Consider the following 144,179-nt stretch of genomic DNA (forward strand, 5'->3'; position numbering starts at 1 on the left):
AAAGAATACATTTGAATCAGTTCTAATGAGGTAGATGAAACTGGAGCTGATTATACAGAGTGAAGTAAGCCAGAAAGAAAAACACCAATACAGTATACTAACAAATATATATGGAGTTTAGAAAGATGGTAACAATAACCCTGTATGTGAGACAGCAAAAGAGACACAGATGTACAGAACAGACTTTTTGACTCTGTGGGAGAGGGAGAGGGCGGGATGATTTGGGAGAATGGCATTGAAACATGTATAATATCATATAAGAAACGAATTGCCAGTTCTAGGTTTGATGCAAGATACAGGATGCTTGGGGCTGGTGCACTGGGATAACCCAGAGGGATGTATGGGGAGGGAGGTGGGAGGGGGGTTCAGGAGTGGGAACTTATGTACACCCGTGGCGGATTCATGTTGATGTATGGCAAAACCAATATGGTATTGTAAAGTAAAAAAATAATAAAATTAGAAAAAAAATAAAAAGTCCACAATTAAAAAAAAAACCTTAAAAAAAACACAGTAAGTGTGGGTAGTGATGGGTGTTAACAAAACATCACCATGATCACTCCTCATGTACGTATCTATATATCAAGTCTTGATGCTGTACACCTAAAACTAAGATGACGTCATATGTTCATTACCTCTCCGTAAAGCTCAGGGGTAAACACCATGATGATACGTGAAGCTCTTTGGAAGGTCCTCCCCTGAGCTGCAGATTTCATAAACATGTCCTGCAACTCCCCTTGATGTTCCACAGTCTGAACTCCAACTGGCAAGGATATGGGCAGAGACCTCAGGCTGTAGGTGGCTGGTCACCTCTGGTGGCCTGACCTCCAGGTTGCCCATCTCTTCCAGCTTTCTGTGGCAAGAGGCCTTCCTCCCCACCCCAGTCAGACCTCATCACCTCAGGCCTCACTCATCACAGAGTGAGGTCCCCACACCATCTCAACAGGCCCAGGCTTTGGGACCAGGCTGCTTGTATTTTTAACTCCAGCTGCTATAAATATACACCTTGGTGGATCTACTTGCTCCCTCCTTCACAGACACCTGTTCTGTCATGCCTCAATCAGCCATCTGCCCTGACACAGTGCGGTTTAAGATGACTGCTTTAGGATAATCAGGTCTCAAATGTCAATCTTGAGGGGCCTGGGGAAGGAGGAGGGTCAGGAGCCTGGGATAAAACTGAAGAGAAGGCATTGGCTTTGCAAACGCTTTTCTTTCCTACATAAGGACTAGACTCATGAATGCAGTTGCTCTTGAATGCAGCCAGCAAGAGGGCTACACACATCCTTCAGGAGGAAGTGAGCTAAAAACCCATCTTCAAATAACTTTCCACAGACCACGTGAATATGCCAGCTCATCCTATTAAGAGTACTTGATGAGCCTAGAAGCTGGCTCTACTTCCAGCTCACAAAGCCCTTTTCTTTTTTTATTCTGTTCATTTTCATCAAAGTAACATGTACGCTTGGCTTCAAAAAAGAAAATCCATTTGAACAGTTCCACATCATGAAAACCTGCCTTCCCAGCAGTGTTTAAGCCTTGATGCTTCTCAGCATGGCTCTGGACTGTGGGAGGTGGGTTCTGCCCATCCCTTGACCTCCCGCACCTTTGACCTGAAGCCTGGCAAGGGGAACCTCCGTTTTGTGGCCCAGGTTGTAGTGAGGAGGCTGCGGCTGACAGCAGGGCAGTGTGTGTCCAGGCAGCGGCCACTTCTGCAGCCCAGCACGGGACCCACCATACAAACCCAGCCTCTTCACATCTCCCTGAGATTCTTGGAGCTCCAGCTAGTCCTTACACTCTTGTCTTCTTAAGAAAAAAGCTAGAGTAGATTGTTATCTCAACTAAGAACCCTGACAGTCAAGGATTATGGGTTTATAATGAAAAACAGCAGCCCCACCCTAAGCCCCACTCTGAGCGGGAACACAGAAAGCGTTTTAGCTTCTGGTACATATTAACTTCAGCTCCAATGTTTTCACACAACTACCTACTTCTATTTTCCCTCTTTCATTCTCCAAATATATTTATATGTTAAAGATCCATTTTATATTAATTATGTAAATATTTACTGTTGAGTTAAGCAGTAGGTTTCCCTCCTCATGAGAGTTTTATGTCTTAACTGTTTTCCAGTTTAACTTTTCTAAGCAAAATAAAAAGATCTATTGCTCTTTTTTCCAAATATTTTAAAAGATCCAGGATAAGAATATTTACGCATTTTGCTCAAGATGCCCCAAAGAACAAAGGCTAAAAGTTGCAATGAGAACACGGTTTGTGTTCTGAAGGGGCTTGCCATTCTCAGGTACCCAGATTTATGAAAGACACCCAAAAAAGCCATAAGGTCAGCAGTAATACACAGGAGACGAAATCCAGAGCTGAGTTCTATTTCAACAAGGTGATGGTGGCCAAGGCAACACCACAGACTCTCCACATCTATTGATTTACAGCTATTCGCAAAATATTATAAAAGTCAGTGACGTGGCATAATGCAGTTTTGCTGAGCCTCATTTCTTTCATTTTCTCTTAGGCTTCAAATATTTATTTGTATGGATTAATTGATTGATTTTAATATTGCATGGCTTCTTAAGAATTATCAAGGTAATAAATGGCTCTGGATCAAAGTTGACTGGCTTCCCAGGTGACCCTAGTGGTAAAGAACCCCACCTGGCAATGTGGGAGACATAAGCGATTCAGGTTTGATCCCTGGGGCAGGAAGGTCCCCTGGAGGAGGGCATGGCAACCCACTCCAGTATTCTTGCCTGGAGAATCCCATGGACAGAGAGGCCTGGTATCCATAGGGTCGCAAAGATTCAAACGTGACTTAGCAATTGAACAACATTAAAAAAATTAAGAAAGTGATGGTTCTCAACCAGGAAAATCAAAACTGGGGGTAAACTAAGGGGTGGATTTTAGCTACGGTGTTGCCTTAGAACAAGGACGTGGACCTTGCTCTGCTCTATAAACAGGAAAATGAACGGGGACACTATCTGTGGAACTCTCCTCAGCAGAGGCTCTTAGGGGAGCAGAATCGAGCAGGTGAGAAATATTCCTGAAAATCCGAGCTCTGATTGGCTTTGCAGAGAGGACAGTCCTGGAAACCACGAGAAACCAGATGGAAAGAGGTGTAACCAGCAGTCACAGCAAACACCTTCTTAGCCAAAACGTGGACAGATGATAAAAATCTCCAATGTATCCCTTGAAGATCCTTTCCTGGTACCCGAGGAAATTGCCAGAGGAGGGGGACTTGTGAGGCTGGACTCAGGGTGGTGCAGAGAGGGCATTGCTCTGAGTGTTAGCATCACTGCTGGGGAGGGTCTGAGGTCCACTCTTCACGAGGAGCACCCACCAGGTGCCCAGGGGCTGAGTTCCCTTCATCCCATCCCAGAAGGAGGTGTCCGCTCTTACCTCCGACCTCAAGTGCCCGGAGCCCGTGCCCCTCACCTTTCCCTCGTATATGCTCAGAAAAGAATATGATGAATTCATTTACACTCGTGAGGGCTACGGAGGATTCATCCGTACCCTTCATAGGCAAGGTTGCCAGAGAGAATACAAGACACTCGGTTAAATCTGAATTTCAGATCAACAATGAATAATTTTTAGTTTAAGTATAAAAATATTACATGGGACACCCTAAGACTAAAGTGATGAATAATCTTTAATGTATATGTGCCCCAATTGTGTCCCATTGCATGGGGCATACTAAAAAAAAAATAGCTTGTTTATCTGAAATGATGATTTAACCAGTGCCCTGTATTTTTGTCTGCCAAATCTGGCAGCTCTATCCCAGTCAACAAAGAAAGTACTTCTCATCAACACTCAATAAATATCCACATACAGGAGAAAGAAATCCACGGGGCTGCAGAGAAAAGCAGGAATATCTAAACAGGCAGGAACATGGCAAATTAAACTCCTCTTCCTGCCTCAAACAGCTTGAAGGTCGTGGTGATGACAGCCCTTGAGAAACTCAACCCAAACACTCCTTTTTCTCCAGACCGAATCCTAGTAAGTTGCAGGAAATCTCGGCTTCTTTTACGGTTCTACCCAAAGACACCATCTTGAATGTAGCTGGCCACGCCAGGGACGTGGTTTGGGACGGGGCCCAGTGCAGTTTTTCCCAGAGCTATTATAAGGAAGTAGTCATGAAACAAAACGAATCTGTGTGGTTGAAAACTGCAGTGCTGACCCAAAATATTTCTAATGTGTGGAACCAGCTGGCAAGCTGAGAGCCTGAGAAAACACAAAGAGCTGTCTGGCCGCTCCGAGATGCCCAGCGCCTCCAAGGGTGGCTTTTGCTCCACGCTATTAGCTGTGTTCCAACAGGCAGGGAGCCAAGGCGGGCAACTCCGGGGGAGATGTGTTGGCAGACACCGTTCGGCCTTGACAGCTTCATTGGGAGGACAAGCAAGGGTGAGAGGGAGGGAGCACTAGGCGAGCAGAGGCCCCGGGCTGCCTCCAGGTGGCGCCCCAGAGCCCGCCGCCCCATCACCCTGTGACCAGGGATATGTTTCCTCCATTTCACAGACGGGCAAAGGGAGGTTCCCTCGGTCATCTGAGGGTCAAAAGTCAAACTCGGCTCTTTGCAATCACACTTTATTTATCTTTTGCCCATGGTTCAAAATCCAAAATGTACTTTCTTATTGTTGTTTCTGTCACTAAGTCATGTCCGACCCTTTGCGACCCCATGGACTATAGTCCATGGAATTCTCCAGGCCAGGATACTGAACGGATAGCCTTTCCCTTCTTCAGGGGATCTTCCCAACCTAGGGATTGAACCCAGGTCTCTTGCATTGCAGGCAGATTCTTCACCAGCTGAACCACAAGCGAAGCCCAAGAATACCAGAGTGGGTAGCCTATCCCTCCCCCAGCAGATCTTCCCGACCCAGGAATCAAACTGGGGTCTCCTGCATTGCAGGCAGATTCTTTACCAACTGAGCTACCAGAGAAGCCCTGAAGGCTTTTCCTTCTCCAGGGGATCTTGCCAACCCAGGGATCAAACCTGCATTTCCTGTATTAGCAGGCAGATTCCCTACCCCTGAGCCATCTGGGAAGCTCCAAAATGTACTTAGGGACTTGGTGAAAAGCCTGCCTCGTTAGGCCCTGGCCTCCTAGCTCCCCTCCAAGGAAGTGATTGACATTGCCAATATATGTGTCCTTCAAGAGAGATTTTATAAAGATATGTTTTTTCTGATTTTCTTTTTCTAGACAGATAACCATTTAATATACATAGTATTCTGCCTGAAACTAAGCTTTTTCAGTCTTTCTAACAAAAAAAAAAGAGAGAGAGAGAAGAAAAAAAGAGTATTTTCCCATTACAAAATATAGTCAATTTGAGAAATTAGAGAAAATGGAACCAATACACTATCATCCCCTGCCCCACTGCCCAGAGGCCACCTCTGTTAACCATTTGGCTTTTCACTCCAGAATTTTCACAGAGATGTTATCTGGAAATGACTTTGTGTGTTCTCTTCCTACAGCACCATAGTCATCACTGTGGACAGAGAGGCAAAGCAAAGAAGAAGAGATGAAGAAACAGGAGCAAATAATTTGTCCAGAGGGCATGGAGCGTGTGGGCAGGAGAGGTCAGTCAGTCTAGGGAGGAAGTGAACACTTATTCACACATTTGAGAACACTTTTTTTTTTTTTTTTGAGCCCCAAGCACCTGCTCTGTGGGAATGCAGATCTGATCATAAATCAGAGAGCAGGGGAAAATAATAAATCAACAGCCCATTTCAACACTGTGTGATAAGTGTTAAAACAACAGGAAGCCTGGGGAGGTGGGAGGCAGGGCCAGGTCCCTGTGGGGGCAAAGGCACCGGAGCCGAACTTTGACCCAGAGACCCCTGGGGTCAAGCCAGTTGATGAGTGGAGGGGGCATCCCCATGGAGAAAGGGAATGCAGAATTAGAAACTGGTTAGTAAGGTGGCAGGAATGGCAAGAGACAGGAAAGACAGGTGTGTAACATGTAAGGAATGTTGGCTTTATCCTGAGAATAACGTGAAGCTTCTGCAAGTCACAAGGCCAGAAAATGGACACGATTGCATCTGCACTTTGACAACAATCCAGTGTGGCTCCTGGAGGAGGAGTACATTAGGAGTGGGCATGCCAGAGGGGCATCCGGAGACTGGAGAGCTAGTTAGGGCAGTGCCGTGTCCATCCAGCTGAGAGAAAGTGGCAGCTGAACGGAGGTGCGGTGACCTAACGGATGGAGAGACTTGCTCGGTTCTTAAAGCGGTTGAGGATGTAGACTTGGTGACTGGGGAAAAGAATGCCTTCCAGATTGAATCTTGGGCATTTCTTGACTCAAAATTCTTCTCTGGTTCCTCTTTTTCTATAAAAGTTTAAGCTTCTGAACTTGACCTGGAGAACATCAATGACATCACTTCAACATTCCTTTGATAATATCCTTTCTCTATCTCCCTCTTTCTCAACTTGTACTTGAGCCATAGTGGAAAGCTAGTGACTCTCCAAGCACACCATCCCTCTGTCCAATGTCCTCTTCCACCCTTCTGGACTTTCTGAAGCATTCAAGCCCAGCTCAGTGCCACCTCCTCCAAGAAGCCTTCCCAGACCTGCCCTACCCTTTTCCCTCTACTCATTTGGAACTAGTCTCTCCCTCTTGGCTCCAGTAGCATTTTGCTTCTTCATCAGCTGAAATATTCACCACATCACATATTTTGATATCCTGTGGAAGTGTCTAATTTTCACTACAAATTTAAAGGTTTCTTGAAGGCAGAGGCTAAAACTCTCCTGGAATGTCAAGGAATGTTTGTTGAGTTGAAATGAGCACTCACTGGGGAAACCAAGTTCAGAGCCAAGAAGGTTTGTGAAACAAAGGAAAATCAGGTAGGCATGGGGGTTCAGTAGGGTGTGTGTGCACTTCAGTTGTGTCCATCTCTTTGTGACCCTAAGGACTGTAATCCACCAGGCTCCTCTGTCCATGAAATTCTCCAGACAAGAATACTGGGGTGGGTTGCCATGCCCTCCTCCAGACTAGCACTACTTGGGAAGCCCTCAGTGGGGTCAGTTCAGTTGTTCAGTTGTGTCCTACTCTTTGCTATCCCATGGACTGCAACACGCCAGCCTTCCCTGTCCATCACTAACTCCCGAAGCTTGCTTAAACTCATGTCTATCAAGTCAGTGATGCCATCCAACCATCTCATCCTCTGTCGTCCGCTTCTATCTTCAATCTGTCCCAGCATCAGGGTCTTTTCCAGTGAGTCAGCTCCTCGCATCAGGTGGCCAAAGTATTGGAGCTTCAGCTTCATCATCAGTCCTTCCCAATGTATATTCAGGATTGATTTTTTTTTAGGATTGACTGGTTTGATCTCCTTGCAGTCCAAGGGACTCTCAAGAGTCTTCTCCAACACAGTTCAAAAGCAATACTTCAGCACTCAGCTTTCTTTAACTCCCATGGGGTGAAAGTGAAAGTGAAAGTGAAGCCGCTCAGTTGTGTCCAACTCTTTGGGACCCCGTGAACTGTAGCCCACCAGGCTCCTCTGCCCATGGGATTCTCTAGGCAAGAATACTGGAGTGGGTTGCCATTTCCTTCTCCAGGGGATCTTCCTGACCCAGGGATCGAACCCAGGTCTCCCACATTGCAGGCAGATGCTTTAACCTCTGAGCCACCAGTAAATAGGGTCAAATAGGGTCAAACCTGTGAGAAGACCCTGACGGCAGGAATGGTTCCTATTAAGGCCGAGTCGGCTCTGAAGAAAGAGCAGGATTTTGATCTGAACCAGCTCAGAGATGAAAAGGAAGGGACAGTGAGGAGGCAACAGCCACAGTCAGTAAAGAGATGACAGCTGAGAGGCCGTGAGAAGAGAAGCAGCAGAAAGAGAGAGACCTTGGGATGAGTGCAGCCTCTTCCGAACCAAGGCATCAGGCAACACTCAAGAGCTAGGCATGGCCTGAGGTGGAACTAGAAAAGGTCGTAGAAAAGGGCCTGCGGGTCAGAGGAAGGGGACTCTGGCGTGTCCAGCGCCCTTAGGAAGGGCCTACATCGCATATCCTGTGACTATGGACACAGGACTCCCATCCTCCCCGAGGTCCCAGTGTAGCTGAGGGCCCTCAGCCAGCTCGCCTGTCTCCGAGGCCCCCACTGGTCTGGGTCCTCTCAAACTTGATGAGGGGACAGGGCAGAGGCTGCCACCCACCCCAACTCGAAGCCCTGAACCCTGCCCTGAGCCAGCATGGCCCTCAGCTTCGGCTCCCCAGGGCCTGTTGACAGCAGCTGGCAGGGAGGTGGGGCCCCACCCAGTTCCCTAACTTCCAGGGAGGCTCAATCACCTGCTCAAGACCTGAGCCTCAGGAAGTAGAAGCCAACTTCAAACTGGGGAGAGAGGTGGATGCTGGTCCTGGCAGGTCTTCCCTCGAGGGCAGCCAGGTGAGTGCATGGAGGGCGGAGACCTCGCTCACCTGTTCTCAACCTCAGCTCACTCTCCCATATGAAGGTCTCATGATAACCACCTCAGGGGGTTGACTCTAGATTTAAATTATTGTTAAAATACTGGAGAGGGGGACTTCCCTGGCGCTTCCACTGCAGGGGCACGGATTCGATCCCTGATTAGGGAACTAAGTAAGATCCCACAGGCTGCTTGGCGAGGCCGAAAATCAATCAATAAAATGTTTTTTTAAATACAGAGGGAAATGTGGGAAGCAGACGCTGGCGCAGAGTATAATTGAGCCAATTCAACCCCCGCCAACCGTGCAGCCTCAGACAGTGGTCATGGAGCCCCGCCTCCGAGGACCCAGGCCGGCAGAGCCCCAGCCTCGTGGGCGGTGCAGGCAGCCCGACCCTGCCCTGATGGAGCGTGCGCTCTAGCTGGAGGGTGACCGTAAGCAGCCCTGCTGAGAGGAGGAGCATGGGGATGAAGTCCAGTATCCAGACTACTTTTGCCTGGGAACTTGATTCCCTTGATTCCTATCTCATTCCGGACCTTGTCCCTCGTGACTCTTCCCTGTCTGGTTCTTTGAGGCTTTTAGGAAGACTATGTTTTTTAAACACAATGGCTGGCTTTTTCCTGGCTTTAGTCAAGCAACTGGAATATTAAGTAGTTCAGCCCAGACCTGGTAGTAGAGACGAGTCACTATTCTTTTTTTTTTTTTTTAATACTATTTATTTATTTGGCTGTGCTAGGTCTTAGTTTTGGCATGCGAGATCTTTTGTTGTGGCACGTGGCATCTAGTTCTCCACCCAGGGATTGAACCCGGGCCCCCTGTACTGGGAGCATGGAGTGTTACTCCCTGGACCAGGGAAGTCCCCCATCATTCATTCTTTACTGAAAACAGTCTTTATTATGTCCTGTGGGCCATCTGGAGGCTTAGTTCCTACCCTATAGCATCATTTCCCCAGGAAGTCATCTTTGAACACGCACCTTCACGTTCCACAATACCCTGGGCATATTTAATTATCAACTTAACACAGTTAGACTGTGAGTTGCTTGAGGGCAAGAACTGCTCCACTGTTTTCTCATAGCCTTAGTACTGACTATGGTACGTTGCTCGTAGGAGGTATTTGAAACAGCTACCTGAGGTGAAGGTATGATTTACAACGGCTTTGTTCTGATTTCTTCAATTTTTGACATTTCCTCTGCAAAGCTGATCTTATCTTTGGGAGCAAGAGTTCAACCTGCTCTTCAAGGACTGAATCTTAAAGGAGACCTGAGGAGCGTGCCCAGGCTCGCTCTGGGTGCCTGTCCGCCCTCCTCTCTCATGCAGAGCAAATCCCTGCTCCACGGATTGCTTCCTTTTCAGGCCATCCTGTCCCAGCACGTCGGGAGGCACACGATGAGACGTGAATGCGACGTCAATAAGAAGTCAGCCCGGGATCACACAACAGATTTTTAAAAGTCCACACACAGAGAATTTATTTATTTCAAAACGCTGTCCAAAGGTATTTTGGGGCCTCATTTGAGAGGATCAATCACAGATGACCAGAAGCACCGGCTGCCCTGTGACAAGGTAGAGGGGTGGGGTGGGGGAGGGTGGGAGAGAGGTTCAAGAGGGAGGGGATTTATGTATACTCATGACTGAGTTGCGCTGTTGTACAGCAGAAACCAACACAACATCATAAAGCAATTATCCTCCAATTAAAAATAAATTTAAAAAAAACATAAAAAAGATGACCAGGAGCATCCCTGTGTTTGGACGGGCTGGGCTTATTCTTCATCACAGCAAAGCATCTTAGGAAGACCTAACATGTTAGGAGGATGGGATTTGATACAGGCTTTCCAGGTGGCGCTAGTGGTAAAGAACTTGCCTGCCAGTGCAGGAAATGTAAGAGACGCGGGTTTGATCCCTGGGCTGGGAAGATCCTCTGGAGGAGGGCATGGCAACCCACTCCAGTATTCTTGCCTGGAGAATCCCATGGACCGAGGAAACCTGGAGGTTTCCGTCCTATCTGTGGGGAGGGCAGACTAGGGAGGCCATCACTCACTAGCCAGAGAGGCATCTGGTACACTGTGGCTTTGGCGATGGTCATGTTTGGTCTGCTTCACTGTGGCTTTGGCGATGGTCATGTTTTGTCTGGCTTCAGACACGATTATAGGGTAGTTTTGTCTTTACCATGATCCAGCGTGGTCAGAGTGGCCCTGGGGTTCTGCGAGATGGCTGGGGCTCAGCAAGAGGACACCGAGCCCTTCCTGTGGGTGCTGGCCTCCCAAGAGCACCACCGGTGCCCAACCGGTGGCAGCTGCCAGCGCCTAGGTGCCAGGGTGCCTCTCCTTCTCAGGGACATTCTGTAGAACTGCCTCCTGCCTTTCATCAGCTCACAAAGGACAAAGAAATACTGAGAAGTGTCTCTACGTTGAAACAGACCGAGGAGAAACGATACTGCCTGATCTGGGCTTCCATTCCAGATGAGAAAAATATGAAACGTGAATGGAGGTTGCCATTAGGGATGTCGCATAAACGCTGTCTCCTGCTTCTGATCACCCTGTGGTTATACAAGAGAACACACTCAGCTATTTAGGGGCACACGGGTACAGGATCAGCACCTTATTCTCAGTCAGTTCAGGAAGAAGAATGTTTCCATAGATAAATAATAAACCAAACTGAGCAAACTGTAAACAATTGGCACATCTGAGAGCAGGTATCACAGAATTCTTTATGTTATGCTTCCAACATTTCTGCATGCTTGAAATTACGAAAAAAAAAAAAAAAAAAAAGAATATTCACCCTCTCCCCACACACACACCACCAAAAGGGCAAACCCTAAACAAAGAATGGATTTTCTTAATTTCCTTTTTTGCAAATGGTAACAAAAACATAGCCCTGCAGCTGGGCCTCCAGAGCCTGTACTTGCCTGGAATGGGTTGGACTCAGGCCCTGGTTTCTCCAGGAGGCACAGGGAAGGGAGAGGAGCTGGAAACCATGGGTCTCTGTTTCCTCTGCTGCTCTGACCTGGCAACTTCAGCCAGAAGTGGGTCCATCACCATTCCAGTCTCGGGCATCACTTAGACTAATTTTTCTTATCCAGACATCAAAATTCTACCATAATTTTCCATTTCACTAGTGGATACCACTCTATACCTGGTACAATGGACACCTATTTCTCTACCACTATATGTAACAACAGAAATGCAGAGCAATATGATGTCTCTTCACCACAAAACTCCAGTCCTTCATCAGTAAGAAACCTTGAGAATATCACAGCTACCCTGCAGGCTCCCAGGCCCAGATGGGACACGCGGGCCACTGCTCCACCAGGGAATTTAGTGCTTTCATTTCCCGGCTACTATTATGGTTTTGCTTGTAGAATTGTTTCTATTCTAAGATCCTTAGTTAGCATGCACGGTACACATTCCTGACCATGATATCATTTTACATGTATCACAACACGCACTCTGCAAAGCTCCTTGCCCATCACGGCAACCTTGAGGTCTTTTTTTTTTTTTTTTTTCTGCTTTATTTATAGTCTGATTAGAGTTCTCAAGTATTTTCATCAAATGGAAGTAGATGTGCGATTCATTCTCTGAATCTTTGCAGAAAGAATATTCGCCTTTTACCTTACTGGTTGCACAGTAATCTTGGCTTCTTTCCTCTAAGCAGTTTTAAATGTTATTCCACTGTTATTCCAATGTTATTTAAATGTTATTCCAATGTTTTGGAAGACAAATCCGGTGCAAGCTGATTTTTTCCCTTTTAGTCCAGAGTATGAGAGATTTTTCTTTTTCCTTACAATTCAGGAATTTTTATCAGAATATTCCTTAAGTGGCTGTTTTATTGATCCAGCCTGCCTGGGATTTGGTAAATGTACTTGCTTTGAGCACTCAAGTCTTTTTTAGCACAGAGGAATTTATTATTATTGCTTCTCCTCTGCCTGGCTCTTGTATCTTTCTGGAAATTTTACTACCCATGTGTAAGGTCGTGCCCCTCCCAGGTCTCTGCTGGTGTTTCTGACGCTCACGGCTGCATCGCTCCGATCTCTGCCTGTCTTCACGTGGCTGTCTCTCCTGTGTGTCTGTGTCCAAACTTCCCTTTCCCTGTAACGACCCACATCACTGTATCAGGGCTCACACTAACCAGGCATGACCTTCCTATAAGGACCCCATCATTATATCAGGGCTCACACTAAGCTGGCATGACCTCAACTTAGCTTGATTACTACTGCAAAGACCCTATTTCCAAACAAGGTCACATTCAGGGGTTCTGGGTGGACATGCAGTTTGGGGGGACACTATCCAACACAGCACAGTAAGTAGGAACAATACGTGGGTGTCCCTGGTGGCTCAGTGGCAAAGCATCTGCCTGCCAATGCAGGAGGCCCAGGTTCAATCCCTAAATTGGGAAGATCCCCTGGAGAAGGAAATGGCAACCCACCCCAGTATTCTTGCCTGGGGAATCCCAAGGACAGAGGAGCCTGGCGAGCTACAATCCACCAGGTCACAAAGGAGTCGGACACGACTGAGCGATTCAACAACAATCAGTATGCAACCAAAGACAGTATTAGATGAGTCTGATGAAAATGAACATACACACCCACCCACTGCAAAACAAAGCAGTTAATGAAGTAAGTCCTTCAGGCAGAAAACGACTGACCCCAATCCTCTGAGTTCACGTCACACCTTGCATCCCTCCAGTGTATACTCAGAAGCCCCAGCACACTGCTCTGCCGAGTTCCCTGAGCTTCCTGGTTGGCCCCATTCTTGCCTCTTGAGAGTCACCCCTGGAGGGAGTGACCATCTGACGGGGACAAAGATGCATTAGCTAGCGGCCTGGTCCTTGAGTGCTGCTTCTGGGATCGGCAGCTACAGGGAATTCCAACTGGTGTCAGAGCTTTCGGACGGAGCCAGCTGGGATGTGACTGGGTCAGTAGTGAGCCTGACTGACTTGTCCACAGCAAGGCTGGCCTCCTGGAGGTGCCGCTCCCTTGGGAATGCAAACAGGCTCTCTCCGATTGGACCTGGGCAGATGCCAGCAGGGAAGAGGGCAGAGGCAGTGGGTTAGCCTGTGGACACCTCTTCTTCTCATCCTGCTTCATGGGGCAGTGCTGGGGGTTGGGGGGCAAGCTAGGTGGAGGAGTGCTGTGCAATCAGGGACTGCACGTCCCCCAACCCCACCGCTGTCCTGGCCCTTCCTACCCTACTGCACGTCCAGTTTACCACTGCACCAGGGGGCTGGAGGGCTGGTATCTTTCTTGGCTGCCAACATTGAGAGCTGGGTATTATAAAATGTACAGTCTAAACAAGGTGTCTCCAAAGTTTCCTCCATGCACAGCATAGATTTGAATTTAGTCACCTCAACAGTATATAAACAGCTAAAACAGCCTTTCTTTTTTCCTATTCAGCATTCAACTTTTTCTTTATCAGGGCACTTCTGCTGCATGGGTGACCTCCTTGGACCACATTAGGTACAGTTTAGTTCAGTCGCTCAGTTGTGTCTGACTCTTTGCAATCCCATGAAGCGCAGCATGCCAGGCCTCACTGTCCGTCACCAGCTCCCAGAGCTTGCTCAAACTCATGTCCATCGAGTTAGTGATGCCATCCAACCATCTCATCCTCTGTCGTCCCCTTCTCCTCCTGCCTTCAATCTTTCCCAGCATCAGGGTCTTTTCCAAAGAGTCAGTTCTTCACATCAGGTAGCCAAAATTAGGTACAGTTGATGCTAAACCAGCTTATTTCGGCTAAAAGTAGATCTTTGCTTTTCAAGCTTGTCCTTTCTTCCCCAAAGGATAAACTAATAAAGCCCACCCACTCTGAGGTCAGGCTGTCAGCGCAGTGCTGAGGTGGGCAATCCCACAAACCAAGTGATACCTCAATGGGGCGGTTACAAAAATCACAGAACATTTCCAACGTTTTCCTATGCCCCCAAAGTTCTTCCAAGGAAAATGCTGAACTGACCATAAGGGATAAAATTAGCAACCCATTCACTTTACCCACCCTCCCCTGGACTGTGAACCTCTGACACAGGCTGCAATTCTTCAATTACTGGAACTATAAACAGGAAGCACTGGAGAAAAAGAAAATAATAAAGGATCGAAAACTGAACCAACCCTGCCTGCCTTGAGCTCTTTTCCACAAGCTAGTTCTCAAATGTTTCTTCCTTTTGCTGAAAAGTGGTACCATTAATGTCAGGAGAATGAAAACCACTGATATGTTGCTCCGTCAAGGTTACTGCTTAATGCTAACAAAGATTGTGAACAGAAAAAATAATCATATAATGGAGTGACTTACGGTTCAATTCCTCTACTTCTACAAACATGTCCTTGCCTCCAAGTAGGGTGACAAGGACCACTCTCTGAGGTTCTAGGAAGACAGACCGTAGAACATGTGTTCAGTCTATCAGTCATATCTGACTCTTTGCAACCCCATGGACTGCAGCACACCAGGCTTCCCTGTCCTTCACTATCTCCCAGAGTTTGCTCAAACTCATGTCCACTGAGTCGATGATGCCATCCGACCATCTCATCCTCTGTCGTCCCCTTCTCCTCCTGCCTTCAGTCTTTCCCAGCATCAGGGTCTTTTCCTATGAGTCGGCTCTCTTCACATCAGGTGGCCAAAGTATTGGAGCCTCAGCTTCAGCATCAGTCCTTCCAGTAAATATTCAGGGTTGATTTCCTTTAGGATGGACCGGTTGGATCTCCTTGCAGTCCAAGGGACTCTCAAGGCATGTACAAATGATCAAATACTCTCATTCTTGTTGGTTCTTAGTTTTATGATGTAAGATGTTAGGTACTGTACTCGTGTGGTAGTAAATACCCACTACTCATAGTCACAGTTATCTGGGACATTCATTCAAGGGCTGAAGAGTCAGGGGAATGAGGATGGATTCAGAAGCCTCTACGATTGGCTTCTGAGGTTCAGGATCAGAGCACCTACACCAGGAGCATCAGGCCCCTGGGACCCCCTGCCAGCTCCACTGGGTCATCTCACACACACATCACAGGTATCTGGAGCCAAGCTCACCCTGCTCCTTCTCCACCTCTGTCTCTGTCCAGGTGCCCCATCTCGCTGGACAGTATTTGCTGTGACAGCCAAGAGTCTCGGGTCCTCTTTGACTCACCTCTGCCCCTCTTTGACTCACCTCTGCCCTCACCCAGTCCACTGGCAAGTGGTGTCGCTTTACCCACTGCCCCCACTGGAGGGCGCCACTGGCCCTCTCCTAACTGCCCACTACCGCCTAGGCCTCCTGCGTCCTGCGTGGACGTCTCCCGCCCTCCCTCCAGAGTCCGTTCTACACAAACACAGTGTCTCCATTTCCACTGAAATTGCAAATACTCTGAAACAGTTCATAAACACCAAAGAAATAACATAAACATGTACACTATACAGCATCAGCAAAGGAAATATTCATGCACTCACCACCTATGTTTTAAAAGACATCGTCACCCATTTCTTTCCGATACAACTATAACTCTCCCAAGTAAACTGTGTAAACACCAGCCCCTCAGGCTCAGCAAGTGTTCTGGCCGCTGCTGCCTACCCCGCGCTCTGCCACCTTCATTTTCTGCCTTTAACTTCTCCTACCCGACCTCCTGCAAGAGCCCAGGAGGCCCCTTCGTCAGCACTTGGAATACTGTGTTCACATCTGACCAACACAAGTCTAAATGCCCCACTTGGGCACAGATCATACCTTGGCTGCTGATGGTCAGAGTCATAGTACCCACACAATACCTGGCCCCAAGGCATGGCTGTTTGGCGACAAAGGAGCAGGGGCGCAGAGCTTGCCTGAGCCCTAGAGGGAGGCCAGGGGGGTAAACCTTACATTTTCCCAGGCAGCCCAGTCACCAAACGTGAAAATCATTCCTGCCAACCGGTGAAGCCCGCCTTTAATGAACTCCAACCAATGGGGCTTCTGTCTCACATGAAGATTTTACTGATTCGGCCTTACATATGCCCCAGGAACACATCAACCCTCAACCAGTGAGCCTTTCCATATTCATTCCTACCCATTTAGCTATGGCCCACATACAGCTGCGCTTACAACTACTGTTTTAAAAGCCCATATCCTTTTTCTGCTCTGAACAGCCAAATCTGACTCCTGACTTCACGTTGGAACAGTTTCTTTGACTTGTTTTCCGTTGCTTTTGTTATAATCATACACAATGGCCTGCCTCAGAGAACCCCGTCCCTCTGCCTGACTGTTAAAACTGCTTTTGTTCAGGATTCTGTCCACCTGTAGATGGAGGAGGTTTTGAGCCAGCTCACTTAACCATGTATTTTATAGCTTAAATAAGTATCTTAAGAAACTAAAATAGGAAGTGTTTATTACTCACAAATTAACTGGACACAAACTTTTATTATGAAAAGTTAGGGAAAATGATTGTTCTTCACATATAAAATGAAGTTATTTCTATCTAATTCACAGGATACACTATATTAGGTCCACAGTTTTGCCTTGGTTTTAAGTTCAGGTTATGCAGTTTCTGGCAATGACTCCTGGAAAGCACTCTAGTTTCCTCATCTATGAAAAGAAAGGAATGCTGCTTATTTTTCAGGATTACCTGAAGATTGCAAACAAATAACATATAGAAGCAGCAGCCACAGTCTGCATTCAATAAAGATAAAAAAAAATTAATGGAAATGTTATAGCATTGTGGCAATTACAGGTAATAAAATCCTATTAAGACCATAAGTTATAAGGTAAAACACAAACTCCAGAATGTCTATCCTATTGTTCGTATTAGAGCGACTGTCATACGATACTGGACCAAACTCTAGAATAAACCTGCACCTACAGCAGCAATGAAAATATCTGGGTTCGAACAGAAAAGCCAAAGTGCACAAGAGCTATACATTGCGTGGCTGTAAGCCAGATCTCTGACTCACATGTTAACCATCCCAGCGTGTGTGATTTTTCAACTTCTCAGAGTTTTCGTCACATTCTGTTTTCTGAGGCAAAGCACTGACAGCCTTTCCTGTCGCCCCTCGTTTTGCCCTTTTGTCGTTCTGACCCTTCCTGCCCATGGCTCTGGGCACCAAGCACGTGTGCCAAGGTTTGGTTGGTGCCACGACGTTGCCTGCCTGACCCCACCCGACCCCGCAGCCTCAGCTCTTCCCCAGCTCCTTGCTGCTCAACAGAGGGCGCACTAAATCCATCCTCCCGGAAGGCGCCTTTGTTAAGGGCACCTGGGTCCTCCTCGCGGATGACAACCGTGCCTTCAATATGTCTCTTTTCAGGTCAAACGCAAAAAAGATGGGACAAAAACTCCTGTCAGTCATTTCTGTCAACCTCGGCTCAAGTGTTTTCTCCATTTTTCAATATATTTTCTTGACAATTAGATAGCAGGATAAGACTTAACATTTATAAGTATTTAAGGAAAAAGGAATCAATTTGGAAAACTTTATCAAGAAGTTATCAAAACAAAGGTTTGTTTTTTGACAGTGGATGTACAATATTGTATGATTTGCCATTATTTCCTCTCTAGGGGATAAAAGGGAAAATGAGCAATACAGTAGAGGAGTCATTAAAAGCTCAGATATTTTTTTAAAAACACTTAGAGACATGAGTTAGAAATAGTACCATCAAACAAAACAACTGAAAAAGCCACTTTGGCAACAATAAGAAAAACTGGAATACAAGCCATATAAGAGATGATATTAAGTAATTATTGTTTATTTGTTAAGTGTAGTAAAGTAACTGTGGTTGTGATTTTCCTATAGGCCTTTTCTGTGACTGAAGTATTGCAAGTGAAATGATCCACGAAGGATATGCTTTTAAAAAAAAGTGTGTGTAGTGGTGGAGGAAGGGTGGATAATAAATATGGAAATAAACCAGAGTATTCTAATACTGCTGTTGATACACATAAAATAATGAACTTTCATGTCTATAAAAGCGGCACCTGGTGTAATGCACTATACAGAAAAAAAAAAAAGTAGGTTATGCATTGCTAAGAGTATCTGTGACGTAGGAGCGAATCTAGTGTTAAACTAATAGGAGGTGGGAGTAACAGGCAGGCAGGGGTACCGGGGGAACGCACAGGCAGACACCGGTACCACAGGATGACCTACGACCCCGAGGAAGGCGGGAGGGAAGGAACAGAGGGGCGTCAGACCTCATTAGAACCGATGCACTGCGGCGACAGAAGTAACACAGCCTGGGAATGACGGCTCCTTCTAAGCCAGACGCGAGGTCACTGCAGTCCCCTCGCTCACAGTTCTGCGCTGCAGCAGGACACCACCAGAAACTCGAGAGAAAACCACAGCCTCACTCCTCACAAGGCCCACATCCAATGTAGTTCTAATCCATAAAAAGAAAGCATCACTTATGCTGAATACATCCTTTATGCTAAAGGCATTCAGAAACAATAACCGAGACGTTTTCACGTAGGATTTAAACAGGAACACGAGGACTCACGGACATTTCTGATCATTGTATTGTGATACTCCATCCACATAAAAAAGGCATTCTATTTCTTTATTTTTTTATTTGACAAGCAGCAATATCATGTTTGTCATTTTAATGTAGATACAATTATTAGGTTATCTGTCTCATATTACAATATTTAGGTGTTTTTTTTTTAATCTTATGTCCTTTAAGATACATTAAAAAAAAAAAAAAAAAAAACACATCAACTGCAAACGTGAAGGGGAGAAAAAGCATGGTACCCAGCCAGATTTCCACATTTCAGCAATACTTCACTCATCCTTTTTTTAATAAAGTTTTAAGAAATGTCATAATGACATGAGCTTGAAATATCTCTAGGCATCTTCTCTGACGCTCATGACGTGGCACTGGTGATGTTGTAAACAGCAGAGAAACAGGGGCTGCCAAATGACCAAATTATGGAGGCACAGGCCTGCCTTCTCCCACGGGCACACACCGGATGCTGACGGCAACGACCTTCTCACACCGACGCTGGAGGAGTACCGCGTCACGCGACGTAGCTGTACTCATCCGCGGACGCCTGGCTGCGTTCGATGTACTGTTTGTCTATCAGGACTTCAATACACTTCTTAATCATGCTGATACTAGGGTTAAACCGAGCTCTTGACTGGCTAATCACCTGTGGGAGAGAGGCGGATGGTAAAAATGCTCTTCTTGCCAGGAGCACTTCGTTCAGCTCTGCTGCAATGCACAAAAATACCTTTTCATGCAGACTATGGGAATAGTCTTAACGTTGAGGTGAAGGAATTTAAATGGTGAAGGGCACAGATACAGCCAAACCTAGTAACATACTAAATCAAATCACAAACTAATTAACTATTCATACACGCCCTCCAGCTGCCATTTAATCCCTCCGCAACTTCTGGCTCTTAGCTGAAGGAACACCTGCTCAAGAAAGCTTTCCCTAATACCCCCCGAGTCAAGACCTGTGTACACTCTCATTGTACCATATCCCTTTTCTCTGTTGCACATTAGTGTAATTTTATATTTATTGACACATTACCTCAGTAGTGCATTTATTCCTTATGACACTGAACTCCCAAAGGCCAGAAGCCATGTCCTGAGCTGGTGTGCAACCCACGGCAACCAGCACAGTGCTCCACCAAACGGGAGACACGTGTGAATTCAAGGAACGAGTGAGTGGTGGATGCCGCCGACCTCCTTCAATAACTGGACACGAGGCTCAGACCTCTAAATCTAAACGTGAATTTAATACTGGATTTATGAGCACTGTTCTCTTTCAGAAACAAAAAGCATTTCTTTATGCTTTACAGGAGTCACAGGTTTCTGTATCATCTTCACAAAGAAACATGCCTAATTCTCATACTCTCTGCCAAGAAGTCTTCAGGGCTTTCCCCTTTTACCTCTTGAATAAGGGCGTTATGCCGCAGTACTTTTCTCGCTTTCATGATACGAACTATAGCAGCCTGGAGGTACATTTTCCGGTCTTCGTCTACAGCACTTCTCGTCTGCTCCATTTCCTGTTTTATGAAGCCCATAAAAAGCAAAGGAGACCCTCAGTCACTGCACTTGTTTTTAACTCCTTTTATTTGTGAGTTTAAATAAATCTCCAATCAATACTGAGAATCAAACTATATGACTATGTGCCCAATATAACATAACCATTACCAAAAGAATACCTATGAGTTATATATAATTTATCAAGTTAAAGTGGGGAGGCTATTTTTAAAAAAATGAACACTACTGTACATTGTACTCAGTGTAAATAGTCGAGAAAGTAGAACTTAAGTGACACAGAGTAATAAGTCTCAAGATCACGGACCTATGAGTGAGTAAAGACTTATACCACAAAGCTTGCAGACTTTAGCAACCGGCTCCAAGTGGATACTGGATCAGGCTTCAAGGGCAAGAGCTGGGAAGGGCTCCGTTTGACTCAAGCAGAGAAGCCAGGAAGGCTGGGCCAGAAGGGCCTCTCTCCACGGAGCTCAAGGGAAGACAGTGGCGGGAAGGCACAGAAGCAGGCAGTGCCACTTTAACAGGGATCTCACAGCAGCTAACAGATAGAATACAATGTAGCACACGTTATCACCATTGCCTACAGGCATGAGATCTTGACCATTTTAGGGGTCAAACTGAATAGCAACTGATTAACATTTGACCATGGGGGGGAGTTAAGTTCCCAGAGGAGCCTGACATATCTGATACTGTCACAACCTGCCTCAAGCCCAAGGTCAGGGTGGCACATGGGAAGCAATAAGGAAATCCCCAGTGACATGAACAGGCTGCCCAAGAAGAACCACCACGTCAACAGTGGATGTTCACAGTGCACACTGGCTCATCCCAGGTCGGACTCTACTCCAGACCTATGAGCTCATCAGTTTGAGTTTTAACATGATCTCCATGCAGTTCATTTGCACAGGGAAGTCTGAAGGCATTTTCAACAGTTTTTCTTTGAAAGAAATGTGTTGCAAAACTTTCCCTTATTTTATGAATGAAAAATATGAGAGACTGCATTATTCTTCAAGGCAGAAATTTTTGAAAAGAATACAAAACAAATCCATACATTTTAACAAAACTTGAAAGCAAATATGACTATGTTCACTGCATTATTACCTACAACAGCAAAGATATGGAAGCAATCTAAGTGCCCATCAATAGAAGAATGGATAAAAAAGATGTGGTGTACACACATACACACACAAAGGTATATTACTCAGTCATAAAAAAAGAATCAATAAAATCTTGCCATTTGTGACAACACAGATGGACCTAGAGAGTATTCTGCTGAGTGAAATAAGTCAGAGAAAGACATGTCTCCATGGTTTCACGTATATGTAAAATCTTAAAAAAAAAAAAAAAAAAAAGAACATAGCAAAACAGAGTTATAGATACAAAGAATAAACAAGTGGTTGGAAGGGGGATGGGGGAAAGAGAAAAATCAGTGAGGGAGATGAAGAGGTATAAACTTCCAGCAGCAAAATAAACGAGTCTTGGGTATGAAATGTGCAGTGTGGGGAAATTTATGTGGTATGTTTATATGGTGATATATTGTAACTACGCTTCTCATGATGATCATTTTGAAATGTACAGAAATAAATCACTATGTTCCTGTAACAGGAACTAACATAGCATCAATTATACTTCAAAAACAAGCACACTCATACAAAAAGAGACCACATTTGGTGTTACCAGAGGCAAGGGTTGGTGGTGGAGGGGAGGAAAATTGGATGAAGGCAGTTAGAAGGTATCAGTTCAGTTCAGTGGCTCAGTCGTGTCCGACTCTTTGAGACCCCATGAATTGCAGCACGCCAGGCCTCCCTGTCCATCACCAACTCCCGGAGTTCACTCAGACTCACGTCCATCAAGTCAGTGATGCCATCCAGCCATCTCATCCTCGGTCGTCCCCTTCTCCTCCTGCCCCCAATCCCTCCCAGCATCAGAGTCTTTTCCAATGAGTCAACTCTTCACATGAGGTGGCCAAAGTATTGGAGTTTCAGCTTCAGCATCATTCCTTCCAAAGAAATCCCAGGGCTGATCTCCTTTAGAATGGACTGGATGGATCTCCTTGCAGTCCAAGGGACTCTCAAGTCTTCTCCAACACCACAGTTCAAAAGCATCAATTCTTCGGCGCTCAGCCTTCTTCAAAGTCCAACTCTCACATCCATACATGACCACAGGAAAAACCATAGCCTTGACTAGATGGACCTTAGTCGGCAAAGTAATATCTCTGCTTTTGAATATGCTATCTAGGTTGGTCATAACTTTTCTTCCAAGGAGTAAGCGTCTTTTAATTTCAGGGCTGCAATCACCATCTGCAGTGATTTTGGAGCCCCCCAAAATAAAGTCTGACACTGTTTCCACTTTTTGCCCATCTATTTCCAATGAAGTGATGGGACTAGATGCCATGATCTTCATTTTCTGAATATTGAGCTTTAAGCCAACTTTTTCACTCTCCTCTTTCACTTTCATCAAGAGGCTTTTTAGCTCCTCTTCACTTTCTGCCATAAGGGTGGTGTCCTCTGCATATCTGAGGTTATTGATATTTCTCCCGGCAATCTTGATTCCAGCTTGTGCTTCTTCCAGACCAGTGTTTCTCATGATGTACTCCACACAGAAGTTAAATAAGCAGGGTAACAATATACAGCCTTGAGGTACTCCTTTTCCTATTTGGAACCAGTCTGTTGTTCCATGTCCAGTTCTAACTGTTGCTTCCTGACCTGCATATAGGTTTCTCAAGAGGCAGGTCAGATGGTCTGGTATTCCCATCTCTTTAAGAATTTTCCACAGTTTATTGTGATCCACACAGTCAAAGGCTTTGGCATCGTCAAGAAAGCAGAAATAGATGTTTTTCTGGAACTCTCTTGCTTTTTTGTTGATTCAGCGGATGTTGGCAATTTGATCTCTGGTTCCTCTGCCTTTTCTAAAACCAGCTTGAACATCTGGAAGTTCACGGTTCACGTATTGCTGAAGCCTGGCTTGGAGAATTTTGAGCATTACTTTACTAGCATGTGAGATGAGTACAATTGTGCGGTAGTTTGAGCATTCTTTTGCATTGCCTTTTTTTGGGATTGGAATGAAAACTGACCTTTTCCAGGCCTCTGGCCACTGCTGAGTTTTCCTAATTTGCTGGCATATTGAGCACAGCACTTTCACAGCATCATCTTTTAGGATTTGAAACAGCTCAACTGGAATGCCATCACCTCCACTAGCTTTGTTTGTAGTGATGCTTCCTAAGGCCCACTTGACTTCACATTCCAGGATGTCTGGCTCTAGGTGAGTGATCACACCATCGTGATTATCTTGGCCGTGAAGATCTTTTTTGTATAGTTCTTCTGTGTATTCTTGCCACCTCTTCTTAATATCTTCTGCTTCTGTTAGGTCCATACCATTTTTGTCCTTTATCGAGCCCATCTTTGCATGAAATGTTCCCTTGGTATCTCTAATTTTTCTTGCAGAGATCTCTAGTCTTTCCCATTCTGTTGTTTTCCTCTATTTCTTTGCATTGATCGCTGAAGAAGGCTTTCTTATCTCTCCTTGCTATTCTTTGGAATTCTGCATTCAGATGCTTATATCTTTCCTTTTCTCCTTTGCTTTTCACTTTTTTTCCACAGCTATTTGTAAGGCCTCCTCAGACAGCCATTTTGCTTTTTTGCATTTTTTTTCCATGGGGATGGTCTTGATCCCTGTCTCCTGTACAATGTCACAAACCTCCATTCATAGTTCATCAGGCACTTTATCTATCAGATCTATTCCCTTAAATCTATTTGTCACTTCCACTGTATAATCATAAGGGATTTGATTTAGGTCATACTTGAATGGTCTAGTGGTTTTCCCTACTTTCTTCAATTTAAGTCTGAATTTGGCAATAAGGAGTTCATGATCTGAGCCACAGTCGGCTCCTGGTCTTGTTTTTGTTGACTGTATAGAGCTTCTCCATCTTTGGCTGCAAAGAATATAATCAATCTGATTTTGGTGTTGACCATCTGGTGATGTCCATGTGTAGTCTTCTCTTGTGTTGTTGGAGGAGGGTGTTTGCTATGACCAGTGCATTTTCTTGGCTAAACTCTATTAGCCTTTGCCCTGCTTCATTCTGCATTCCAAGGCCAAATTTGCCTGTTACTCCAGGTGTTTCTTGACTTCCTACTTTTGCGTTCCAGTCCCCTATTATGAAAAGGACATCTTTTTTGGGTGTTAGTTCTAAAAGGTCTTGTAAGTCTTCATAGAACCATTCAACTTCAGCTTCTTCAGCATTACTGGTTGGGGCATAGACTTGGATTACTGTGACACTGAATGGTTTGCCTTGGAAATGAACAGAGATCATTCTGTTGTTTTTGAGATTGCATCCAAGTACTGCATTTTGGACTCTTTTGTTGACCATGATGGCTATTCCATTTCTTCTAAGGGATTCCTGCCCGCAGTAGTAGATATAATGGTCATCTGAGTTAAATTCACCCATTCCAGTCCATTTTAGTTCGCTGATTCCTAGAATGTTGACGTTCACTCTTTCCATTTCCTGTCTGACCACTTCCAATTTGCCTTGATTCATGGACCTGACATTCCAGGTTCCTATGACAGAATATGGTTAGAAGGTATAGACTCCCAATTATAAAATGAGTATGAGAGATGTAATGTACAACATGATAAATATAATTAATGCTGCTGTGTGTTATATACAAAAGTGGTTAAGAGAGCAAATCCTGAGTTCTCATCACAAGGAAGTTTTTTTCCTACTTCTTTAATTTTGTCTCTATATAAGATAATCAATATTCACTAAACCAACTGTGATCATCATCTCACAATGTATGTAAATCAGGTCATTATGCTGTGCAGCTTAAACTTATACCGTGATGTAGGGCAATTATATCTCAAAAAAACTGGGAGAAAAAACAAAAGGGCAAATGTGACTAAACTATGACACCTTTTCCCTAAGATTATACTACTGTTTTTAAAATCTAAAATACTATTTGTGAGGCCAGTCAATGGAAAGAATAAATCAGAGAAGATGTATCATAATTTTTATGTGCAAAATTCTGCATTGGTCTCAATGTTACTGCTTGTAAAGTCCAATGCTTAAATATTTCCAAAAAAAATGACATCAGAAAGCACTTACCTGTGGTGTGTCTTTCTGCATTGATGTAGTAATTTTAAATTTTGTTCTTTTACTGCTAAAGTTCATATTTAATGAAAATGAAGATTCTGCATCAATGTCTTCCTATAATTAAAAATAATTCATTTACACTTATAAAAATAAAATCATCAAATAACAATTGCTGCAAATAACACGCCATGAAGTTAAATAATGACCAAGCAAAAAACACTGAACTCTCATAATCTCTTACCTTATAAATATTATTTAAGAGAAAATAATTGTCTTTTGTCAAACCGTAAAGGAGAAAACAATTCTTTCCTAATTTTACACTTAATAGAATTTTAATCAGCTTAGATTCAGCAAAACTTTTTGTGGCCCAACTGTTTAGCAGAACTTTAACATTTTAATTTTTATTAAATACCAAGGCTCATAATTTTTCCATTACATTTTGAAAAACCGAATAACCAAATTTTTTTGAATGCTTTTACAATAACAAAATACCAATTAAAAATAACCTAACGATAGAAGCCAGCTGGTTTCAATGGCACACACGCTCACTTCCCTACCACCTAGTGCAACTCTGACATTACCCCTTAATGCACATTTTATCCACTCTGCCAGAAGCCAGTGGTCTTTTCTCAAGTGGAAGTTGTTAAGCCAATCCTTAGCTCTTAAGCTCTATTGAGCTTAAGAAAGCCACTTTTGTCATGCACTGGAATTTCTCCACCAGCAGGACAATGCAGCACTTGGCAGATGGCACTTCCTCAGTAATAAACATAATAAGTCTATTAAAGAAATGACAGCTTTGTATTTCACATTTAATGTGCACACAACATATCAATATTTATTTTGTACATTACTGAGCAGCAAAAATATATAATATATTTAGAAAAATACTTAACCTTTTAAAGCATTCTAATTAAGATTAAAAATTTAAACAAACTTTAAGCTTAAAAGCTTTTACTCATAATTAAAACTTTAATATTAAGAATTCAATATTCTGCTAAGTTTCTGAAGTCAGAAAAATTAATCATTTCTCAAAATTAAGAAAAGCTTGATTTGAATTACGGCATGCATGCCATTCAGAGACTACAAAAGTCGTCTTTAGCAAGAGGAACTGGTGTAGACCATGAAGTAAAATAAAAACACAACATCATTTGCAAGAAGTTTTTCTTACAGGCACAATAATCTGAAACAGAAGATTGAACCCACATCTGTTGCTTTTTTAACTATTCAAATATCTATGAGATACTATAAAAACAAAAACATGTTACTGGGGGGAAAAGTTATAAAGAAAAAAAGAAATGTACTATCAGCTTGCTAGTCTCGTGACAGACACTAAAACTATATGGGGTTGAGTTGAATCCTAGAGTTTAGGACTCCAAATTAAATGTGAGAGTGACAGCATCTGAGATGGGAGTTACACATTGTAAATTCGCATGGACTAGACATCAATAAGCTGTGATTTCCTATCACAGAACGATGTGATTAAACATTAACTAAACACACAGAAGAGCCCAGAAAAATTTATGACAGACTACAGTTTTAAAACCTCAATTAATCAGAATCCTTCTGATGTCAACTATTAAATAATTTTCAAATAAAACTGATCTACAAAGGGCACATGAGTACCAACTGACAGAGCCTTCTCTGCAACACTGAAAGAGCGCTGCAAAGTACAAAGGGCATTAATGATTATAACCTTACTTTTAAAACTGCAAAGGTCCCATGAAGCTTTAATGTTTATAATACTTAAATTTCTTAAAGTATTACCCCATACCTTTTCTGAATCATGGTTAATCATTTTCACATCGAGTAATGATTTGATTGTTTTCGTCAGTTCCTTTTCATTCATCTGAGTGCTGTCTTGAAGCTCTTTATAGCTGACGGTTTCACTGTTGTTGAAGGCAAGAAGAACTGCCATTTGGTATGTTGTAACCATAGCTACGTATGGTTTGCCCAAATAGTTCATTTTTACTTCACCTATAATTAAGACAAAATTGTGACAATAAGCTGATCACTCAAGGAAGCATTCCAAAACTACCTGATACATAATTATTTCCAATATTTTCTCTTGAAAGAGTGAACCAAGAACTTAATTACTGAAAAGTTATTCCTGCTAGGAATGCAGGATTTGTTTGCTGAGGGGATGGGGGAGGAGGGAGAACTGAGTGGAAGGTTATTAGTCTGGGGTATCTAATATAATCACAGCTAAGCTATCAAATAGTTAATAGGAAAGCTAAGACCTGGGCAGAAAAAACAGTTAGAAGTGGAGGTGGAAGAGAAAGAGACAAAAAGAAAAGACAGTCAGCTACCAGCAACTGCCTCCGGTGTGTCTATCTGGTCTACCCCAGGGAAGGTTCATGCCTACAGGAGGATATTGTTATTGCAGCTCTGGCTAAAGCATAATTTCTGCTAAACTATAATAATGTTATTTTGTCTCATAAATTAAGTTTTTCCCCACAGTAATCTTCTAGAAACAAACACAAATGTGAGGAGAGGCAAACAGGCAGATTCATTATTTTGTTGAAATCAGTTCCGTTCAGTCGCTCAGTTGTGTCTGACTCTTTGTGACCCCATGGACTGCAGCACGCCAGGCCTTCCTGTCCATTACCAACTCCCAGGGCTTACTCAAACTCATGTCCATTGAGTCGGTGATGTCATCCAACCATCTCATCCTCTGTCATCCCCTTCTCCTGCCCTCAATCTTTCCCATCATCAGGATCTTTTCCAATGAGTCAGTTCTTTTCATCAGGTGGCCAAAGTACTAGAGTTTCAGCTTCAGCATCAGTCCTTCCAACGAATATTTAGGACTGGCAGATTTCCTTTAGGATGGACTGGTTGGATCTCCTTGCAGTCCAAGAGACTCTCAAGAGTCTTCTCCAACACCACAGTTCAAAAGCATCAATTCTTCAGCCCTCAGCTTTCTTTATAGTCTGACTCTCACATCCATCCATGACTACTGGAAAAACCATAGCTTTGACTAGATAGACCTTTGTTGGCAAAGTAATGTCTCTGCTTTTTAATATGCTGTCTAGGTTGGTCATAGCTTTTCTTCCAAGGAGCAAGTGTCTTTTAATTTCATGGCTGCAGTCACCATCTGCACTGATTTTGGAGCCCCCCAAATAAAGTCTCTTACTGTTTCTAGTGTTTCCCCGTCTATTTGCTATGAAGTGATGGGACCAGATGCCATGATCTTAGTTTTCTGAATGTTGAGTTTTAAGCTAACTTTTTCACTCTTCTCTTTTGTCAGGGTCCAGTCCTGGTGGATCCAGGCAATTCGAAGCAGGGATGGAGTCGGCAAGGAAAAACTTATTTATTTAGAAATATAAAGAGAGATTAGGAAAGAACAGTGTAGTAAGAAAATTAGTGGAGAAAGGAGGCTGATATTCCTTGGTTTACATGGAAAGCTAATAAAGTCTCAAGACAAGAAACTTGCACTGTCTATGTTAGGCCACAGGCACCCTCTTGAATAGCGGAGGGTGCCTGCCTTGGGCTCCCTCTTGCGTGGGTCTTAGAAGCCCGGGCAAATAAGTAGACACGGAGAGCCTCCACGTTCCAAGGGATCAGCCTGAAAAGGAGAGGGAGGGAGAGGGAGAAAGAGAGAGAGAGAGAGTCGACACAGGGGAGGCCTGCTGCTGCTGCTGCTGCTAAGTCGCTTCAGTCGTGTCCAGCTCTGTGTGACCCCATAGATGCCAGCCCACCAGGCTCCCCCGTCCCTGGGATTTTCCAGGCAAGAACACTGGAGTGGGTTGCCATTTCCTTCTCCAATGCATGAAAGTGAAAAGTGAAAGTGAAGTCGCTGAGTTGTGTCCGACTCTTAGCGATCCCATTGACTGCGGCCCACCAGGCTCCTCCATCTATGGGATTTTCCAGGCAAGAGTGCTGGAGTAGGGTGCCATTGCCTTCTCCGTGGGGGAGGCCAAGCTTGTGCAAAAACCCCATAACTTTATTTTTAAAAGGTGTTTATATACCCTAAGTTTTACATAATGAAGATACAGAGTCATGCGGGCGCAGCAGTCCTGACCCTTTCTGTATATCTTTTTGTATACAAAAGGTCTCAGGTGATTTACATTATCTTCTGGCCAAGAGGCCTGTTAACACTTTATGGCTCTCTTCCTTAATGAATGTTAATCTCATTTCCCCTGAAGTGTTTTTCTTTAATCTGCATCACCCTCAAAGCACTAAAGTTACATCCCTATAGAACAATGGTGCAGTGGGTTATAACAAAGAAGGTACTTAACTCAAAGATCTATGTTGCTACTTGTTTTTTTTTCCTATATACTAACTATATCAACAAATAAAAGATATGAAAATTTGGCAGCAAGTATTGCCTCAACAAATGAAACCTTTAATCAGCCCTATTCAAATGATTTTGACTCCTCAGAAGCCCCTACATTCCTAGATGTTTTGAGCTTCCTGTGCCTCTCGCTGTGAAACAATCACATGCGCAGCTCTAAGGGTCCTGTAGGCAGGCTAGAAAGCCATCAGAGGGGTTTTTGGATTGAAACACTCTTATTATGCCCAGGAGTCTTATTATCTAAAAGCTCTAAATTAACTTTTTCCAGAAAAAGGTGGTGGGGGGACAGCCCCCTGTTAATGTCACAGGAGTTGGTGAAAGCATAATGCTGTACAGCAGGCAGACTCTGGTTTTGGTGGTAGATGATAGAGAAAATCCAGCGAGGCTCCCTTAAGGTCGGACCCCTTAACCTCATGACCTTTGCCACAGGCGGGACTCCTCGTGCTGGCTCCCGGCACTCTTTCACTTTCAGCAAGAGGCTCTTTAGTTCTTTGCTTTCTGCCATATGGCTTCCCTTGTGGCTCAGCTGGTACAGAATCCGCCTGCAATGTGGGAGACCTGGGTTCGATCCCTGGGTTGGGAAGATCCACTGGAGAAGGGAAAGGCTACCCACTCCAGTATTCTGGCCTGGAGAATTCCATGGACCACAGGCCATGTGGTGACAAAGAGTCAGACACAACTGAACAAGTTTGTTGAAACAGTTGATGGAATAAAAATGTTCTAGACCCCACACTACCCTGAGAGCTATAAAAACACATCAGGGTTCGGTCAACCACAGTTCTATCCATCTGGGGCCACAAGGGGTGGTGGGTGAGCTCACTGAAGAGCTTGTAGCCAACACTGTTGTCAAACAGATATGCACTTGTAACATAAGAAACAGTTACTACAAGTCAAAGAATCTCTTCCTAAAGCACCAAGTTGTGGTTTAGTGATTGCATTTCTCTGTCTCTTACATGCACATACACACCCTACATTATTTTCTTTTACTGACTTGTAAACTAGATCAGTATGACATCTGGTTTTCGGGTTCTACATTTTAACTCAAAGAAGTTGAATTTTACATGAACTTACCCCAAAGGCTCTGTTAGTGATAATCAGCAACTGTGGTCAAGATTTTGTGCTTCTTTTATTATTTAATAATATATATTTCATTCATTATATAATTAGAGAATTTAAAGGTGATAAGTCAATTCTCCAACTTACTATTACTAGATAGATATGCTTTTTCTAACTTGCACTTTGCCTCAACTTTTTTTTTTTAACACTCAGAAATGTTTTTCAAAATTATTTGAACACCTAGAGAAGAAAAAATTCTAATCTGAATTTCCACAAAAGGAGGTTTTAACACTTAATGGGAATATCCAATTCACATAGAGTTTAAGTGTAAGAATATTACCATTAGGATTGTCCTACTAACGATTAGTATAAAGAGCATTTTAAGAGCTTCATCTCAACATTGAAGTTTAGGAAATATGGTGAGAGGCAAAAATATAAACCACATAAATGGCATTTAGACCATTTGTGCAATGACTGCTCAATCATATCCCAGAAACAAAGTATAAAATAATGCCTCAAGCATCTAGAAGATTAAGCTAGGACCATCACCCAGCTGTCAAAGATGCTGCAATGTACTGCCAAGGGTCTGGAAACAGAGTGAGTCTCTGCCACAAGAACCCAGAGAGCATCAGGAGACAACACAATTAAGGGCTCAAAGTATCATTCACTGATATCAAATCCACTCTGCAACTTAGAGAAAAAATGAAAACGTGTTAGTTTTCTTGCTGTTTTCCATACATTATTAGTATCAATGATACATGGACCTCTTCTTATTTTTTCCTGCACCATTCTTATTACTCCTCTCAGAGCTGAAAAGACTGGGGAAAGGGTGAGGAGCATGTGGGGCAGTGAAGAAAACCCGAAATCTGGATGATTCACTTAATTACTGCTGGGTAAACAGGAAAGGAGAATGACAAAGAAGTCATTTAAACTTTTGAATAGGATGACAAACTCTAAGAGACTCCAAACCAGAATAAAACATTCTGATACATACATACTTGAAAAATTAGCCAACCATAATTCAACCAATATTAACAGGTGCCAGAATAAAGAGTAGGCAGAACTCTCAAAACACTTATCTGCGTTTCTCCTTCATTACCTATCAGCAACCTAGTCTCTAGCAGAAAGGTTTTCGTTACAGAACAATGTCAGCTGCTAAACTACTGAGTGCATGACAGAGTGTCATCTATCTGCAACCAGGAGTAAGATATCCAATTCAAGCCATGATCACCAGTGGATGCTCCAGCCACAAGTGATCAGGACCCCCAAAGAGATATTCTCACCAACATCTTAATACACCTAGTTTCCAAATGCCAAGAAGTTAAGTCCCTCATTAAAACTACTTGAAGAGATGGACTGACTACTGCTGAGGTAACTACAAAGAGAGTTTAAACTCCCCAAGATAGATATAATTTAGGAAAAGTAAAAGTAACTGTAATTCAAGCACATTAAAACACTTGTCCAGCAATACACTGTTCCTTAAAACCAATTTACTAAAACTCACAACAGGTATGAAACTAAAAGCCAACTACTAAGTGACCACATACTAAGAATATCAGCAAACATCTCTTTATTTCACGAACAACTGAAAAATTAAAATGCTCAGCTTGTTCATTAAAGATACACTTGTATAAATATGTATTGAAAGTGAAGGTGAAAGTGAGGTTGCTCAGTCATGTCCGACTTTTTGTGACCCTATGGACTGTAGCCCACCAGGCTCCTCCATCCATGGGATTCTCCAGGCAAGAGTACTGGAGTGGGTTGCCATTTCCTTCTAAAGGGGATCTTCCTGACCCAGGGATCGAACTCGGGTCTCCCGCATTACACTTATTATTATGTACTAACATGAATTACTAACAATGAGACATCGTATTTCAAACATAAAGTAATCAAATAAATGGTACTTATATTTCTCTTTCCAACCCAGGGATCAATGTGCATATCCTGCACTGGCAGGCGGATTCTTTACCACTGAGCCACCAGAAATTTCTCAAGTCAATTTCCTGACAAAGGTATGGCAACTAATCAGATTTTCCTGTATCATTTCTAAGAGACATGAACATACATGGATATCCTTTCCTTGTTATACAAATTGAAAGTTGACTCAATGCACTTTTCAAAGCATAGCTTTAGCAAAAGTAGACAAAATTCTGAGTGTTTGCTTTGGCTCACATCTTCAGGCAGCTCAGAGCAATTACATACAAGCTCTCACCACCCAAAATATTAATCCTACTTTCCAATAAGTCGACCCCACTGTTCCAGGAAGAAGCTAAGGAAATGATTAGATTTTGATTAAACTTTTCTAAAACTGGGAAGTATTGGAAGTTAATTGGGACATTTTGGAAAAAGCATTTTCTACAGCAGTTCACTACAGTACCACAAACAAAATCAAATGGTTAGGTCTCCTTGTGGTGCTGTAATAATTAATGAACTTTCTAACGATATCTGGCATATCTAGAAAGAACAGGTTTTTTTAAGAGTATCTGACTCATTAAGTCTGGGTTTCTAAATAAAATTCCAAATATCTACAAAAAGTGGTTACAGAAATGTAGGAAACCATTATAAAATTAAGAAATTCTGTATCAGCAGCACACTATTAAAAGTGCTGCATGTGAACTTCTTTATTGTTGCTTTAAGGGTAACCAGAAAGGTAGATGAAGAAGAAAAGGTTAAAAACTATAATTAGAAAAGAAAAAAAAAAAACAAAACAAAACTATAACTAGGCTCTAAGAAATCTGTGTCCAAAATTTTAACATAATCATTATCAGGTAAATTTCATTAAACTAGATATAATTAAATGCATTTTACCTGTACAAAGATAGTGTAACCATGTAAGTTTCCTTCCACTGAAATGCTGGCTGTAAAATAATTCAAACTGTAAAAAAGAAAAAAGGAATCAAATTATTTTCAGCTATGACAACCTACCTTACTCGGCTATCACTACACTAAAAAAGCAAAAAGAAAATTCATGTTAGAAAAAGACATTAGAGCCCACAGAGTATATTTACTCATTTTATAGATGAGAAAACGCAAAACACATTAAAGCTCCTAATAAAGATTATGCAAATAACAAACCAGCCCTTTTCACTTACAACTTAGTCTGTAGTTTCACTGCCAAACCAGTCCTGCAAATCTGACTTTTTGTATAAAGTCAGAAATTACTGTTTTGAATGATATCAATTTGAACTTTATAAATACAAGTGAAAGTTGCTCAGTCATGTCAGACTCCTTGTGACCCCATGGACTGTAGCCTGCTGGCTCCTCCCTTTATCCACAGACTTCTCCAGGCCAGAATACTGAAGTGGGTAGCTGCTCCCTTTTCCAGGGGATCTTCCCAACCCCGGGATTGAACCCAGGTATCCCACATTGAAGGCAGATTCTTTATCAACTGAGCCCCAAGGGAAGCCCAAGAATACTGGAGTGGGTAACCTACCCCTTCTCCAGCAGATCTTCCTGACCTAGGAATCGAACCGGGGTCTCCTGCATTGCAGGTGAATTCTTTACCAGCTGAGCTACCAGGGAAGCCTATAAAGCACTAAGCAAAAAATATTACTGTGCACATTTTAATATGAAAATATAAATCATTAAACCATACCTTCATCTCTAGTCTCCTATAACATATACCCTGCTGAAGGGACAGGTGGACCAGTGTCAACAGTTACTCCAAAAGTGACAGCCATGATTTAACTCCCACATACAGTCAAACACTAATACAAGCAAAGCATCAGAGTCTTGACTTTGTATCCTTTTGTTGATACTACTGTGGAAAATTAAACATTCTAGTAACATAGCTTTGACATTAAAAAAATTCCTCCCTCTGAATGAATGTGGGACATCAGTCCAAAAAGTAGAGAGTTCTTTTTAAAGAGCTAGTACATAATCTACAGTGAGAAAATGATACTGAAATTGTACTAGGGAAAAAAAAAGGACAAACTCCCTCTACTGGTACTGAGAGAAAGTTCAAATGGAGAAAACAATATTTTTTAAAGCAAGATTTTAGTCAGAAAGAAACCCAGTTTTTGTTTGTAAATAAGGACACTGGAACCTGGGGGTGGTCATATGTTAATAAATGAAGTTTAAGGGGTTTATTCCAGTACTCCAAAAAGTACTGGAAAATAATTATTTCAAGGAGAAAGAAAAGAATGACAAAGTTACAAGAAAACTATTACTATTTCTGCCCCCAACTTCTCCTTTAATTTCAATTGGCAAAGTAGGCTCTTAAGAAGAAATAAGTTTTAAGACTGTTAAAGGTGAGGGGTCAGTCTTTTAAGTCTACCTTATGCATGGTATCTTAAAATATACCTGACTGTTTATATTATGCTAGCCTGCTGTTACCACTATCAGTATTAGCATTAACTACTACTACTATCAGCTATTGTTTATTGAGTACTTACTTTACACATCTCACTTTATCTTCATATCAGCACTCTGAGTATTAGTATCATCAGTTAACAGAAAATTAGAAAGTTATTTGCCCTGAGTCACAGAGCACAGTAAATGACAGAATTAACATGTAAAACCAGGATTTATGATTCCAAAGCTTACACTGTTATTTGATTTATAATCCTTATTTTGAAAGAAACAAAAACATACGTAATTCAAAGATTCAACTGGCACACTGTGAACTTCTCTAGGAAACAGTGTAATGAAGTATCATTTTCGATTTATTTATTTTTAACTGAAGGATAATTGCTTTACAATATCGTGTTGGTTTCTGCCATACATCAACATGAATCAGCTGTAAGTATAAATATGTCCCCTCCGTCTGGAACCCCCTCCCACCTCTCATCTCATCCCACTCCTCCAGGGCACTGGTCTGAGGTCCCTAAGTCATAGAGCAAATTCCCACTGGCTACCTGTTTTACATATAGTAGTTTATATGTTTCCATGCAACTCTCTCCATTTTCATTTTAAATAACATATGCATACCTTGAGGTTCACAACCTCAAGTTATTGCCCAAATAAAAGACTACTAAAAGATAATGAAAGCCTTTTGGATACAAGTATACAGTATGACTGAGTCACCTTCACTGTTTACCTGAAATTAACAAAAGATTGTTAATCGGCTGTGAGGGTGAAATTATCACAAGATTGTTAGTTGGCAGTGAAACTGAAAGTCGCTCGGTTATGTCCAACTCTTTGCGACCCCAAGGACTATGTAGTCCATGGATTCACCAGGCCAGAATACTGGAGTGGGTAGCCTTTCTCTTCTCCTGGAATTGAATGCAGGTCTCCTGCATTGCAGGCAGATTCTTTACCAGCTGAGCCACAAGGGAAGCCCAAGAATACTGGAGTGAGCAGCCGATCCCTTCTCCAATGGATCTTCCCAACCTACGAATTGAACCAGGGTCTCCTGCACTGCAGGTGGACTCTTTAAGAGCTGAGTTACCAGGGAAGCTCTGTTAGTCGGCTATACTCCAACATAAAACAAAAAGTTAATGAAAAGGATAATGAAGATTTTGCTGGAAAAAAAAAATGCTACCTAAACTTCCATCCAATCAAGAAATAAGAAGCCTTGTTTGGTGAGTCAGAGAATCAAAAAGGGTCATTTGGAAGAGAAATGGAAACATGTCCATCCATTCAAGAATGTTCAGAGTAGCCTGACTGCTGCTACTGCTGCTAAGTCACTTCAGTTGTGTCCGACTCTGTGCAACCCCATAGACAGCATGACTTACACACCCAAAAGATCAAAACAGCTCAAACGTCCATCAGCTGATGTTGGATGAGTAAATAAAATGTGGTGACTCCAAACAATGGAACATTACTAAAACATTCTGCAAAGTGAATGAAGGCAGTCACAAAAGACCACCTATGGCATAGCACTACAACAGATGTCCAGAATGGGTAAATCTACAGAGAAAGAAAGCAGACTGCCTAGGGCTGGGGAGGGGTAGGGAGCTGGGAAGGTGAAGAGTGACTACTAATGGGTAGGGAGTTTCTTTCAGGGTAATTAAACAATTAAAATGTTCTAAAGTTAATGGTGCTAACGAACGTACTGTGAATATACTGAAAACCACTGAAAGTGTACATGTTACATGAATTGTGTAGTGCTGTGGCCTGAATGTTTGTGTCTCCCCAAATTTGTATGTTGAAATCCTGATGCCCAGTGGGATGGTTTTAGAAGGTGGGGGCTTTGGGAGGTGCTTAGATCACCTCATCTGAGGCATTAAACCCCACAGAGCTCCCCAGCTCCTGCCACCACGTGAAGTCACAGTCTGTCACCTTCAAGGGCGTTTGCCCCACCATGCTGCCATCCCGGCCTCGAACTTCCAGTCTCGAGAACCATGAGACTGTTGTTTATAAGCCACCTAGGCTGTGGTATTTTGTTACAGCAGCCTTACAGAACGACTACACAACTATATGACTAAGCCATATGGTACATGAATTATAGCTCAACAGCTGCGGAGAATGGAGTCTCCACAGTCTCTGCAAACACTTTAGGTTATCTAAGGTTTCTATTCAGTCACATTTTAAGACCATGTTTACTTGTATTTTCCATCTTCAATCCATTTTTCTTTCTAGAATATTTCCCATTCTGTATATATTTACCCAAATTATAGCCCAGAAACAAAAATAACTATATAAAGGATAAATGAATTATAAAAATGGCTCCACATTCAAGTGAAAAATTAGAAGATGACTGCTTTAAGTCCTGGATTCTAAAACTTTCTTCTAATATCAAAATTTTTGTAATTTAAAATTACTTAAGACAGATAATCGATTTACTAAGAGACACGTTCCGACAAAGAACTGACACCACTGAGTGTTTTAGAAACTATTATCATTTACATTCTTCCTACAAGGCAGAATAATCATAACTTGTGAATGTGTTTTTACATTACATGAGCCCTTAAGACTTTGAAGAAATATTTAAAGTGATATAACATGAAGACAATTATTAGAATTCCTTAGGTCTTCCAATATATCTTCTGTCCACTTACCATCTGTACACTTTTTTCCAATTCCTGGGGAATTGCAAATGTAGATGAAGGAGCCTGAGTAAGAGGCCATGCACCAGCCTAAAAGGAGAAGAGTAAAACTGTTAAGTAGATACACTTCTCACTTGAAAGTGAATGTTTATAAAATGATGTAAGCAACTACAATGGGAATCCCTGGTGACTCAGCAGTAAAGAATCTGCCTGCAATGCAGGAGACTCAGGTTTGATCCCTGGGTTGGAAATATCCCCGGGAGAAGGACATGCCAATTCACTCCAGTATTCCTGCCTGGGACATCCCTTGGACATCGGCAGACTACAGTCCATGGGATCTTTTTTTTTTTTTTAGTTCATGGGATCTTAAGAGCTGGTCACGACTTACCAACTAACACCACCACCACAAGCAACTAAAACAACTTTTTCCTCCTCCCTTCAAATGCTGATAAAACCCATCAGCATGACTATCAGGGCACAGTTCATTCCAAATCAACGTAACAAGTAACTTCAGAAGCTATAACCCTCTGACTGAAAGAAAGGTAATCAGGCATCCATCTATTAATCAGTCCTCTGTAATGATTAGTAAATGCCCACAATAAAACACATACCTGTAGAACATATATTTGAAAACTAATTCCCAAATCTATTACTGTGTCCTGATTTTTGATAAAATTGTTGAACTTATTGTTGAGATCTGCACTGACACTCATATCTGTATACATCCGATGTAGCTTGCTGGTAAATTCATAACCACAGGCTTGCTGCAGAAGAAAGTTTTAAAGATTTAGAAACAAAAATAATAAACCATACTGATTATTAAGAATGTTGTGCTACTGCTATGTGTCTGGTCAAAGATCTGGCCTGTTCACTCACACCGAAAGCCTGTATTACTCATCACGCAAAGCAGTTACTCAAAATATTTCAAAAATTCCTTTCTTTTTTTTTTTTTTAACACAGATTAAATAAGTGAATGAAAACAAATATTCATGAAATAACAAATTTCTATTTAAAACAAGAACTTTTCTATAAATCTGTATGTCATTTCAACACTAAAAACTGCTTCATTACTGTAAGATACCTTATAAGGTTTACAGACAGTATCGAATACACATGAAAGATAACTGGGAATATTTGAGCCAGTAGTAAATGTTATAAGGAGGACACTGAGGCAGATTTTTAATACTATCAGGTAAATAATGAAGAAATCTATTTCTTTGAAATTATTCCAAACTCTGTGATCATCAGGTCAAAGAATCTCGATCTCTAAGCTTGGGATATAAAAAGCTTTGTTAACATTATCTTTAAAAATTAAAAGTTATTTTTGGTATCTTTGAAAAGGACTGCATATTCAATGTCTGCTATACAGCAAAACCTATCAACTATTGAATAACTCAGGATAAATATGAATCAGCAACTGCTTATCTCATCAGTGTGTAAGCTAAAATCACATAAAAGTGAACTGAAATTCAAATGCCCTCCACAAAACTTGTACTTAAAGGAATATTTTAGGTATGCTCCTTTCTAAGTAATACAAATCTTATTTTGTATATGATTCTATATCAACATATAGAGATTCTGTCCTTTAATACAGCATTTGCATGTGCTAACATGAAACTACACTTTATATTTAACCAGTCAACTGCTAATGAATTATTTCCTGTTATTACTCATACTGTGAAAATGACCATCTCTGTGTGCTAGTGAAATAACTTCTAAGACATCATATCAAAGTCCTACAGTACCTTTAATTTATTGATCATGGCTTCTTCAGAATCCATAGACATAGATAACCCATGAATTAAACGCTTTGCCAACATTCTTGCGTAGAACTATATTTAAAAAGATTAAAAGATTATTTCCTTTCTGATTTAAAGTTCAAAGATTAATCAAAGCTGACACATAAAACTTTCAGACTCAAAAATTACCTTTTGAAAAACATCTTTATCATCGATATATTTGAAGACAGTGATAAAGCTCGTGAGCTTGTCCTCTACTTCATTCTCTGTCATTCCCTTTGCTGATTTCTTCAGCAAGTTGTCACAGTACTTAGCGAGCTCAAATAGAAATTGACAGTAACTCTTACAAAGGGTCCTTCTCAAAGGAGACACCATGGTAACAACGCAAAATAAGATCATGGGTTTTTGCCATCCTCAAGCTTATGTTTTGAAATTATGCACTAAAACTTAAAATACATGTCACTGGGTAAATTTTTTAAAAAACTATAAACAAGTAAAATCTAATCAACACTGAATGATCCAGTGGAGCACTGACATAAGTAATTAGGTTTTGATGCAACACCTAGGTGAGTTTTGAGCACTAAAATCATTTCTGACATTAAAAAAATACTTATTAAAAATCTTATAACAACCTTATAAGCAAGTTTCCTTTAAAGGTTTTCATTTGTCATCAAATTCCCCCTTTAGAGTTGAGATAAAATTAAACCTCTATGAAATGCGATGCAAATTATTTTAAAGCAGTCATCCTTTCCAACCCCAACTTTGTAAGATGGAATATTTTCTCCTTCAATTATTTTTTAAGAAAAGGCTACAGAGATTACCGACTGCATCCCTTATACAAATGCCAAATTATATACAATCTTGATCAGTTTCTATTTTTAATAATTAGTTTCATTCATTTTTCCAAAAAATGCTACAAAAACAAATCTGACATTCATCTCAGCTTGCATTCTCTAATGACAATTTTTCATAAGATTACATTTATGCAACCATCAAACTTACCAATTCAGGTGCTTTGCAAACAGACTTGGGTTCTCTGTAATTTACAACTGATGTAAGGGCCTAAATGGAAGACAGAACAGGAATTAGCCACCAGTAATAGGGTAAAAGACCTTTTAGAACTAACACCCCAAAAAGATGTCCTTTTTCATTATAGGGGACTGGAATACAAAAGTAGGAAGTCAAGAAACACCTGGAGTAACAGGCAAATTTGGCCTTGGAGTACAGAATGAAGCAGGGCAAAAGCTAATGCAGTTTTGCCAAGAGAATGTACTGGTCATAGCAAACACCCTCTTCCAACAACACAAGAGAAGACTCTACACATGGACATCACCAGATGGTCAACACCAAAATCAGATTCATTATATTCTTTGCAGCCAAAGATGGAGAAGCTCTATAAAGTCAGCAAAAACAAGACCGGGAGCTGACTGTGGCTCAGATCATGAACTCCTTATTGCCAAATTCAGACTAAAATTGAAGAAAGTGGAGAAAACCAATAGACCATTCAGGTATGACCTAAATAAAATCCCTTATGATTATACAGTAGAAGTGAGAAATAGATTTAAAGGACTAGATCTGATAGAGTGCCTGATGAACGATGGACGGAGGTTCGTGACATTGTACAGGAGACAGGGATCAAGACCATCCCCATGGAAAAAAAAATGCCAAAAAGCAAAATGGCTGTCTGAAGAGGCCTTACAAATAGCTGTGAAAAGAAGAGAAGTGAAAAGCAAAGGAGAAAAGGAAAGATATACCCATTTGAATGCAGAGTTTGAAAAAATAGCAAGGAGATAAGAAAGCTGTCCTCAGCAATCAATGCAAAGAAATAGAGGAAAACAATAGAACAGGAAAGCCTAGAGATCAATTCAAGAAAATCAGAGATACCAAGGCAACATTTCATGCAAAGATGGGCTCGATAAAGGACAAAAATGGTATGGACCTAACAGAAGCAGAAGATATTAAGAAGAGGAAGAAAGAATACACAAAAAAACTATACAAAAAAGATCTTCACAACCCAGACCCAGATAATCACGATGGTGTGATCACTCACCTAGAGCCAGACATCCTGGAATGTGAAGTCAAGTGGGCCTTAGGAAGCATCACTACGAACAAAGTTAGTGGAGGTGATGGCATTCCAGTTGAGCTATTTCAAATCCTAAAAGATGATGCTGTGAAAGTGCTGTGCTCAATATGCCAGCAAATTTGGAAAACTCAGCAGTGGCCATAGGACTGGAAAAGGTTAGTTTTCATTCCAATCCCAAAGAAAGGTAATGCCAAAGAATGCTCAAACTACCACACAATTGCACTCATCTCACATGCTACTAAAGTAATGGTCAAAATTCTCCAAGTCAGGCTTCAGCAATACGTGAACCGTGAACTTCCATATGGTCAAGCTGGTTTTAGAAAAGGCAGAGGAACCAGAGATCAAATTGCCAACATCCGCTGAAACAACAAAAAAGCAAGAGACTTCCAGAAAAACATCTGTTTCTGCTTTCTTGACTATGCCAAAGCCTTTGACTGTGTGGATCACAATAAACTGTGGAAAATTCTGAAAGAGATGGGAATACCAGACCACCTGACCTGTCTCTTGAGAAACCTATATGCAGGTCAGGAAGCAACAGTTAGAACTGGACATGGAACAACAGACTGGTTCCAAATAGGAAAAGGAGTACCTCAAGGCTGTATATTGTCACCATGCTTATTTAACTTCTATATGGAGTACATCATGAGAAGCGCTGGGTTGGACGAAGCACAAGCTGGAGTCAAGATTGCAGGGAGAAATAGCAATAACCTCAGATATGCAGATGACACCACCCTTATGGCAGAAAGTGAAGAGGAGCTAAAAAGCCTCTTGATGAAAGTGAAAGAGGAGAGTGAAAAAGTTGGCTTAAAGCTCAACATTAAGAAAACGAAGATCGTGGCATCTGGTCCCATCACTTCATGACAAATAGATGGGGAAACGGTGGAAACAGTGGCTGACTTTACTTTTTGGGGCTCCCAAATCACTGCAGATGGTGACTGCAGCCATGAAATTAAAAGACGCTTACTCTTTGGAAAGGAAGGTTATGACCAACCTAGATAGCATATTAAAAAGCAGACATGACTTTGTCAACAAAGGTCCGTCTAGTCAAGGCTATGCTTTTTCCAATAGTCATGTATGGATGTGAGAGTTGGAGTATAAAGAAAGCTGAGTGCCGAAGAATTGATGCTTTTGAGCTGTGGTGTTGGAGAAGACTCTTGAGAGTCCCTTGGACTGCAAGGAGATCCAACCAATCCATCCTAAAGGAGATCAGTCCTGGGTGTTCATTGGAAGGACTGATGTTGAAGCAGAAACTCCAGTACTTTGGCCACCTGATCCAAAGAGCTAATTCATTGGAAAGGACCCTGATGTTGTGAAAGATTGAGGACAGGAGGAGAAGGTGACAACAGAGGATGAGATGGTTGGTTGGCACCACTGACTCAATGGACATGAATTTGAGTGAACTCCGGGAGCTGGTGATGGAAAGGGAGGCCTGGCGTGCCGTGGTTCATGGGGTCGCAAAAAGTCGGACACAACTGAGCGACTGAACTGAAATGAATAGGGTTAAAATACAGCTGGCTTAATATATGCTATAATCGGTACATCCAAAAATTACTACCCGACACAAAACATGGCATTTTGGTGGTAGTTTGTTAATATTCTTTTCATATATAATACAGAGTAAACTCCTATCCTTATATCCCTCGTGACAATTATATATTGATTATATATATCCTGTTCCTACTGAAAGATGCTCTTTATAACTTATTTCTAATATCTGAACACAGACAAAATCAAACTATATTTAAAAAAAATCTTACAACAAACATGTAAGCAAATTTAAATTCAAGTTTGTAAAATATTGGAGAAGACAATGGCACCCCACTCCAGTGCTCTTGCCTGGCAAATCCCATGGACGGAGGAGCCTGGTGGGCTGCAGTCCATGGGGTCGCTAAGAGTCGGACACAACTGAGTGACTTCACTTTCACTTTTCACTTTCATGCATTGGAGAAGGAAATGGCAACCCACTCCAGTGTTCTTGCCTGGAGAATCCCAGGGACGGGGGAGCCTGGTGGGCTGCCGTCGATGGGGTCGCACAGAGTCGGACACAACTGAAGTGACTTAGCAGTAGCAGTAGCAGTTGTAAAATATATTTATTTTTCTTTCAGGTAGTATTCAATATATCCTAAGTATTATATTCAAAGGAAAAAAGAGCACTAAATAATACTAAAATTTTACATGTAATTTTCAGAATGTACTAGTATATTAACAAGTCTCCTTTTACAGCAAAATCATGGGAAAATCAATTCCCATATAATCTAAGCATTCAATTTAATAATTCGGTTATTTACTTAAAAATTATAAGTTACATACTTCTGACTTTCACTATGAAGTTGTTTAAGGTGAAGAAAGCTGAGTGCCGAAGAATTGATGCTTTTGAACTGTAGTGTTGGAGAAGAGTCTTGAGAGTCCCTTGGACTGCAAGGAGATCCAACCAGTCCATTCTAAAGGAGATCAGCCCTGGGTGTTCTTTGGAAGGAATGATGCTAAAGCTGAAACTCCAGTACTTTGGCCACCTCATGCGAAGAGTTGACTCATTGGAAAAGACTCTGATGGTGGGAGGGATTGGGGGCAGGAGGAGAAGGGGACGACAAAGGATGAGATGGCTGGATGGCATCACCGACTCGATGGACGAGAGTCTGAGTGAACTCCGGGAGATGGTGATGGACAGGGAGGCCTGGCGTGCTGTGATTCATGGGGTCGCAAAGAGTCGGACACGACTGAGCGACTGAACTGTACTGAACTGAAGGTTAATCTTCATGTACAGATTAGAAATCTCATAATTAGTAGTCCTATTTCTGAAACTACTTAAAGAATAATTATTAAATTAGGAGAATTATATATAGATAAAGATACATGTATTGAAAAGTTACCTTATCCAACGCACTCATAAAGTGCTGATCACCATTCAAAACAGTGTTGATAAGTTGAACAAATTTACCATGTACTTCTAAAACTGACTCCACAAATAGTGTTGGCATCTAAAATTAAGAAATACAAAACCATATTTTAAGAAGTTCAGGGATGAAACAATTAAGCTTAGAAAAGACTGCTTAAGAGTAAAGTTTTCCCCCAGCAAACAATGTTATAAACAATACACATCCTCAAAAAATGTTTTCAGCCAAGACAGTCAAAACCTAAAACTTCAATGTTGAAATTAGCAGTCACTCAACACCAGAAATGGAGGACTGTGGTTCTTCTTCCAGAAGAACCCATGGAAAACACACTTCTCTCTGGTGCTAGAATTCTGTATCATAAGGATAACAAGATACAATCTCAGAACTACCACCCCTATCAATTTCATAGGGGATTATGTAAACAAAAATGGTCTTCAAAGTCACTAAAGGCTGAGAGAGGGGAAGAGGTTAAAAAGATATTATCTGTGAAAACTGAGACTCTTCCAGAGTTAGGCAGTGAGTTTTCACCATTAATGAATATAAATGTGAAATTAGACCTAAGACCTCTAAGTCAGCTAAAATTTTCTGAGTTTCCTATGAACACATTCTCTTGTACTTGCATCTCCCAGGCTGTGACACTAAACCCTATGTCTCTATGACCAATGTCATTCCACACTCTGACTCTGTAAAACTAACATAAACTATGAAAACTAATAAATAATATAGGCTATTAGATCTAAATAATATAAACCAACAGTTTAACAAAAATAGAAAAGTTTATGCATTACTGTGACAGGACATGACATCTAAGAATTATCTGCCAAAGACAGATCTATGGCTAAGGAAAACAGCACTTCATAAATGTTCCTGTCAATAAGGTCTATAGGGCTTCCCTGATAGCTCAGTTGGTAAAGAATCCCTCTGCAATGCAGGAGACCCAGGTTCGATTCCTGGGTCGGGAAGATCTGCTGGAGAAGGGGTAGGCTACCCACTCCAGTATTCTTGGACTCCCCTTGTGGCTCAGTTGGTAAAAAGTCCACCTGCAATGCTGGAGACCTGGGTTTGAGCCCTGGGTTGGGAAGATCTCCTAGAGAAGGGAAAGGCTACCCCCTTCAGTATTCTGGCCTGGAGAATTCCATGGACTGTATGGTCCATGGGGTCGCAAAAAGTCAGACACAACTGAATGACATCTCTTTTCTTTAAATAAGGTCTATACACAGATCACTCCTCACAGGGGAGCAAACAGTTCTACTTAGGGAAGACAAGTGACATACGATGTCATGTCTACCTCAGCTGTCATCCATTACTAGTAAAACCAAGGAAGGTGGTCCAACAAAATTTGACAACAGGAGCATACTTTGATAGGAAAGACACTTTGTTGTAAACTGTCATTTAAATGGCAGGGAACTCTTAAGAAAGACAGGAATTGGGGACATGAGGGTCACTGTTGACTATTTGGGGTAATAAGCATATATTTAAGGAAGATAGTTTTAATCCAAATTTGCTTCCTAATCCAAATTTGCTTCCTGGGCTATCATACCCAGGACATGTAAAAGGAAACCAAATTTTAAGTTGTCTATATGATCAGTGATTAATACCAATACTACTACAATTAACTAAACATGATGCTAGTTATATAGAAACACAACTGTTTTGAAATAGCAAACATACTTTTCTGGGAGAAATTAACTAAGAATTGGTAAATGAACACCGTAGTGTAAGAAGTCTTACTCAACTGATTTCCTTATCACTGATAATTCTAAAATATGTCCAAGAAATTCTAGGTTTGAACATTTTAATAAAGATGTCTCATTTATTGGCATGGTAGGACTTTTCTTTCATGCTTTTAAACAGTAAAGTCAAAAGAAAAACTCCATGATAGTCTGATTAAGAGAAAAATCTTCCCGTTCCTTATGTCACTCACATTTTCCTGAGTAAGATTACTGGTTGCTCTAAGGCCCTCATCATGGATATGATTTTGCAGCTCCTGAATCATATGAGGTAAACCAGTGGACACAGCACGGAGTAAGACATACATATTTGCCATGTCTGAGGGGAGAAAGAAATTTATTATGAAATTTACAAACAGTTTAAAAAATATTTTTAATACAATAGGTAATACATGGTTCAAAATGCAGAATTACAGAAGCATATGCAGACAAGCCCCACCGACACCTTTCTCCTAATCCGCCTGGTACTCCTCCCCTGGGAAAGCAATGCTGTGGCTGTTTACTATCTTCTCAGAGCTGTTTCCTACCCATTCAAGCACTATTCTTCCCTGTGCCCACCTTTTTCAATAAACAGTGTAGCGTATTTCATATACTATCTGCAACTGCAGAACACAATATTTTAACTTGAAGATCTTTTTATATGAGTACAGAAAGCCTTTCCTCATATTTTACAACTGCTTAACACTCCATTTGACAGCTATATGACAATTATTTAACAACTCATGGGAATTTGGCTGTTTCCTATCTTTTGATATTTACATTGTCACGATTAATAATACTGCATATGGGCAAGAGTATCCCTAGTATAAATTCCCAGAAGTGGGACTGCTGTGCAAAAGCTGTCTTACAGAAGGACCTTGTAGACACAGCCCCCAAGCAGCCAGGAGCTCCGTTAACAAATGCTTTGCTCTTCACACGGAGAGGTGCAAAATGACATCTCAGTGTAGTGGTTTTTATTTTAAACTTTTTATTGAAGTATAACACACATATGGAAGAGTATACAATCCCTAAGTGTATAGCTCAATGAATTACCACGAGTGACCCCCCTCCCCGGCCAGGTTCTCACCACCCACAGTGAGAAATGGACACAACCTCCTCCCGGAAGCCCCCTTGCCTTCACTCCTCCTCCTGTTCTTCCACAACAGTAATCACAGTCGTGACAACACTATTCAACTACACCACAGATTCGATCTGCCTGTTTGAAACTATCTAGAAGAACAAGATCATCCAATTCTTTCATGTTTGGTTTCTTTGGTTCAATATAAAAGGTTCATCTGAGTTGTACGCAGCTCTCAGGTGTTCCTTTCCAGTCTTCTTTAACATTCCATCGTATCTCTGTGTGGCACTTTATTCATTCTACAGTTTCAGGACATCTGCACTGCTTCCAGATTGGGGCTATTACAAACAACGCTGTTGTGAGCATGCTTGCACATATTCTTCTGTGCATGTATGGATGCATTTTGGGTGGGGGTGTTAACACCTAGGAGAACAATGGCTGGATCTTAAGAGATATGCTTATTCAGTGTTAGTGGCTACTCACTGTCAAGAGTTTCAAGGTGGCTATATCGGTTTATACTCTACGTCCAATGTATAACAAGTTCCTATTACTCTATACACTTCCAAACACTTATTATTTTCAGTCTTTTTCATTTTATATCAAAGTGTGATTAATTACTGATACCTTAGTGTGATTTTAATTTGTATTTCTGTTTTAGTGAGATTGAGAGACTTTTTTATATGTTTATTGGCCATCTGGATATATATATACATATATTCTGCAGTGCCTGTTCAAATGTCCTAATTATTTTATATTTTGGACATAAACCTTTTTCAACAATTGCAAATATATAACCCTATGACTGTCTTTTTTTCAAGTATAACTGACATATATTAGTTTTAAGGATTATAACTAAATGATTTTCAATATTGTTACATACTGCAAAATGATCATTACAATCAGTCGAGTTAACATCTTTCACCATACATATTTATAACTTTTTTTCCTATGATGAGAACTTTTAAAATCTATTCTCTTAGCAACTTTCAAATATGTAACACAGTATTATTAACTAGTCACCATGCTACATATTATTACATCCCCATGACTTATTTTTTTTTTTTTTAGTAACTGGAAGTTACTAAACCTCTTTACTTCCTTCACCCATCCACCTTGACTTCAGCAACCACCATATCTGTTCCCTGTATTAATGAGCTCACTTGTTTTGCTTTTTAGATTCCATATGTAAGTGAGATCTCGCAGTATTTGTCTTTGTGTCTGACATTTCACTTAGCACAATGCCCTGGAGATCCTTCCATGTTGTTACAAAATAGCAATACTTCATTTTGTTTACATAGCCGAATGATATTTCTCTATGTATTTGTGTGTTTATTTTCATCCACTCACCTATTGACAAGACACTTGTCCTTATTTTGGCTCTTGTAAATAATACTGCAGTGAACACTGGGATGCCCATATCTTTTTTAGCTTTTTTTTTCTTTTTCTTTTTGGATAAATAACCAGAGGTAGAATTGCTAGATCACATGAAAGTTATACTTTTTAATTTCTGAGAAACCTCCATTCTGTTCTTCATAGTGGCTCCACCAATTTTCATTCACACCAACAGTACACGAGAGCTCCCTTTTCCTTATATCCTTGCCAACATCTATTATTTCTAGTCTTCTGGATAATGTCCATGCTAACAGGTGCCAGGTGATACCTCACTGTGGTTTGGATTTGTATTTCCCTGATGATTAATGATGGTGAGCACCTTTTCATGTACCTGTTGGCCACTTGGAGGTCTTCTTTAGAAAAATGCCTATTCAGGTCTTCTGCTCATTTTTCAATCTTTTTTTTTTTTGCTATTGAATTGTATGAGTCCTTTATCAGATATGTGATTTTTTCTCATTCAGTAGGTCGCTTTTTCATTTTGTTAATGGTTCCCTTTGCTGGGCAGAAGCTTTTTAGTTTGATGCAGAACCACGTGTTTACTTTCACTTCCCTTGTGGCTCAGCTGGTCAAGAATCTGCCTGTAATGCGCGAGATCTGGGTTCGATCCCTAGGTTGAGAAGATCCCCTGGAGAAGGAAAACGCTATCCACTCCAGTATTCTGGCGTGGAGAATCCACGTATAGTCCATGGGGTCGCAAAGGGTAGAACACAACTGAGCAGCTTTCACTTACACTTTAGTGTCAGTTTCAAAATATCGTCACTAAGACAAGTATCAAGAAGCTTATCATCTTTGCTTTCTTCTAGGAGTTTTATGGCTTCAGGTCTTAAGTTAAAGTGTTTAATTCATTTTGAGTTAATTTTTGTGTATGGTATTAAGTCGGTCATGCAATTTCTTCAAAAACATTTATTAAAGAGACTGTCCTTTCCACGCTGTGTATTCTTGGCTCCTTTGTCCTATGACTGTTATTGTGATGCTCTTTTGATGATCCAATGGTCTTATGGTTTTGTATTGATTTTAAGCTTTTAATGATAAAGTAATAAACCTGATCATCTTTCCCTGTGGTTAGTGCTTTCTGTGTCTCATTTAAATTATCTTTCTCTACCCTCAAGTCCTGAAGTTATTCTATGTTATCTTCTGGAAGCGTTCCTGCTTTACACTGAGATCAAAAGCCCAGGGTACTCTGTATATAGTGTGTGAAGTAGTGATCAAATTTCACTTTTTCCCCAACTGGTTATCCAATGGACCTGGCACTGTGTGTTCAAAATACTCTCTCTCACCCACTGCTCTGCAGGCCGCCGTGGTCTTAAATGAAATATCTTCGTATGCATGAGTTATTTCCTGGCTTTTTTATTTTATTCCACTGGTCACTTTGACTACCCTTGTGCCACTTCCTTTTCTTAATTACTGTAATTTTTAGAAGTCATGCTATCCTGCAAAGGTTTCTCACTGTGCTCTTCAAAACTGTCTTGACCGTTCAGGCTAACAGTGTAACTTTCAGAGTTTAAAAAAATAATCTTGGGTTTTGCAAAGCTTGTCCTGGATCTATCAATACTGCTTTCAACAATGTTCAGTTTCTTGTGTGAGTCTGGCACATATCTTGTAACATTTATTCCCTATTAGTAAAAAAATTCTCATTGCTTTTTTCTAAAAAAATTCCATTTTTTCACTGCTTATTGTTAACATCGCGTATCTTCACTGTGTATTTCTATTTTGACTGAGGCTGAGCATCTTCAGATATTTAAAATCTACTTTTATTTCCCTTTCATGTTCTTTGTTTTTCCTCCTTCTAGAAACTCTTAATGTATTAAAGAAATTAGTCCCTATGATTTTTTAAAATGTGCAAACACACTTTCCCAGTTTTTCTTTTGACTTTAGAAAATAGTTTGAAAATATACTTTTCCAAACAGTCCTTTAAAATAGATAATAATCTGTAAAAAGGCATATTGAAAAACGTATCGACATATTGCTTAAATATGTTTGAAGCCTAAGGAGGCTGGAAGATGATATAAAAAGTGAGTTTATAATTTCACTCCTATTCCTATTGATGTTTGGTATCACTTACCATTTTTTTTTTCTTGTCGGATGATATTATGACATTCTGCGTGTAAGAACTGTAAGTGGTCTGCTACCATTCGTTGTTGACATTCGTGGATCACTTTCGTATATGAACTTGGATGTAAGTATTTTCGACACCGAATTTCTTCATCTTTTAATCTACCTAGAACCTTTAGAAATATATTCTTACAGTCATGAACTACTATGAGAAAACACCTGAAATATCAGTAAGTAACATGGCAAATTAACAAACAGAATTATTTATATAATTCTATTCACAATTCAAAGTTCCACTCCATAAATCATTTCAAAATCTTATTTAAGCTACACTTCAGCACTGCCTTATGAAAAAGAACGAAATTTAACTGGTCTGCATTTTTCCCCTTATTTATTGACTCCAATTGTCCTATATATACAATTCAATGATTTCTGGTATATTATTAGTGTTTTTAAATTGTGATCAAATATGTGTAACATAAAATTTGTCATTTTAACCATCTTTAAGTATACAATCTAGTAGCATTAATTGTATTTACAATGTTGCACAACTGTCTATTCCCAAAACTTTTTCATTACACCCAACAGAAGCTCAGAAACCATCAAGCTATAACTCCCTGTTCTCCTCTCCCCAAAACCTTTAATCTACTTTCTGCCTCTCTGACTTTGTCTAATTAGACATTTTGTATAAGTTAAACCATAAGATATTTGTTCTTTTGTGTCTGGCTTCTTTAATTCAGCATAATGTCTTCAAAGTTAATCCATGCTGCAGCATGTGTCAGAACTTTATTGTTTTCTAAGTCTGAATAATAGTTCATTGAATGTACATACATTTTGCCTGTCTTTTCAACTCTTGAAAGACATTTGGGTTGTTTTCAAGTGTTTGCCAACAGCCTGTTTTTGAGAATCAGATATAATGATGGGAATTTATATATCACTGATACTCTGTGTATACCTTTCGAGACTGGATCTAGAACCTTTAGTAAGAGTCTAAGATGTAAAAAGGGCTAAAAGCTAAGACCCACTGACTTTGTGTAACCTGCACTTAATGGAAGAAAATGTCCTAGATAACTTACTCAAGGTCCCAGAGCTAATCACTGACAAAGCAAAAGAGAATTAAGCAACTCCTAGACCTGAGTTTGTGGAACAGACACCAGTGTATTGTCAGTAAGTACTGATATTTCCTGATCAATGTCCTATGGAGGCTTCACTACAGCTTTTCCACTTCAGACATTTATTAAAGGTGAACAAACTAACAAAAATCACCTGATAATAAAATGCCTGAGATTCAACACTGTGGAAGAAGAAAACTAGTTAAAATGTCTAACATATCTGATGACTGAATTTATAATCTGATTATTCTTTGACTAAGAAAATATACACAGCCATTTTAAATATGGTTATCAATGTGCTGGTTTAATGATTAAAATTTCTCATGCAAGTTTTTCTCAGTCTCCACAAACTTAACAGACCAAAAGACTAAGTATCTACAATTATTATAATTTTACTATTTTTTCCTTCTATTTTACAGAAAGAAAGAAAAAAACTCCCAATACCTAGCTTTTGTACTTAGCCTATAATCTTAACTACTAAACATAAAATATAGCTTATTATTTTGTCAAGAATATGATATATATTAATTTTAGATTAATCAGAATTATCAGAAAGCACTGACCACAATGAAAACTGGAACAGCACTTTTTCTCATGGAAAATGTCAAGCAAGAACAATGACTGATCAAGAAAAATGGAACCTTTTCCACCAAAAAAAAAATAATAACTAAGCTAACATATTAAATAAGCTACACCTGATATACTATAGATGACAATAGTTAACATAATGCTTTCCTACCTTTTCCATATACTGTGAGCAGTTTGATTCTTGTAATAAATTTGAAGCTTCTTGTTTGTAATACTCTCCTGTTTCAGTCAGAAAGGGAGACTCAAAGATTTCCTGATAAAACTAAATAAATCAATTAAATCATATTTTAAAAATCAGAACAAGCAACCTAAGAAATTAAAGGTCTAATAATTTATGTTTTAAAGGAAGCTTTGTTACCTTTAAAGGGAATTTTTTCTTATACTGTTCAACATGAACAAAGGAGTTAATAACCCCGTGGATTACTTTCTGGTTTGGGTCTTCTCCACCACGATCACTAGAACAAGGTAAAACAAAAAACATTCTTGAGAATACAAGTATCCATGGAAATATACCAAAGTATGCCAAAATACGGCTGCTTATTCTATTGGTCTAATCACTTTATTTATGAAGTATTTTAAAGGTCAATGCACCCATGATACTTAAAATGCAATTTTTAATATTGCAGCTGAATTAATATCTATGACAGTTAATATACCCATTAGATGTCATTTCAATAAACAACTGCTACTGCTAAGTTGCTTCAGTCATGTCCGACTCTGTGCGACCCCATGGACAGCAGCCCACCAGGCTCCCCTGTCCCTGGGATTCTCCTGGCAAGAACACTGGAGTGGGTTGCCATTTCCTTCTCCAATGCATGAAAGTGAAAAGTGAAAGTGAAGTCACTCAGTTGTGTCCGACTCTTTGCAACCCCATGGACTGCCGCCCACCAGGCTCCTCCGTCTATGGGATTTTCCAGGCAAGAGTACTGGAGTGGGGTGCCACTGCCTTCTCCGCAATAAACAACAGAAAAGCTTAATTGTAAAATTAAAAGATACTATGTTGATACTAAGATAATTTTTCAATTTTAATAGAGTAGCTATAAACCCATCAATTCAAGACTTGCAATACCAGTGGTTAAGAATATTTGAATTTCACTCACCACAAACTCTGTTACTAGAGGATTTGGTCTGAGAATCCAGTTTTTAAACCATCCCAAGTATGTCTACAGTATTCTGACGGGACTCATTTCTCAAAAGTACACTCTATACAGTATTTTGCTCATTGAAACGACTAATAGCTATTGTTCTCTAAGATATATGCTAGAGCCACTGAGTTGCTTTCATCTAAGCACAAAGGTAATTCTCTACTTAGAATTTACTGAGATATGCTTTAATATTTCTATATTCTTTACAGCTACAAAGGGATCTAAAATCATCTCAATTATTGAGATGTAACTCAATATTTCTTGGTTATTGAGATGTGACACAATTATGTGACTTTTGATAAGCTCCTAGTCAGTCAAGGGCACTACTGGGATGTAAGTCTTAGTGACAATAAGAAATGTAGGTGAATTTTTTATTTTTCTAATTATAGACATAGAAAAAAAAAAAAAAAGGTTTGCCTAAAGCCACAGTAAAACAGCCTGGCTCTATGCTAGAAGGTTCTAAATCCAGTAATAATGCCTAAATCAAACCATTATCCAGTCAAAGGTTTACCTTTCTACTGGTAATCTTCCACCTCACTTTTAAATATTTTCTTTCTTTGAATGAATAATTATTTTACCAAAAAAGCAACAGAAAAGTATACCATCATCATTTCCAGTACAATCATCTGGGTTTTACACTGGGATAGAAAGCATTCCTAACATTTAGGAGAATCACCGTGGCAATAACCTTTGTAAGTCAGTGTCCTTCCCTGCCTTCACCTCCCTCTAAGCCTCTTTCCTTCTTCCTTTAATTATCTGGATGTTCTGGGAAAAGTTTTTTTGTGATTGAATTAATATGGCTACAGTCCTTCTGACAGTCACAAAATCTTGGTTACAAAGTCTACGTTTTGTTATCACTAATAAGGACAATAAATACATACAAAGTGACACTAGGTAAGCTCATGTCTTCTGCTCGCCTTCCCTCTTGAGCCCAAATTAAGTCTGGTGAAAAAATGATATGACAATTTATCAATTTGGAGCGCACAGCTCTTTGCCTTTTAACTCTGTCTGGGACAAAGTGAGAAATATATAAATCAGGTTACCTAAAGTTATTTTCATGACCAAATTCTACTGTCCCTGCTCAGCACCCAGAAAACACCCACTCCTACTCCTGCCCTTTTTGTTTCTGACCCCAAAAGGCCCAGAGAAGCAGCAATCTGGTAAGGTACTGCCTAGAAAGCATATCAATATTCCTAGCGCTTAATGACTAAGTTGTCTTCTACTGCAAGAATAACATCTGAACTCAGAAACCCTTAGGCATAATTATTCAATCTTTAAGATCACCACATACTTTTATAACTGCACAAAATGTACAACAAAATCATTATAATTTATTTCTATTAAGTTGACAGATAATGAAAATAAACTGAAATGATGCTAATAAGGTAGTACTATATAAAAGCAATGACTAAGCTGGTTATGTGAATAAGCTCCGGATTTATCTAAGAACAGTGAACCCAAGAGATGAGCCCTGAGAAAACAATATAAAGAATTTTTATATGTGATTCATTATTTGATCTTGACAGAACTAAGTGGAAAATGCCTACAACAACCATAATGAAATCACTCAGCTGGGAGCTTATAGGAATTGTTTATTGTAGTTCTTAAGACCAGGATTTTGGAGTCAGACTGCCTAGGTTCAAGTTCTGGTTGAATTAATATGTCACCATGTGCAGGTGCTTAACCTTTCCTACTCCGAGATTTCTCCTTCTGTAAAGTGGGGATAAGAAATGCACCCACTCTCAAGAGGATATGGTAAAGATTAAGCATAGTCCAAGAAAGTATACAGCACAGTGCTTAGTAAATGAGTGAAGCATCACTAAGCTAGCATTTTAAGTACAGACTGAGCAAAATGGAAGCAAGAGAAGAAAGCTAAGAGACCAAAAAAAAAAAAAAATGCACTGAGTGTGATTTTAAAACCAAGGCATTTAAGAGGGCAGGCTAGGTTTGTGATGGTCACTGAAAGTTAGGCTGAGGGACTTCCCTGGTGTAACAGTGGTTAAGAGTCTGCCTGCCAATGCAGGGGACATGGGTATAATTCCTGGTTTGGGAAGATCCCATATGCCCAAGGAGGCAACTAAGCCTGTGCGTCAGTCACAACTACTGAGCCTATGCTCTAGAGCCTGTGCTCCGCAACAAGAGAAGCCACCGCAATGAGAAGCCCAAGCACCCCAACTGGAGAGTAGCCCCTGCTTGCCACAACTGGAGAAAGCCCTCATGCAGCAACGAAGACCCAGTGCAGCAAAAAAAAAAAAAAGGCTGAAACTCTTCATAAATTCTGATTCTGCTATGTGACAATGGGCAAATTAATCTCTTGGTGAAACCCTTCGTTTGCCCCCTGTGATTATGATGAGAAGATTAAATTAAATGCAGTCTCCTGCCTCAATCCAAACCTGAGAAGTGATAGGAAGGATACTTTTTAATATTCCATTGTTGGCAGTAGCTCTTGGACTTGTAGAAACTGAAAATAAGATGGAGTGAAGACTAGATAGCACAGAAAAACAAAAATGCAGAAGAGAAATGACGGCTACAAGAAGGGGGTGGAAGATGTGAAGGAGGATGGGCAAGGAGTGGCATTACTGAAAGCGGGCTGGCGCAAAACCCGTGAGCTCACTGGCAGACTAGCTGCTCAGTGTGTCCCTGCAGGAGCAGTGAGCGTAGTCCCAGGAAGAAGGAAACTGCCTGCACCCAGACTCTGTGGTATCCACTCGAGGGTAACTCCAGTGGTACTAGGAAATCAAGGACTAGCAAGATTTGGTAGCATCAAGACTTGATGAGTGGTAGAGAAATGGGTTCCCATACTCTGCCTTTGCGAGAACAGTTACTTTATAGAGGGCAAAATTCTAAACACATGTACTCTGTGGCTCTAAAAAGCTGCCTATGTGCATAACAGAACTCAGAGTTGTACTAATGGAAAGACTGGAAACAGCCTAATACACATCACTAGGAGAAGAGTTTAATAAAATGAGGTAGAACTGTACTCGATATAGAGTTTAGGAAGAAAGAGGAAGGTAAGATCTCTATGCACAAACACAGAAAAATTATCAAGATAGATAAATCAGTATGTCACAAACAACTTTTAAAAGTTAGAAAAAAATGAAAAAATTATACACTTGCAAAAAGAAAACAAAAAAATATTCTGTATCGTATTTATTTCTGTACATAGATATAAAAATTCATAGGAAAAAGTTTGAAAAGACAGTTAACCAAATGATAAACAGGGGGTCACCTCCATGGAGAGGAAAAGATCTGGAGCATTCAATGGTATTCAAGAATGTATTTACATATCATTTGTGTATTTGGAACTAAGTTTTTCACTAAGTAGCTAGTGCCAGGTCTGAGGAAGAAAATGTACAAGATAAGCCTGAAACATCCTGACATATGAGATAGCAAGAAAGTTATCAAGGATGACAATGGTCATAGCAAAAAGACTCGGGCACCAACTAACCAGAGAGAGGCTATTCAAACTTTAATAAAATTGAGACAATAGAGACAAATAAAATATATTTAAGTCTTTATGTTTCATCATGATATATTGGGTGGAAAAAGCTAATTGGCCACTTTCTGAAGACGACAGCAAACCAATTCATTATCTTGACAAATGGGTAAAGAAAAGGGAAAAAAGCAGTCATTTCGTCTTTCGTATATGATAACCAAATAATAGACAAGGGTAAGTACATTTTTATAAAATTTTTCAAGTTAAAAAATGAAAATCAAACAACAGGATAAAAGTGGCCCTATTTTACAAATCTCAATAAACTAAAAGATATCAGCATTTAGCATCAGTGGCTGCTTAAATTTTAAAAAAGCGTAAAAAATCATACATTATGAAAGAACAAAATATCTTGGTTTGCCAGGGAAAACCGACCTGAGTCTGAGTAGGTCACTTAACTGCCAATTTACAGGAAACACACAGGACAAAGGAACACATATAAATGGGCCTCATGCACTCAACTGGAGAAATCTAGACAGTGGGAAAAGTGTAAGCATCAAATGGCCGGGATTCCTTAAACAAATGTATTACAAGTGGGAAAAAAATGAAGGATGGAGGAGAAATCTGTTGATTACAACGTTTTTTAGGATGAACAGGACTAAACTATAGCATCTAGGAATGCACACATGGGTGAAAAAACCATAAAGACACAGGAAAGTGACTGTGCAAAAGTCAGGACAGCTGTGTCTCTGGGAGAAGGACAGGGCTGGGACACACAGAGCTTCAGGGGAGGCTGGCATCGCTCCAGTTCTTAACCTGGGTGGCAGTTAGAAGCGCATCTGAATTTCAATAATTCATTCAGCTATACATTTGTGTTGTATGGTCTCCTTTGTCTATATTTAATTTTACACTAAGAAGGTTAAATGATACACACACACACACAGCAAAATCCCCCCAAATCCAAGGAAACTGCTATAATAATATTAACATGTGACAGAACATGGTAAAAGAGCACAAGATAGATAACGGTACTATGCAACAGTAAAAAACATGAAGAGAATAATCCTCATATTTATACAACTAACAACAGAGGCCCCAAATTCATAAAGCAAAAATAGCCACTGCAAGGATGAAAATCAATAAATCTAAAATGATGGGAAATTTAAACCTCTCTTAGAAACTGAGATATGAAAGAATTAAGCCCATTACATTAAATTTTATGAGACCCTGATGGCTTAGATGGTAAAGAATCTGCCTGCAACGCAGGAGACCTGGGTTCAATCCCTGGGTCAGGAAGATCCCCTGGAGAAAGGAATGACAACCCACTCCAGAATTCTTGGGTAGAGAATTGCATAGACAGAGGAGTCTGACTGGCTATAGTCCATGGAGTTGCAAAGAGTCAGGGACAACTGAGCAACTAATACGCACATGTTAAAATTTATTTTTATCCACGATTATATTTTTTCTTCAATGAAATCTATATTTTTCCTCGATGAAATCTTAACAGTTTAGAAATAGAATAAAATGCCTATGAACATGTCAGAGAAAATACAAATCAGTCACAGCAGCTTATGTTATAAATTGCTCCTAATTCACAGGTGAACAAAGAATTTTATTTAAAGTTTTTATTTTTGCTCAAAGACTATCTGACTAGAAAGTTAACTACAGAGCTACTGGAAAAAGGAAAGCAATTTTGAATCCATTTAACATTAGAGAGTTTGTGTTTTCAGTAGTATCCTTAAGTACCTAAACAATTCCTTTTACTTGCATTAAAAAACTGATCTGCTTTCTTCTCTCCAATTTCACATTTTTACACTGTAACATTTAGACCCATGAAATTACAGCATTTTATTAAAATTATCAACGTTAGGCTGTTACTACAATGAAAGTCCCAGTTGGCATTCTATTATTTTACCATAAAAGACAAGTTATTGTATGAACAGAATTACTTCTATCTTTCCTTAGTAAAGCAGACACTATGAAAATATGCTGACGCACAATCTATGACTCCATCACTTGTTTCTTTCTTCCTTATATAGAAGGAGCAACTTTACTTTTGGATTATCAATTAAATTTTGTGTGTACACATTTAATGATACCACAAAAAACAAAAATTAAACTAAGAATTGTTTCATTGACTCTCTCAAGCAAACAAAAAAATTCTGCAATCTACAGTCTGCTTTTGAAAAAATCCTCCATTAGCCTGACAGATAACTTTACCTTAAGGCTGAGATGGCCCTCAACTTTCTGAAATCTTCAAAGAAGATTAACACATTATAAATGGTAAATCATACCAGTCTCCTAGGGCAGCAAGGATTAAATGGGATTAGCATGTAAAACTTCAATCACTGCTTGGTACAGTTTCCATATTTTATTATTATTACTAAGCCTTAGTACCCCTCACTAGAAAATGTAAGGTAATACCTACTTAATAAAGCAGACATAAAAAAAATAAATGAGATATTAGTAAAGCATGTCAAATAATACTGTAAAGGAAATTGACTATAACAACAAAACTAAAATGAGTTGGCCTAATGTCTCTGACCATAGTCTCTATGTCTTTTCCAGAATTAGTATCCTACAGTTGTTACTGTTTTTCTTACACAGTCATGCTTTCCTTAATTTTTTATTAAATTCACTTTTAACAAGCTAACAATCACACTTAAAAATTTACTAGGTTGGATCAAAATTGTTATAAAAGATCACTCATAAAAGTGCATTTAGAAAATTTATAACAATATTTCCATTGTACTTGTAAAATAGCTGAATTTCAAGAATAAAGTTGATATTTTTGGCAAAGGAAACCTAAAACCCTTGTTGGGAGTGCCCTTTTAGTCATTCATAGTTCAGCAGAGAAAAGAGGAAGGAAGAAAACAGTTCCCCTTTGGAAACAACAGTATTATTAAAGTGTGAGTGACCATTTTTAAAAAATAAGTTATTAATTTCTATCACATACTTCCTATTTGGTATTAACATTAACTATTAAAACAGTGTCTTATCCTTTTTGGTGAACTTTTTTTCATAACCCCTTATTTCCTATTAGGAGCCCCATAGTAAGAAAAATGCTTTCTTTTTTTTCCTCACATAAAAAAACTCCCTATTTGGGTCTTCCAAAAGCAGTTTCAGAGGGAGTGGCCATTACATGTGGCAATTCACTGGTCTAGGGAATTCCCTTCACAGCAGTTCCAGTCACCTAGGGTCTACTAAGAATCTGCTAGGCCACACCTGAGCCAAGGACGCCCCGCTCTGGACTCCACAGGACAACTTACACTGTGCCACAATCTATTCACACAGCAGCTCAGACAAGCCATCCTCTCTGGGCCACAAGCAGAATCAACCATTCTAGAGCCTTTTTCTCATAAATTTGCCTCATGGGTTAACTGGTTGTAAAGGTAACCCAACTAACTGGAAGAATCTTTTCCTGAGCAGGTTATTGTCATCAGGGTTTCAACTGAGAACATGTTCAAAGAACTCAGCAGCACTGTCTACAGGATCCAAGAGGTTTCGGGACTACAGAAGAAGTCACTTCCTTCAGGGACTTACTTATTTACTAAGCATATGATGTCATAGTAAAATCTTGTGGTTCCACCCCCCCAAAACCAAAAGATTATAAAACCACTTTAAAACCACTAGCTTTATTAAAATGGAAAAAGAGGGTCATTACAGTAAAATGGGGCCTATGTGCAGTGGACAGCCAGGCCAGTGTTCAGTATTTTAAACCATTTCAATCAGCAAATCAGAACCAACTTAAGATCGATGTCAACACTCACTTTTTGATTTCTCGGAGCAACATTCGGATAAGGATGGTCTGAAGTGGTTCAACCATCAATTTCCTCCACATGTCCAATGCTAGCTGCCAGGAAAAATTGAAAATCATCAAGGCTGAATTACTCAGTGTTTGCTTTAAACATTTGTAAAAGTAAATACCCATCAGAAGAAGTATTTATAACTTTATTTCAAAACTCAAATAAAAACTGAATATACATAAGGAAAATAAATGGCTTAATTTAAAATGACACTGGCTCACATGTCAGACATTCTGAATAAGGAACAGAATTAAGGTTTTATCATTAACTGAAAATCTTACAGAAATAAATGATGTTTATAAAACCTTAGTTAAAATAAGTTTGCTGCATCCACAGATTTCTATTTCATCTCTTCTGGGTTCTCTTTTAAGTCCATGTCCTTCACATTTTTTTTTTAAACTATAAGAGTCTCAACATTTTCTAAATACATTTTATGAGCTTCTTCATAAAGCAAAACTGTTAACCTTCTGTCATTCATCCACCATTAATTTAATTATTAAAATAATATTTTTCCCACATCTTTTCTGTTCTTCTCATCTATGTGAAAGTCTTAGTAAATCATAACATTATTTCATTTATTTAACATTTAGGATGTTTTAAATCTTGACAATTTTAAGACAGTCAACTCAGTGTTCTTAAGAAGACAGTGAATCATATTACTTCAGTATATAAAAACATGCTTATGTTTGCCAGTCTTTTAAAGAATTTCCTACCTCTCCTATTTCCATAAGTGGTTCATTCATATCTACACCACCATAACCATATTGAAGGTCCGCTTCTGTCAGTTTATTCTTTTTAATAAACTGTGTGTTGAGATACCTGGAAAACAAATGTAGTATCAAGATGCTATGTGACAATCAGTCGGAAAGAAATAACTTGGAATTTTAGAATAAAAACTTTAGAGTTATAATCAACTACAGAATAGTTCAGTAATACACCCCAACGAAATTAGAAATATAATTTTTTAAAAAGATAAAAATTATCAGCCAAACTCTCTTTGCAAGGCCCTAAAAGACAAAAAATAAGACCTCTAGGGTAGAAAAAAAAAAATCCTATTACCACAGTCCCACTTAAAAAAACTCAAGGGTTTTGCTCCAAAATTTTCTAATACTCTTAGAGCTCAACAGCTGCTATCCAAGGGTCAGACCCTCTACAAGTTAAGTTGCTCATTCTCAGATTCTCCTTAAATAAGCCAAGTTCACTTTGCAAAGAATTAAACAGAAAATGCTTAAAAATATTAAATTCAAGGAAGTTCTCTAATTTATATTTTATCACCATTAAATATCTAACTTTTCATTTTTGAACCAAACACAAAATCACAATCACTAGGTAAGAAAATGGAATAGACTGTTATAGACAGGTAGAAGGAAAAATGGACAGAATTAAGATCACTGTGTCAACCAGAGGGAAACAGCTTTATAAAGAAAGACCAACTGTGATGAACTCCTAGAATCACTGAGATGAACAGAGTTCTAAGATTAAAAGAAATGTGTGCAAAGGGTGCGCAATATTCAAGTACCACTTGCCACCATCCCAGATTTCACAAGGCCCTTCATGCTCACCTCCTAAAACTATTCATTGGACAGGTTCTGCCAAGGTGAAAATGGCTATTGACGATACAAGTATTTAGGCAACAACCACGAAATCTCTGTATTAAAACACACACGTTTGCTGCATCGAAATCAAAGGTCTACTCAGTGTTCACAGACAACTGAAACTGAAAGCAAAAATCTCAACAGTGCAACTCCTCTGCCAATTCTAGGAAACGATGGGCAATAATAAAGCACAAGGCCACAACCGTTTATACACCTTCCCTCCCACCTTCACTCACGTCAAGCTCTGGCCTCCAGGGCTTACACTGTGGAGCTTCAGTCAACATTTTAGTCTCTTCTGTCCACTGCTGACAAAGTCATTTCCCTCCAAGTACCACTGAACCTTCCCTTCCATTCTCACTATAACCCCTGTAATTTCCTGCTGGGTTTCCAACCACCATGCTTCCAGCTGAGGATAAGGGAACAGGAGAGAGAGAGGAAGCCTCAGCTCGAGAGAGAATGCCTGCTTCACCTGAAACCAGACTCTCTGGGGCAGGGAGGCACCTCTGGCCTAGGTCACTCTGGTCTTGGCTCACACACCTCTTGGGCCTGACCAAACCCCCAAGCCAAACCAGCCTTCACTTGCCACCCCCAGTGAAGTTAGTATCCAATACACAACTGTTTCCTTTCCTTCACAGTACCTGCCACTGTGTGAAGTAACCCTGTTCTTTCTTTGTCTGCACATATTCTCTAGAATGTGAGGGCTGCCAGACGGTGTCCAGAACAGTGGCAGGCAGACAGGCAGTCCTTGAAAAATACTTCTTCGAATTAACAAAATGAATAAACGGGTAACTTTCCAGCAAGCATGGATGGCAAAAGCTAACAGTAGAACACAAGTCTGGAAAAGCGGCCTGGAGCCAGATCATAAAAGTCATGAATGCCAGGAAATAAAAACAGTCACTAATATTTATGGAGTGCCTATTATGCGTCAGAGACAGCCCTAAGCATTGCAGCTGGCTGAATAATAGGAGGTAGGTATTTGTGGTACCATTAAGATCCCCATTTTATGTGTAAGAAAACTGCAGCTTAGAGGGTTTAAAGAAATCGGCAGAGGTCCATCCACTACTAAGTTGCAGAGCTGACTCAGAAAATTCACGAGGGTTCCCTCTCTCATTCAGCAAGTACTGACCAAATGCATACTACACACCAGGTACAACAAGGCAATAGGGACAAAAAAAAGAAAAACAGAAATGTAGTTTCTGCCTGGTGAGCTTACCCATCCGGCGGGACATAACAACAGGAAGAAATGTAACATTTCTGAGCAGGGGAACTTAACTGTCATACCCGCACCATTACACATGCCTTTCTGAAAGAGCCTCTGCTCCAAACCCCTCCTTTTCTGGTCAGTGTACCATGGCCATCAACAATCCTACCTAGAACGTTAGCACCACTTACCTCACGCTCCATTTTATATCCTTTCCCTCAGCTGGTCCTCCTGTTCTAAACTATTCATCACCTCCTCCCATTATTTTCTTTTTTCACTTCCAATGCATTTGTGGGCTCTTCGTTTGGATCAAGTGCAGCATTCTCATGCCTGGTCTCTGTTTCCCATTTCTGGCATCTCTCATTCACCTGAAAATTCTATTTTCAGGATACCAACTTCCTATCCGGAAGCCTACAGCAACCCCCTTATTCCTATATTAAATGTAAACTTCTTAGCACTGCTGACTTGGAAGAGAAGCTGCTAGATCTGCAGAAATCTAGACTCACTGATCCCTTCCCCAAGGTCTGTGTGTCTATTTCAGAGCCAGTACCCTGGGTCAGGGGAGCTTCATACGCTGTGTCATTTCCGAGGACCAGTCACTATTCTCTTTCCCTCATGGGATAAATTTTAAACTAACTTTTATTATCTAGATCCTTCTCATTCCAGATATTCTACTCTTGACAGCTTAAGCTTGATAAGAGACGCTTTTAAAATTATTTATATATATAACTGAAAAAAGTAGGGTAGTTGTTCATTTTGATTCAGACATGATTCTTAATTTCTAAGTCACTGTAACACTTTACAATAGAATTTATTAACGACACATTTGTTTTTAAACAAACATATATATACTATAAGATCGTAAAATAGCTTCCAATAAATTCTTTAAATAGTCTTTACTCTTTTGCACAGGTAAGATCTCACTGCTCAGGTGCAATTTGTGCAGTAGTACACATTTTTATAATTCATCCTGGCTCAAAGTGGTTAATAATTATCCTTTGCTTTTCTGGAGTACTAGTTAAGTAACCCAACAGCATTAACTAACAAGAACTAAGAACCTAAAGGTAAATTTGAAGCCTCTAAGAAATCAGGCATTTCAACCTATCTTAAGAGAATTGCATTACAAGGACTGTTCTCATGCTAATACCTGCTAGATTTCGGGAGTTGTTAGGTCTCAAGCTAATTGCTCCAGTCCATGAGGTCGCAAAGAGTTGGACACAACTTAGTACTAAACAAATAACCTTGGGTCCCAGCAGTTCCATCAAGGGCCAGCAGGGGCTAAACAGGTATGGAGTAGCAGGAAAAGTGGGACAGGAACATTATTATTTTCCTTTAAGATCAGAATCCTTAAGTCATCTACGCTAAGGCACATCTCCAGAGTAAAGAAGAGGCTAGAAATTACTTTGAAATAATATTGAAAAATACTTTTGAAACAAAACTTTTTTTTTTCCTTTACATTTCTTTACATAGATTTCTTTATAGACTGAGATTACTAACAAGATAGCCTGGATAACCTACTATCCAACAAGTATCAAACACTTTCCATCTAATTACTGCCAACTGTACCTCCATGAGATCTCATGACTCAGTCTACCGGTATAAACAAGCAATGATGGTCATCACATGAAGCCAGCCACATGGAGGTCAAACACAACCCTCCAAGTGAATCCTGTGAGCCACTGACTCTAAGCCTTTGCTATAGACAGTGGAAAGGTACTAAATGATCAAATTTGCACTTAAGGAATTTACTAAATAGAATAAATTAGAAATCAAAAGCTGGGAAACTGGTTACATTTTCATTAATATACAGGTGAGAAATGATGAAAAGGTCAAACTACCATACTATAATAGCAATGCAAAGGAAATAATAAATTTAAGAGACATTTGGAGGATTTGACCAAGAGGCATCAGACAGAGAAGAGAACCTCAGGTGAAGGATAACCGAGTTCTGGCACATACATCTGTGTGTCCAGTACCACCATTAATGGAGATGAGCATTACTGGGGTCAGTGTATGCATAAAAGATAACAAGTTGTAAACATCTGCAGCAGTGCGATGTACCCACAGAACACCTTAGAGGTACAGGCTGTCAGGTAAGACTACTCCTCTGAAACTGAGGTTACCTGCAATAAACATCTATTTTGGTGGTAATCGATATACAGGTTGTAGTTAAAACCAGGAGGAACTGAGATCATCCTAGAAAGAATAAGGAGTGTGGCTAAGGAATGAGAATAGAACCTACATGACTGCAGTCTCTATCTAGAATGAGACTAGGCAGAATGAAGGGGTTGAATGGACTTACTCAGGCTGACCTGGGTTTAAATTCTCCCCTTGTCATTTTTCCAGCTCAGGGACCTTGAGCCAAGACATTTAACTTCTCTGATCCATAGTTTTCCCCCACTGTAAAAAATCACCTCATATGGCTTTATCTGTACGCACATATACATATGTGTGTGCATCATATATAAAACTTAATAAAAGTTCTTTAATAGTACTAATTTCAATAGCACCAAATTGATTTTGGTCAAGAGAGATGCAGAAGAACCAAGAGAATGTTGTCTCAGAAAACGAAGAAAGAACAGGACAATAACTTGGATCTTTGCTGAAGCATCTCAGCTAATGAGGGGTCCCACTGCCCACACACAGGTGAAGCGCTTTCTTTTGTCATCTGTACAGCAGCAGCCCCAGCTTCTCAGCAGGAGCAAAGGCACACATGCACCCTCACTCTTGATCCTTAAACCTCCCTCTGGTCTCCCTCATAGTTCAGCTAAGGAACTCTCAAAGTTCTTTTTATGACTAGGTAACTTGGTGGATGAGGTAGGGAAAAAAATCAAATGGTCAGGATGTTTAATGGATGGCAGACACCATTTTATAAAAGCCAAAGCCACAGTAAGCCATGCCTTTGTTAGCCATTGCTGGTTTCTGGTTTGGTTTTATTACATTTTGCTCTTCTAAGAAGAAACAGACCTACTGGCTATTTAGAATTAAGCTCCAATTTCTAAAAAAAGCAACCTACATCTAGGTTGCTTTTTAAATCCAAAGGTGATATAAAAACAAAAGGAAACAAAAAACCCATCAAGCAAAGAAGGACAAACACGAGGCAGTGACCATACCTTGGCCCCAGTGTGGCTTCCTGCAAAGCATCATGTAAAATGCAAGTCAGCTCGGCTTCTCAGTTTCTCCTCAGTAAGAAACTGAGGCAGCGGTTCATCTGTGGCCCAAGCCACAGTGCAGAGGGGGCACAGTTCTCACTGCAGCCATCACAGGCCACTGCGGCCAGCATCATTCCTTTATTTATCCACGATCCTTCAATAAACGGGATTCTGAGTGTGTACCCCAGTACCTATTTCCAGTGTCGGTGTGAATGAGTCAGAGAGGACCAGGCCAGAGGGCCATGGAAACATGCAGGAGGGGCCAGTTAAGGCAGGAGATCTAAGCAGGAGATCGAGGCAAGAAGTTTAGGGCAGGGAATGGGGACTAGTCACTCAGAGAAAGGAAGAAAAGCAATCCAGACAGACGGACAGAATGGCGTGAGGAATGGCAGGATGAGATGAGGCTGGGTACCTCCATGAGACATAAAATACTGAATCCTGGAGTCAAATAGGAACACGCTGGAGGAGGGTGCTGTCTTAGATCCACTAGAAGTTTCATCCAAGCTGAAGCTTCACTTTAGATTTGTTAAGATTTAATGCGTGCTACACAGTCCTAGACAACTGAAGAAACAGAGCTAGGCCATCAAATACAGCTTCAGTTTTCACAGACTAAGTTTCCACACATGGCCTGGCTCCCAAATATCCACATGACCCGCACTACAGACCTGTCCCCTTAGCAGAGAAAAGTCCATACATCACGAAATGCTTCAGTTCTGTGCATTTTAGTAGGTCATAAAAGCAAAAGCTCCTTCAACTACCAAATACAGGCATCTGTCAGGGGAGTGAAAGTGAAAGTGCACTTACCTGTACAAGCAGTCCATATAGTCTGCACCCTTGCTATATTCTTCCCAATACCTATGGTACATAACAAGCACTTGCTCTTCAGACTCCAGAACTTTCTAGATAAAGAAAAACACTTTTTACACACAAAGCAGTGATCATTTTCATTTGTAAGCGATGAAATTTATCAAAAACTAATGTTCTTATATAAAAGACATAATTTGAGCATTATATATTTACAAATTACATTCTAATTTAACTACCTTCTAGCCAGGACATGGAAGCAACCTAGATGTCCATCAACAGACGAATGGATAAGAAAGCTATGGTACATATACACAACGGAGTATTACTCAGCCATTAAAAAGAATACATTTGAATGAGTTCTAATGAGGTGGACGAAACTGGAGCCTATTATACTGAGTGAAGTAAGCCAGAAAGAAAAACACCAATACAGTGTACTAATGCATATATATGGAATTTAGAAAGATGGTAACGATAACCCTGTATGCAAGACAGCAAGAGAGACCCAGATGTATAGAACAGTCTTTGGACTCTGTGGGAGAGGGAGAGGGTGGGATGATTTGGGGGAATGGCATTGAAACATGTATAATATCATATAAGAAACGAATCACCAGTCCAGGTTCGATACAGGATCCTTGGGGCTGGTGCACTGTGATGACCCAGAGGGATGGTACAGGGAGGGAGGTGGGAGGGGGGTTCAGGATGGGGAACACGTGTACGCCCGTGGAGGACTCATGTTGATATGTGGCAGAACCAATACAATATTGTAAAGTAATTAGCCTCCAATTAAAATAAATAAATTAAAATTAAAAAAAATAATAATTTAACTACCTTCAGTAACAATGAAAGAGCTAGGAAAAAAAAACGTGAATCTTTGAGATGAAAATGAAGCATCCACATTACAGAGTAAATGCTTCATTTCCTAAGATAAAAAAATAAAATGTAATAGTTTGATGCTGTTCCTTGGGCTAGAATACTAGGTCAGATTAAAACAGAATGTAATTCTATTGCCATGTATCTCTCTTTTTCCTCATGTCCATAAATTCTGATCAGATTGCTAGTTGTATGTCATCACCTCACATTATTCACTTCTCTGAATAAGACTATGAAAATTGACAATTTTCCACATTCTCTAAATAAGTTATTGTATATTTACTTAATAAAATAAAAATAAAAGCCTACTATCTTTTGAAAAATGAAAATCAAGCTGAATCTGAGGCCTGGTATTTAAAAAGTTAATTTTAACTGAAATTCAGTATAACAACAAAAATTCACTGGCTAGGACGGACATTCCCAAAGTCACTGCTTCTTGTACCTCAACTGTCCTTCCATCAACTGTCCATGTGACCTCGGGCAAGTCCTGATCTCAGTGCTCATCTAATAACTCTGATGAAATGCTATGCTTTTAAACTTGGGATTTAAACAATTAAAGCTCATAGTGATAGGAATAGCCGACAAATAGTACCTTTTTTGCCTACCATGTGGTAAATAAATTAAAAATACCAACCACTATTAATAATGCCACACTTCCCAGGTGGCACAGTGTGGTACAGAATCCACCTGCCAATGCAGGAGACACAGGTTCAATCCCGGGGTCAGGAAGACTCCTGAGAGTAGGAAAGGGCAACCAACTCCAGTATTCTTTTTTTTTTTTTTTTTTTTTAACTCCAGTATTCTTGTCTGGGAAATTCCATGGACAGAGGAGCCTGGCAGGCTATGGTCCATGGCATCACAGAGATGGACAGGACTGAGAGATTGACATGGCACAGCATTAACAATGCTAGGGAAGAGGGCCCCCTTAGGAACTTCTGCGGCTGGTGGGGTAAAATATAAATCCAGAAACAATTTCTTACTACAGTCATTCCTGAGTATCAGCAGGGACTGTTTGTAGGATGCCCCATGGATACCAAAACCCAGAGGCTCAACTCCCCTACAGTCAGGCCTCCACATCCACCAATATGGAAGACACAGACATGGAAGACCAACTGCATTAAGTCAAAAAAATAAAAAATGTTCATGACTTAAGACCTAGTAATTCTAAGTCTAGGGACTTGCCCTATTTAGAAATAATCATAAACAAATAGATAAAACAGGCTTTGAAAAATTAGCTTTTCGTCAAAGATTATACGGGAAGTATCACAGGATCAACTGTGCTCTACTTATAGGTTACTACCCTGTGAAAAAGGCCTCATCCTACTCATGTGCAGGGTTAGACACACTACACAGTTTATGTCACTTTATCTCTATTTTATAGATAAAAGAACTTAAAATTCTATCCAGGTTAAGTGAGGTAGGTTAAGTGAGTTGCCCAGGGTCACGGGGCTAATAAAAGGTGGTCAAAAGTTTCTAGCTCAAACAATAAATGATCTCATCCAGTTCCTGATAAGATCACCAATCCGAAATAAGTCAGAAATGCTGCCATTAGCCAAATACTGCAAATTTGTTCACTGCGTATATGCAGGTCATCAAGTCTGTGATGTTTCCCTCATGTGCATGGCACAATGACCGAAATAACTGGTCACGGGGAGTTCCTGTCGTACTTCCTCATTTATCATTCTCCTTTTTAATCCTAGGATTTTCAAGACCTTACATAGGATATTAAGAGGCAGCTAAAAGATTGATTACAGAGATTCACCAAGAGGTGGGGAAAGGAGAGTAAAAACAAAAAAACCTGGTTCTACAAACACCATCCGAAGAACACGTGAGGACTTGATTTCAAGTTGAGCAAATCTTGATTTCAAACTCTCCTCACTTACTAGTAGTAGCATGACCTTGAGCAACTAAACTGATTTCCCTTGGAGAACCTAACCACACATTGCTTGACTCATAGCTCTTAAATACATTTTAGAAAAATGCTATTCAGGAAACAAAACAAATAACCTTAACTTGATAGAACTTCTGCACTGGAAAACAGTGAACTAGTCAAATAACTATGTAGCCATAAACACACTTACGTCATGTATACATACAGCAGTCCTTACCTTGTGCAAATGCCGTACATGATTTTCCAAAAAAATCTTAGTTTCTGTATAAAGTCTTTCTCCAAGGGGTTCAGGATAGGCCACACATAAAGCATAGATATCTCTAGTTAAATTGTTAAGGTTTTCATATTCACTGGAAACATTACTTTAAGACAAATGAGATTTAACTCAAGTTAGAACTCAAGTTAAAAAATGAAAAACCTTTATTTCACTCTTGTAGTTTAGGATTATATAGATACATACAGAATGAAGGACACTGACCCAACATGTGACAGGACAGGACCACATAAGATAAGTCACACACCCAAAAAATGCTTTGTAAAAAATTAAGTACTAACATATGGTGCTGCACAATTTTCAGAGGAGGGTGGGGGCTTTTTTTTTGTTTCAAAATATGAAAGATTTATCACCACTAAAATTTCTACCTAATATCTGAGTATCAGAAGTCAACCTTATATTCCTGGGCAAAATAACAGGAAAAGGAAAAAGAGAAAAACTGGCCATAGAACAATTAGGAACACAGTTCTTTATTTTTCAAAATAAACTTTTAAAACTGACATTCCAAGTTTGCTGTTTGCACAGACATTTTTTTATTTCAGAGGAGGAGCAGAAAACTCACTATCAGGTGAAGAGTAATTGGATCATCTTAGACAGATCAAACAATAAACATTTTAGAAATATCAATAACTGAAGGACTTTTCAAGGAAGCTAGCTATCTCAAAACCATTTACAAATCAACAAGTAACTATATATTCTGTAGAATAAGAACACATTTAATTATTCCATTTTCTTTAACTTATGCTCATTTCCTCTTGTCATCTTCTATGACCAACTTCTCTTTTTACTCATTATTTTAGTTAAAATAGCCTTAAAAGTATCTAAGTACTTGCCTAGCCCAACCTCATTCATGCACAAGTAACTTTTAACACTTTTTAAAGTTTTTACTAAGATTCCAATCAGAAACAGTTCATGATATTCCACGTACACACAGAACTTAAAAGAGACTAGTTCAATAATAAGCTCTTCAAAGGCAAAATCCATTATCAATTATCATCTAGATACAATGGAAAGTACAAGAAATCAGATGTTAGAAATCTTGCATAAAGTCTGTGCTCCATCATCAATTACCAGCACAGGGTGTGTGGGTCCCTTTACCCCTGAGTACCAGTTTCCACATCTATTACATCTGCCCCACCAGTCTGATAGGCGTGTTTGGGGCACCAAATAACACTAAAAATGTAAAAGATCTCTGCAAACTATGAAGCCTTCTAGAAAAGTTACCATCATTTTCTGTATCTGTAGTGACTAGAACACAGATAGCCTATCAAATGTTTCTTACTGACAACTGCAACAGTAATGAATTCAAAGAATTTCACTGTTCCTGTACCAACATTTGGTTTAATATTAACAACTGGGTTAGGCATTGACAACAAGTTGAATCACTCTTATGAAATCCCAGCCTTTCTAGAGAACACACACCTTGTTCAGTGAGGCAGCCATCCTTCAGCCACAGGGCTCTGCTGGAGGGGGGCAGCAAGCAGGAGACGACAGGAACCTTCACCCACGTCTCATCTTCCCTTTAGACAGAAAGAGTCTCTGGTTCCTGCAGGGTCTACTCAGTCCATAAAGCCTCCTACAGGGCCCTTCAACCCAGAGACCAGGCCTCAACCCTACTCCCTTCCTTCATGTGGAATGTCCCTGTGGTAGAAGGTAAAGGCAGGTCAGCAGTCTGCCAGGACTGCCCCCAGACCCTCTCAGCCATGGCGCCTGGCAGACACTGGGCAGAGCTGGTCAGACAGCCACCCACCCCTCTCCCCAGCTACCTGCAGCTGAGGGTTCCTAGAGACTGCTTTAACCTCCCAAATACTAAGAAGCTAAAGTACTGGAATGCTGTGAATTTTCTCCAGAGTATATATCCTGGGTGCTGAGGGTCACACTGTGTTTTTACCTATATAATGATATCATTAATGTTATAATATACATATAATATACATGTCTGCCCTCTTAGCACAGAAGGCAGCATGTCAGTCTCGATCTGAAGGTCCTTAGTTCAAACCTCAGAAAGGGCAGATCCCTCTGTTAGGGGTTCCCTGATAGCTGTTGGTAAAGAATCCACCTGCAATGCAGGAGACCCCCCAGTTCAGTTCCTGGGTTGGAAAGATCTGCTGGAGAAGGGATAGGCTACCCACTCCAGTATTCTTGGGCTTCCCTTGTGGCTCAGCTGGTAAAGACTCCATTTGCAGTGTGGGAGACCTGGGTTCAATCCCTGGGTTGGGAAGATCTCCTGCAAAAGGGAAAGGTTACCCACTTCAGTATTCTAGCCTGGAGAATTTCACGGACTGTACAGGCCAAGAGGTCGCAAAGAGTCGGACATGACTGAGCGACTTTCACTTTCATATACATACATTATATTCAGTTCAGTTCAGTCACTCAGTTGTGTCCGATTCTTTGCAACCTCATGGACTGCAGCACACCAGGCCTCCCTGTTATCACCAACTCCCGGAACTTACTCTAACTCGTGTCCATCGCGTCATGATGCCATGCAACCACCTAATCCTCTGTCATCCCCTTCTCTTCCCACCTTCAATCTTTCCCAGCATCAGGGTCTTTTCAAATGAGTCAGTTCTTCACATCAGGTGGCCAAAGTATTGGAGTTTCAAGCTTCAGCATCAGTCCTTCCAATGAATATTCAGGACTGATTTCCCTTAGGATTGACTGGTTTGATCTCCTTGCAGTCCAAGGGACTCTTAAGTCTTCTCCAACACCACAGTTCAAAAGCATCAATTCTTCAGCTCCCAGCTTTCTTTATAGTCTAACTCTCACACCCATACATGACCACTGGAAAAAACATAGCTTTGACTAGACGGACCTTTGTTAGCAAAGTAATGTCTCTGCTTTTTAATATGCTATCTAGGTTGGTCATAGCTTTTCTTCCGAAAAGCAAGCATATTTTAATTTCATGGCTGCAGTTACCATCGGCAGTGATTTTGGAGCCCCCCAAAATAAAGTCTGTCACTGTTTCCATTGTTTCCCCATCTATTTGCCATGAAGTGACAGGACCAGATGTCATCATCTTAGTTTTTTGAATGTTGAGTTTTAAGTCAACTTTTTCACTCTCTTTCATCAAGAGGCTCTTTAGTTCTTTCTCACTTTCTGCCATAAGCGTGGTGTCCTCTGCATATCTGAGGTTATTGATATTTGTCCCGGCAATCTTGATTCCAGATTGTGCTTCTTCCAGCCCAGCGTTTCTCATGATGTACTCTGCATAGAAGTTAAATGAGCAGGGTGACAATATACAGCCTTTACGTACTCCTTTTCCTATTTGGAACCAGTCTGTTGTTCCATGTCCAGTTCTAACTGTTGCTTCCTGACCTGCATACAGATTTCTCAGCAGGCAGGTCAGGTGGTCTGGTATTCCCATTTCTAAGAATTTTCCAAAGTTTGTTGTGATCCACACAGTTAAAGGCTTTGGCATAATCAAGAAAGCAGAAATAGATGTTTTTCTGGAACTCTCTTGCTTTTTCCATGATCCAGCGGATGTTGGCAATTTGATCTCTGGTTCTTCTGCCTTTTCTAAAACCAGCTTGACCATATGGAAGTTCACGGTTCATGTATTGCTGAAGCCTGGCTTGGAGAATTTTGAGCATTACTTTAGTAGCATGTGAGATGAGTGCAATTGTGTGGTAGTTTGAGCATTCTTTGGCATTGCCTTTTTTTGGGATTGGAATGAAAATTGACCTTTTCCAGTCCTATGGCCACTGCTGAGTTTTCCAAATTTGCTGGCATATTGAGTGCAGCACTTTCACAGCATCATCTTTCAGGATTTGAAATAGTTCAACTGGAATTCCATCACCTCCACTCGCTTTGGTCATAGTGATGCTTCCTAAGGCCCACTTGACTTCACATTCCAGGATGTCTGGCTCTAGGTGAGTGATCACACCATCGTGGTTATCTGGGTCATGAAGATCTTTTTTGTATAGTTCTTCTGTGCATTCTTGCCACCTCTTCTTAATATCTTCTGCTTCTGTGAGGTCCATACCATTTCTGTCCTTTATTGAGCCCATCTTTGCATAAAATGTTCCCTTGGTATCTCTAAATTTCTTGAAGAGATCACTAGTCTTTCGCATTTTGTTGTTTTCCTCTATTTCTTTGCACTGATCACTGAGGAAGGCTTTCTTATCGCTCCTTGCTATTCTGCTATTCTTTGGAACTCTGCATTCAAATGGGTTTATCTTTCCTTTTTTCCTTTGTCTTTCACTTCTCTTCTTTTCACAGCTATTTGTAAGGCCTCCCCAGACAACCATGTTGCCTTTTTGCATTTTCTCTCTTGGGGATGGTCTGATCACTGCCTCCTGTACCATGTCACAAACCTCCATACATGGTTCATCAGGCACTCTATCAGAACTAAACCCTTGAACCCAATCCCTTGAATCTATTTGTCACTTCCACTGTATAACGTAAGGGATTCGATTTAGGTCATACAGGAATGGTCTTGTGGTTTTCTCTACTTTCTTCAATTTAAATCTGAATGTGGCTATAAGGAGTTCATGATCTGAGCCACAGTTAGCTCCCGGTCTTGTTTTTGCTGACTGTATAGAGCTTCTCCATATTAGGTATAGTATATATACATGTGTATGTATATAAATTTTAAAAATAAGATTGCTTTCATGTAGGAATGCAAGGCAGCAGGTTTAGAACACAGGGAAACCACCAATTTATGTTTTCATATACAACCCCTAACTCGCAAATGCAGACAACCCAGGTAAAAACTGTTTCCGCCTCACAGCCACTGAACGTGCTATGTGCTCCCGCCTGCAACGCTGCCCCTAGGTCTCTGTGTGACCTGCTCCCTCCCTCTGTCCTAGTCTTTGCTCAAGTTTTATCACCATCCTCAAGAGACCTTCCCTGACCACCATCCGCAGAGTCGCACACACACTCTAGCCATACTCAGACGCTTGCCCTGCTTCGCTCCTCCCCAACCCACTGCCCTGATATTTAACTTGTTATGATTAACAGAAGCACTGGCATAGGTTTGCTTTCCGTGAATCTGAGTGAACTCCGGGAGTTGGTGATGGACAGGGAGGCCTGGCGTGCTGTGATTGATGGGGTCGCAAAGAGTCGGACACGACTGAGCGACTGAACTGAACTGAAATGAACGCATATCTCCTTCAGCAGAATGAAGGGAAAGTGGCTTGTTCTGTTCACAGCTGTACTCCCAAAGCCTGAAGCAGTGTCTGACATACGCTAAATATCAGTAAAGTATTTGTTGAACAAAAGGTTATGGAAGATTGTTGACTGCCACATACGGGCAATAAACTTGGAACTGTTAACAATAATACATTTGAAAATAGTTATACTGGAAAGTTCTTCCACTTAGGAAAGCTTAAACCTGTTTTCAACAAGCTTATGAACCCAGAGTGCTGACGGGCGCAGGCGTAGGTGCCACCAAAGGATACGAGAAGCGGTCGTTCCACGTTGCTCTCTCCACGTACTCCAACATGACCACAGCTTTGATTGTCGTGAGGAGTTTGTTCCAGGTTTCATCAAAATCCACTACTCTTGGTTTCAAAGACATTGTGCAAGTTTAGTGTTGAAATCTGTTAATTAAAGACAATCCTAACATTAGCATGAATTACACGGGGTCAGTCACTTGTCTCTAAAACAATCTCATCATTAGGCAGCAGGATGCAGGAAGGCGTGAAACAGAGCCTGGCATGTGGTGAGAACAATCAACGCTGGCTGCCATCTTTTCATGCCTGTCCTGACAAGGAATCCTTCAGAATGTTTGTATTCACTACAAACTCTAAGAAATAGAGAGCTTTTAACACAAATTATTTATAATTCAGGGTGGTCCAAAGAATGAGAAGCTTCACGTGCTGATAGAAAGAAGCTGGGACTCAATGAGCCAAAAAGTTAAACTCCAACATGAGAAATGCACAGCAGATACTCGGTCAAGACAAAAAGGCTTCAGCCCCAAATCCTCGTGGTTTGCACTCCTTAAACTGGAGACCAAGCCCATATATGAGGAAACACAAAACCATTAAAGGGTTTCTTTTCTTAAAGCATCAGTTTAGCTGGATTCCAAATTCTTCTCCATAACACACCAGAAGAACAGAATTAAAAGAAAAACCTTGTAAAGCCACATTTAACTGCACAAGGGAGCATTTTTCCAGCCCAAGCCTTCACATCCTCCCCGAAGTTTTCCCTTATTACCGGGACTGTGAAGCACCAAGTTAGTCTGTAGCCAGGGCCAAACAAGGAGGAAACATTCTTCTTCTTTGTGTCCCACTGTGGGGAAAAAAGGAGGTAAAGAGACAGCAGGGAGAAGGCAGGATGCATAGAGAGAAAGGAAATGAGACAAGAGACCAGTTGCATGGTCCACGAACTGGAGGCAGCTCTGGGCCCTTCTTATGTGGTGAAGAAAAGAATTCCAGAGGGGTCCAGGTAACAGACTTCAAGGAAGAGAAGAAAAGGAATCAGAGAGGTCAAACAAAAGCCCAAAGAGGGTGTGCCACACTGAATCAACTCTCTTCTGTCAACAGACCAGGCCTTAAATTTCCTCTAACTAGCAGTAATCCCTGTGTGTATATGTGTGTGTGTGTATTTGGGGGAAGAGGGGAACCTAAAGCTCCAGTTTTAAATCAGAAAATTAACCTTAACTTCTCATGCTTTTCACACATCCTATCTAACTGTGTGGGATTTTCTTAAATCCTTCCATTCTTGTGTAACCCCATGAAAGCTCTGGGGTCAGTTTGCATTCATCTTTTATTTATCAAAGAAGTACTAATAACTGTTAATATTTATACAGTACTTACTATGAAAGTGAAAGTCGCTCAGTTGTGTCTGACTCTTTGCGACCCCATGGATTATATAGTCCATGGAATTAATTCTCCAGACCAAAATACTGGAGTAGGTAGCCTTTCCCTTCTCCAGGGGAATCTTCCCAACCCAGGGATCAAACCCAGGTCTCCCACATTGCATGCAGATTCTTTACCAGCTGAGCCACAGGGGAAGCCCAAGAATACTGGAGTGGGTAGCCTATCCCTTCTCCAGCAGATCTTCCTGACCCAGGAATCGAACCAGAGTCTCCTGCACTGCAGGTAGATTCTTTACCAACTGAGCTATCAGGGAAGCCCATACTTACTATAAGCCAAACACAAATCTAAGTGCTTTATATAAAGTCACTTAATCCTCCCAACAATCTGAAGTAGGGCCCACTGTTCCCTCCATTTTCTGGATAAGAAGACTAATTACATGCTGATTAACAAACTTGCTTAAAGTCACAGAGCTATTTACTGATGGCATCAGGATTCAGACCTGCGCTGGAACCCCTGCCCTCAACTGCTATATACAACTATGTGCTGTGTGCTCAGTGATGGCCGACTTCTTGCGACCCCATGAACTGTAGCCCACCAGGTTTCTCGGTCCATGGGATTTCCCAGGCAAGAATACTAGGAGTGGGTTGCTATGTCCTACTCCAGCAGACTTAGTAACATCCTTAGTGAGTACTTAGATACCTGCCAGGAATTGTACTAGGTGAGGATAACAGTGGTCAACAGAGTTCTTGACTTTCAAGAAAGTCAGACTCTTGGATCTGGCATTCAGCAATAAAAATAACCTATCTAAACCACAGAGCTGACCATGTCACTCTGGTACTTAAAGCAGCTTGAGATTTTCCACTACGGATAGCATCTGGTTTAAGCTCATTGGCAACAGGATCATCAAGCTTCCATGATGTGACCTTGGACTGAAGCCCATCCTCACCTTGCTCTTCCCATGGGACTCCTTTCCTTGGCATCATAATCTGGAAACTTCTTTGCTTAGAGGTCACTGAACACAATAGGTTGATTCACAAACACTGAGTATTACCCTGATTACTTTCTGTACCTAAAATTCTTCTCTTCTCCATGCCTCCTCCTTTCAATCCATTCACCTAACTCCTACTGATCTTTCAGCCTTGGCCCAGAGTATTAGCTTTTTAGAAATTTCCTGGGCCCACTTATGCTAGGTAAGGTGTCCTCTTCTGTATGACTTAAGAACTCTCTTTAACCACTATTAGAGGATTAAACTACCCTCAGCCAACTCGATGGACATTAATTTGAGCCAGCTCCAGGAGTTGATGATAGACAAGGAAGCCTGGCATGTTGCAGTCCATGGAGTCACAGAGTCGGACACGACTAAGCAACTGAACTGAACTGAGCCATGATCATCTGAGTGCTTCCTCAGGGTAGGGAGACTACTGTGTAACTGTGTACCAAAAAGCTATCACTGTTTGCTTCACATTCCATTCCTCCCCCTATAAGAATGGGATCATACCACACACCCTGCTTATACATTATTTTAATGGTTGCGTCGATTACCTTTTAGCTTTATTCAAGTTTTAGCAGAATCAGACTGGCATTGATTTCTCTGTTGAGAATAGAGAGAATGGGTTTATGTACAGTGATAATCCACCCTTAGATGGATGGAAAATGTGAACACCAAGGTGAGAGAAGCATCAGCCCAGGGAAATACACTAAAAACTAACAAACCAGTAACAGGAAGTATGCTAAAACAGTCGATTAGCTTCTATGCCTACCCAATAGAAAGCTCCTTTATTTAAGCTCCTTAAATAAAATGTATGCTCCTTCATCTTACTTAAATTGTTTAAATCATCATTTACTCATGGAGAATTTATATAAGGGTGTAAAAAACAGAGGGCACAAAAAGAAATGTTATGACATACATTTATGAAATTTTCATTACATTTGAAAATAATTCATAGATTTTCTCACTGAGAGCACCATTTCTAAGTATCGTATGGCTAATAAGAATTACAAAAGTGGTTTATATAAACGCAGAGCTACCACATGACTCAGTAATTCACTCCTATGCAAGAGAAAACATGTCCACACAAAAACTTGGACATGGGGCTTTCCTGGTGACTCAGTGGTAAAGAATCCACCTGGCAATGCAAGAGACTACGGTTCGATCCCTGATCCAGGAAGATCCTACATGCCATGGAGCAACTAAAGCCTAGGAGCCACAACTACTGACCCCATTTGCCACAACTACCGAAGCTCAAGTGCCCTACAGCCTTGCTCTGCAACACAAAGAAGCCACTGCAGTGAGAAGCCCAAGCACCACAACTAGAGAAGAGCCCACACAGCAACAGAGACCCAGCCCAGCCAAAAATAAACAAAATAAAATAAAGTAACATAAAAACGTGGACATGAATGTTCATAGCAGCATTTATTCATAAAGGCCAAAAAAGTGGAAATCACTCAAATGTCTATCAAGTAAAAAATGGATAAATAAAATGTACTACGTCCATACAATGATTACTCTGTAGTACAAAGGAATGGAGTACTGACAGATGCTACAATATAGATAAACCTCCAAAACATACTCTGTGAATAAAGTTGGTCATAAAAGACTGCCTATTACAGGGTTCCATTTACATGAAATATCTAGAAAAGACAGATCAGCAGACACAGGAAGTATTTTAGTGTTTGCACAGGGTTAGAGGACCTGGAGAAAAATGGGAAGTGACTGATAATTAGGTGATGAAAATGTTTTAAAACTGATTGTCACCATGTTTGCACAACCCTCACATGTGCTAAAAACCACTGAACTGTACAGTTCAAATGAGTACACTGAATGGTATGCGAAGGATAACTCAATAAAGCTGTTAAGACACTTACGGTGAAATAACCGTACCAAAAATTTTGGAGCAATTTAATGTGGAGGGGAATGTAGGGGAGAATAGGTACATTTCCATGACTGTAACTTCTGAAATCTCAGTCTCCCTCTCACTCCTATGCTAGAGTCACCAGGTCCCATCACTAGAGGAATCTATTATATGTGTCTGGGAGTATTTTATGCATATATGTCATTATTTCCCCTTTTTACATAATTGAATATAGAGATGGTCTTTCTTTACCTGTTTTATATAAATGGCATCACACCACTTACTTAATATATTCACTTAACAGTACCTTTGGAAAAGCATTCCATATTAACACATAAGGATTTCTTTAATCCTAGTAGCATTTCTTAGAGAAGGAAATGGCAACCCACTCCAGCATTCTTTGCTTGGAGAATCCCATGGACTGAGGAGCCTCGCAGGCTACAGTCTATGGGGTCGCAAAGAGTCAGACACGACCGAGTAACTAGGCAAATAGCATTTCACTGCTTGGCTGTACTTGGATTCATTCTATTATGTTTGATATGATATGTGATGAGTCCTCCAAAATTAAAGTTCCTAGTTTAATATCAGTATTTTTGAGTTAAAAGTTTTTTAAATGTATTAGTAAGTTCTTTTCACATTGACATCAACAAAGTTTTCTTCTAAAGATACTGTTAACACAACTTAAGTTACAATTGCTACAAATATTTATTAATAAGAAAATTACAATTTATCATTAACCTTACTGTGCATTAAATACCTTCTGAATTCCTCCTATGTGATAACATATATACAAACATTACTAACCATCCACCTGCAAGTCAGCAAAATCCAGACTACAGGAAACCACTGGATAATCAGATTTCTTCAATAAATTACGGAGAAGGCAATGGCACCCCACTCCAGTGCTCCTGCCTGGAGAATCCCATGGGCGGAGAAAATTATGCACATACATAAGATAGAGAAGAGAAAATGAGAGTGAGAGACATTTATGAGGAGAAATTAAACTAAAATAGACTGAAAAGGCACATTTAATCTACCATAGTATGACTGTTCCTATTTGGATCTAGATTTACGCTCTTTTTTAAAATTCTTATTTATGATAACCCTGGAAATCTCACAACACTGAGGGGCTATTTCATGACCTTAAAAGTATTTTTTATAACAATTATGAGAGCTTTAAAAATGAGAGTTCTTATCTGTCAAAGACACATCCCAAAATACTTATGAACGTAATAAATGCTATCTGACCTAACTCAAAATTAAACGGCTTCTTTATGAACTGTTTGATAATTGTTGAGAATGAGTGACAAGTACATTAGGCATTATTAAACTATTCATTCTCTGTATATGTTTGCAATTTTTCAAAGTAAAAGGATTTAAAAAAAATCTTTACCATCATCACTAACAGTTCCATAAATATGAGGAAGAGTAGGGAGCACATAAAAGAAATCAGAATCAGAAAGTTTTTTTAAAAAGTATTATTAATCCAAAAGATCTAACATTCAATTAATATGCAGTCTAGAAAATCAGAATGTGGGATAATTATCAAAGAAAAAATACTAAGAACTAATGAACATTAGTTTTCCAACTTAGAAGGGCATATTGAGTACCCAGAATATTTGATTTTAAAAATAACAAGGCACCACTTTTTGGCAAACTAAACCACTGAGGATAAAGAAAGGAGTTTTTAATTTTCCAGAAAAGAAAAAAGTCACAACAGACTATAAATTATATCTAGATTTACAATTGCAACACTGGATCCTAGAAGGTAACATAAAGCAACGCCTTCAAAATGCTCAGGGAAAAATGACTAATCACCTAGAATTCTCTATCCAGAGTGGTAGCAAATAATTTACATGAAATAATTTTACTCAGGAATCTATTGGAAGATATCCTCTATCAGGAGGAAATTAACAAACCAAGAAAGACTTGGGATCCCAGAAACAGAGGGATCTAATACAGAAGAGAGGAACAAGAATTTTTCAGGACAGAAGCTTGACAGATTTTAAAAACAACCTGTCTATACAGACACAGAACAAAGGGCTCCAGGAGGGTTCTTTCCAAGAAAAAAAAGAAGGAAGGATACTTCCAAACTCATGTTACAAGGCCAGCATTACCATGATTACCAAAGGACACTCCAAGAGAAGAAAATCTAGATACATATGTATGTATGGCTGAGTCCCTTCGCTGTTCACCTGAAACTTTTATATTTGTTATCAGCTATATCTCAATATAAAATACAAAGTTTTTAAAATAAATAAATAAACAAAATGGGTATCAAAATAAAAAAAATATACACACACCAAAAAGAAAAGAAAGCTACAGGCCAATATTCCTGATGAACATAGATGCAAAAATCTGCAAAAAAAAAGAATTTAGCAAGTCAAATTCAACAACACATTAAAAGGATTGATACACCATGATCAACTGTGATATATTCCAGGGATACAAGGTTCAACATCCACAGATCAATCAATGACATTAATAAAATGAACAATGAAAAATCACATGATGATCTCAACAGATGCAGAAAAAGCATCTGTCAAAATTCAACATTCATTTATGACAAAAACTCTCAACAAAGCGGGCATAGAGGGAATGTTCCTCAACATAATAAAGGTCATATAAGGCAAGCCCACAGCTAATATACTAAACAGTGACAAGCTGCCTAATAACCACTTAGGCAGTTTCTATTAAAGTTAAGCATATACTTTCCATGGGATCCAGCAACTCCATTTCTAGGTATTTACACAGGAGAAATGAAGACATACACTTACAGGAAAACCTAAACACAAATTTTCAGAGCACCTTTATTAATAACTACTAAAGTGCACAAACCCAAATGTCCCATCAACTAGTGGATGGAAAACAAAATGTGGTGAATTCACACAACAGTATACTATTCAGTATTAAAGTGGGACGAATCACTGATATGTGGACAACAGCAGAGGATTCTCAAAAGCATTATGCCAAGTGAAAGCAGACATACTCATCAAGCTACATATTGTATGGTTGCTGCAAAAGTCAAAAATACAAAAACATACATCAAATCACTGATTGTCAGAGACTCAGGACAGATACTTGACTAGTATTCTGAAAACAAACATTTTCTAATCAGTTACCAGTTCTACAGAGAACAGCTAGGTAACCCAAGCTAAAGACAAAAATCAAACTGATAAGTTATCTAGATTTCTGATAGCAATGTTCTAAAATCTCTTTTCCTTTTTTCTCTTCACACACCTACCTCACTCCCCGAACACTAAAAGAGATCCCCTGGAGGAGGAAATAGCAACCCACTCCAGTAATCTTGCCTGAAGAATCCCATGGACAGAGAAGCCTGGTGGGTCCACGGACTCACAGAAGAGTTGGACACGACTGAGCAACTGATTATGCACAAACGCACTAACCTTTCCTTTCTCCCAAGAATCTTAATTTTGAGGTTCAGATGCTCAAAGAGTTCTGAAGCAACATGGTACCTTTCCAAAGTGTTAACACAGCCTGACAATGTGTTATGATGTGTTACAGCCTGACAAAATTCCCATCCCAACAATGTTTCAAAGGAAACAAAGTTGCCAGCAATAGCAGAAATACAAAAGAGATAATTTTGCCAACATCAGATGGATTTTAATATGGAGTGATACTGTTTTTCACTCAGACATTTTTCACATAAAGAAGTGATTTGGATAATTACACTACAGCAGGTAAAGCAGTAACAGCATCTCAAAACATTCATTTTAAGAACAGAACTGATGCTGGTACATAATTAAATATTTTATTTGAAACACAAACTATTTTAGTAAAATGCATAACCATGCTCAACATACTGATCAGTATGACTACAGCTTAATTACTGATAAACATTTCAGTTGCCTTCCAAAAGTATAATTATCAACAATGTAAATGGCTAAACACTTAATGTCTTTTTTAGTAAAAAAAATTAAAAATAAAACAAAAAAACCTGTCAAATTTAACTTTTTATTTCAGTACTGATCATTCCCAGCAATAAAACTCTGGCATTCCAAAAGTTATCAAAAGAATCAGTTCAGTTCAGTAGCTCAGTCGTGTCCAATTCTTTGCGACCCCATGAATTGAAGCACTCTAGGCCTCCATGTCCATCACTAACTCCGGGAGTTTACTCAAACTCATGTCCATCGAGTCGGTGATGCCATCCAGCCATCTCATCCTCTGTCGTCCCCTTCTCTTCCTGCCCCCAATCCCTCCCACCATCAGAGTCTTTTCCAATGAGTCAACTCTTAGCATGAGGTGGCCAAAGTATTGAAGTTTCAGCTTTAGCATCAGTCCTTCCAATGAACATCCAGGACTGATCGATCTTTAGAATGGACCAGTTGGATCTCCTTGCAGTCCAAGGGACTCTCAAGAGTCTTCTCCAACACCACACTTCAAAAGCATCAATTCTTCGGCGCTTTTCACAGTACAACTCTCACATCCATACATGACCACTGGAAAAACCATAGCCTTGACTAGATGGACCTTTGTTGGCAAAGTAACGTCTCTGCTTTTGAATATGCTATCTAGGTTGGTCATAACTTTCCTTCCAAGGAGTAAGTGTCTTTTAATTTCATGGCTGCAATCACCATCTGCAGTGATTTTGGAGCCCAAAAATAAAGTCTGACACTGTTTCCACTTTTTGCCTATCTATTTGCCATGAAGTGATGGGACCAGATGCCATGATCTTCGTTTTCTGAATGTTGAGCTTTAAGACAACTTTTCACTCTCCTCTTTCACTTTCATCAAGAGGCTTTCTGTTCCTCTTCACTTTCTGCCATAAGGGTGGTGTCATCTGAATATCTGAGGTTATTGATATTTCTCCCTGCAATCTTGACTTCAGCTTGTGCTTCTTCCAGCCCAGTGTTTCTCATGATGTACTCTGCATAGAAGTTGAATAAGCAGGGTGACAATGTACTCCAGGAGTACAGCCCTGATGTACTCCTTTTCCTATTTGGAACCAGTCTGTTGTTCCATGTCCAGTTCTAACTGTTGCTTCCTGACCTGCATATAGGTTTCTCAAGAGGCAGGTCAGGTGGTCTGGTATTCCCATCTCTTTCAGAATTTTCCACAGTTTATTGTGATCCACACAGTCAAAGGCTTTGGCATAGTCAATAAAGCAGAAATAGATGTTTTTCTGGAATTCCGTTGCTTTTTCCATGATCCAGCGGATGTTGGCAATTTGATCTCTGGTTCCTCTGCCTTTTCTAAAACCAGCTTGACCATATGGAAGTTCACGGTTCAGGTACTGCTGAAGTCTGGCTTGGAGAATTTTGAGCATTACTTTACTAGCATGTGAGATGAGTGCAATTGTGTGGTAGTTTGAGCATTCTTTGGCATTGTCTTTCTTTGGGATTGGAATGAAAACGGACCTTTTCCAGTTGCTGAGTTTTCCAAATTTGCTGGCATATTGAGTGCAGCACTTTCACAGCATCATCTTTTAGTATTTGAAAGGGCTCAACTGGAATTCCATCACCTCCACTAGCTTTGTTCATAGTGATGCTTCCTAAGGCCCACTTGACTTCACATTCCAAGATGTCTGGCTCTAGGTGAGTGATCCCACCATCGTGATTATCTGGGTCGTGAAGATCTTTTTTGTACAGTTCTTCTGTGTATTCTTGCCACCTTGTCTTAATATCTTCTGCTTCTGTGAGGTCCATACCATTTCTGTCTTTTATCGAGCCCATCTTTGCATGAAATGTTCCCTTGGTATCTCTAATTTTCTTGAGATCTCCAGTCTTTCCCAATCTGTTGTTTTCCTCTATTTCTTTGCATTGATCAAAACAATACTGGGGCCTAAATAAATTTCAGTTAAGTCAATATACCCTAGTAAGTTTTAAAAATGACATACAGGGGGCTTATTGAGCAGGTTATAGCCTAAATACATAAAATAAGGAAAATATTTAATACCTAGGCAAAGAGCGTTATTAATTCTGCAGTATTTTCCATTTCTAAGACTGTCTCTGGTATACACTGACCAAAAGTTATCATGATTTCATATGAAAATAAGCTCCAAGTATGCACCTAAACACTTTCATCTTACTGCACTAAATGTGTGACCCATGAGCTATAGCCAAGAGGTAGCTTTGTTAACTGCAGGCTCAGGGTATAATGTTTACTGTTGCAATAAGGCTCACTGCTCCACACCACAAATGTCATTTCCATCATGTGACTTGCTTACTTAAGAATTTTTAGGGGACCTGCCTGATAGTCCAGTGGCTAAGAGTCCATGCTCCCAATGCAGGGGGTCCAGGCTCAATTCCTGGTCAGGGAACTAGATCCCATATGCTGTACCTAACAGTTCACAGGCAACAACTAGAGATTACACATGCCGCAACTAAGATCTGGTGCAGCAAAATAAATAAATAAATAAATTTTAAAATTAAAAATAAAAAGAATTTCTAGTAGTGTGTTTTTTTTTCAAAACGGTAGACACTGGTGAAAAAAAGTTAACAGAAACACAGTAGTCTGTAAGTCCAATTGGTAAAATGTACAGTGCAGGAAGAAAACCTTAGGAAGGGGGGACAGTAGGAAATACAGAATATATTTATAATACAACAAAGAAATTATAGAAGATCTGCTTCCAAACCAAAGTCAACTTGACCAGAATTAAAGACCTTTCTCCTCCATGATTTGAGACTCTCCCACATGTCTACAGACAGTATTTCTTTCCATGGCTCCTATCTCAATGAAGCTTTATGTCTTTTTTCACTTACTTGCTCACTTTTTTCCAATTTTAATAAGCCAGGCAGGAATTTAAGACTCCAACTAGCTTTAAAAAAATTCTTACATATGTTTCAAGGATGAGTTAGAGAACGTGAATTAATCTGAGTTTCTCATGAGTAGGCAAGCCCACCCACTTTAAGACTGAGTTTTCTTTCTAGTCCTGGCCATCTATCCAAATATTAAAAAGGATTCCTCAAATTATACTCTAGTTATCCTTTTTAACAACCCAATGACTTGTAATATTTGTTATCCTATTCTGAGAGCTAAATTAAGTCACATTATCTAAAAACCTTGGACTCACTTTGGTAACTTCAAACCATTATTATGACTATTGGGAAAGTATGCTCTATTTTTATCAGAAAACAGTAGTTATAAATAAAAGGGGATAGCAAGTAAATGCTATAGTGTTTGACTGGAATGAGAGTTATCAGTATGGTTTTTCACACACACAGAGATGAAAAGATATAGAAACAAACTGATGTTGTGTGTGCATGGATTAGTAGTCATACACGTATTTCTAGCTCTGTTCACTGAGAGTGCCTAGGAGCAATGACACCCAGTGGCAATCAGCACACCTAACATCTAGATCTTGGTTTCTAAAAACCATTCTCCAAGAGAAGGAACCAGAGCTCACTGGAGAGGTGATTGGGTCCAGGGCTGCAGCAGGGGCAATATAATGAGTCTGAACATGTTAAGATGTCAGAAAACAGAAAGTGCTTTCTTAAAGAGACTGGAGGATGTTAAAAAGACAAAGAGCAAACTGGAAAGCCATAGCAGAACAGTCTGAGTGATTAAATAAAGATAAAATTAAATTATAAACCATAGAGTAAAACAAGTATCTCTGACTCAACATGGATACAAAGATGGAGAAGGGACAGTTCTCCCTTACAAAAGAATTCCAATTAATAAGTGTAGAAGGAAATGAGAAAAATATAAAATTGCCATCAGGTGAACACTGCTGTAATTATTGTTATAAGCAAGAACTACCAAAGAATGCTGAAATGAAAGGACAAAAATTTGAGAACAGGATTTCTGCATAGTTTCAAAGAATCTCCCCCATATATCCAGCAATTACAAAGAGAAAAAAATAGTAACTTCTACAAGCAAAGAAATTTAACAGACATGACCTTAATGAGAGCTAACATCACCTCTAATACAACATACTGACATCCTGTATCCCGCAATATGATATGCTGGAGACTCAGCATCACTTCTTTAGTATGCCTGCCAAAAATGTACCACCTCAATCTAACTATGAGAAACCATCAGAGAAGCCCAAATTGAGTCATTCTACAAAATAAACTGACCATTCATTGCAAGCATGAAAATAATGGAAGATAAGAAAAGATCATCACAGATTAGAAGAGACTAGGGAGACAGATGCTATATGCTGTGTCTGATCCTGAACTGAATCTTGAAAAGGTAAAGGACATTACAGGAAAAACTAGTGGGATTCACATAAAGGTCTGTAGTTCAATTAACAGCATGGTACCAATATTAATTTTCCTCATTTTGATCATTGTGCCCTGGTTATGTAAGCTGTTAGCATTAGGGAAATCTGGGGAAAGGTGTACCTGAGCTTTCTGTACCATTTGTGCAAATTCTCTGTAGAGTCTGGAATTATTTCAACATTTAAGTTTAAGGGACTTCCCTGGCAGTCGAGACTCAGCGCTTTCGCTGCAGGGGCCATGCATTTAATCCCTGGTTGGGGAACTAAAATCCCACTTGCTACATGATGCACCCAAATCAACAAAAAAGAAACAAAAATAAAATTTAAAAAAAATTAAGTATCCTGTGCTTTCCATCAACTGAAGTAAAGCAAAACTGAGAAATTCAAGAAATATTTACACATGGTAAATCTGACATTTCATTATTTGAAAAGCAACCTACATTAGAACAAGACTTAAGTCATTGAGTTAATAGATATTTATTAGGTATTCACAATACTCAGACCTCTACCAGGTATTAAAGATGTTGCCTTCAAGAAGCTTACAGCTGATAAGAGAAACAAAGATGATAAACTACTAACCTGACTGTATATGTGTCAGAATTTTTCATCAGTCAGGCTATAATTCAATGATTAAATAACAACAGTAACATTTACACTGTTAAGTGAAAATTCTCTGGATAACTAAAATCTTCAAATAGAATATTAACATCTACATTTACAGAGTTTAAGTAAGCTTAATACACTAAACACACATATTTCATAGTATTACTATTAATGCTTCAAAAAAAGAAAAAAATTTTTTAAAGATATTTCTCCAACCTAGAAACTAAATGCTTACTTATCTCAGACAAAAAAAAAAAGAGGTAACAATAACATAAACAAAATCAAACTGAACAAAACAGTTCATAAATCCAGAACAATATAAAAAAAAAAACCAAAGAGGTAGATCAATTTACATATAAAGTGTCTGACTAAAGACAGCTAAGTGAAAATCAAAATGTCAACCAATATAAAAAATAGTATTAAATTCAGTAGGGAACACAAATGAGTTTGAGTTTTTTAATTCTTCAGAAAAAATTAAGCTTAAGCAACTTACAGAAAATATTCCATCTCCCCTCCTCTGGGTCAATCAACAGGGGAAGCTAACATTAACTGCACCCCAAAAGTTGTAGCAGATGCTAATATCAAGACCTTAACTCTAGTCATTGTCTCAAAACTTTTAAGACTTAAAGGAACTTCACTGTTCCAGTATCTTCAACAGGCCTTCCCAAACACTAAGTGGTAACATAGTCTGAATCTTATATAGATCTTCTTCAACTTAAGATCAGGTTATGTCTCCCCAAATCCATCAAAAGTTACAAATATCGTCAAGATACATTTAATACACCTCACCTACCAAACATCATACCTTAGCCTAGCCTACCTTAAAAGTGCTCAGGACGCCTACATGAGCCCATGGTTGGGCAAATCATCTAACAGAAAGCCTACTTTGTAATACCATGTTGACTATCTCATGTAATTTTGTGACTGCTACACTGATGAAAACCAGAACAGTTGCCCAGGTGCAGGATGACTGTTCAGTGTACTGGTTGTTCCCTCTCATGACCGCTTGGCTTTCTGGGAGCTGAAGCTCGCTGCCACTGCCCAGCATCACAGGACTATCATACTCCATATTGCTAGACTAAGAAAAGATCAAAATTCAAAATAGGGTTCTACTGAATGCATATTGCTTTTGTACCACCATAAAGCTGAAAAATTGTTAAGGCAAATCATTGTAAATTGGGGACGGTCTGTATTCCTAAAGATGGTAACATAAGAATTATGCTAACATCTGCAACGCAACAGAAACTTGACTGTTAAGATTCAAACCCAGGCAAAGGGCCAGACGACTCTGAACAGATAGTCCGATTATTAACTGATTACTGAGAGAGAATTCAGTCACACATTTCAAGTACCAATAAGTTTTGTCTCATGAAAACATTCCAAATTTCTGCTTGTTTTTCCAACCTTTAACATTAGCTAAACTTCCTCAAAACATTAAGATTCAATGCTGGTCTTTTTATCAACTTACTTGAATTTAACTGACAGTACATTCACGGAAATGCTGCTTTCAATCATAATCAAACATTTTTCTAGCACATAAAGAAAACAGGCAGATAAGAAAGGTGAAACACACAAGAAACAGTGCAAACTTCTGTTAAAAAAAAAAAAAAGCCTCACCAAAACAGCTCTTTAAACTAAACTCCGTATCTGCAGGTCCTAAACTCACAGAAGATAGGGACCAAATCAGAAAATGCTGCGGTGCCCCAGGACCCGCTCCTCTTCTTTCGTACATTCTTACTTCAGATGCTCTCATACTGTTTCATAACCTTTTAAATACTATTTAATACTCTAAAAAATACAAGGTGTCAAATCAAAGCAAGTATGCTACCATTTTTACCAAGTGGGGAGAAGAAACCTACACACATTTGTCTACATGTGCACAAAATATATCTTTGGAAAGATGTGTTGAGAGATCATCAAAATATTTGGCCTCAAATATGTTGGGACAAGAAATAGAGACTCTCATTCTATATTCCATCAAACATTTCAAATTCTGAATCATGTGAATATAGTTTGTATCTAAAGATAATTATAACAAGAAGCAAAACAGGAGTTTTTAATTCTTTAAAAAATTAACATAATTATAATAACCAACAGATAAAGTCAGATGACTCCCCATATCTTTCTCTGACTGAAGGCAGAGATTTTTGTCTATTTTTTCACTATGATGTATCCCCACTACCTAGTCCATAGCTGGTGCTTAAAAAATACTTGTTGAATCAATGAATGCCTCCCTAATCTCTCCACTGAATTCCAGACTTGCGTATCCAACCGTCTGCTTCTCATCTCTACATGAATACTGAATAGGTCCTACTTCAAATGTCCCATCCAACCCTACACCCCTACAACAACCTGCTTCCCTCACTTCCCCATCTCAATTCATGGCATCACCACGTTCCAAGTGAAGCCTCAAACCCAGGAGTCACCCCCATCCCAGCCAACTGCGTTCCCATCTGAACCAGGCCAGATCACTAACTCCAAAATAGACCTCAGCATCTTTTTTCTTTGACTTTGGTCACTACTCAGATCTGCTGCAGACTTCTCACCAGTAGCCCTGCTTCTTTCCTCTTATCCAACCTCCTTCACAGTCAGATTGTAAACCAGACCATATCATTCCCAGCTTTGCAAAAAGGGAACAGCTTTTCAATGATCCTTAAGAATAAAAGCCAAACAAACTCCTTTGGATAACAGACCTCACATGACCTGACCCATGGCTACCACCTAACCTTTTCTTTCTCACGAGGGTCTCAGCCCAACTTCAATGAGTTGCTTTCAGTTTGCTGAACCTAAGCTTGAAACTACCTTTGGACATATCCATTTGCTGTTCCCTCAGACTTCCAGAGGCCATATTCTTCCCACTTTTCAGATATCAGGTCAAAAGTCTCCTCAGACAGGTCCTTCCTGACCACAGCATCTGAAGCAGTCTCTCCTCGTCACTACCACGACTTCCTATTTTACTTCTTTTATAGCATTTTGGATTGGCTGAAAGTTTTTCTATTTCTTACTTTCTGGCTTTCCCTTACCTCCCAGAACTGAAGCTCCTGGAGAGAAGAAATTTCACATGTCCTGTTTATGGCTGTATCCCTAAGGCCTCAGGTAATGCTTGTCATACAAACCAGGTGCTTAATAAATAGTGAACTGACAAAGGCAAGGCAAAACAGACTTTGAAGAAGGCCTACAACATTCCATTTAGTGACACTGGTGACGATAAAAAAACATGAAAAAACTACCTTCCCACAGAAAACACTTAAAAATCACCAGAGGCTGGAGAATGAAGCAAAAGTATTTCAGATGCATGTGAGCATTCAGACACAGAAAGGGTATTTTCCACATACTATATACAGATGTCCTTCCAACTTATAAACAGTATCTGGGGTAGGGAAGAATAACTGAGAACACCGTGTGCATCTGCTATTTCATCTCTGACTCTTTTGGAAGGGTCTTCCAACACCGTATTTGGGCAAAAGAGGCAAAATATAAACAATCTGTTTGATTGCCTGCCTTGGAAAGAAAGGCGAGATAGTAAAGAAGAGGGAGCAGTCTTTTGAGTGTTCTTATATGCCTATTATGTAGTCGGTGATAAGTCAAAACTAAGTGATTATTTCCCCTATCTTACTATGTATAGATCTGGGACTGGTCTAGTTCAAACATGTTTACACTGTGAAGCCAAAGTCTGTAGTGAATGTTAATAGTCTTTAATCTTATAATCAAAATGTAAACTTCCAAGGTTCTCCCTTACAACTAGGTATTAGTACTCCCTGGAGAAAGGAGAGGATTTAACGACAGAACAGTCTGCAACTCACAAATGTTTTCTGTACATGCACGTTTTTGCAGGGTGGTAGGGAATGGTCCAGACTCCCTGGTGTGTATCTAAGTGCTCTTAAGAGTCTAAGGATCTTATTTCACCAGACCCCAAGGGTTGAGACAGGTCTAGCATGCACGCAGGGCACTCCTCCCCAGAGCTATCAATCTTCGCTGTCTGCGGAAACAAAAGTGAAGACACTCGTGGTAAGGACGTAAGAGATTGATGCCCCCCGACCCCGACCCCTCACACCGCAAACACACAGAGCTGTGTAACCGCATGAGCGCGTAAATAAAAGAGAACACGCACTCGCACCTTCCCTCCCTGGGAGCAAAATGGGGCCGAGGGAGGGGCGGCCAAGGCCGGCTGGAGGCCCGGGATACAGTCCGGGGACGGCCAGGCTCCGGGGCCGGCGCTCCTGGAGCCAGGGTCACCCTCAGGACACCCGGTCCCCGGCCTCTCCCCATGCCTCCCCTCCCCCTCCGCGCCCCCAACTCCTCTCCCCGCCCCAGCCCCGCCACCCACTAACCGGGAGAGGAAGTTTCCCGGAGCCCGCAGCTGGCTCCGGGCCTTCAGCGGGTTACCTGCTGCAGAGGCGGGAGCCGGGGCAGGGAGCAGGGGAGGGAGACAGTCCGAGGGCGCGCAGGACGGTGCCCGGCGAGGAGGGTGGGCGGCGGCGGCTGTCAGCTCCGTCCCTGCTCACCGCGCTGCCATTACTGCGCGCAGGCGCCTCCCCGCCGGCCGCCACCACCGCCGAGGAGCGGGGGGGGGGCCTGCCCGGGGCCGGGGGCCAGGGCGCTCACCTGCCGTCGCGGGAACACGGGAGAGCTCCCGGATGGAACGGCGCAGTGGGGAGCGGACAGGGGAGAAGGGCGGGCGAGCCACGCGAGCGGTGAAACAACTGTCCTCCGAGGTCCTGCTTTCTCGGCACACCCTAGGGGTTCCTCTTCCGCGACCACCAACCACCCCTCTCCTTTGGCGGTGTTGGTAGAGTCCGAGTACGGCGAGGGCCGAGGGCCACTCTTCTGCGGTGGCGGAAGGCCGAGGGAACCTTGCTCCAAGCCACTGCGAGCGGCCCCAGCTGCCCACGAGCGCTCGCGGTTCGCTGAGCTGGCGACTGAGGACCCTTTAAGTCCAGGGGCTGCTGAAAACAATGTGTTAGAAAAGTGGTTTCAACACAGGATTTTCCCCTAAAGTTCTTTTAGAACTACGTGAACATTCTGATACACCACCATCTCCTTGCCACCTACTTACTTCTATGGGCTTTTCAAAGGATTGATAGGTATTAGCAAAATTAGTTTCCTCGGAGTATCCTTTTCTAGTGGGTTTTTATCTAGACATTCTGAGACATAAATATGTATTTTCAGTAGAGGCCCGTCCCTTCACAGCCTGTGACCCCAACTCCCCGCCTCCCTGCACCTGTCAATCCAAGGGTGTCCTTCGCCTACAAATGTTCAGGGTGATGTTGACAAAAGTTCACAGTATCCATCTCCTCCCTAGTACGCACAGCCCCCCAGGGAACAAAAGCCTGGCTTTATTCTTTTATCAGCCTTTGGTATCCAAAGATCTCAGAAGTCAGTCGTCTTCGCTGTGCGTTTTGAGCCTTTCCCATCCAACACCCTTTCTTAAAACTCTGTACCATTCCTTCAATGCATGCGTGTAGGCTTAGTCCCTTCAGTCGTGTCCGACTCTTTGGGACCCCATGGACTGTAGCCCGCCAGGCTCTACTATCCATGGGATTTTCCAGGCAAGAATACTGGAGTGGGTTCCATTCCCTCAAGGTCCACATAAAATCTCCCGACATGGTAAATCCCACCTATCTTTCTCCTCTTGTAATCTGCCTCTCACAGCACTTGAAGTCTGCAGTACTTATTCTAAGAAAGCTATCATATGTTAAAATCAATCCCACATATGACCTGTTTTCTCACATGGTCTCTTTCTTTTAATCCAGCAATTCTCAAAGTATGGCCCTCAGACCTCTGGAAATCTGAGATCTTTTCAGGGGTCCCGATGTTAAAAACAATCATTTTTGTAAATGATTGTAAATTTTGTTATTTTTTTCTGGGTTCACAAAACTCGGCTGACATCTCCTCAGGCAGAATTAAGAGGGAGGCAAGAGACATTCCCTAGCCAACCAGTGGTTAGGCCTCTGCACTTTTACTGCCTGGGCCTGGGTTTGATTCCTGGTAGGAAAATTAAGATGCCACAAGGTGCCTGGCAAGGCCGAAAAAAAAAAAAGAGGGTGGCACAAATCTGTCCTGTTGGTCATTACATTGATGCCATACACTCCCAGTTCGGTACTTTGTTCCTTTTTTGTATTAGGAATATCCTTGGTGAAGTAGTAAAGAGTACTAATTTTATAAATTTCAACCCTGAATACAGGTCTTCTAACATTGTGAGGGAAGAAACGGGAAGCACACGCCTACTCTTGCTGAATACCACAGGACTGTGGTCTTGAAGAAAAACACTTGAGTGGCTGAGTTGCCAGCTGAACTATTTTTTCATGGAGAGCCATTTTTTCTTGAAAGAACAGTTGATAGAAATGTTAACATTACTCTGCCTTGGACATTTCTACAAAAAGAGTAACATGAGCCAAACACTTCAAGCAAAATAACTGACAGTATTTGTTGCCAATGATAAAATTTCACTTGCAAGTGAAATTTGAAAATGTGGGAAATTTGTGTCAATACTGTCAACTGAGATAATCAATGAACAATCTATAACAGGAATAGAAAAGAGTTTTATTCCAGCCTAACTGAGAATGATAGCCCAAGAGACATAGATTCTGGCTCAAAAATGAGGGAGGCTTATATGGGCAAAAACCACAAAGTTAACCTAAATTGTCAGGACTTAGGATTAGAAATAGCAAAAAGTAAGGATGCTTGTTAGGTAAGGATTGGTTGGGATCCAAAATGGTTGCATAGTTAAAAGGGAAGACCTTGAGACCATAGGGTTGCAGCCGTCAGCTACTAACAGATAATTGTGTTTGAGAACTGCTGTCTTTGAATTCAGAAAATTCAAGTTCTCAGTGATGGAGTAACAAGTGTGAAACTATACCCATAATGGCAACCGGGCTCCCTTTTGAATGCCTGAACCACAATTACTCCATTTTCATTTTTTAAATAATTCTTTTTTTAAGGGTTAAAGTAGACATACACTGTACCTTCGATAAGCCATAAGACATGCTGTTCCAGTTAGCCTAAAGTTCAAGCCAGAATGACTTCACCATACTTCAGATGTGAAAATGTCTTCCATCACCACCATGAGCTTGACAGCTTAAAGACTTTTCTGATGAGACTGTTGTGCTATTAATGATTGTAATTTTTTGATATTGGATGATAAGCCATCTCAATACACGGAAGATCTACACGACACAGTGAACCAATATTTTCCAAATAACTGATGCAGGCCACCTTAAAATCACCCATGGATAAAATATTGATTCAAAGTGAACGATCAGAGGATAGATAGGTGTGGGAGTGTGTGTGTGTCCATATACATAAAACACAGAGTACAAAAGATTACCTGATATGGTTGCAGATTTTCATTGCAACTAACCCTTAAGAAACATCCACCTGTCAAATTTTCTGTATCAGATAAGAATATCCACAATCACCCCAAAAGACAATTGAATTCTCCACCCAAGGCTTTCTATTTTCTTCCTATACTTCAATCATAGAGAATCTAGCTGTCTTTTATTAAGCCAGATATTAAAGAGATACACACAAAAAGAAAGCAATGCATTACTTCTCACTAAAAGAATGAAAACTCACAGGATCTTTTTATTTTGGAAATATGGGAGGTTGGTTTAAGAGGGCAGAGTAGAAGGATGTACACTCATCTCCTCCTGTGAGAGCACCAAAATCACAACTAGCTGTTGAACAACCATCAATGGGAGGAAGCTGGAACCTACCAAAGAAAGATACCCCATATCCAAAAGCAAAGGAGAAGCCACAAGAAGACAGTAGGAGGGGGCCATCACGACAAAATCAAATCCCATACCCACTGGGTGGGCGACCCACAATCTGGAGAACAGTAATACCAGAGAAATTCTCCCACTGTTGGCAAGATTCTGAGCCCCACATCAGGCTTCCCAGCCTGGGGATCTGGCAAAGGGACAGAAAATCCCCAGGGAATCTGACTTTGAAGGCCAATGGGATTTGATTGCAGGACTTCCCCAGGTCTAGGGAAAACAGAGACTCCACTCTTGGAGGGTACAGACAAAACCTTGTGTATACCAAGACCCAGGGCAAAAGTGACTCCACAGGAGACTGAACCAGACCTACCTGCTAGTGTTGGAGGGTCTCTTGCAGAGGCCTGGGTCCACAGTAGCTCTCTGGCAGAGGCAGTGTCCTACACCATGAGCCCTCTTATAGGTTATCATTCACCCTATCATAGAGTTTTTAGACTCCTGGGCTGGGTCACCTCAGGCCAAACAACTAACTGGGAGGGATTGAAACCACACCCATCAGCAGACAATCTGATTAAAGTTTTATGGAGAGAAAATATGATTTTCTGCCCACTAGAGAAAAGACGATTATTTTTCATAAAGACAGTTTGTTAAAATGTGTTTGTTTCTTAAAATTAATATTTTAAAAATCTTCTCTTTTTAATTCTAATATGGTAACTAGTGCTAGATACAACCCACATAAACACAGCTCTTTAAGTTACCCAGTAACGTTTGAGAGTATAAAGTGGTCCAGGGACTAAAAAGTTTCATAACAGTCGCCCTGAACTCAGGAAACACCTCTGCTCTCCCCACCTTCCTTGCAATCTCCAGCTGAAGGTGTAGATTAGCACAGAGAGGGCCAAACCTGATTCACTGTAACACTCATATTTCTTTTCTATTTTTAAGATTTCTTTATTTTATTAGTTTTTTTTTTTTTGGCTGTGCTGGGTCTTGCAGGGCATAGGCCTTCTCTAATGGGTGAGCTGGAGCCACTCTTATTTCCATGCATGGGCTTCTCATTGGGGTTGCTTCTCTTGTTGCAGAGCACAGGCTGTAGAGAGTTTGAACGCAGCAGTTGTGGTGCATGAGGTTAGTTCCTCCGCGGCATAAGAGATCTTCCCAGACTGAGGATCAAACTTGTGTCCCCTGCAATGGCAGACAAATTCTTAACCACTGAACCACCAGGGAAGCCCATCACTCTTCTATTTCCAAATTCTAGAGACCTTTCTGGAATTGATACCTTTCCCAAACTGTATAATAGGGAAATTACATTTCGAAAAGTTATAGCCTTCATATTAAATTGAGATTACCTCTTCCTTCCAGAAAAACAAAGTTATCCTTTCTAATCAACCCTTCAAGCCACTGCTTTAGGCAATATTTGGTCTTTACCTTCAAACCAAACCTTAAACTCTGGTTCATCTCTGAGTCCTCTTGTTTTACTTCTTAGCAAAAGCTACATGTATTACTTAAAAATGTGTTTTGGCTTTGTGTGATGTTTATTGAATTCCTTTATTTTTTTCCAATTTCAAAAGTAATAAATGTTTTTTTGTTAAAAAAAAAAAAAGCAAGCAAACTTTTTAAAAAGACCAGTATTACAGAAATAGATAACCATGTTTAGGTTGATAAATATTCCTCAAGACTTTTCTATAAATATGATTAAATACGTTTATGCAACTCTGAACATATTATAGATTTGCCACTTTGTAGCCAGCTATTTTTACTTCTGAATCTTTCTGGTTTTGGTCTTTATGAGAATATTTAAGTAATTCTCAGACAGGCATAGTAATTTATAAATTTATATTTAAAGTAAATTAATGAAAAACATTTTAAATAGAATATATTAAAATGTCATTACATAACTCAGTAAACCAAGTATATCTATTTCTATTCATTTTCCACTTAAGAGTGTACATAGTTTTCTCTTTTCATTTCATAATCTACAAATAATACCCACCATTCAAGGAGCCCAACCAGAACCGTTTTCTGTGCTTCTAAGCATCCTTTATAGACGTGAAACCCAAGGAGCCCTGATTTTTCTGGGACTTATGATTTCAAATAATTTTATCCTTTTTATAATCTATATGCTAAAATTGAATCATCTTTTCTTAAACCTTTACTGGAAATTTGCATTTCATAGTTACATCATTTATTAAAACATTTTTCCATCTTTTGTTTCTAGTAAACTAAAAAGGAAAAACAGAGATTGAAGAACTGTTTTCATGTTTGGAGTTGCTGATTAAGGAGCTGTTTTATGCTTATAAAAATGCAAGGCTCCTCTTTGGAGAAACATCTAACTGCAGGGCCAGAGCAGGAAATACATGAGTCTGGAACATCTTGTAGTGTGAGAAAGTAAGGAAGTGCTCGAAAATAAAAACATCCACGTTGATAGGAGTAGGTCAAAGGACACAGAAGCTAACTGAAAAAGCTCCCATGAGTCAGAACTAGAACAATGTAAGCAAGAAAATAACGAGTCAAAGATGATAACCCAAAGTAGAAAGTAAATATCCATGAAAACTGCAAGTGAAAGTCGCTTAGTCATGTCTTATTCTTTGCGATCCCATGGACTATATAGTCCATGGAATTCTTGAGGCCAGAATACTAGAATGGGTAGCCTTTCCCTTCTCCAGAGGATCTGCCCAACTCAGGGATAAAACCCATGTCTCCCACACTGCAGGCAGATACTTTACCAGCTGAGCCACAACGGAAGCCTGAAGTATCCATCGGTCCATACTAATATAAAGGAATGACTGAATAAGCCTTATATGAGGGAAAGAAAACAATCTCAGGCAGGAGAATGCCAAATAAATTATGTAGGTCTTCCATCTAAAGGAAAGGGACCATAAGTCCCTGCTTCTTAAGTACAGGCTAGGAAAAGTGATTTCCTTCCAAAGAATACAGTACAAAAAGGGAATTTAAAAGAGAAACTTTCTAGTGGAGAAGCATGACAAATGTCACATTAGCCAGATGACGGTCAACATTGATAATGACAACTCATTGCTCATCCTATGTCCCCTTGATGTGATGGGATGGGACTGGCCCTTTTACTGTGATCATCCTACCCCAAACCCCAAATTTCAGTCTAATCACGAGAAAAATTCTAATACAGGGAGGAACATTCTACAAAATACCTTCCTAGGACACCTCAAAACTGTCAAGGTCATCAAAAACAAGATAAGCTGTATCTCAATAAATCTGAACAGAAAACAAAAACAGAAACAAGATAAGTCTGAGAAACTGTCACAGCCAAGAGGGAACATGACCGCTGAATGTAACATGGGGTTTCTGGAGAGGATCCTGGGTCAGAAAAAAGACATTAGGTAAAAAATCAAGGAAAATTTCAACCATATATTAATAGTAATATATCAAAATACATTCAGTAATTGTAACAAATGTGCCATCTCAATGTAAGATGTTAATAGGGAAAACCGGGGATGGGGGAATAGAGGAGGTTGGAACTATTATGTGCTCAGTTTCTGTGTAAATCTAAAGCTATTCTAAAAAATAAAATCTGTTAATTAAAAATAAAAATAAAAACCTCATCTAAAAGTTCACTTAAATAAAGAAAAAGTCTAGGGTCTCTAATCAGAAAAACTAAGAGCACCTAAGATTTTTCCATATGGAGAAGTGGAACCAGATGCCAAGTTTACATGTAGATAATTCTGGTTGAAAGTTATTAAAAAAAAAAAAAAGGAAAAGTATCTTCTTTTAAATTAGAAAAACAATTGCTTTAATTAAAAAAAAAATTACCTCCTAATCCTTTATATTTCTTTGCAGTCACATTCAGACAGGTAATTTAACAAAATCAAAGCTGTGTCAAAAGAGAGCTCATTTCAAAGAAATACACCCATAGCATTGTAAATCAACTATTCAATAAAATTTTTTTAAAACAAGAAAGAAAAATGAAATATCCATAAAGTTCACTGTCTGGAATAATGCATTTAGAAGGTGATTTCCCAGAACTGGGAATCAAGAGTGACTCAGAGTAATGGATTACAATAAATAACATGTGATATATGAAAGAAAGAGAGATGACATTTTTCTCAACTGTTATATCATATTAAAAATATGTGTGTCACTAAAGTGGAAATGAATCATGATCCACCCAGAGAAATGTGATGAGAGAAGATGGGAATACTTGTAACTTAATGAAAATAAGAAATGTGGTCCATCCCATTCTAGGAGAAAGGGATCAAAGAAGCAGTGCAAATCAAATGTGGCAACTCTGGAAGAAAGGAAGGAAGCTAATTTTGTGAAAGAGTAAATGGCAAAGCATCACCAACTCAATGGACATGAATTTGAGCAAACTCCTGGAGATAGTGGAGGACAGAGAAGCCTGGCACGCTGCAGTCCATGGGGTCGCAAAGAGTCAGACACGACTTAGCGACTGAATAACCACCACAACAAAAGGCAAAGAAACAATCTCTGAGCAAAAGAAGGAGGTCGATTAATAAAGTCAAATTGTGCAGAGTGGATCCTAAGTGCTTCATCTGCTCAACACCAACATTGAAGATAAGAACTGTGCGCCATTATGCAACTGGATTTCTAAAGTAGCATATTTATCAATAGGTATGGCAAGGTCATGTCCAGCTCTTTGGGACTCCATGGACTCTAGCCCGCCAGGTCTTCTGTCTATGGAATTCTCCAGGCAAGAATACTGGAGTGGGTAGCCATTCCCTTGTCTAGGGGATCCTCCCAATCCTCCCAGGATCGAACTCTGGTCTCCCACATTGCAGGCAGATTCTTTACAGTCTGAGCCACCAGGGAACCCCATGGCAAGGATAAGAGCCAGTAAATAGAATGCAAGTCAAGTAAGAAAACAAACAAAAAAAAAAGAATTTGACCCTTTTAACCTTCAAGTTTGTTTGTCTAGATCTCTATGGATGAGCAAATAAGACCAATATACTAAGAACTGCACGATGGTTTAATGTTTAATAAAAATACTCATGTATCACAACAACCTGTAAAAAAATGTCAGCAACTGCTTGCTTCCCAAAAGATGTTTTAAGCTAGTAAAAAAAACAGAGAGAGAAAGTGACATTCACATAATCATACAATATGTAAGTAGTCTTAGAAATTAGCATGTGTATCCTATACCATTTCTAACAAATAGCCACTTTGTAACCTAGATCCTCAACACATTTCCCTTATGACTGTTTAGGAAGATAGGAAAGATGAAAAGCCTGACTCTTTGCACTGTTTTACACTTTGTTTTCATTTAATTTTAAATTATCATGCAGTAACATTGATTAGGGGAGAGATATGCAATGGCACCCCACTCCAGTACTCTTGCCTGGAAAATCCCATGGGAAGAGGAGCCTGGTAGGCTGCAGTCCCTGCTGCGACTTCACTTTCACTTTTCACTTTCATGCATTGGAGAAGGAAATGGCAACCCACTCCAGTGCTCTTGCCTGGAGAATCCCAGGGATGGGGGAGCCTGGTGGGCTGCCGTCTATGGGGTCGCACAGAGTCAGACAGGACTGAAGTTACTTAGTAGCAGCATACATTATTTTTTTACCAATTTGAACACTGTTTAAAGACTTTTTTGATGTGTGGCATTTTTAAAGTCTTTATTGAATTTGTTACAATATTGCTTCTGTTGTTTATGTTTTGTTTTTTGTTATGTTTTGATTTTCCCAAGGCATGTGAGATCTTAGCTCCCCAACCAGGGATTGAGCTCGCACTCGCCTTCACTGGAAGGCAAAGTCTTAACCACTGAACCGCCAGGGAAGTCCCTGAACATTGTTTAGATCTGTGGCACCGCCACCACCACAGGATTCAAAAGAGCTCCATCACCCTGACAAGCTCTCTCTCACTACTCATTTATATCACTCTACTTCTTTCCATGTCATGCTGGGTTCTCATCCAAGTTCTTTCTCATGTACGTTTTCCTCCAATTTACCTAGACTTTTCTGACCAATTGATCCCATAATATAACAGGGGAGCAGGACAATGCCTATCTGGGTAAATGGGTACCTGGAGGACCCAGGAGAAGGAAGAGGAGGAGAAAATGAGAGGAGAGGTCTTCCGGGTGGTAGGGAAGCAGAGAATGTATTTACAACACAGTGTTCAGTCTTCCATTTGAGCAGCTCTCATAACCTTCAAGGAAGCCTCAGGTCTCTCATCCATGAAAACCAGGAGTTGGAGAAGTTAAACTTGTTTGAGAGATACAATACTTGGAAGTCAAGATAAATGACATATAACCTTATGTGAATTTAAAGTGTACAACCTGTCACGTTGATACACTTACATGTTGTGAAATGGTTATCACTATAGCTTGGCTAACACCTCCATCAACTCACAAAATTACCATTTCCTTTTTGTAGTGAGAACATTTAAGATCTACTGTCTTAGCAACTTTTGATATATAGGACAGTAATGTTAATTATAATTACCATGCTGTGCATTAGACCCCCAGAACATATTCATCTTATGACTGGAAGTATGACCCTCTCACCAATAGCTCCCCATTTCCCCACCCCTATAGCCCCTGGGAACTACCACTTGACTATCAGATTTTTTAGATTCCACGTGTTAAGTGAGAATACACTATTTCTTTCTCTATTATTTTACTTGTTTCATCCAAGTTGTCATGAATGGCAGGATTTCCTTCTTTCTCATGGAAATGTTACCAAAAGCTCAGCCTCTCTGTATACTGGTGCTGAATCAAATTCCAGGGACAGAATTTTGGGTGAAGTAGAAAAGGACAACTTCATAGCTTTGCCAGGCAAAGGAAGACACACTGGTCTTCAGCCTCAAAAAACTGGATATACACCCTAAAGGATTTGATGAGGGTTTTTAAAACAGTGGGCCAAAGGTGGGGTCTGTCAAGATCAGGATGTGAGCCGACCTCTGTTATTGTTGGTTCCTCAGTCATGTCAGTTTTTGCAACCCCATGGACTGCAGCACGCCAGGCTTCCCTGTCCTTTACCATCTCCCGGAGTTTGCTCAAATTCATGTCCATCGAGTCATTGATGCCATCCAATCATCTCATCCTCTGTCATCCCCTTCTCTTCCTGCTTTCAATCTTCGCAGCATCAGGGTCTTTTCCAATGAGTCGGCTCTTCACATCAGGTAGTCAAAGTATTGGAGTTTCAGCTTCAGCATCTGTCCTTCCAGTGAATATTCAGGGTTGATTTCTTTTAGGATTGACTAGTTTGATCTCCTTGCAGTCCAAGGGACTCTCAAGAGTCTTCAGCACCACAGTTCTAAAGTGTCTCCTTGCACTCCCTTAATCTCGTCTCAGGTGGTCTCCTAATCCTGATAAGCTTCTCTGGTCCCTTTAATTGTGCCTCAGGTAATTTCATGGCTGCTCCTCCTTGATTAACAACTGTTCCAATCCATCCTTTGGAAGTCAGGGGAGGAGTCTTGCCTACGAGAAATGGGGGACAGAAAGGCCCCAATGCTTGGGAATTCCACAGGGTTCTGCTTAGTTTCAGAGACTCGGCAATATTCTCATCTCCTTCAGGAAGTCTCCCCTTCCAGATCTATTGAAGCTTTTACGATTGTGACGTACAACACAACACAAATGTTTGTATTGGTCAGTTTTCTGAATCTGAATGATGAGCATGCTTGGGAGAATGATGGTGAATAGTCACAGATTCGCCATAGTGCCAGGACAATTCTGAGGCCATTATGAAAGTGAAAGTGAAAGTAGCTCAGTCGTGTCCAACTCTTTGTGACCCCATACAGTGCATGGAATTCTCCAGACCAAAATACTGGAGTGGGTACCCTTTCCCTTCTCCAGGGGATCTTCCCAATCCAGGAATCAAACTCAGGTCTCCTGCATTGCAGGTGGATTCTTTACCAACTGAGCTATCGGGGAAGCCCCATTATGGAAGTTCATAAATACTTACGGATTAACTGCTAAGTGTAATCACTTTTTTATTGACTGAACTGTGGGGCTTGAGAGGTCTTAGTTCCCCCACCAGGATAGAAGCAACACCTCCTGCAGTGGAAGCACCTTGGGCTGATTGGAAGTCGCCTGCAGGCAGCATCTTTTTATAAATATGTTATTTATTCATTAATTTAACTAAACAAGTATCAAGAGAGTCTATTTTTTCTTAGATCTTATTCTAGAATCTGACATACCAGAGAAAATCATACAGTTACTACATCTAGGAACCTACTATTGACTTTGTTGTTTAGTCTCAAAGTCTTGTCTGACTCTTTTGTGATCCAGTGGACTGTAGCCTGCCAGGCTCCTTCATCCATGGGATTTCCCAGGCAAGAATACTGGAGGGATCTTCCCAACCCAGGAATTGAACCCATATCTCCTGCATTGGCAGGAGAGTTCTTCACCATTGAGCCACCAGGGAAGCAAAGCAATTGACTTAAGGAATACAAATATTTCTCACTATTCAACCTCTTGATAGAAGGGAGAAGGATGGGAGAGATATCCAAGAAGGGGACATAGGTACACATATAGCTGATTCACTTCATGTGCAGCAAAAACCAACACAAAAGCAACCTGGACTTCCCTGTTAGCACAGTGGATAGGAATCCACCTACCAATGCATATTTGTTACCTGGTCCAGGAAGATTCCACATGCCATGGAGCAAACACCCGTGCTAAGTCGCTTCAGTCGTGTCCAACGCTTTGCCACCCTATGGACGGTAGCCCACCAGGCTGCGCTGTCCATGGGCTTCTCCAGGCAAGAATACTGGAGTGGGTAAATAAATAAATATAGCTGTGTGCACATGTCAAAAAAATTTTTTAAAGAAATATATACAGTCTTGTGGGACTGCAATGTAAACCTTGCTAGCCTCCAGACAAGCTGATCTTGAGGTGTCCCCGTGGTAAAGTTGCAAAATTTGGGGCTCCAGAGGAATGTATGTACTTCTTTCTGGGAGATATTGGTGAGCTTCAGGGAGGCCAAGAGAGTGCAGAAAGATGACCTCTGTCCCCTGAGAGCACCGCTGGAGTCTCTAGACTGCTGTAAACCTGAAGCCTGCCCCTCAGGCTGAAGTAAATAATAAAAGACAGGACCAGTAAACAGGCCTTTTTCATGAGAAGACTGTAGGCACTTTTCAGTCTGCTGACAGCACCATGCCCTGGGGGTGGTAGCACGACCACCACGAGAGACCCTCCAACAGGCCTTTGCCCCACTGGCAGATGATTTATGATAAGCAAATGAATCTCCTTTTCATAGGGTCTAGATACTTTTCACATTGCTACTTTTGCACTGGGTCCTGAGGTGAATAAGTTTGCCCTTGAGCCCTTTAAGAGCAGGGCTCTCAGCTCCCTCCAGCCTTTTGGGTCTCCTGGAGGTAAGCCCCATTGGTTTTCAAAGCCAGATGTTCTGGAGGCTCATCTCTTTGGAACTGGTCCCAATGGCTGCGGTGCCTATGTGGGGTGTGAACCCCTTGCTTCTTCGGGAGAAGCTCCGTATTTGTGAGATCCTCCTGATTGTGGGTCAACACGCTGTGGGTGGAGACCTTTTCTCCTCCCCATCTCAGTGTGGCCCTTTTATCCTTTGTTGTGCAGGAACTGCTCAGCTAGTTTCCAGACCTTTTTCAGAGGGAATGGTTCCACAAGCAGCTGGGGGTTTGGTGTGTCTGTGGGAGGAGGCAAGTTCAGGATCTTCCTACACCACCATGTTGAACTGCCTCCTCAATTCTATTTTTAAAAATTGAAAGCACAATTTAAAAATTTGTTTAAAAATTTTGTTTAAAAATTTGTGGGAAGAAAAACAGAAAATTGAAATACTAGGTCCCCTAGCCTAATGCCTTTTACTAATTAAGATAATTATTTTTCACCTTTAGTGGTGTGTGTGTGGTGTCAGTCGCTAAGTTGGTTCCAACTCTTTGTGACCCCAGGGACTATAGCCCACCAGGCTCCTCTGTCCATGGGATTTCCAGGCAAGAATACTGGAGTGGGTGCCATTTCATTCTCCAGGGGGTCTTCCAAACTCAGGGGATGAACCTGCATCTATCTCCTGCATCTCCTGCATTGCAGGAGCTGAGCTAGTGGTGAAGTGAAAGTCACTCAGTGTCTGTGACCCCATGGACTATACAGTCCATGGAATTCTCCAGGCCAGAATATGGCCTTTACCTTCTCCAGGGGAGCTTCCCAACCCAGGGATCAAACCCAGGTCTCCTGCATTGCAGGCAGATTTTTAAATCCAGCATACAAAGACTAGACTAGACTAGAGGAATCCTAAGTCTACTTCCATGTTTCACATTTTACAATTCTATGTATAGGCTTTACCTATCAGTGCTAAGAAAGAATATATAAATTATAAAGGTGATGATTGATAGTTGGAAAGAGAGACAACTTAAATTATAGCACTTGATCTTAAAATAAGACATTTTTCAAGCAGTTTAAAATGTTTGAAATATATATATATATACATACATATACATTAAAAAGATGGGAATACCAGACCACCTTACCTGCCTCCTGAGAAACCTGTATGCAGGTCAAGAAGCAACAGTTAGAACCAGACATGGAGCAATGGACTAGATCAAAACTGGGAAAGGAGTAGCACAAGGCTATATGTTGTCACCCTGCTTATTTAACTTATGTGCAGAGTACATCATGTGGAATGCCAGGCTGGATGAATCACATGCTGGAATCAAGATTGCCAGGAGATATACCAACAGCCTCAGATATGCAGATGATACCACTCTAACAGCAGAAAGCGAAGAGGAACTAAAGAGCCTCTTGATAAAGGTGGAAGAGGAGAGTGAAAAATCTGGCTTAAAACTCAGCATTCAAAAAACTAAGATTATGGCATCCAGTCCCACCACTTCACGGCAAATAGAAAAGGAAAAAGTAGAAAGTGACAGATTTTATTTTCTTGGGCTCCAAAATCACTGTGGATGGTGACTGCAGCCATGAAGTTAAAAGACACTTGCTGTGCTGAATAAAAGTGGCCAGAGTGGGCATCCTTGTCTTGTTCCTGATCTTACGGGGAATGCTTTCAGCTTTTCGACATTGAGTATAATGTTAGCTGTGGGTTTGTCATATATGGCCTTTATTATGTTGATATATGTTCCCTCTGTGCCCACTCCCTGGCGAGTTTCTATCATAAACGGATGTTGAATAGAGCAGCTGCTTTTAACACTGGCAGTAGCAGAGCTAGTGTTCAGTTTATTGCTCTAATAGCACACCAAACAGAATGGCTTCTAACTAGAGGGAGTAGACACAATAGAGCACAAGAAACAGGAGATCTGTTTTGTAGTTGTAACATCACATTTAAAATCATTTAAATGTCTGTGCCTCTGGACTTCTCTGGTAGTCCAGTGGTTAAGCATCCACTTGCCAATGCAGGGGTCACAGGTTCAATCCCTGGTTGGGGAACTAAGATCCCACATGCTGTGGGGCAACTGAGCCCGGGTGCCACAACTACCGAACCTTGTGCACCCTAGAGCCTGTGCTCCACAAGGAAGAGTAGCCCCTGCTCGCGGCAACTAGAGAAAAGACTGCACAGCAGTGAAGACTCAGCACAAAAATAAATAAATAAACTAATAAAATGGAGAAGGCAATGGCACCCCACTCCAGTACTCTGGACTGGAAAATCCCATGGACGGAGGAACTGGTAGGCTGCAGTCCATGGGGTTGCAAAGAGTCGGACACGACTAAGCGACTTCACTTTCACTTTTCCCTTTCATGCATTGGAGAAGGAAATGGCAACCCACTCCAGTGTTCTTGCCTGGAGAATCCCAGGGATGGGGGAGTCTGGTGGGCTGCCGTCTACGGGGCCTCACAGAGTCAGACACGACTGAAGTGGCTTAGTAGCAGCAGCAGCAAACTAATGAAATTAAAAAAATATATATCTGTGACTCCTTGATAAAATAAGAAACTTGAACTAGGTGACCTTCAACGTTATTTCCATTCCAAATTGTTGAAATTCCATAAAACCTAAACTGAATAATGCTACCTTTTAAGGGAAAGAGCTAGTTATAAAGTCAGTAGGGAAAGCTCTATAATTTGATAATTTTTTTCATTCGAAGTCTAATCAGTTGGATTTTTGCAAATTCTCTAAGCCAAAGACCAATGAGCTTTCTAGGTAGTCCCACCCAAAATCTACTTGACTCAAAATGTGTTCATTCAAGCTTCTTGGATCTAATATTGACCTCTTATTCTATCCTCCTTTCATCCTTCCCCCTCTATACTTAATCTAAATTTTTACAATAAAATGTAACCTCACCAGATCCAGGATTTGAGAGGTTGTCCTTAAGAAAAAGAAAGTAAAATAACAAATAAATATATTAGGACTCCACAGAGTGCCTTGGAAAGGAAATTAAAGCTGCATTAACGTAATGGTGAATCATTTCTCTCTCTGATCTCTGGAAGAGTTCAAATACAGCATATTAGATATACAAAAACAATGTTACTATGAGACACATATGCACTTAACAACATATACACACACATATACAGAAGATGGTGCAAGACATTTCTTTACTTTTCCTGTTGAACTTAGCATCTTGACTTTTGGTCTCTTTTCTTTCCTGCTCTCTGCCTTCTCAGTCTTTATGACTTCTCATTTTTCTTGGTTGCCTAGAAACTTTCATGCTTTGGAGAAGGAAATGGCAACCCACTCCAGTGTTCTTGCCTGGAGAATCCCAGGGACAGGGGAGCCTGGTGGGCTACCGTCTGTGGGGTCGCACAGAGTCGGACACGACTGAAGTGACTTAGCAGCAGCAGCGGCAGCAGCCTAGAAACTTGGTGTGGTAGGAAGAAGGGACTGCTGGCCCTCTTTTCTGGTTCTTAGTTGTGTTAAAGATAGATGAAGTTTTAGGAAAGCATAGTAATGTGCAAATACTAGGTCCTCAATTAATGTCAAGTTAATTCAATTTATGGGCTTTCCCAGGAAGCTCAGAGGTAAAGAATCTGCCTGCTGATGCAAGAGACATGGGTTTGATACCTGGGTCAGGCAGATCCCCTGCAGAAGGAAAGGGCAACCCATTCCAATATCCTTGTCTGAGAAATCCCACGGACAGAGGAGCCTGGGGAACTACAGTCCATGGGGTCCCAGAAGAGCTGGACATGACTTAGCAGTTAAACAACAACAGTTCAGTTTATAGGTCAAGGCAAAAACCACCACAATATTGTAAAGTAATTAGCCTCCAATTAAAATAAACAAATTTAAAAAAAAAATAAAGGAACTCACAACGGAAAGAAGAAAGACATCAGAATTGTATCACCTGAGAGCCTAGATTCTTCTACTAACCCTGTCCTACTTGGTTGATCTTGCAGTGGTTCAGTTTTAGCTAGAATCACTTAGGGAATCTTTTAAAAGATCCTTCCCATATCACAACTCAGATTAAATAAATGAAAACCTCTGGAAAAAAATTTATAGGTCAATGCAGAATAAAGATACTTAAAAACATATTCAAGGTCCAGAAATGAAACAAATAGCATGACATTCAGCGAGGGTTAAATGTGATGGCCTGGATTTGGGTCCCCCCCCAAATTAAATAATTACATACAATAAAGGGAGTACAGTTAATGTTATTTACATGTTTAATGAAAAGCAATGAATCTGGCTCCTGAAAGAAGCAGCCTCCTTAAATTAGAAAAAAATCAATAAACACTATAAGAAAAGAAATTTCACACACAAAATATGTGAAAATGTATTTTATATGTAAAATACAGAGTTATGAAATATAAAGTTATAAAAAAATAAAATTTTAGTTTATAAAATATAAAGAGAGTTATGAAAGACAAGACAAAAAAATATCCTCAACAGTTACTGAAACAAAGAATTAATGGTTAGAAGACTGGAGGCTAAATCAAAAAATGTGTGGGTAGGATCCTGTATACCATGTTGAGAAGTTTAGAGTTCATTCTAACCATGTGGGAAATCTCTGGAGGTTTTTAAGCATGGGGCTTCCCAGGTGGCGCTAATGGAAAAGAACCTGCTTGCCAATGCAGGATACTTAAGAGATGCAGGTTTGATCCCTGAGTCAGGAAGATCTCCTGGAGGAGGGCATGGCAACCAACTCCAGTATTCTTGCCTGGAGAATCCCATGGACAGAGGAGCTGGGAAGCTGTGGTACATAGAGTTGCAAAGAGACAGACACAATGAAGCGACTTAACATACACGCATAGGTAACAACAAGCAAATGAAAATTCGCTAGGCTATAGGAGGATGTATTGGTTTTCTAGGGCCGCCACAACAAACACACAATGAGCTGGGTTCCCTTAAACAACAGAAGTTTGTTTCCTCACAGTTTCAGAGGCTGGAAGTCCAAGATTAAGGAGTCAGGGTGTTGGTTTCCTCTGAGGGCCATAAGAGGAAGAACTGTCCCAGGGCCCTCTCCTTGACTTGCAGGTGGCTTCTTTTCTCTCCACATGTCCACCTCTCTGTGCGCACACTGCTGGGATCTCTTTCTCTTCTTATGAGAACACCAGTCATATGGGATTAGGTCCCCACGCTAATGGCCTCATTTTAACTTAATCACCTCTTTCAAGACCTTAGCTCCAAATAGGATTACATTCAGATGTTATGCTGCTGCTGGTGCTAAGTAGCTTCAGTCGTGTCCGACTCTGTGCGACCCCATAGACGGCAGCCCACCAGGCTCCCCCGTCCCTGGGATTCTCCAGGCAAGAACACTGGAGTGGGTTGCCATTTCCTTCTCTAGTGAAAGTGAAGTCGCTCAGTCGTGTCCGACTCTTTGCAACCCCATGGACTGCAGCCTACCAGGCTCCTCTGTCCATGGGATTTTCCAGGCAAGAGTACTAGAGTGGGTTGCCATTGCCTTCTCTGTCAGATGTTATGGGGACATACGAATTTGAGTAGGGAGACCCAGTTCCGTCTGTAACATGGTGAAGAATGGAAATAGAGACCAGTTAGTATATTACTGCAGCATTTCAGCAGAAGATACTAGTGTTTTGGATTAGGGTTTTGAGCATAGCATATAACAAGTGGATGGATTAGGGAATTATTTTAGAGGCAGCATGAATGCATTTGCCACTTTTTTTTTTTTTTTTTTTTGACCACAGCTTGCAGTTCCCAGACTAAGATCAAACCCAGGCACCCTCCCCTACCGGTAGTGGAAGTGCAGAGTCTTATCCATGGATACTAGGAAATTCCCAAGTTTGCCATTTCTAAGTGAGAGAAAGAAAAGATTCAGGGATTATTATCAGATTTTTGGTCTAAGCAATAAGGCTGAGTGTGCTGAGATAAATAAGATTCTTTTCCTTAGACTATATTGCTCTCCTGAGCCAGGTTGAGGTGATTCTGTTTACATTAAAAAGGGTAGATTGTAACCGACCAGGCTCCTCTGTTCATGGGATTTTCCAGGTAAGAATACCTAGAACATGGCAAAAAAAGACTTTGGACCGTGATTTCTTTTTCACAGTCTCCTAACCATAAATAAAATTTTAACAGCCTGGTGGGTAAAATCTGAAATTATTCTTCTTCTGGAAGAAAACCCACGAGAAAAATCTTTGTTCTCCAGGCAAAGCTTTCCTAGGTATGACACTGAAGGCTTGACTCATAAAATAACAAATTAATTGATTGGATTTCTTCATCAAGTTTAAAACTTCTCTTCAAAGTCCATTATTAGGACTATAGAGAGACAAACTGAGACAGGGTACTTGCAAAGCACGTACATAAGGACTTTTATTGGAATGTGTGAATAATTCTCATAGACCAATGTTATAAAAAATTTTTTAATAAACAAAGGCCCTTCACCTATGATATAGAGAGGGAAAATGAGCACATGAAAGTTAGTCAATTAAAATCCTTAGTCACTAGAAAAGTTGCAAATTAAAATGACGAGATACCTCTGCACAACTGCAGAATGGCTAATTGTGACATAATAAGAAATGTGTATTCAGGGACTTCCTTGGCAATCCAGTGGTTAAGACTCCATGCTTCCACTGGAGGGGGCATGGGTTCGATCCCTGGTCGGGAAACTAAGATACTTCATGCTGCATGGCACAGTCAAAAAAGAAAAAAAAAGAAATATATATTTGGTCACTGCCCCTGGTTCCTGACACAAAGTTCCATGGGTCGCTTGGGATTTCCTGAGTGACAGAAGCATCTTTGGTGGCCTCTGGATAGCTTCAGGATGGAGGCTGGTCTGCAGGAAGACCCAGCCAGGATTTGAAGCTTGGAATTTTAAGCTTACAGCGGGGGAAGAGAGCTGACGTTCACCTGCATGATGCAGTCTCCATAAAAACCTTTAAACTGAGAGATTCTGAGAGTTTCCAGGTTGGTAAACACCAAGTTGGGCCTGGTGGGGTGGTTCAGTTCGGTTGCCCAGTCATGTCTGACTCTTTGCAACCCCATGAACTGCAGCACACCAGGCCTCCCTGTCCATCACCAACTCCTGGAGTTTACCCAAACTCACGTCCATCGAGTTGGCGATGCCATCCAGCCATCTCATCCTCTGTCATTCCCTTCTCCTCCGGCCATCAATCGTTCCCAGCATTAGGGTCTTTTCCAATGAGTCAACTCTTCAATGAGGTGGCCAAAGTATTGGAGTTTCTGCTTCAATATCAGTCCTTCCAGTGAACACCCAGAACTGATCTCCTTTAGAATGGACTGGTTGGATCTTCTTGCAGTCCAAGAGACTCTCAAAAGTCTTCTCCAATACCACAGTTCGAAAACATCAATTCTTCGGTGCTCAGCCTTCTTCACAGCCCAACTCTCACATCCATACATGACTACTGGGAAAACCATAGCCTTGGCTAGATGGACCTTTGTTGGCAAAGTAATGTCTCTGCTTTTGAATATGCTATCTAGGTTTGTCATAACTTTCCTTCCAAGGAGTAGGTGTCTTTTAATTTCATGGCTGCAATCACCATCTGCAGTGATTTGGGAGCCCAGAAAAATAAAGTCTGACACTGTGTCCACTGTTTCCCCATCTATTTGCCATGAAGTGATGGGACCATAAGCCATGATCTTAGTTTTCTGAATGTTGAGCTTTAAGCCAACTTTTTCACTCTCTTCTTTCATCAAGAGGCTCTTTAGTTCTTCACTTTCTGCCATAAGGGTGGTGTCATCTGCATATCTGAGGTTATTGATATTTCTCCTGGCAATCTTGATTCCAGGTTGTACTTCTTCCAGGTCAGCATTTCTCACGATGTACTCTGCATATAAGTTAAATAAGCATAGTGCCAGTATACAGCCTTGAGGTACTCCTTCCCCTATTTGGAACTGGTCTGTTGTTCCATGTCCAGTTCTAACTGTTGCTTCCTGACCTGCATACAGATTTCTCAAGAGAAAGGTCAGGTAGTCTGGTATTCCCATCTCTTTCAGAATTTTCCACAGTTTATTGTGATCCACACAGTCAAAGGCTTTGGCATAGTCAATAAAGCAGAAATAGATGTTTTCCTGGAACTCTCTTGCTTTTTCCATGATCCAGCAGATGTTGGCAATTTAGTCTCTTGTTCCTCTGCCTTTTCTATAACCAGCTTGAACATCTGGAAGTTCATGGTTCACGTATTGCTGAAGCCTGGCTTGGAGAATTTTGAGCATTACTTTACTAGCGTGTGAGATGAGTGCAATTGTGCAGTAGTTTGAGCATTCTTTGGCACTGCCTTTCTTTGGGATTGGAATGAAAACTGACCTTTTCCAGTCCCGTGGCCACCGCTGAGTTTTCCAAATTTGCTGGCATATTGAGTGCAGCACTTTCACAGCATCATCTTTTAGTATTTGAAATAGCTCAACTGGAATTCCATCACCTCCACTAGCTTTGTTTGTAGTGGTGCTTCCTAAGGCCCACTTGACTTCACATTCCAGGATGTCTGGCTCTAGGTGAGTGATCACACCATTGTGATTATCTGGGTCATGAAGATCTTTTTTGTATAGTTTTTCTGTGTATTCTTGCCACCTCTTCTTAATATCTTCTGCTTCTGTGAGGTCCATACCATTTCTGTCCTTTATCGAGCCCATCTTTGCATGAAATGTTCCCTTGATATCTCTAATTTTCTTGAAGAGATCTCTAGTAGTCTTTCCCATTCTATTGTTTTCCTCTATTTCTTTGCATTGATCACTTTCTTATCTCCTATTGCTATTCTTTGGAACTCTGTATTCAAATGGGTATATCTTTCCTGTTCTCCTTTGCTTTTCACTTCTCTTCAGAGCTATTTGTAAGCCCTCCTCAGACAGGCATTTTGCTTTTTTGCATTTCTTTTTCTTGAGGATGGTCTTGATCCCTATCTCCTGTACAATGTCATGAACCTCCATCCATAGTTCATCAGGCACTCTGTCTATCAGATCTAGTCCCTTAAATCTATTTCTCACTTCCACTGTATAATCATAAGGGATTTGATTTTGGTTATACCTTAATGGTCTAGTGGTTTTCCCCACTTTCTTCAATTTAAGTCTGAATTTGGCAATAAGAAGTTCATGATTTGAGCCATAGTTAGCTCCCGGTCTTGTTTTTGCTGACTGTATAGAGCTTCTCCATCTTTGGCTGTAAATAATATAATCAATCGGATTTTGGTGTTGGCCATCTGGTGATGTCCATGTGTAGAGCCTTCTCTTGTGTTGTTGGAAGAGGGTGTTTGCTATGACCAGTGAGTTCTCTTGGCAAAACTCTATTAGCCTTTGCTGTGCTTCATTCTGGCATACTGCAACTCCAAGGGACAGAAGAAGCTCCTGCACTGGGACCCTTCCAGACCTATGTGGCTCTTCATCTAGCTAATCATCTGTATGCTTTATTATTTTTTTATTTTTTTATTTATTTTTTTTTTTTTGGCGACTGTGGCAGGACGCGAACCTGCAATCTTCTGATGCGAAGTTATTTTTTTAATTTTTAAAATTTATTTAGTTATGGCTGTGCTATGTCTTCACTGCTGTGAGGGCTCTTCTCTAGTTGCCACGAGTGGGGGCTACTCGCTAGTTGTAGTCTGCCGGCTTCTCACCACGGTGGCTTCACTTGCTGTGGAGCACAGGGTCTAGGGTTTGTAGGCTTCTGTACTTGCAGCTCCCGGGCTCTATATCACAGGTTCAGTAGTTGTGGCGCCCGGGCCCAGCTGCTCTGGGGCATGTGGGATCCTCCCGGATCAGAGATCGAACCCGTATCTCCTGCATTGGCAGGTGGATTCTTACACAAACAAAATAACCTGAGGATCATAGAGATTGCAGGCATCTTCAAGCTATTGTATTTTGTAAGCTTTCTTTTATCATTTAAATGAATGTTTCCAAATTCTGCATGCTTACAACAAAGATTCAGAAGTCCCCAAATGAACCTTCACTCAGCCAGACTTGGTAACTAGTACTGAATTATATAACTAGTGCCTGGGTGGGGGATGGCTGGGTTTCCAGTCATAGTGTTCTAGTCTCTATGACAAAAATGTTACATTTTATTTTAGGAAAATCAAGTATCCACATGATGGCACTATAACCTACAAAATAAGAGGCTGTCAGTTTATGAAAATCAAAGGCTTCCCAGGTGGCATTAGTCGTAAAGAATCTGCCTGCCAATGCAGCAGACCAAGAGATCTGGGTTTGATTCCTGGGTCAGGAAGATCTCGTGGAGAAGGAAATGGCAACCCACTCCAGTATGCTTGTCTGGAAAAATCCCTTGGACCGAGGAGCCTGGCAGGTTGTAGTCCATAGGGCGCACAATGGTCAGACACTTGTCTGTACTTGTCAGTAGCATCAAGGACCTGGTAAATTCTAGTTGTTGTTGTTTAGTTGCTCAGTCGTGTCGTACCTTTGTGACCCCATGGACTGCAGCACACCAGGCTTCCCTATCCCTCACTATTTCCCAGAGTTTGCTCAAAATTTATGTCAGTGATGCCACCCAACCATCTTATCCTCTGTCCCCTCCTTCTCTTCCTGCCCTCAATCTTTTCCAGCATCAGGGTCTTTTCTAATGAGTTGACTCTTTGCATCAGGTGGCCAAAGTATTAGAGCTTCAGCTTCAGCATCAGTCCTCCCAATGAATATTCAGGACTGATTTCCTTTAGGATTGACTGGTTTGATCTCCTTGCAGTCCAAGGGACTCTCAAGAGTCTTCTCCAGTATCACAATTCAAAAACATCAATTCTCCGGTGCTCAGCCTTCTTTATGGTCCAACTTTCACATCCATACATAACTACCAGAAAAACCATAGCTTTGACTATACAGACATTTGTCAGCAAAGTAATGTCTCTGTATTTTAATAAACTGTCTAGGTTTCTCATAGCCTTAAATTTTTAAATTTTAAACTCTAGTTAAAATACTTATTATTGATGGAGCATGCATATATATAAGGCATTTTGGAGACTTCCCTGGTGGTCCAGTGGTTAAGAATATGTCTTCCAATGCAGTGGACATGAGTTCCATCCCTGGTTGGGGAACTAAGATCCCACATGCCTCAGGGTAACTAAAACTGCATGCCATAACTACTGAACCAGAGAGCCCCGAGGGAAACCAAAATTTCCCCATGCCACGACTAAGAGCCAATTCAGTCAATTAAATAGATATATTTTTTAAAATAAGGTATTTTATATACAAAATAATATGGATATCATTTCTCTTGTGTTTTACAGAGATGCACTGGCTAATCTTTCATTTCAAGGGCATTTTTCACATGCTTCATTTGATAACAGGATCTTATTCTTCATCTTTTTAGAAAACAGTTATTAATCATGTCTAGCATATGGCCCTGAACTGGATAAGTAGAACAAAAGCAGGTGAACAGCTATATAAGAGCCTAATGTGAGAATGCAACTGTATTGATGTTACCCATAATATCATTTCTCCCTATTATTGAATTAAGGAATAACTCAGAAGTTATCAGGCAAACTGTACTGGAGAAGACAGATGTCATCATGGAGTTTACATTCTGGCAAGGGAGATGGGCTTTAAATACATGATGACATAATTACTTAATTAAACTTATGATAAGTGCTACAACAGATAAATCTAATAAAATGATACATAAATGGTTAAAGGGGCTAAATTCAGTCTGCCAAGTAAAGGGAAGCTTCATTGAACAAGACACAGGGAGCTAAGCTCTGAAGAATGAATAGACATTAACAAGGAAAAAAGAAAAGGGAAAAGCATAATAGTCAGAGGGAATGGGCATATGCAAAAGGCCTGTAGTGGCCTGTTCCAGGAATTAAGAGCATGAAAAAAATCCATCCTATCTTGATTATCATCAGTCAGTTAGTTAGGGACATTTTATCACCAATTCATTAATCTCTGAATTTGAACATAACATCAAATTTATAGATGAACTATATTCTAAAAGTTTGATGAGAAATTGTTTAGAAGGAAAAATACTTTCCCATGACAAAACAGTAGAAATAATAGTACCATGAAGTCTATTTAACCCATAAGGTAATTTCTATTGACTGTTCTCCTTGAAGTCTGTTCTCCATAAATAGTTTTTTTAAATCATCCTTTGACAAAATAACTGGACTATTCCATTTAAAATATCAAGGTTAAGAAAAAAAAAAGGTTGAAGAATAGTTCCAGAATAAAGAGATATAAACAGATAAGTGCAATGCATGACTCCAATGGGATCATGGATGGGAGAAGACAGTTATTGAGAATAATGTTGGGAAAATTGATAAAATTTGAATATAAGTCACAGATCAAGCCTGGGATACCATGATAGGAGAGAGCCACCCATGTTGGGCACAGAATTTATGATGGCACAAGAACTCAGTAATCAAAATAAATGACATTTGAATGTAATACTTAAAAAGAATATTCAATGCAAAAATCCATAATGAACATGATTAGATATGTGTTCTAGCTTTCTAAATGAAATAGTTTCAGAGAAAGTAAGGAAGAAAGGTGCTTTTGCTTTTCTTCTCTAGCAACTAGTCAAAAAGGAAAAAAGGAGAAACTAAAGAGAGTATGGGCAAAGATGTGGGGGTAGGAGGAATAACAGGAAGCCATAGGTGTGGGGTGCAAGAGGAAGGCAGAGATGTAGACAAGGAAGGCACTGGTGTGGATGTGGAAGAAGGCATACATGTGAGATTTATGAGGAAAGCACAGCATGATAGAGGGAGAACACTGTACCCACGGTGGACCTAAATGTTGGGAAAGGGAGTGTGTGGCAGGTATAAAAAAAATCTCTCCAATGAAGAAAGTCAGAGAAGGAAAGGAAGGGCAATCAGACTGTTTCCTGCCTTCATGGGTGGGAAATATCCTTGCATCCTTGACTGCAAGGATATTGGATATTTAATGATTTAACGGTTTCCTGTGACTTGTCAGATAAAACTAACACTAGTGAAAGTGGTTTTAATCACCTATGTACTATGCATCTGTGTGCTACGTTGCTTCAGTTGTGTCCAACGCACTGTGACTCTATCGACTGTAGCCTGCCAGGCTCCTGTGTCCATTGGATTCTCCAGGCAAGAATACTGGAGTGGGTTGCCATGTCCTACTCCAGGGGATCTTCCTGACCCAGGGATCAAACCTGTGTCTCTTATGTCTCCAACATTGGCAGGCAGATTCTTTACCACTCAGCCACCAGGGAAGCCCCCTATCTACTATAGCAATAGAGAAAAAGAATCTAGCATGAACTGAATTCAACAACAACTTTAGAGAGGCAATTGAGTGTTTTAAAGGAGAATGGAAGAATGGAGGGGGCTGAATGGGGCTAAGAAGAGTCAGGAAAGTGATTAATACAAAAAACCAGAAGGCAGTATTGGGTCACTTGGATCTATTTGGGCATGTTAAGTGGTGCTTATGAAAGCTCCTAAGGATACAAGAATAGATGCTTTCTGACTGAGGTGCTGGAGAAGACTCTTGAGAGTCCTCTGGACTGGAAGGAGATCAAACCAGTCAATCTCAAAGGAAATCAACCCTGAATATTCATTGGAAGGACTAAGGCTGAAGAAGCTGAAGCTCCCATACTTTGGCCACGATTCAAAGAGCCAGATGACTGGAAAAGACCCTGATGCCGGGAAAGACTGAAGGCAAAAGAAGGGGGCCACAGAGGATGAGATGGCTGGATAGCATTATCTACTCAATGGACATGAATTTGAGCAAATTCCAGGAGATAGTGGAAGACAGAAGAGCCTGAAGTGCCACAGTTGCAGAGTCCACGAGATCTCAAAGAGTTGGTCACGACTTAGCAACTGAACAACAGGGATACAGGGTCTCTTGTCTTGAGTTGTCACTGGAACTGGCTACAAATGCTTTTCGGCCCCCTCTGACTCATATTTGCATTTGAAGCCCTCTGTCTGATGGATTCTATCTACAAAGAATGTATACTTTGTTTTTAAAAATTTAGTGATAAACAAGTAGGTGGAGAACAATGTTTTGAGAAGGAGTGATCACTGCTGCTGCTGCTGCTGCTAAGTCGCTTCAGTCGTGTCCGACTCTATGCGACCCCATAGACGGCAGCCCACTAGGCTCCCCGGTCCCTGGGATTCTCCAGGGATCACAATTCCCCATAAATCACTGGAAGCTAAAAACCTATTCTTCCAGCACATGGTCAACCTTGATCAAAACAAAGGTTATGACTTTTCAGGTTTAGCATTCTGGTCTTTTTTTTCTTCTCATTCCTTCTAATGGCTCTCTCTCTCTCTCTTTTTTTTTTTTCTGAACTAAAATGAGCTTCATTGATTACTTACGAATAAATACCCTGTGCCAGCCTTACCTCAGCACACACAGAAAAAGGACTTGGTTAACTTTTTTATTAGCTTTGTAATGTCCCTCATTGTTAACAGGAGGAGGAGACAGGCAACGACTATTGTCCTGGAAGAATTTCAAAGCTCTGCTAACGTGGAAAGGAGGACATGAACCGACAAGGTTATTACCCTCTCATCTCTGCTAGCAGGCATTTACTGCTGACAGTACGTCGGAATGGCAATAATGTAGCACTGAACAGTTCAGGATTCTCCCCTCCCGGGAGAACCGCACTGGGATCCTACTATTTCTCAAAGCTGCCCTTCTCCACCTGCACTACGTGGCTTATGCTCTTTACTCAGCAACTTTTCAAATAGTGTCCTTGACGGCAGTTCTTGGTGTGACCCACTCCTGAGAACCTAAGGTCGGGCGTTGGGTCACCGTTATAACAGGGTTCCTGGTACACAACAGGTGACCGTTTTATCGGCCGGGACCGCCCCGATTACTAGAAAACCCCGGGTTTCCAGCTAGACGAAAACGAAACTCTCCCCCTCTTCCAGGCGGGGTTTTTGCTTGTTACCAAAAAGCCTTCCTGTCTTCCGCGAAATCACCAAATGGGGACCCCGGGACCCTGACAAGGTCGCCGAGGATCGGCGGCGGGCGGGGCCTCCGGGGCTCGTGGCCGGAGGCGGCGGGGTGGTGTCCGTAGGATGCGCTCCCGGGCCCCGTCTGGCAGCTGGGGACAATCCAAAGGGAAGCCACTTCGGCACACACAACGGCACCACCTGGGTTAGCAGTTTCCAATGGATTGACCTCCGAGAGCAGGTGCCACCAGGCAATTTCCGGTTCCTTCCGTACTGCCTCAGATCCCGCCCGCAATGCGGTCCTCTTCCCCGCCCAGCCTACTTCCTTCTCCCGGCCCCGCCCCTGCCCCCTCCTCCCCACCTCAGACCCCTCCTCCCCCCCCCCCCGGCCCCCCCCCCCCTCCCCCCCCCCCCCGCCCCGTTCCATTCAATTGTTGGATTGTCGGCGCCGCACTCCCACCGGCGGCCGGCAGGGGGCGGGGTTCGAGCGTGGATTTCCCCGGCGTCCACTGGGCAGGGACAGGCGCGGAGCGGGGCGGGCGGGTGGACGCGCGGACTCCAGGCCGCGAGCGGGCGGGCGGCTGCGACGCCGAGTTGGATCGCGCTCGGCGGGGAGGCCGCGGCCGCATCAGCGCTGACGTGGGGCAACGTGGGCCGGCGGCGGTCCCGGTGGGGCTCGTCGTCCCACCTCCTCGCGTCCGTAAGCAGTGACGAGGTCCGCTACGTAAATCGCTTCGCTGCGGGTAAGTGGCGCGCCGGCCGGCGGGACCCGCGGGGCCTGTGGCGGCGGCGCCGGAGCCGAGGCGGGGCGGAGCGGGTAGTCGGGGGCCGTTTGCCCCGCGCACCTCAAGGGCTTTTTCCGAGGGGCCGCCGCTCCGGCTCCTGGGAGGGGAGGGCCGACGGGCGACGCGGGTCGGTCGGCTTCGCTCGCTCCCCAGAGCCGCCGCCCCCGATTCTCGCTACCCGAGACAGACCAAGCGGTGCTTCTGGAAGGCGCGCTACCTTCCTTCCCCGTGCCCCGCTGGCGCCGGGACCAGCCAGCCAGGCGACCGCGGTCCCGACCGCGGACTCAGAGGGACGAGCGTCCTCGGACGTCTTCACTGCTCTCTCCGCCGGATCTGGATCCCTAGTGTGAGCCGCTTCTCTCCCTGCGCGACTCGGGCAGCGGCGGCCGGCCGGCCCGGGGGTGAGCGATGCCTCCCGGCGGAACCAGTTTGGCCCACACCGGAGGCCCCGTAACCGAGCGGCTCACCCAAGCAGCTTCCGAACACCTCTGGCTTCCCCGCCTCATTCGCCGGGCTCCTGGGAGTGCAGCCAACCTCCCTGGAAATAAACACAAACCGAGATGCGCAGGGCTGGAGGTCCAAGGTGAAGACTGTGTTAGAAGACAGGAATGTCGTGTTCTCTGGTTGTTCCCCTGTGGGTACCACATCTTTGGCCTAGTCTCCATGCTGCTTTTGAATAACAAGCTGCTTTCCCCTCATAAGTCACAGTCTTTAAATCTTTGACCTTAAAAGGAACTTTTTCCCCACTCAGTTCACTTCAGTTCAGTCACTCAGTCGTGTCCGACTCTTTGCAACCCCATGGACTGCAGCATGCCAGGCTTCCCTGTCCATCACCAACTCCCGGAGTTCACCCAAACTCATGTCCATCGAGTCGGTGATGCCATCCAGCCATCTCATCCTCTGACGTCTCGTTCTCCTCCTGCCCCCAATCCCTCCCAGCATCAGAGTTTTTTCCAGTGAGTCAACTCTTTGCATAAGGTGGCCAAAGTATTGGAGTTTCAGCTTTAGCATCAGTCCTTCCAAAGAACACCCAGGACTGATCTCCTTTAGAATGGACTGGTTGGATCTCCTTGCAGTCCAAGGGACTCTCAAGAGTCTTCTCCAACACCACAGTTCAAAAGCATCAATTCTTCAGTGCTCAGCTTTCTTCACAGTCCAACTCTCACATCCATACATGACCACTGGAAAAACCATAGCCTTGTGTAGACGGACCTTTGTTGGCAAAGTAATATCTCTGCTTTTGAATATGCTATCTAGATTGGTCATAACTTTCCTTCCAAGGAGTAAGCGTCTTTTAATTTCATGGCTGCAATCACCATCTGCAGTGATTTGGGAGCCCAGAAAAATAAAGTCTGACACTGTGTCCACTTTTTCCCCATCTATTTCACATGAAGTGATGGGACCAGATGCCATGATCTTCGTTTTCTGAATGTTGAGCTTTAGCCAACTTTTTCACTCTCCTCTTTCACTTTCATCAAGAGGCTTTTTAGCTCCTCTTCACTTTCTGCCATAACGGTGGTGTCCTCTGCATATCTGAGGTTATTGATATTTCTCCCAGCAATCTTGATTCCAGTTTGTGCTTCTTCCAGCCCAGCGTTTCTCATGATGTACTCTGCATAGAAGTTAAATAAGCAGGGTAACAATATACAGCCTTGACATACTCCTTTTCCTATTTGGAACCAGTCTGTTGTTCCATGTCCAGTTCTAACTGTTGCTTCCTGACCTGCATATAGGTTTCTCAAGAGGCAGGTCAGGTGGTCTGCTATTCCCATCTCTTTCAGAATTTTCCACGGTTTATTGTGATCCACACAGTCAAAGACTTTGGCATAGTCAATAAAGCAGAAATAGATGTTTTTCTGGAACTCTCTTGATTTTTCCATGATCCAACAGATGTTGGCAATTTGATCTCTGGTTCCTCTGCCTTTTCTAAAACCAGCTTGAACATCTGGAAGTTCACGGTTCACGTATTGCTGAAGCCTGGCTTGGAGAATTTTGAGCATTACTTTACTAGCGTGTGAGATGAGTGCAATTGTGCGGTAGTTTGAGCATTCTTTGGCATTGCCTTTCTTTGGGATTGGAATGAAAACTGTCATGTTAAGTGATGGTAATGATACAGACATTTTTGGTGCATCTGTAAAATAGTTAAGAGTAAACTAATGCTTGCACAATGACTTGCTCTTCAACCTGGAGTTGCTTTGGTGAGTGTGAAGTTGTAATTACATGGATGTTTTGTGTACACATTTTGTAAGAGTGTATGAATAAATTTTTATTGAATGTGTAAACAAAGAAGAACGCTTTAGTCTTTCTGTTTCCCTATTGCCCCAGAAGCTTTCCTGAAATCTGGTGAATTTAACAAATTCCAGACTCCATAGACTAGTTTCCTACTGAGGCATATCATTGTATCTTTAAAATATGAAACCATGTTTAGAATTAAGGACATTTCATGAATAGTAACACTCCAGTGTTCTTGCCTGGAGAATCCCAGGGACGGCGGAGCCTGGTGGGCTGCTGTCTATGGGGTCGCACAGAGTCGGACACGACTGAAGCGACTTAGCAACAGCAGCAGCAGAGAAGTATGTTCAGGTTAACATACAAAAGGAATCCTGACTGAATCTTTTATCAGTATAGACATATATTCCTGTTCCTGTTCTCCACCCTCGTGTTCTCTACAAGTTAATATTGGGCCAGTTCAACTGGGGAATGTGCTCAAATGTCATGGCCTATTTAGATAAACTTTGAAAAATAAAACTGAACAATGCAAATACTTAACAACTGCACCATTGATGTTTTGACATGCAATCAGTAGTGGTCATTAAGGAAATAAACCTGAAATGTCATTGAATCCTGTTAATTTTCTACTTAATGAGACTGCTGTTGACCCATATAAAAGTCAGCTTTGAGAAGAATTAGTATCCTACATTGAATCCAGTTTCAATATTATCAGTACAGGTATTACATTGTAAAAATATAGATTTCAGGGGAAGTGTTTCTCATCCATTATACACATGTAGATAACTTTGAAGAAACTGAGATATACATTTTAAATCATTTTGTTAATTCCCTTTTAAAGCACACAAAGTATGTAAAATACTTTTTACCATGAGAATTGCACAATAAACAGTGCCCTGTTTTTAAATCTTTCATTCATGGGTTTTCTTTTAATGATGCTATAGGATATCCAGTAAAAAGTAAGAGAGAATGAAGAGAATAACATAAGGATGACATTACTGGGGATTTATCTTAATATTACTCATGAAGACAAGTTGAGTCTTATGGTATAATTCAGTTATAGCAAATTTTAAAAATACCTATTTTGCAAATCTCTTGACTGACCATCCCAGGAATATTATAGGAAATTACTGGCAAGGTGCATGCAAAACAGTTTTGAAAAGCATGGGCTGGTAAGGTTATTTGGAACTGTTTAAAATAACTATCTCACTGGTGAGGAAGGAGGCTTGCCTCCAAGAAAACCTTACTAGCAACTTTTTGTGAGGCTCTCCTGAAGTCTCTCTCCCCAAATGAGAAGCAGCTTTACGCACACTTTCTGAACACTGAACAGACCAATCAAATGTCAAAATGAAATTCTGCTAAATTTTAACAGTGGCGTTCATGTGATTCTAATATTTTTACTTTTGAGGATTCCTGAAAATAAACTCAGTTTCTTCAAAGTTATCTTAATGAACGTTTTTGTTTTTGTTTTGTTTTAAACTCAGCAGACTTAAAATTAGAACATCCTAACTCAGAATGTCAAATGTCATAGAGTTTTGTTCACATTCTCAAACAGCTTCAATTTTTTTCCACTGATAGCACAAAAATTATTTTTTCCACCTAGAAATGCTTAGTAATTTATAGCATAGCATTGATTGTCATGAAAATTTCTAGCTCTGGCATTGGGACAACTATGTATCATGCATAAAGACACTTGGGATGCTTTTGCATTTCTTAAAATTATCGGAGGAGTGAAATTTAATTTATTTAGACATGTGTCTGCACTTGGACACTAATTTTGTTCGTATACACAAGATAGGACCAACCTGAGTATCACAACATTGAAATTCATTTCTATAAACTTTAGCTAATTCCAGTGTCTTACCTACTCTTTCCTAAATTTACTAGTTAGTGGTCAATGCAGTTGTACTTTAAATGTAGGTAAGTGTTTTTGAAATATACCTAAAGTGCAGCAATAGAGCATGCTGTTGAAAAACCCTACAGTGATTATTAGTCAAGCAATAACTTCCCCAAAAGACTGAAAGTTTCGTTTCCTTTTGTGAATTGGGGCTGGAGCAGGGAAGGGGGACTTGGAGACAAGGAAATAGGCCATGATTATTTGAATTTCACTTTTCATTTCCTCCTTAGCAGCAGATTCTGCTGTTCATTGACTGAAATAGACAAAAGCAGGCACCAGGGGGGAATGAATTGAGAATGAGATGCTTGAATAATTTTTAATCCTTTGGTGATTTTAGTAAAGAGTTAATAGTTCTTAAATAGTAACAGGTATCTGAGGTGGCTCAGTGGTAAAGAATCTGCCTGCTGATGCAGGAGATGCAGGAGACATGGGCTCAGTCCCGAGGCTGAGAAGATGCCCTGGAGGAGGCAATGGCAACCCAGTCCAGTATCCTTGCCTGGGAAACTCCATGGAGAGGGGGAGCCTGGCGGCCTGCAGCCCGTGGGATCGCACACAACTGAGTGACTGAGCATGCATACACGCACGCGTAATAGGTATCTGAAGCAATTAAACCGGGTGGTCTTGAACCGTATTAGAATGCTGCTTGATTTTCTGGGTGCTTCATGTTCAAAATAGTAAAGACAGTATTTGCAAGTGTTTCAAATAATTATTTACAAAAACTATTCCTGACTACTTATATTTTTACAGAGAAGTGTAAAAATTGTTATTTGAAGGTTATTCTAATTTTGCTTCACAAAAATTACAAAAAGTTAAAAGTGGCATGATTTCCTGTTACTACTGTATTTTTTGTTTTTCCTGTACTCAGCTTCACCTGAAAATACATAATAATCATAGGCTCATCCCTGTCAACTTCACATATATGGCTTTTGGTAATTGAAGTTGACTCTTGAACAACATGGGGGTTAGAGGCACTAACCCCTGAATATTCCATATACTTTTTGACTCCCCTAAAACTTAACTGCTAATAGCCTATTATTGACCAGAAACCTCACCAATAACATAAACAGTCAATTGAAATGAATTTTGTATGTTATTTGTATTATATACTATATTCTTACAATAAAGAAGCTAGAGAAAAGAAAATGTTATTAAGAAAACCATAAGGAAGAGAAACATTTATAGGACTGTACTGTATTTATCAGTACTATAAATTGACAAGATGAATCATTTGTCAGTACATCAATACCATCTTAGATGATACAAAACACTGTAGCTGTTATATGTATTCCTAACACTAGACATCAAAAATGAAAAGATAATATGAAAAATTTTGTTATAGATATAATGATTCATGCATTGACAGTGGCACAGTAGCCTAGGCTATACACTAATGAATGAATCATTATAGAAATTTATGGCATATAATATTACAGTCATTTATAATACAGTATTGGAAACATTGTTACATTAAAAAAACAAAACACTCACCTATCATGACAGTTTCTCCAATTATGAGAGTGAGGCATACTGTATGGTCACGTAACCCTCTGAAAGTTATGAAATAGTAAGAAAACTAACACGCTGTATTAAGTGCCTACCACTCACCTTATGCCTATGTTCAGCTAGATTAGAATCTCCGTATATTTTATGCATTCGTGACATACCTTTTCTTAAAAAATATTTTCAATATTTGTAGGCTATGAGTTTCACCTGAGAGCTTTTTCAAATTGTTGCCTGTTTCCCCCAAATTTCCAATATATTTATTGAAAAGAATCCGTATATAGGTGGACCCGTGCTGTTTCAATCCTGCGTTGTTTAAAGGTCAACCGTACTTCTCTTTTCTAGCTAGCCTGCCCTTCTCCAACTTTTTAATTGACTTGGTTGAGAAGAATCAGCTTTACCTTATGAACTTCATAGTCTTCTCCTATCTTCTTCCAAACCTTACTGTTGCTACTTAAATCATAGTTAACCTGTGAGGGTCTCCTACTTTCCCAAAGAGCTAAAATCTTTCTTCAACCACAGCCCAAGAAACAGATTATTCATTCCTGTGTTCTCTCTTTTCTTGCTTCCGTTAGAGGTACACTGCCCTTTTATTCCACATTCTTTTCATTTTGACCATGCTAATTGTAGTGGGAGTACAGCTTTGTCTTTCTTGCAAAAACCATAGTCCAATAAGGGCTAGAACTCAAGTTGACACCCAGATCAGCCTGCAGCGCTGTGCTGTGGATATCACACACTGTGCTGCTGGATATGACTATTGGACCGCACTGCCTGCTCAGGAACTGGGGACAGACAAAGGAAGCGGGAATAAAGGCAGAGGATGCCCAGATACGGTGCCTGAGGCCATGGTGACGTCAGTCTCCAACTGAGATAAAAAATATAGCAGGAAGGGAGATGTAGAGCAAAGGAGTTGAGGTTAGTTTTAAATATTTCAGGCTTGAGGATCTGTGAACAAACTGTTGAGAGATGTCAAATAGGCAGATACATACAGGCCCAGATGGCGCTGGTGGTACTGCCAATACAAGAGACAAAGGTTCGATCCCTGGGTCAGAACGATTCCCCTGGAGGAGGAAAAGGCTACCCTCTCCAGTATTCTTGCCTGGGAAATGCCATGCACAGAGGAGCTTCCATGGCATTTCAAACATGTCGGATACTCCTGAGCATTCGACCATAGAGGGGTCAGGCTGGAGGTGAGATTTGAGACTCATCTAACAGGGGTGAAGCAGTCTTGGAGAGTGTGGCAGTTTTTGTGACTGGGAGCATGGAAACACCAACCCTTAAAGAGTGGGTCAAAGGAGACTGGGGCAAAGCACTGGATAACTTGGAAGGGAAGCTTGACTGTGGTGCCCTGAAGAGTTCAAGGAGGACAAAGTTTGGCGAGTAGGAAATGCTATAGGTGTATTAAGGAAGATAGAGACTAAAGATCATTGCTGACCTTTGCTCCATCAGAGCTCTGGTCCCCGTGTCTTTCTTTCTCTCTCTCTCTTTCTCTCTCCCTTTCTTTTTCAGACTGATCCCCTGGAGCGCAGAGGCTCTCTGAGTTCACTTTCCTGCCCGGGCTTCTAAGACCCTCTTGAGAAGGTGCTCTGTGCCTTCACCCCATCGAGAGGGTGCCTGAGGCCTTCGTGAACAGAGCAAGCCCCGTGCAGGGGCTTTATTGGCTTTCTGTGTAAACCATGGAACATCAGCCTCTTTCTCTCCTTTACTTTCTTATCGTCGACTCCGGACCACCAGGTTCCGGTCTATTAAAGGACCTCAACAAGTGGCGCCCAGAACAGGGACCTGGTACATGTAGGCAGATTCTCGGACGGAGTGACCCCAGGGCCTATTGAGGCCGATGGATCCAACGAATTCACATGGCTTCCTCTTAGGAAGATTCGACCCAAGGGGGCTCCTGGCCTTCAAAATGGAGACGGGACAACAAGGACCCCAGGAGGAAGAAATTCCAGTATGGGCCATGGCGGCTCTAAAGATCTCCAGGAAGCACCGCCCTCGGCGACATCACCCCTGTGATCTTCCCACTTGCTGCTGCTGCTAAGTCACTTCAGTTGTGTCTGACTCTGTGTGACCCCATAGTCGGCAGCCCACCAGGCTCCCCTGTCCCTGGGATTCTCCAGGCAAGAACACTGGAGTGGGTTGCCATTTCCTTCTCCAATGCATGAAAGTGAAAAGTGAAAGTGAGGTCGCTCAGTCGTGTCCGACTCTTCAGGACCCCATAGACTAGCCTACCAGGCTTTTCCGTCCATGGGATTTTCCAGGCAAGAGTACTGGAGTGGGATGCCATCGCCTTCTCCTACATTGCTTCAATTGATCAATAAGGAGAATGGGTTCTATATAATCTGTTTCTGCTTTATTGACTATGCCAAAGCCTTTGACTGTATGGATCACAATAAACTGGAAAATTCTGAAAGAGATTGGAATACCAGACCATCTGACCTGCCTATTGAGAAACCTATATGCAGGTCAGGAAGCAACAGTTAGAACTGGACATGGAACAACAGACTGGTTCCAAATAGGAAAAGGAGTACGTCAAGGCTGTATATTATCACCCTGTTTATTTAACTTCTATGCAGAGTACATCATGAGAAACGCTGGGCTGGAAGAAGCACAAGCTGGAGTCAAGATTGCCGGGAGAAATATCAATAACCTTAGATATGCAGAGGACACCACCCTTATGGCAGAAAGTGAAGAGGGACTAAAAAGCCTCTTGAAAGTGAAAGTGGAGAGTGAAAAAGTTGGCTAAAGCTCAACATTCAGAAAATGAAGATCATGGCATCTGGTCCCATCACTTCATGCGAAATAGATGGGGAAACAGTGGAAACAGTGTCAGACTTTATTTTGGGGGGCTCTGAAATCACTGCAGATGGTGATTGCAGCCATGAAATTAAAAGATGCTTACTCCTTGGAAGGAAAGTTATGAGCAACCTAGATAGCATGTTGAAAAGCAGAGACATTACTTTGCCAACAAAGGTCCGTCTACTCAAGGCTATGGTTTTTCCAGTGGTCATGTATGGATGTGAGAGTTGGACTGTGAAGAAAGCTGAGCACTGAAGAACTGATGCTTTTGAACTGTGGTGTTGGAGAAGACTCTTGAGAGTCCCTTGGACTCCAACCAGTCCATTCTAAAGGAGATCAGTCCTGGGTGTTCTTTGGAAGAACTGATGATGCTAAAGCTGAAACTCCAGTACTTTGACCACCTCATGTGAAGAGTTGACTCATTGGAAAAGACTCTGATGCTGGGAGGATTGGGGGCAGGAGGAGAAGGGGACATCAGAGGATGAGATGGCTGGATGGCATCACCGACTTGATGGACATGAGTTTGGGTGAACTCCGGGAGTTGGTGATGGACAGGGAGGCCTGGCGTGCTGCAATTCATGGGGTCACAAAGAGTCGGACACTACTGAGCGACTGAACTGAACTGAACTGAAGTGATGGCTGATTCATGTTGAGGTTTGACAGAAAACGACAGAATTCTGTAAAGCAATTATCCTTCAATTAAAAAATCAAAGTCCTGGAGTGGGTTGCCATTTCCTTCTCCAGGAGGATCTTCCTGACCCAGGGATAGAACCTTGGTTTCCTGTATTGCCGGCAATCTCCTGCACTGCAGGCGGATTTTTTTACCAACTGACCCACCAGGGAATCCTGGTTGGGGTCAGGGTGGGGGTGGGGGCGGGGGGGGGGTTTGGTTCAAATGACCTACCTTTTCTCATCTCTATTGTAGATTGGGGGCAGGTGGTAACAATAATTGTCCTAGTGCCCCTAGTGCCCCTAGTGAGGGGTGGCACACCTGACTGCCAACTCAGTTTCCAAATTGGGTGAGCTGGTGTAACATCTTTATTAAGGGACCGTTATGAGGGAGCCCTGAAAATAGCCTTTTTGTGGCAGAGCACCCATTGCTGGCATAGGCGCCCAGAAGAAACTTAGGAATGCCAGTGTTTGTCCTTTCAAATCTAAAATAAATTGAGAGCTCACTGCTCTCCTTTGGTCTTTTTCTTTGTCGATTTTATTTCATTCAGCATGTCGAGGGCTTCCCTGGTGGTGCAGTGGTAGAGAATCTACCTGCCAGTGCAAGAGACACAAAAGATGCAGGTTCGATCCCTGAGTGAGGAAGATCCCCTGGAAAAGGAAATGGCAACCCACCCTAGTATTTTTGCCTGGAGCATTCCATGGACAGAGGAGCCTGGCAGGCTACAGTCCATGGGGTTGCAAAGAGTCAGACACAACTGAGCACACCACAGCAGCAGCAGCATGTCAAATGTACATTTTAAAGAGATATTAGTAAAAAAAAAAATGGAGTTTAATTTCTACAGTGTCTAAAACAGCTTTTTAAAATACATTGAAGGCTGTCAGAGAAGATTTTAAAGGAAAAATTAACTATTTTGTTTGGAGTTAAAATTTTTTAACAAAACCCAGTTTTGAAATTAAGGTATATGAAAAACAGTTGACAAATTTGTTTCAGTGAAATGAAATTTGAGAAAATGATAATTCATTCAGTTTATTAAATGTTTATTATCATAAAATAGAGCTGATAGAAGCACGTTGCAGGGTGTATTAAATGATTCAAGTAGCACTGCTCTGTTCAATAGAAAATCATCTGGTAAATAGCATACAATTTAATTTTTCTGAAAATTTTTTTTCCTCCAAAGATGAGAATATTGGGTAGGAGTAAATTTCAAAAAAAAAAAAATTTCAGCTTTCTATGCTTTTTTTTTTTTTAGTTTTATGAAACTAGGGTATTTTGCTGTAGTTGTGAAATTTTAATTTTTTTTAAATAAAATCTTATTATCCCCCAATTCAACATTATAATTTACTACAGGATAAATAAAGAAGAAAACAGGAAGGAGCAAAGCATTGATTATTAATGTCTTAATAATGAGCAAATGTGGCAGGAAAAAATATATGAAGACAAATCTAAGGTAGGTGGATATGTTATTTTTCTATTCTTTTGAAAGTTCTACTTAGCTTAAAGTTAAAATGGATAAATTAATGGTGTGTGTATATACGTATATGTGTTTGTGTATGTGTATGGGTGTGTGTGGAGAAGGCAATGGCACCCCACTCCAGTACTCTTACCTGGTGTGTGTATATATATATATATATTTTTTTTTTTAAATAAAACTATAATAGTATGTACCCAAATTGCTCAGCTGTTCAATTAGGGAGTTTGTCTTTTACCATGAGTTGTGCTAGGCAACATAGGAGTTGAGTGGTCATTCATGGTCAGCTCGTTCTAAGTGCTGGCCTTTTCAGTTAGAAAGGAGATGATATATATGGAAGTGGACAGAGTTTTCATTTTTATTCTTGCCTTTAGTTAACACCTGTACCTAAAGTTGTAAAACAGCTCATCTCTACCAATGTTTTCTGGAAATCCAAATATTATTTTTCAGATTCTCTTTTAGTTATTTTCAGAGACATTCTGGTTCATCAGTTGGGTCTAGCAGCAAAAAGAAAATGACAGTTTTATTAAAACTATTTTAAAAGAGATAATAAAAACAACTTTAATCATTTTTCCTTTTGTTGCTGGATGCTGTTTTTTAAGCAGGTAAAAAAGTTTTGCATGGATAAATATAGTTGTTCTGCAGTATAACTTGTCTTTGCAAATTGGATACAAATAAGATTTTTTAAGTTATTAATTGTACACTTTAATTATAACTAGGAAACTACTTTTATTTTTCATTTAGATATTTTTGGCTTGTATGTCTTTTCTTTGTTTCTTTTTTTTTTTTTTTTTTCCTTCCTTTCTTTTAAGAATATCTTCCTAGGTACCTAGGATAGAATTTTTCAAAAATGTTTTTCCTTTTTCTTCTCATTTTTCCTTCTTTTTAAATATCTTGTGTGTGCTTGGTACATAGGTATGCCAAAATAACTTTGGTCATTAATTATCTCAATATTTCTATAATTATAAAAATATAATTTTTACAAATATACTGCTTTGTATTCATTTCTTCAAAGTGTGTTATATAAATCATATATAAACAGTACTGTACTGTTTGCTGTAGTTCAGTATTTTGGGGGAGTTTTTGAAATATGACATAGATGTTCTAAAAACCTAGAAAATAACAGAGTAACCCACAAATACAATGCTACCCGCACTAAAAGGTAGTTCACCCTAGAAGACTTTGAAAATTGTGCAACTGAGTGGATCCTGTTCTTTTAAAACAATGATTATATTAACATTTATTAAGATGAATCCCAATTTTTCAAAACATGTTGAGATAACATTTACTTTTCTACTGAAGAAGAGAATGGTTTGCTAATAAATAAAGATTTTAGAAGAAATATTTAACTTTCATAAGAATGTTGCTACTACCATTAATCATTTAAAAGTTTAAATATGCCTGTGTTAGCAAATCCTTATCTGTTCTTTAGAATTGTAGAACCAAATGTTTGCTGGTATTTTGCTTATTTGTAGATTATAGTGCTTAATGGACTTTTAACTTTGTTTCTGTTATTATCATTTTGTATGTGTTTATTTTTAAATATTCTGTAATTTCTATTTCCTAATTGGTCTTTTTCTCATTTGTACTTAAGATTGAAATATTATATAATTAATTAATATACAGATTATTAATACTAGTATAACTGCGTTTAAAATTTGGTATAGAAAGTGAGATTTGGGGGAAAATATTGTATGATTCACCTCTTTAATTTTTGCTGTAAAGTAGGTAAGTGAACAGTGCAAGATTAAAATGGGTCTCTCTCTTATACTTGGTAAATAAATTCCTTTGGAACTAGCTGAGACTGATTTACAGATATTAATGTTGATATGTGTCATTTCCATCTGAGGTCTGGGCCCTTTATTTCCTGCTGGGTTAGTGTCTGAAAATGCCCAGTACTGTGACTGATCCATGAGCACTCCAGTGTTAGCTGAATCTTCTCCCCTGAGTCTTGGTCTGGGGTTGGCTTTTAGTGGGTTTAGGAGGCTGTACTGGAGAGGAGTTGGTTATAGATCAGCAGAATGAACTTATCTGAAGATGATAGGCTGTATAAATTGGTAGTACTGATCTGCTCTTCTGTAGATTTTTACTTTCAAATAAATTGATTTAGTAACAAAGTTGGACTGAATGACATGTACCGGGCCCTGTACAAGGCACTCCAGGAGAATAAAATGGGGTAAAATTAGAGTCTGTACATCCCATCTGAGTGAAGACTGTGACACCAGTGGCAGCATACTGAGAAGCACACCGTTTTTGTAAGACGTATCTAGATGGGAATACTGCTCAGGGTACCGGCTGTGGGAGGAACCCTGGAGTCACAAACACCGGACCTCCTGTTCACCCTCTATCATGCAGTCTTCTGTGAGCCCTGGAGCAAGACACCGAATCTCTCTGAACCTTATTATTATTTTAGTAACCCCTGACAGTCATATTGTCTTCTGGAATAGTTGATTAATTAATTCCCTCACTTAACGATTATGGTAGATTCTATTCTAGGCACTGGGAATACATTGAAATCTAAGATGTTGTGTCTGTTCCTCACATTATTGCTAGAACTTTGTGGACAGATGAACATGCTAGACAAGTGCTGAAATGGAGGGATTGCACAAGATGCTTTGGGAACTCAGGACAGAATCATTCTGCCCAAGGCTATCAGAATAGACTTTTTAAAGAAGGTATCCTTGATCCAGACTTTGAAGAATGAGTAGAAATGTGCCTATTGGACAAAGAAAGACTGAAGGGCATCCAAGGAAGAGAGAAGTACAGATAAAGGAAATTAGAATTGGGGAAATAAGATGTGTATTCAACCAAAGACATGGCACGTATGGAGGCTGGATTGCAGAATGTGGGAAGGAATGGAGTGACTGGAGATGAGGCTGTAAAGATAAAGTGAGCTCATGTTGTGAGAGAGATTGAATGGCAGTTTGGTTTGGTCATTGAGAATATGCTTTGGGAAAAAAACCTTGGTTCAAAACTTGGCTTTGCCACTCAATCCCTTTGTCGAAAATCAGATTCTAAACCTCTTTATGTCTCCTTTCCCTCACCTCTATAAGAAGAACTAACTATATTGCCCTTTAGAAGTTGTTAAGGATGAAAACTAGCAGGCTCCTGCCCGCCTCAGCAGATTGTCTGCTCCAGTCAGCTGCTCTGTCTTCCGAACATGCTCTGTATTTCCCTTCCTCTCTTGGTTGTCCTGATCTTTTCTACCCTCTCCTTCAGCATGCAACTCATATAGCCCCATCCTCAGGCCTATTTCAGTTTTCCTGTGTTTCTCCTAGCATTTCATGCATAGCACACTTCACACAATTTGTGTTCATTACGGGTCTAATCAATATCATTTACCAATAAGCTAAGTTGTTCTCAAATTTTAATAGCTATCAGAATCTCTTAGATATAAAAATTAGACCCCTTAGAAAGTTTGAATCAGTAGGTTTGGGGTCGAGCCTGGGAATCTGCTTTTTTTTCTCTTTACAAGTGTGTTTGTCAATTCTAAGACAGGTTGTCCGAGGACTTTTGGAGAAACTAAGGCCCAAGTGGAGAACGGTGTCCTTGAGAGCAAGGACTGTGACTTTTGTATTCTCAGGGTGTATCACGTAGATGGTGCTAAAGGAATGTTTCTGAAAGGGGGAAGGCCTTTCAGAGGGTAATGTTTGAGTGGAGACTCAAGTTCTTGACAGAACCTGAAGAGCTTTTAATAAAGGTGTAAGAAGAAGCATAAAACAACATTTCTCACACTCTTTCCAAACCATTTCTGCTAGGACTCGCTTTGTGGGAAAAGGGTTTGGGATGGTTCTTTTGGAAAATGCTGTTGATTGGATGTGCATCATCCTTCCCAAGTCAAACTGGAATAGTCAAGCATCAGAGAAAGTTCTGCGGCCAAGAAACCCTTTTAATCCCAGATATTTTAAACTCTGACCAAGCGTTTTTCCTCTTACACTCTTTGCCCAGATAATACCTTTTCATATCCTGCAGAATCAAATATTCTAGGTATTCACCTTGGAAACTGCTCACAAGCAAAAGTGGAACCTCAGGAATTGGCAGTTTTTGCAGAGGGATGGCCTCTGCTTACCTAGCATTAGAAAGTCCATGCTGGGAAATAATAAGAGATAAAAGAATTGGGGAACATTGAGGGAAAGATGTCTTTCCATAGTAGACTCTAGATTTTCATAATTGCTCTAAACTGTCACGGTCGGTTGTAAGTATTAAACTGTCTGAATAGAGAGAAGTAGTTCTAGGTGTAGTGCAGGCTACAGCAGACAGCTTTGAGAACAGAAGACTTGGATTCAAGTGATGCTTCTTGAAATGCAGAAGAATTCAATCTGGAAAAAAACGTCTGGACATTTCAATTTAAAGTTATAAGTTGCCTGCATACTTTCAGGATATATATTTAGGCTACTGAGGTGAAAAAAACACACTATATTATTAACGATTGCCAAAGATACACAATTGCAGGGAGTAGTTCCTATAAGTTTAAAAAATTTTTTGTTGATTTTGTTTGCATATTTTATATGTTCTCGTAGTAGGGTAACATTATAGTGTGGCTACCTTCTGTCTAGAAAGGGCCTATATAGAAATCATTAACTTAAGTTGAAATTATAAGATAAAAATTTACAAGTTTTTCCTGGAAAAATTAGATTCTCCTCTTTAAGTGAAGGAAGAGCTGCAGGACAAGTGGTCCACTCTTGAGTGATTCAATTTGACAGGTTTTTTTTAAATCAGAAACTATTAATTCTGACAAAGCCAGATATATCTTTATATCGTAACACATTTAATATAGGTAATGTGGAAATTCTTTCATACTAAATCATAGTATAAAGCAGGTTTATTAGGCCATGAGAGTCTTAGGATATTTAAACTTCATGTAAAATATAAAACCTAACTTTATCACTAATTTATGCTAGAGAGCTTAAAATAATTATCAAGGAGACTTTATTATAAGATTTAAAAATTTTCAAATAAACTAATTCCCATGGGACATTGCTCCCTTGGTATACTGTTCATATCCAGTGAGCAGAGAAGGTGCCTTTACATTTGGAGAGCTAGAGCGCTTTGCCACTGAATCTATTTCTTGAAAATCAAGGTAGAACAATTGGATGATAGAAATGAATATCAACCAGAAAGCCAGGTAAAAACAGATATTTCAGATAGGGCCTTAATTCTTCTTCCTTTTTATTGTCTTTTCAGACAAATGACCATGGAAACAATTGACTCTCAGCAGGATGGAAGTTTACCAGATTCTGTGGCAGAGAGCGAATCTGCTCACATGCAGACGCAGACTGGTCAAAATTCAATCCCCACTTTAGCTCAGGTAAACTCAACGTAGGCATCAGGCAGGCACCCATGAAAGTCAGCCTGTGTGGAAATGAGAATTACACACACTATGAGAATTACACGCAGATTCTGTTTTCTTGCCATTGATCTTAAGTTTCCCCTGTTCCCTGGGTATCAGCCAGTCTTACTGATTTGCCTTCAAAGAGAAGATATGTGTTTGAATTACTTTTGCATTGTAACAGACACTATGTAAAGGAGAAACAAAACCCCCTGCATAGTGTATAGTCCTCAGATTACTATTTGGTAAGGTTGGTAATTCCAGATTGATGTAGTTTTATATTCTCAGCTCTAAAGATGACAGAAATCTTGCCATTTGCCCAGTATATACTTGGTTTAATCTTTACTTTTTTTTTAGTTAGGCCTTAAACTTTGAATTGGTTTCATTTAGAGAGCACCAATATGAGTTAGCTGTTTTTCAGCTCTTAAACCTCATTTCTAAGATATCTATAAAACTATATAGTAAAAACAGATACATTTATTTAGCTCATCAACTACTTACTGAGCCCCTTCCATATCTAGGCAGTGTTTTGGATGCATGAGGCTCTGGATTTCCTGGACTTGACATCTCACGGTTTAGTGGGGAGAGGTGTTTAGGGGGGTAAGTCTCGCCATGTAAGAAGTGCCGCAAGGTGTTACATAGAAATGACTGGGCTGTGCAGAGGGGAAGCAGCTGGGGGACCAGGAGTGCTCTGTTACTGTTCAGTCGCTCAGTCCGACTCTGTGTGACGCCATGGACTGCAGCACACCAGGCTTCCCTGTCCTTCACCATCTCCTGGAGCTTGTTCAGACTGTCCATTGAGTCGGTGATGCCATCCAACCGTCTCATCTTCTGTTGTCGCCTTCTCGTCCTGCCTTCTATCTTTCCCAGCATCAGGATCTTTTCCAGTGAATCAGTTCTTCGCTGTCAAGGCCCAAAGTATTGGAGCTTCGGCTTGAGCATGAGTCCTTCCAATGAATATTCAGGGTTGATTTCCTGAATATTCAGAGTGCTCTGTAGAGGGTTTTATTATGAAGGGTGAGTAGAGGTCACTGGGTATATAAGAAGAGGGAAGCATATTATCCAGGCCAGGGAAGAGTATACAGAAGGCAGAGGATGGGGGCAGGAACTGCTGGTTTGAGGCCAAGTGGTGCTGTGTCTGGGCTGGGAAGTGGAGCTGGTCAGGGTTATCTGGAGGGTGGTATGCATCTGAGAGAGTGGACCATCCCGTGTTCTAAGTGTTCACCAAAGCAGGATACCTGCAGCCAGGTGGTGTTGGGTGGGACATCAGCAAGCCGGGAGTGGGGACCCCATTTGGGTGGCATCACAGTGACGTGAGTTCAAGCAGTAGAGAGACTTTGCAGCACCCGGAAGAGAGACTAGGAAGGACCGATGGCTGCCTGGCAGGCCCACAGCAGTGCCAGGCAACTCCTGGGTTGTCTCCGGCCAGCCTGGTTCCTGCATGGTCTGGACTTTTCCAAAAGGCCCTGCACTCAGCCTGCCCTTCTTTCCTCTTTCAGGCTCCCAACACCCACTTGCTCCCTGGGGTTTTCTCCTCACAAGTGCTCTGTGGAGCTGCATCTCCCTGGCAACACTCTTCTTTGTTACCGTGGAAAATTGGCATGCAGACCATGCTATTTTTCAAGAAAGCAGCCTTTTTCTCATTAAAAAAAAAAAGTTCATTGTAGAAAATTGGCAAAATGTGTATTATTAAATGAAGAAAATTAAAGCCACCTGTAGTCTTTACATGCAGAAATTTAATTGTTGTTAGCATCTTGATGTTTATCCTGTTGTCCTTTTGTTTGCAAAAAGAATATTAATAGAATATACATATATCCTTTGATTAATCTGGGGTCTTCTAGAGTTTTCTTTTAAAGTTTTTAAAATCACATTTATTTCTTAAAAGTTAACCTGTGCATAATAGGAAACTAAAACAAAAACCAAAGTCATCCAGAATCATAAGCACTTTACCGTCTGATGTATCCTTTTAGGTCTCATTTGTGTATCTACACAACCAAGCGTCCATTTTTATGTAATTAAGATCATACAGTTATGTATCATGCTTTTTCACACATCACAAATATTTACCATTTCAAAGTCCCAAATATGCTGTTAGTCACCCAGTCATGTCTGACTCTTTGCGACCCCGTGGACTGTAGCCCGCCAGGCTCTTCTGTCTATGGGATTCTCTGGGCGAGAACACTGGAGTGGGTTGCCATTTCCTTCTCCAGGGGATCTTCCCAACCTAGGGATTGAATCTGGGTCTCCTGCATCGCAGGCAGATTCTTTACTGTCTGAGCCACCAGGGAAGTCCAGTCCTGCCTTCCTTGGTGACAAAAATTTCAGAAAAGACAAAAATGGCAACTAGAGTTTTTATAACTGTGATTCCAGATCTGTAGTTCACCTTTTGCTGAAGTGCTAGTTGAGAGCAGCTCTTCCTCCTGCGCCCTGCCTGCGCCCGCTTCTCTCCCTGTAGGTACTGCTTCCCTGTCCTCTACATGTGCCTTTTCCTCCAGCCTTCAGCCTGGGTGACACCCAGCTCTGTGAGTCTCAGTCAGAAGTTGCTGAAGAGGTCAAGTAATGTAGGGTCTGAAAAATAACCTCGGATTAATGAGGTTTTTGAAATCTCATAGGAGTCCAGTTAACAGAAACCAGGCTTTAGTAGGTTACAGAATAATTAAGAGAGAGAGAAAGTAGAAATTGGAAGTATAGATTCTTCAAGAAATTTTCCTGTGAAAGAGAAAGATGGGTCTGGGAGACAAAGGAGCGTGAGCTGGGGTAAGTTTGAAGTGTTAAATAGGAGTGTGGGAAAGTTTGAAGAGTTAAATAAAACAGAAGGGCTCAGAGATAGAGACTTGTGAGAAGACTGAACCCCAGAGCAAGGAAAAGGCTGTGGTTTACATTCATAATGTTTACTTCCTTAAAAATCTCAAGTATATTAAATGTTGATAGTCATTACATCTGGATAGCAAGTTCATAGACCTGCTATCTTATTCTGTTTTCCATATATTTAAAATACTTGATCAGAAAATATATCACAGTATTTATCTTTAACATACTAGGAATGTTAAGAGATTAAGAAGAAATCTGTATGCTGACTCATTGATTCTTTTGATTAAATAAGAGTTATCCTCCATGGATGTGAGGCCATAAATCCTTTATGGATCATGATTTGCAGAATTAGGACACAGTTCTTAAGAGTCATAATTTTTCTAAACATTATTATCAATTTAGATTCTTGTGATACCTGAAGCAGTTCATTTGAGTGTTCATTATTATGCAATATTATATGATAGAAGGATTAGGAAATCAAGCTGAAATCTTCATTCATTAAGCCTATAATGTATGCTAAACATGACTGACTCTTCTGAATAATTCCTGATATTTTGTACATTCTTGCCACTTATTTTAAACTAGAGGATTGTGAATTCCCAGATGTTTTAGACTTAAATTCAGTCTTGTATAAAGCAAAATTTATGACACTTACTTCCTTTTCCACATGGTCTATTTATCATTAAATAGTGTGAGAACAAAAGATATAACCCAAAGTTTCAGTGGGTCTGATCTTTTGCCTCTGGTCATTCGATAGTAGTAGTTTTGCCTATCCAGGCCTTTCCAGGGCTTCTGCTAATCAAGTTAACGCTGCAAATCATCCCAGCTATAAAGACGTGAAAACTTGAGCTTGCTGTTGGCCCTCACACCTCTGCTCTGCTGACTGATGGAGGGAGGCTAGAGTTCTCAGTTTGCAGTTTTTCTGTTTTATAACTTCCCAGGTATCAGTGGAGCCTGCCACTTCTGTCTGTATCCAAAAGCAAATAGAGATCACGTGGTAACAGTATCCAAGGGCTAGAGGCTGGCGTGGAAGATAGTTGAGGTTTGAGTACTGTGATTTGTGTATTTTCTTGCTTTGAATTATTTTTTATGTTGATTTTTTTTTTAATTGAAGCTAGAGTCTTGTCTAAGTGTATATGTTGATACGTATATAAGACCAGAGTCTACTCTCCTCTCCCCCTGGAAAAACTGTTGATGATAAGTTAAGAGAGTCTATTTTATATCACCAAGCCAGGAGAAAACCCTTTCCCAAAGCCAAAATAGTGACAAGCAAAATTACTGTATATACAGGTAGTCTTAAAAGTTACCCATACAGCCTTTGGAAGTAATATAATCCTTAAGTGGGTAATGGGAACTTATCATTTCTTTTGTGATGAAAGATTTTAGACATATATAAGAGTAGAATAAGACTTCAACATTTATAGAAACCTAAAATTAAGATTTTGTAGCAGTTGCTACAAAATTTATATTTAAAAAATTTTTCTTTTTCCCTTTTTGTGGAAGAATTTTAAGCAGCTCTCCAGATCTCAGACATCACGTCATCTCATTCCACCTTTCTTCTGGGTATGCAACGCTTATATATATTGTCTAAAACAACCAAATGTCATGATCATACCTAATAAAATTGAGTGTAATTCCTTGGCATAATATGCTCACCATACTCATGTTTTCCCATTTATCTCACAATGTGTAATCTGCTCTGAAAGCAGCAGTGATGGCCCCCTGCCCTTTCTTTATCCCACGTCTCTTGGGAATTGATAATGCTGCCATGAAGCTCTTGGTTGAGTGAGGGAACCTGGATGGAGCCCTGAGAAAGGGTGTGCTGTCTGGGGTTTCATGCCTTACAGCTCCTGGTGCAGCCCAAGGCCTGACTCAGAAGGCTCAATAACTCTGCTGTGTAAATGACCAGTTCTCAAAGTTTCAGCCAAGATAGGAAGGAAAGATGCAAGGAGCCAAACCACAGGGATCATAGAGTTGGAAGGAAACTCGAGAGCATCAAGGTCAGCATAGTGCCTTGAGACACTTAGTTCTAATATTCCACCTTTCTGACACCCTCTGTAGTTTTGGAACAAGAGCGCTCTGGAGCAGAGGAAGCCACTAGGGAGTGTTGTTCAGGGATTGCAGTCTGCTCATCATTCCTTATCCTGTCTGCTGTAGATGCCAACGGTGTGTTAAAGAAGCGCCTTAGAGGAAAGTAGGCCTGGCTTGCAGTGAGGGATTGGAGTAGGAACGATTGATTTAACAAGGGATAGGTTTCAGTGTATGACTTACATGTTTGCTTTTTCAAACTGGTGGAAAATTGGGATGGCGTTTCTCATTGTTTTGCCAGCTGTGCCAAAAGTCTGTCTCCTCTGTCCTAAGTAGGATCAGGAATAATATGAATAGCTGTCAGAAAACAAAACAAGCAACGTTTGTGATTGCTAATTGGCCGGCAACACCATATTTGTATATGATGGTCTGCATCGTGTTAGGGTGATTTGTTATATTTATTATTGGCTGAGTACATCTAGCTCAAGCTCAGTGTTTACCTGAGTCTTGTTTTTTAAACCTCAGTATGCTGATTCCATGACTTGAGAGGCTCTTACTGAAGGAGGAAATATTCCTCTTAAGATTGTAAAATAAAGAGTTTCATTTTATTGTTGACTTTCTTTCTATTGCTCTTTAATTTTATGTATTCTTTCTCCTGGTTATTTTTAAGTGCCATAATTTAATTTTTTTGATCATAATATTTGTATTCACTTAGCTCTAAAAATTAACATAAATTAGGAGGAGAAAACAGAACACTGATTTTTTTTTTCAGTAAATGCTAAATCTTCATTGTTTCTTAGCTAATTCAAGAAAATATACTACTTTGACATGTAACTCATTCTTGAAGGTAATTCAAGTTTTAAGGGACATAAGGAAAAATAATTTGTGAACTATTAATATTAGTGACCATTTTGTTCGATTTGAGTAATATTTTTTATATAATCTGTACTCATATTTTGATAACTTTATATATAATAGTTGTGTTGTTGTTCAGTCTCTAAGTCAGGTCTGACTCTTTGCAACCCCAGGGACTGTGGCATGCCAGGCTTCCCTGTCCTCCAATATCTCCCAGAGTTTGCTCAAATTTTTGTCCATTGAGTTGGTGATGCCATCCAACCATCTCATCCTCTGTCTCCCCCTTCTTTCCTAATAATAATAGCTAGTATATTTTGCTAGTATATTTCTTTCAGTTCAGTTCAGTTGCTCAGTCATGTCCAACTCTTTGCAACCTCGTGGACTTCAGCACACCAGGCCTCCCTGTCCATCACCAGCTCCCAGAGTTCAACCAAACTCATTTCCATTGAGTCGGTGATGCCATCCAAACATCTCATCCTCTGTTGTCCCCTTCTCTTCCTGCCCTCAATCTTTCCCAGCATCAGGGTCTTTTCAAATGAGTCAGCTCTTCACATCAGGTGGCCAAAGTATTGGACTTTCAGCTTCAACATCAGTCCTTCCAATGAACACTCAGGACTGATCTCCTTTAGGATGGACTGGTTGGATCTCCTTGCAGTCAAATGGACTCTCAAGAGTCTTCTCCAACACCACAGTTCAAAAGCATCAATTCTTTGGCACTTAGCTTTCTTTTGAGTCCAACTCTCACATGCATACATGACTACTAGAAAAACCATAACCTTGACTAGACAGACCTTTGTTGACAAAGTAATGTCTCTGCTTTTTTTAACATGCTGCCTAGGTTGGTCATAACTTTCCTTCCAAGGAGTAAGCATCTTTTAATTTCATGGCTTCAATCATCATCTGCAGTGATTTTGGAGCCCCCAAAAATAAAGTCTGACACATGTCCACTGTTTCCCCATCTATTTGCCGTGAACTGATGGGACCATATGCCATGATCTTAGTTTTCTGAACGTTGAGCTTTAAGCCAACTTTTTTTTTTTTTAATTAATCAATTTATTTATTTATTTTTAATTTTTACTTTACAATTCTGTATTGGTTTTGGCATAGATTGACATGAATCCACCAC

The 144,179-nt window shown here is 40.6% G+C and overlaps 2 protein-coding genes across 18 annotated transcripts in view; one reads left to right on the top strand and one right to left on the bottom strand.

The window, feature by feature from the left end:
• Positions 1–18,826: 18,826 nt before the first annotated feature.
• On the bottom strand, positions 18,827–93,433 carry CUL2 (cullin 2). 4 transcript variants are annotated; one of them, XM_040248399.1, is made up of 22 exons: positions 93,251–93,386; positions 92,668–92,843; positions 75,866–76,006; positions 70,410–70,512; positions 67,429–67,523; positions 61,390–61,495; positions 60,641–60,723; positions 52,651–52,747; positions 52,444–52,554; positions 50,603–50,765; positions 46,286–46,410; positions 44,338–44,445; positions 40,387–40,446; positions 39,574–39,702; positions 39,391–39,477; positions 38,257–38,409; positions 37,658–37,735; positions 33,525–33,591; positions 27,141–27,343; positions 25,382–25,483; positions 20,175–20,291; positions 18,827–19,429 (listed from the first exon to the last, which is right to left on the bottom strand). In XM_040248399.1, exons 3-22 carry the CDS (start codon positions 75,982–75,984, stop codon positions 19,298–19,300), a joined length of 2,238 nt encoding a protein of 745 aa, XP_040104333.1. In that variant the 5' UTR covers positions 75,985–76,006; positions 92,668–92,843; positions 93,251–93,386; the 3' UTR covers positions 18,827–19,297. The 4 variants fall into 4 exon arrangements, with proteins under 4 accessions (XP_040104333.1, XP_040104335.1, XP_040104332.1 ...); XM_040248401.1 differs by lacking the exon at positions 92,668–92,843 and adding an exon at positions 80,884–80,991 and having other exon boundaries at positions 93,251–93,372; XM_040248398.1 differs by lacking the exon at positions 92,668–92,843 and having other exon boundaries at positions 93,251–93,433.
• A 27,748-nt stretch (positions 93,434–121,181) lies between these two features.
• The window catches only part of CREM (cAMP responsive element modulator), a 67,684-nt gene continuing 44,686 nt past the window's right edge, over positions 121,182–144,179 (top strand). For 10 of the 14 annotated variants that reach the window (XM_040248406.1, XM_040248402.1, XM_040248407.1 and 7 more), the window contains exons 1-3: positions 121,189–121,425; positions 131,910–132,009; positions 137,215–137,338. In XM_040248406.1, coding sequence (XP_040104340.1) covers positions 131,966–132,009; positions 137,215–137,338 — 168 coding nt within the window. In that variant the 5' untranslated portion in view covers positions 121,189–121,425; positions 131,910–131,965. Of the gene's footprint in view, positions 121,426–131,833; positions 132,010–137,214; positions 137,339–144,179 lie in introns of those variants that run through there. The other 4 variants (XM_040248412.1, XM_040248404.1, XM_040248413.1 and 1 more) reach the window with 3 other exon arrangements.

The sequence above is a fragment of the Oryx dammah genome, unplaced genomic scaffold (genome assembly GCF_014754425.2).
Source record: "Oryx dammah isolate SB20612 unplaced genomic scaffold, SCBI_Odam_1.1 HiC_scaffold_10, whole genome shotgun sequence".
NCBI lineage: Eukaryota > Metazoa > Chordata > Mammalia > Artiodactyla > Bovidae > Oryx > Oryx dammah.

Excerpts from the sequence above, each read along its gene's own strand:
- CUL2 (XM_040248398.1), bottom strand. The coding sequence starts at position 75,984 with ATGTCTTTGAAACCAAGAGTAGTGGATTTTGATGAAACCTGGAACAAA. Across the intron at positions 61,496-67,428 it reads TATATGGACTGCTTGTACAG|GTATCTCAACACACAGTTTA; the intron begins GTAAGTGCACTT and ends TTTGTTTTCCAG. Across the intron at positions 52,555-52,650 it reads AGAAAAAATTCCCTTTAAAG|TTTTATCAGGAAATCTTTGA; the intron begins GTAACAAAGCTT and ends TGATTTATTTAG.